The sequence below is a fragment of the Carettochelys insculpta genome, chromosome 25 (genome assembly GCF_033958435.1).
Source record: "Carettochelys insculpta isolate YL-2023 chromosome 25, ASM3395843v1, whole genome shotgun sequence".
Lineage (NCBI taxonomy): Eukaryota > Metazoa > Chordata > Testudines > Carettochelyidae > Carettochelys > Carettochelys insculpta.
Genome location: NC_134161.1, coordinates 9,207,688 through 9,329,258, shown reverse-complemented (window position 1 = coordinate 9,329,258; position 121,571 = coordinate 9,207,688). Strand labels below are relative to the sequence as shown.

The window sequence follows — 121,571 nt, the reverse complement described above, 5'->3', positions numbered from 1 at the left end:
GCACTACAGCAATCTGTCGACAGAAGTTACTGTTGGAAGGTATCTTCCAACAGTAACTTCTGTCAACAGAGGTCTCCCCAGAGTGTACACATGCCTTTTTGGTTGAAACAGATTCTGTCACGAGTGGCATTTTGCTTCATGGGAGAGAGGCAGAAGGCTAGTGACAAAAGTGCTGAGTATGTCACCAGAACACATTTTTAGTGTGGATGCTCTGTGAGTTTGTTCACAAAACTAGAGATACCTATCTATTGAGTTCAGATACCTAACTTCCCCAGCACTGTTGAAAGCACCCACCTAACTGACTTGCGCAGGATTTCACAGGGAGTGTGATGCGGCTTGGAACTGAACTTTGACTCCTGACTCTTAAGGCTAGTCCTTTAAGCACAGTGCCACTTTGCTCTCTAATAGTTTTGCTTTCATTGAATACTCCACTCAAACTCAGTAAGCCTCTCCTGCCAGTCAGTGCAAGGGACATGACTAGAGAAACCTCTGTGTGTGCTACAGGACTCCACAAAGTCGTGCCTGGTAACCCCTTGTAGAAAAGGGATAGCAGTAGGGCATGCATTTGTTGCCATAAACTTCTAATGGTCCAATAAGCCAGCCTGCTGAAAGCAGGGCACAGAAACAGAGGAGGGGTGGGGAGTTTCTTTATTGCTGAGCACATGGAATTGGGAACCTGAGCACCTGAGTTCTCTTCTTTGCTCTGACCTCATCTTGATGTTTGATTGTGAGGGAGTCACCTCATCTGGTCAGAGCAGCAGGGAGTCAGCTGTGAAGTGCAGTTCTGGTTTTGACCTTCCCTGCAATTTCTATGCAGAGCCAGCTTGAATGACATGCACATACAGAGCCCGAGTGAAGGTGCCACAGACCCTTCACATTTTATGCACATGGGTTTGCCTTGCACTAACCCACCCCCTGACAGAACCAACCTTGTGGGTTGCTGAGGCCTAAACTGGTTGAGCCAGCTGTCCCAGCATTCCCTGCCCTCCTGAAGAGACACTGTTGACCCAGGTTGTAAAGACAGTCAGGTTCATTCAGTATCTAAACAGCAAAAGTCCCCGGGGGAGAGATTTTAAATTGAAGAAGAAAAAAATCCTCCATAAGGAAGTCTGGAAAAAGAAACAAAAAGCAAGAAGTTTCTGCTTGGGATACAAAGTAAGTGGCAGCATACTCTGAATATAGCCTGTAGGGCTTGAATCAAAGCATGGCTTTTAGCAGATGAAATGTAGCCAGTTGAGGTATAAGCAACTGCTTGATTACTGTGCCTCCAGAAGAAGGGAAACCTTTGCCACTTCCAGGTGGCTGAAAGGAATTATTCCCCTCCTGGAATAATTGCCTCTGTGATTGTTTTGTTTGCAGCTAAATCAGTTGGGTGTGTTTGTTTATGGTGCGTGTTGGAACTGTCACCTAAGCGGCTTCAATGCAGCGGCTTTGGGTGGTTCAGGCGGCTGGGATTAACACCCCTAGCACTGTTGCCTTACAGTTCACTTTGTATACCTGGCCAGGGATAAGTGACCACTTGGAGGCCTGGATGAAAAGGAGTTTAGCAGTTTCTGTGAATTTCCTCATCTGCAAATAACAAAGGTCACTGTAACTGCTCCCTGCAGATGGCAAAGAGACTATTTCTCCTCCTCAGACTGGTTTTAGCCTTGATTCAGCAGCTGCCCAGAGTGCCCCAGGCCCATATGGGTCCCCATTGAAATAACTTGGGCTCTGCAGGGGGAGGCAGGGAGATGGGGGTGGCACAGGTCTGCCTGTGTCTGTCTCAGCTGCAGTTTCAAGGCCTGGGTGCATTCGGATGACTAGTAGCATCCTCTAGTGATTGTACCAGTGCTGCGATTTGTTTTAGCTCCCATGGAAGTGCCCTGTGTTTGGAGAGCTGAGTTGTACTAGCTAGCCCTGCCTCTCCAGGTATCTCTGCGTAACCTAGACAGTAACTGTCTCATCTGCTTCATGCTCGTTTCATGCACAGTAGTGTCTGCACTGTGCTTTTGTCTGCAGCTGGTGGACTTGCTTTCCTCTTATCCAGGCAGCAGTTCCTGCTGATCAGGACTGAGGCGCACCATAGGGCGGTGGTGTTTTTCTGCTCTTGCTCACATTCTCCTCCTCTCTTTGGGGTCAGTAGAGCATTTCTGTTTCCAAGGGCCTTTCCCCAGCACAGAAGTCCTTTAAAACAAAAAGCAGAGCAGCTGCAGATTTTCACAAATGCAGCTATATTTTTAAAGGCTCTTTTTCTTGGACTCGGCAGAGGATAAAACCCTCGCTAGCCTCCTGCATTTCACACAGCTCCCTGGCCTGTTCGCAGCGGGGAAGGGGACATTATCAGAAACAGCCACAGATCAACTAACCCCTGCACCTGGGGAATAAACAAACACATCTCTGAATTCTAATTTCTCCTCCTCCAATGTGATTTATTAATAAGGCCTTTAATTGGCAGATAAATGAGTACTCAGCAGCTCTTCATTGTTAAGGTGCAGGGTAGGGGGGAAACCAGCAACTTCCAAGCTTTTTCCTTTCCTCCTTTCTCTCCTGTCACCATCTCTTCTTCACTGATTTCCCAACAATGCCTAATTCTATTATTCAGAGTGATTTCCCACTGGGCAGTAGTTTATTTCTGTCATCAAATCTCTGATGAAATCTTCAGACATGAAATATTTAGCCCAATCCCAACAAATCGCAGATAGTGTTAACATGTCACAAGCTGCCCGGTGTAATTTGAAAGCGAGTGAAGTGATAATGCCGTGCGTACTGCCTTTGTGAGCATGCATTAATGCTTTTTTGCCTGGGATGGTCATTGACAGCAAATCGACTCGTGCTAATGGTGTCCAGGAGGGTGGCAAAATTGGGGGTGATGCAGAAAATAAAGAATATTGACTGGCCAACTGCAGTGCCTTAGTAGCCTTTAATCTATTATTGCCCTTGATGGGAATGTTTTAATGCGACTTTAGTGTCAATCGCATTTGCAGTCACACACTCTGCCTGCTGGGGAGCACTGTGAAAATGGCAGAACTTGAAACATGCTGTTGCTTAGAGCTCATAGTTATTGATTGTTCGAGGCTCAGGAGTCTGAGTCATAATTATTTCATTAAACCATTTAATGGTTATCAAATATGAACCCCTCCATCTCTCTGATCAGGACATGTAAGGAGCTTGAGTTTTATTATTAATCCATGTCAGTTTTGCTTTCCTAAATTATCTGATGCCTCTAAATGGTGGATCTTCCCCTGCTTAGGTTCTTGGTCAGTTTATTATGAGAGGAATGCGCAAAATGGTATTTGATTATTGCATGGGGTGGGAGCAAGAGATAACACAGTTCAATGGTAGCAAAGTAAGGTCCTGCTCTCAGAGATTACCCTGAAATATTATGGCATGAACTGTGCGCGATTCTCCTTTCCCTTGGGCCATCATTGCCTGCAGTGGAGTTCCTCTCTCTTTTTTGCAGGTTGGAGTGAGAGCAAAGCCACTTCCTTCAATTGTTGATGTGATGATTCTTTGTCTTATTGTGGGATCTGGGAGTCTCTGGCCTAGGTGTTGTGCTAAAAGCAGACCAAAATGATGGCTCCCACCCCAAAGGGCTTGCAGTTTTGCTTGACCTGCTTGCTGGAGTTTAGCGACCTGCTTTCCCATGCTCGAGGGTGTTATACTTCATGGGAAGCTTAGGTGAGGGGGCTGGGTAACTCAGTGGTTTGAGCATTGACCTTATAAACCCAGGGTTGTGAGTTCAGCCCTTGAGGGGGTCTGCTGAAGGTCTGTAGCAGGTGACTTTTTTCCATGAATGAGGGTCAGGCCTATGTGCCTCAGTTTTCCCATCTGTAAAATGGGCAAGAGGATCCTTCATTGGCCAAGGCTTAAGTCTTGAATATTCCAATATTCCAAGATGGAAAGCAAAGGGACAAGTAGAAGATGCTATGTTGTATTGTTATAAATTACATTCAAAGCTAAATTCATTCGTTCATTCTACCTCTGTAGAACCAAAGGAATTCTACAGCACTCAGTGGAGGTACATGGAAGGAAGAGAGGAAAACTTTCATCCATGGTATTATCAGGTGAAAAACAGGATAAACTACCTCAGAATTTGTATTCAAGTTCCGTTGAAAGCCAAAGTATTCATTTGTGCTTTTACATTAAAAACCCTGGACACTTGGAACAGACTATATCTTAATTTTAACAACCTGATTCCTGTTTTCTGCAGGAAGGTAATACAGTTCTGCAGAGTCCTTTATCAGTATTCTCTGCTGCCTTCAGACAGCTGCTCATTTTGTACTGCCTCAACCCATGCTGACCTCATTTTCTCTCACAGAGCAGCAAAGGACTTGGTAAAAATTAGTTATATTAGTGGCTCCTGATACAGCCAGCTTATTTGTGATATAACAAATATTTCAGCCATTAGGATCTTTCCATCTCTTATCAGCTTAAATGCACTCACTTATATTCCAAATCACTGCTTAATTTAAAAGCCTATTTGTCTAGATTGTTTCAGGCATGAAAAAAATGCAGAACACTTACTCTTTCAAATAGGGCTGTAGCAGAAGTGTAGTTTTGACTTTGATTGGCTCTCTCGCTCCATAACTTCACACTAAGCAAAGCCACCATCTAATCACTTAGCGCACAACAGAAGCACATCAGCGCAAGGAGAGCGGACCACTTGAGACTTGTGTCTGGACTCCTGGAGTTCTTTGGTCAGATTTTGAGTCTGCGTGTGCCTCAGTTTCCCGACCTGCACGGTGGGGATGTGCTACCTGTCTTGATCTTTTTTGTGGGAAGGGATGATTAACTATTAATTTGCAAAATATGTTGAGATGATGAAACAAAAGGAACTGCTGTGGGGAGAACTGAACAAATTAGGAAGGAAAGGATGATGCAGTGGTTGGAGCATCTGGGTTAATTCTCTGCTCTCCTACAAGTATCCAGTGTGATATGGGACAACTCAGTCTCTCTACGGCTGGGTCTACACTCGCGAGTTTTGTTGACAGAAGGGGCGTTCTGTCAGATCCTCGAGAGAACTCTGCATTTACCTCGACAGTATTATCCCTCCAAAATTTTAGGCATAACAATCTGCCAAGTATAGTGTAGACACTTCTGTCGACAGAGAGGGCTTCCAGTTGCTGGAGCCCTCTTTGCAGAGCTGGCATTCTGCTTTCTGGCACCAGAGGGCAGAACAGTCTGACAGTTCTCTGTAGACAGAGCAAATTGCATGTTGATGCAATCTGTGGAGAGACGTTCTGTCAAGATTTCACTCACTGGTGACAGTAACATCTGTCGACAGATGTTTCTAGTGTCGACATAGCCTATGTCTCCACTGTACCATCAGCAAACAGCACTGCACTACCTTGTCAGAATAAATAGACTCTAAATTGTGCTACAATGGTAATGAGAGTTGTGTAAGTGTCTCAGGCTACCTCTACACTAAAGCATAAATTCGATTCTAAGGCACTTAGCTCAATTTTAAATCGAGACTGTTCACACAGCAAATACTATTAGTTTGATATTAGGAGATTCTATGGCTGATATTTTTACTTCGAAAGCCTGAGTGGGATTAATGGGAAATTCGAATTTAAGTGTTTGGCTTAGTGGTAGTGTGGAAACAGCTTCAGTTTAAACCAGTTTTACTGGCCTCCAGAGGAGTCCCACTTGCAGCCCACAATGCCCCACAGTTGTCTGTTCTGGCCACTTTCAGCTCCGATGCTCTCCAGGTTGGCAGGAAGTAGGTAACAGAAAGCTCACAAATTTGTGGGTTGAAAGGGTTGTATGACAGTGGGGTGGAGGTTTTAATGCCTGCGGGGCAAGTCACCTTGATTGTAGAAACATCTGACCAGTTTTTAAGGCCCATCCAGCTCCATAAGAAGTGGCAACAATGGCATGGTGAATGTAAGAGAGCTGGAGGATAGGAAAGTGAAGAAATACAACCTGGGGAGTCATGGCTCAGCTCCCAGAGGGCAGTGATGAACTCTCGTGAGATGGCTTTCGGTTATTCAAGGCTCTATTAAATAAATGCACAAGTGTTACTCAGCTCTGAGGTTTTTTAAAATATGTCATTGCTTAATCAGGAAGAGAAGGCAGAAGCGATGAGTTGATTTCATCTTTATAGAAGTGTTAACTTTTTCTGGTGGCAAAACACTTCTAAGAACATGGACAACGAGCACATTAAGGATCAGAGGAATCATGGCACACTTTCCTCCTCCTGCCCCTTGAGGCTTACAAGGAAGCTCAAAAGGTGGAGAGAAAAGTGGAACTGCAGGAATAATGCAAGTTAAACAATGTCGTTGCAATATCCTGGGGATATACGTTTCATAGTTCCACTGTTGACAACCCCATATCAGTCCCCCCTCCTCCCCCAGCCATCGTGAGATTTTTACAAAATAATAACTTTCAGATTAATTTTTAATTGCTTTTAGTTGAGATTTTGGGTTCATTCAGGCCAGGTTTTCAAGCTGTTATCCACAAGCAGGAGGGTAGAAACATTCTTTTTTTTATAAAAGTTGAGATTTTCACCGAAACCCATGGTTCCAGGAACTGGGGCTTTAAACAACACCTTCCCTTGTGAGATGCTCAGTAACATCACAGGAGTTGGAATGCGATAGTTCAAAGCAGGTCTTTGAACAGCCAGATTATGTTCCCCATTGGTTTTCATACAATATGAATGTTTGTTCACTATTTCCTTTTGATTTGTGGTACTTGAATACCCGTGTGGTAACCACAGCACAGTCCAGATACAGTCCTGTAAGCGAGCATTATAGTCATAAGACACTCAATGCTAGTCAGTACCCTAAACCCCCAAGGGCTGTTACTATTGATCAAGGAGGAATTGGCCAAGGCATGGACTTTTATAGACCAGACCAGCAAGGAGCCTCTGTTCACAGCGGATAGCCCTGGAATTACTGAAGGCTTATGACTGCACTGGAGTCCACCCATTTTTAACTGATCCTGTAGTAATTTGTGCCATAATCCAGATTTGAATATAATCCATTGGCTGCATGTACACAGATAATACAGCATCTGGATGAACTACAGACTTGCAACAAGTAGAGGGTAGAACTGAGAGTCAGAGAGGTCTTAGTAATGGAAAATATACCATGGTCTGGTGGCTGACCGAAGACACTGCATAAACTATCCACACCATCTAATACTCACTTTCCTATGGGTTTATTTGAATAAGGCAAAAATTAAACACAAAAGAACTGTTTGAAGAAAATATTCTGAAGATTGCCTGGTAAATTAGTTGTAGAAGATAATGCATCCAGCTCTGCTCGGGGCCCTTTGGCTTCAAAAACATTGGTCTCTACCACTCTAATTGAAGGAGGATCTCCTGTAGTGATCACACAGAATGAGGGCATTCACTCTCCAGTCACTGGGTGGGTGAATGTCACTGCAAACTTAAATACCCCTCTGAAACCTCCCCCCCATGCATCTGATGAAGTGGGTCTTTGCCCATGAAAGCTTATGCTCCAAAATATCTGTTAATCTATAAGGTGCCACAAGACTTCTTGTTGTACTGCAAACTTTGGCACAGTCCTGTTTCCACCAGTAGAGGGCATTGCTGGTTGCCCTCTCATGAGCCAAAGCAGTTTCAGAGAACAATTTTTCTCTCGCCTCCTTATAACACTCTTTTAGGTACTTGTAAACCACTATCATGTTCCTTCTAAGTCTTCTCTTTTCTAAACTAAACAAGCCCAGTTCTTTCAGTCTTCCCTCAACTCATATTCTCTAGACCTTTAATCATTCTTGTTGCTCCTCTCTGGACCTTCTCCAATTTCTCCACATTTTTCTTCAAATGTGGTGCCCAGAACTGGACACAATACTCCATTTGAGGCCTAATCAGTGCATAGTAAAGCAGAAGAATGACTTCTTGTGTCTTGCTCACAACACTCCTGTTCATGCAGCTCAGAATCATGTTTGCTTTTTTTGCAGCAGCATCACGCTGTTGACTCATATTTCGCTTGTGGTCTACAGCTACACTAGGGAGTTTTTGCGAATAAAACCTGATTTTTGTTGACAAAACTGGTAGAGCATCCACACACAAAATGCATTTTGTCGACAGTATGTTGACAAAAAGTCAGCACTTTCGCTGATACCTTCTGCCTCGCCTAGAGGAGGAAGAGCACCTTTGTTTACAGATTCTGGACACAAAAAGCTATGTGGGTGCTCTGGGGGGCCTTCTGTCGATAGACAGAGCTTGAAGTTCACCAGGCAGCCCTGTTGGCTGAGCGTTCGGTCTACCATTCTGTGAAGAGAGGGCCTGGCAGTCTGATCACTCTCTGTGGGTGTAGTGGATCACTCTTTCAATCTGCTTTAGTGTACGGCTGCACTCAGTCAACAGACATTTTGTCAGAAAATCTCTTCCAACAGAATCGTATCTCGACAGATGCTTCTAGTGTAACTGTAGCCAAGGACTTGACTTAGCGTCAGAGGATTTCCAAGTCTGAGCTGCTATCCTTCCCATCATGATAAGCTTTTCTGGAGAATGCAGATGATGCTCATTAGAGCTACATTCTCATCGAGGTGAACTGCAGTCAGAATGTCCTTCTGCCCTCCCCTATATTTAAGTTTGTTGTTTCCTCTGACCCTTTCCTCTCATGCTAAATGTTGGGTTTCCAATAAGCAGCAGTTACGTGTGGTATTCTCTGGTGCAGGTATAACGTTCCTTCATTTGGCCTCAGACGGTGCTAGAGAACAAGGCAGACCTCTATCCCCCGCTCCTTCAGGAGCTAGGGGAGGAGAATGCTGGCTGTCTGGTGCATCAGATAACTCTCTGCAGCTGTATCTTGGTTCTGGCCTCTGCTCTTTGGTTGCTGCTCTAATGGGCATGCTGAAAGTCGGGGACTATTGTCATTCAGAACAAGGAAGACAGGCATAGGGTTTGTGGGTCAATTAGATAAGCCTTAGTTTAACCATTTTGACAAATCCAAAGGATGGCCAACAGTAACATTTAGGATCCTGTGTGATGTAATCATTACATTAACAATGCAAAAGGATACCTTAGAGGGCTAAGGATCAGGTTTGCAATCATTGTCTTTGTCTTATTTTGAAGTAGATAATTTATGGATTTTGCGAGGGACCTGGGCTGGTGAGACTTAAAAACAGAGCTTCCTTGTAGAACTTGCAAGGAAGCAGAGAGTCCAAGGTTTTCAGAGAAGGCTTTTATTTAGCTGTTGCATCAACAGTTGGGCAGAGGAGACTGGGACCCAGTGTCTCACAGAATTGCTATTCTCTGTTTCCACCTCTTTCTCTTGCTTACTTCCTCAAATATCTGATGACTCTCTATGCTGCATCCTGTTGCTATGCATGGAGATAGTGTTGGATAATCAGAAGTGCTGAGCACCCATCCTTCCAACTGAAGTCAGTGGGTATGACAGCAACCCTGAAAGTCAGGCTCTGAAGATGACGTAGCTGGGGGTTTGCTTTGTTTTTTGATGACCTTTGCTGGTTGTCCAGCACGATGCGGTTATCCTTCTGCCTCCAGAGAAGGGTGCTCTGCATGTATTATCCTTTTGCAAGGAGCTTAGCGATGAAAGCTCCTATTTATGTGCACTTGCTGCTTATGGTAGTACCAATTTGGACTCTCTAGTAGCTTATTTTAATGTAAATTATCGTTCATATTCCTATTTCTATTAGTAGATTTGAGCCAACGTTTTTGGTTCTGATTTAAAACATATACCCTCTGAAGAGTTTATTGGTAATAATACGGTGTTCTCTTATCAAATCCTAACTCATATGAATCTTTTAGGAATATTTCGGTTGTGGCAAACAATCATGATAGAATATATTTAATTACTTGTGCAGGTACGACAAAACTTGACCCAACGGTAGTTTTTGTTTAGTTTTGACATTCAACTTTCAAGACGCTAGGAGTTCAAATGCTGATGGAAATGTATTGATTTTTCCGCCCATATTGAATGCTTAAAAAAAAAAAGAGAAAGAACCCATGATGCAACTCCCCTGGTTCCAATTAAAATCACCTGTTAACTTAAAAAGGTCCCTTTTTAAAAAGGGTTTAAAAGATTTTCATTTAATTGATTCAATGTAAAATGCCCTTTACAATTACCGCTATAAACTGGTTGTTGCCTGCTGAGTAAGACCCAATTTGAAATGTTTATCAAGACTTTGCCCTCTTTCCACTCTTCATACAGCGTTCTTAAATTCCTTATTGATAGCTTGCATCTGTCAGCAATGGATATTTTTAGTTTGTTTTGAGAAAGCTTTTAAAAGGTTGGTAATGGCTTTATTTCGTTTTGGTCATCACGAGAGATAAATAGGCTTTGAATGGCCTCACATGTGTGGACTGTTGGGTGCTTCTTAATTTATCCTGGCTCAAATTACATGATTTATCAACTTTCTTTGCTTTCCTGCTTTCTTCTTCCTCTTTCTTTTTTCAGGAACTCAGCCTTGTTTCTATGATGTGGTCAAACTTGTTTGCATTTCTCCTGCAATTATCTCCTGTAAGATTAACGAACCACGTCAGACTGGTTTGTTTCCAATGGACTGCTGCAGGTTGAGAAGGTTGGACACATCTAGCACTGTGCCTTCAACAGATTCAAATTAAAAGGCTTATACGTTAATGTGAAGGCTTTATCTTCCCGGACCTGTGCCCACCAAAAGGCATGCTTTTACCATATGATAACTAATGCATATTAGCTAGCTCACAGTAAAAACATAGTGGACACCAAAGCAAATTTTACTATAGAGTCAGTTAGGCAAGCGCGACCATGAGTAAGCATATAATGTTGAGCTCGCCTGTTCTACCTCATGTTGTACACCTGTACACAATACTTTTATGTGGCTGATCAGAATTGTGTGTGTGGCCTAAGTTCAGAGTTGACAGATTCCACTTTTTTCCACCTAAGAAGGTTTTTTCTTAATGGTATTACAAAAGTGACACACGCATAAAGCAAGGGCACATGAAGTGAGGTGTGTGCTGATTGTACACAATGTTGACTGTGAGAGATGTGCGCTCCCTCTGCATCCAATCAAAGCACTGCTACAGTGCGCTCAGCATACTCTGCAAATTGTAGGTGTGCTAGCAGAGTTAGCAAAACTTCCCTGTCCTGGGAGATGGTCTTGATTAGGACCAAGGAATTTGACAGATCTCTGAGTTGCTGCATGCATCAGAGGTAGGTCATGATCAGAACCCTGGGTCCAAAATCTGAATTAGAATTTTATGGATCTAATTAGGCCAATTGAAGAAGTTCATGATATTCCAAAGTTTGTAGGGCTCAGCTTTGCATCTGAGTTTACCCAGGGCTTGAATGAAGTTATTGTTTGATGATTATTGTACTGTATTCATTGTGTGTGTGTGTGTTTGTGTGTGTGAGAGAGAGAGAGAGCTGTCCAAGCTGGGGAAATGGTCACAATATCATTGTTCCTTCTCAATGGTAGCCCTCAGTGGTGGCTTTTTACATGCCTAGATGAAGTCCAAAGGTGAAATTCTGGAATAGTGAAGCCCTGCAATGAGTTATCTAGAGAAGTTGTAGAATCTCCTTCCCTAAAGATCTTTATGTCCCAACTTGACAAAGCCCTAGCTGGGATGATTTAGTTGGGATTGGTCCTGCTTTCAGCAGGGGTTGGACTTGATGACCTCCTGAGGTCTTTTCCAAACCTATAATTCTCTGAATTCCCCACCATGGAGTGAGTCACTGTGATATATATCAGTGGGCCCTCATCTCAAGGAGGCAAGTCAGTAATATCAGTTATATGCATGTAAGTAGTTTTGGTTTTGAGATGGGGTGAGCTTCAGTTTATGAGAATTTGATTTGATTGTTCAAAGTCAACATTTAGTTTTCAAGTTGCCTTGCTTTGGCACGAAAACTGTCTGAGACTGACAGAGCATCAGAGGGCAAGAAATTCCTCTTACTCACACCCAGGACATGTTTTATATGTGCTAGATGTGGGGTACAGTTCCACTGAATAGCCACAATCCGAACTGAAATCAAGCAGTGGATTCAACACCATGTAAGAAGTGTTTCATGTCTAAAGTCCATTTGAAGTGCTTGAAGCATGGGCTGCATGAAAATCACAGCGATGAACAAAGACCCACATCCATTCTGATTCTCATAACCTTTCTCTTACTGTAGTTTGCAGGCTTGCCGTCCCTGAGGTATACTCATAAGTTCCAAGTCCAAGATCTCAAAGCAAGACTTAGCTTAAAATGTCACATTCGGCATGGCTTCCCCCTCAAACCGCAAACGTGTCTTGACTCACTATAGCCTTGGAGTGGGTCTTGCTCAGGTGTACAACAGATTTCCCCTGGTTTTAGTTATTTCTGAGGAAGGAAGGTTCACACAGCTTTACGGATATAGTCCCATCCAGCCTGTGCTCGCAACCATCAAGGCCACCCGTTGTCCTTACATGTAGCTCTGAAACCATACGAAGCTGTTTCCCTTTAATGTGTTTGTGGTGTCTATATCTCCCCATAGACTTTTCAGTCAAAAGCAATTTGCTTTGTACTGGCTATATGAAACCTCATGTCTCATCTGTCAGCTGTATTCTCACCCCGCTACACTCCCTGAGGTTAAATAGTACAGATCTCAGCTTCTTCAAAGTCTGGGGGATGGTAGGGGGTTGTATACTGGGGTTTGGTTCAGCTCATTTTAAATATCTGGATTTGGGTTTCAGAAACATGCCCAAATTTCAGGGTATTTGCGCCCAGGCATACAGTAAAAGCTCCTCTTTAGGTTTTTTCTGGGGTCATTATTGTATTTTGTTTCCTTAGAGGCCTGAGAGCCTATTTATGATGGGAAGGTCCAAAGGGCTGGTAACAAGTCCATCTCTGCGTGCACACCCCTCCTGAGCTGCGTGGAACATTCCTGAGCCGAGGAACTGGGCCAGTGGTTTTTGTTCACTTCCGTGCAAGTAGCAGTGGGTTCACTGGATTCAGTGGGAGCTGTGCATGTTCCACACTTCTTAAGATGAATCAGAGAACAGAATTTGGATGTAGTGCGTTTCATTCATAGATGTCAAATCAAAGGAGGTCCCTTTCGTGAGCCTCGTACCACATGTGAGGCAACTGAGGCACAGAACCATGAAGTGACTGGCCCAAAGTCACTCAGCAGGCTAGTAGCAGAGCCAGGAACAGAAACTTAGTTAAACCCACATCCAAAATGACTGTTCTTACTGAAAGTGCTGCCACTTAACTGTTCGCTGCTGTTTATCTGCAAGAAAATATAACTAGAGTCAACAAGTGGATTAACATGAAATCCAGCCTGTGTAATAGTTTTGTTACCATTCATTAGGATGTTTCATAATTACACCAATTATCACATAAAGTACTGAGGGTTTGTTACCATACTTACAATCAAAGACTAGTAGCACCAAGAGCTAGGAGACATTAGGATAGGCTCACCAAATATACACATGCTAATTACAAACCACAACAGGTTAAAGTGTCCAACACAAAGGTAATGAATATGGCTGTAATTATCGAGTATTGTGAGAGCCTAATTAGGATAGGAGTAATTAGCCTAATTTTCCCCCACTGTCATTTAGCATCTAGCAAAATAAAATGGGAAATATTTTAATTTAAAAAGGCTTCTGTGGCATAGGGTTACTCGAGGAGACTAAATTGCTCCTTGATAAATACAAGGTGGAGAAAGCATTTGTGATGTGTGGGCAACAGTGAAAGAAAGAGACTCTTTCCAAGGAAATGAGTTATTATGTGGGTTTCAATGGGGTTGTGAACAGTACCAAATTTACACTCTGATCGCTATCCTCACTGCACTCTGTGATATCGTGATAATGGGCCCTGGGGCTTCTAGCACACCCAGAACCTGATCCACAATGAGAGTTAGGCACCTAAGTTCCACTGGTTTCAGTGGGCTTTAGGCACCTTTTAGGATCTGGGTCTGGAGGTTCTGTAGATCTGAGTAGAATGCTGAGTATGCAAGAGAAGAGCATGGTCCTTCACTCCAAACATTCAACCTGAAAATGTCTCAGTTCTGCAGTCTTTTTTTGAGAGGCAGGTGGGAAACTGGGAAGTAATGGATTGAAGAAAGGGATCTGGGAAACTGACAGATCAGCGAAGGAGCTTCTTTGGTGAAAACAATGTCAAATGACTGGCCTTTCCATGAGTAGCGTGCTTGATTCAGGGTTGAAGATGTGGCAGATCAGAGGAAGATCAGGGACTGGGGGCAGATGATTCATAAGTAGGATGGACATAATCCCTATTAGGCCAGATTCAATAAACATTTACATGCTTTCCTTCTTCCTTCTTAGAAAGATTGCTTTGATGTGGTTAATACATTTCAATAGTTTATTAATATTTATTGATTTAATGTTAATGTTCACAAACCACATTCTGATGTTGGTTATGATGCTATAATCTGGTAATCTAACTAAATTGTGGAGTTACGCCAGTTTAACCGAGATGTCCTGGATTTTCCCTGAATGCGTGCGTTGTTCTCAGATGTTCCCTCTCTCAATTTCCTGTTCAAACTCTGCCATTTCTCAGCCCCTGTGGCCTTCGTATCTAACACCCTCTGTTCTTTCTCTTCCACTTCCAGATCTTCCTGCTGCTCACTTAGCTCCAGACTTTTCGTCATTCTCATCTTTATAGAAGCAAAGACTGTCAAACTAGAATAGACCATGTGGATTGATTCCCTCCCCTCTGCAATTGATTGGCCACCCTTACTTCCTTTTCATTCATTTCTTCATCTGCTTCTTCTTTTCTCTGCACGCACCTCATTTTCCTTCCAGGTACTGCACCTGTTCCAGCTCCTCTCTTATTGTCCTTCAGCGACCTAATGCTTTCCTTGCAGCTGGTACTTCATTGCTTAACTTTGCTCATTCTTGCACTAAGGGGATGTGCTTCTAAGCCTGCTTCTCTGGCTAACATCAGGGCCATTAAAAACATTTATGGAGCTTCTTCCATGTGTCATTGGAAACAATCAAAAGGAATATATGTAAAATGGGTTTGAAACTTACTGCCCGAGTGAGTTATTGTCAATGGTGATATAAGATTTCCAGTGCACAACACCATGTTCTGTAGTGGCACCATTATTGTCTTATAATAAATGGAGCTATCATACATGTCTAAATAGGCATGTTCCTCATCACAGTTACAGAACAGTGTTCCCTCTAATATTTTCCCTCCAGAGATGCAACACATTTTATTGAGGCGTGTGTGGATGTGCACCACCAATAGAAACATAGGCTGCCAGCTGTGGGAGGCTATGGACACTCTGCACATCAGCTGGTTGGCACCTAAATCTCTCTTGGGCAGCCACCCAAGCTCCCAGCTTACAGCAAACACTGTTATATAATTGTACAAATGCAGGGCTAGAAAGGACCTTCAAGCTGAGTCCCCTTTGCTGGGACACTACCAGCTAAACCTAGACCATCCCCGACAGACGGTTATCCAACCTGTTCTTAAAGACCTCCAGTAATGGGGATTCTGCAACCTCCCTTGGAAGCCTATTCTAGAGCCTAAATATCCTCCCCTGGACTGTCTCCAGTTTTTCTACATCTGTCCTGAACTTTGGTGCCGAGAATTGGACAGAGTTCTCCAGCTGAGGATTCACCAGTGCTGAGCAGATCATGACAACTACCTCCTCCATCTTACATTTGACACACCAGTTCATACACGGCCATATAGTCACCTTTTTCACAACTTCTTCATGCCATCGACTCATTTTCAGACTGTGATCAACTATCATGCCTGAATCCTGTTTTGCCACTTCCTGTTCCAAAGTCACTCTCCCTTCCATGTACTCTTTGGCCCCAGACCCTCAAAGGCATTTTGGCAGCTATCCCTCATTGATTTCAATGGGAATTAGGTGCCTAAGTGTTTTTTGAGGTTTTGGCCCTTGGGTCTGGCTGTAAATCAGCAGTAACTCTGCTGAAATCATTGGGACTACAGCTACAGTGTTTCCTGTAAGCTGAGTGTTTGGACAGCAGTCCAGAAGAGATTCAGGTGCCACTCAGCTCCCATAGCCTTTAGCATATGTTTCTAGAGGTGGTGTACATATCAAAATGTATTCCTCCCAAGAATGGAAAAAGAGGGAACCCTGGCTACAGTAGTTTAGAAAAGATGTTAATCAGGCCCCTTAATTCCAACACAGTTGCTTTGTGTTATGATACTAACAACATTGCCATCACTGCATCGTGAGCTTCTTGGGCTTCCAAATGAGGGGAAACTACACCCTTCAGAAACCCCCAAATTTTCACAGTTCACTTGATCTGAGTGTAGATAAAATAACATACCTGATTATCTCCCCTCCTGTGTGAACAAGGAACCATTCACATTTTTGACATGTTTTTTTCTCCCCCTAAGAAGTCCCCTGCTAACATCCCTGTGGATTAGATTGCTCATTTATTGAGCTTGAAAACATTTGCCTGTTCACAAGCTAAACAGATGAGATGCGAAGATTCCTCCCTTTCTTGTTCATTTAGGGGTAAAAAATTACCAGCAAGAACTCAATTAGCATCATATCTGCTTAGCCCAGTCTGAACTGAGGGTCTTCCTAAGTCTATACTTTCACTACATCCTTTTCACAATAGGAGCATCTGCTTTATTATGAGTTTCCTAATTGATTTCAACATGTGCAATTATTATATATGAACAACATCCTCTAGGGTGAATAGTTAAGGGTGGCGGGGGGGAAGAGAGGGCTAATCTCAAAGATGTTTCTCTTTTTTGTTTTTCGGTCTCTCTTCGAGAAAAAAGGGCTGCAGATAACAGATTGCATTAACTTGATCTCAGGGAAACCAGCCGTGATTTCTGGAAAGATAAAAAATGGAGATGGTCAGATTTTTTTCCCATCTGAAAAAATTTTCCATTGAAAAATGCCAATTGGATAAAATCAGAATATTTGCTGCAAATGTATTCATTATGTCTATTTTTTTTTGAGAAGCTATCCAAATATTTAATTTCAATAAGGTTCAAACAGTCGATTTTAACTTTATCAAGTTGACTTATATATTAACACATAAGTTAAAACAATAGCATGCATGTGAAATGTTTTATTTCTGCCATGTTGCTCTGGTGTTTCCCAAACAAAATATTTGTGAATTTTCATTTTGCAGTAAACTTTGAAATTTCTGCTTTTCGTTCTGATCTGCGATGAAAGCAGACATGAAAATATTGTAATGTTCCATGGAACAGAAATTCTGAGTGTTTCCCAGTTCTAGTTAAAAGTAATGTGAGGAGGGTATTTTTGAAGATCATAAAGCTTAGGTAAAATGGGTGATACGACTTTTTAGTGCCTAAACGGAAGAGGTTAGCCCTTAATACTGGCAAATTACTGCTAAACGGCTAAGATGGTACACAAAGAAAATTATAGATGAACTAGGTGAAAAAAAATTCAATTAGGTCTTCTTGTGTCGAAAATGGGGGGCAGTTTGGAGACAATAAAGCTTTACATAAAATTGTTATTTTTTCGTGAACATTATAATGAAAACCTTCACAATTATTTGTAAATATTTTATTTGTGTAAAATGGCTTGTGGGAAGAGGATCCCACTCATTTCTCTTGCTTCCTTCCTCCTCTCCCCACCACTGGGGCACAGTGGGAGGAAAAACTCACTGTTGAGGAGGATAAAGATAACAAAATAATAGAAATGTGTGAGTAACTTGTGGGGCGAGGGACACTGTAAAAACTGAATTTTTTCAAACAGATGTAAAAATTTCTATTCACAGTTTTCCCAGCCATTAAAAACATTTTCAAAGAAAAACAATTTTTCATAAGTTTTTGCACACACAAATTCAGAGTTGAGAGAAAGCCTTGGTAGTGCAAATCAGTATAACTCTATCAACTTCAGTAGCTCTTCAGCTGCTGTAGAGCAGCACAATTCTATCTCATTGCATTGAGGCAAAATATATATGGCTCTTGCATCCATCCTTCTGTAAACAGCAACAAATAGATGAAAACTTTGCCCATCTGAGTAAATGGGAGGGGTGCCACTGACATCATCAGGGCCAGGATTTCACCCCTCGGACCTTCTAGTCTTTACTGTGGGATTTTTTTAATTTAAATAAATCTCAGCTAAACTGAAAGATTGATTTAATAGTCAACATATTTTAATCTCCATTGTTCATTTTATATTTGTACTGGAATGTCACCAAAAGCTCTATTCAGGGACAGGGCTGGGGACAGATGTTGGTGGGCCCTGGACAATGTGGAGGGGTCTCCGCTTGAGGACCCCTGTAAAGGGCGTGGCCTCAGGAAGAAGAGGCAAGGTTAGGGTGCTGCCTGGACCGTACTACTTGGCATTCCAGCATTGATTTACAAGTCCCAGGGCTCTGGCTGTCGAAACTGCCATGATAGCAACAGTGGTGGCCCTCAGCCTCAGACTCTTCAAAATTGGCAGACCCTGGGGCAACTGCCCCCTTTGTCCTACATCCCATCGGTGACTCTGTTTTGGAATGGAGCTCCATTGTAGTAGGACCTGTCTGTCCTTTGTTTTTTCCAAAGTAGTTGAACTTCCCAGTTCGTGACAGTTTTTAAGGTAAAATGCAAATAAGCTCTGTTGATAAGCAGGCTTGACAGACTTTTATTCTTGTTTTTAAATACTTTTGATGGATGCTCTCAATGTGTGTTTTAAAGCAATTTTTAGCTTTGTATCCATTTGCATTTTCATAGGATGGAGTGCCAGGATAAATGTTCAATGAGAGTAGATGTTGAGCTTCAAAAAGCTCAAGTTTTATATTGCATGAAACACAATTTGTCTACATCACACTTCAAAATACACAAATATCTTTACATCAAAATCTGAGTACAAAAGCAGCATTTTTCTTCCCTTGCTTATTTTCAGATTTCAGTTACTATTGATGGAAATATTTTTTGTCAGTTTGGGTGCTCACAAAGAAATAGATGTTTATCAATTTAAAAACTGAAACCTTGGAGGTCTATTTATAGGTTGTAGTAGGTTCCAGTAGTATTATTAATGTTGATATTTAAGAAGGTTAGAGCAATTATGACTCAGAATTTATATATGTGACTGGTAAGAGAAATATAGTTTAGACAAATTCTCAACTGCACAGTTACAAAATATTCGCATGGCTGGAATGTTGATTGGCCAATCATTGCACTACGGTTATTAAGCCATTTTATAATCTCACCATATTTAGACTCATACTCCCCATTTCTAATTAGAGTTAATGCCACTGCAGAGACTTGGCACTTTTTGTGACTTTTTTTTTTTTTTTTGCAAGAATTATCTACTTATCCACAGAGACACACACACAACTTAATCCCAATTCATTTTGTGAATGTCTGAAACTTTGTATTGTAGTAACAAAAAAAGGTATTGTAGGGAAATCTCACAACTGCCCTTTTGGTTCTTGCTGGGGGAGGCTGGGAGATTGCTGCAAAATGTGAAGAACTGTTTTTCCTCCTCACATTTTCCCATATGGTAACTGTTGACATGCAGGATGTCTTCAAGTTTTGTGCACTGCATCCCCATGGCTCCTGACAGCTGGCAGCAGCTCTGTGACAAGGTGGCGGTGGAAGGCAAATAGTTTGTGCTCATTTGGTGCTGAGGGGAAACACATGGGTCCATGCTCTGGATCCTTCACATTTCTATGTCCTCTATAATTACTTCCATGGGGTTTCAAGGGCGTGAGTGGTTACCAACACAATTGGTAGGGAATGTTTGTCAGCGGGTACATTGGTTCGTGGGATATTGGTTACGATATCTCCTTTTGTGAAATCCTCTGGAGCGTGCACAGCTTGGTAGGTTGTGCCTATTATGAGAGTGGTGTTTACATGAACACATAGGTACAGATCTCTTTTAAACAGTTAATATAAACAGTGCCAGAAGAATGTGCAGTCATATGCGTGTTGGTTCAATAGAGCTGTTTGTGCATGATACAAGTGGCTTGCGAGATCCAACTTTTACTTGTGGGCATGGGCAGGGCAGGAGGTTTGCACTGGGGCAAATTTGCCACCAGCTAAGTGGACACAACCGTATTGGTGTCATGGGAATTATGCCCATTAATTTGGCCTTTGGGTTTTGAAGTGACCCATGCTGATCCTAAGAAGAATCCTTTTATATTTCTCTCATCTGCCACCGAACTAGGAATAGGATCTTCCAAAGTCACTTCAGTTCTTAGGGATAAGTCTTGTTGTGCTCCTAAGCCACTTAGTCTCAGCTCTTCAAAGGAGTCAATGGCAGAGCAGGGAGCTGACTTCAGAGCTATTGAGCTTTAGCAGACCACCTTAACTACCAGACCACCCTCCCTGTCTTCTCAGTAGTCAGCTCTCTCCAGCATCAGGTTCCATGATGAGGTTGAGAAAAGGGGAAAAAAGAAATCTTTTTGCTGAGATTGGAAAGCAGCTGGAAGGCCAGAGAAATACCAGCAACCTTTCCAACCAGTGGGCTTTAGAAGACATTATAAAGCATCCTTAATATCCTGCTAGTTAATGTGATATGCACAATAGAATGCAATGTTTTTGCAACCATCTTACCTACGAGCTGGTTTAGAAACCAACATAATGGCTGATTCTTTCGGGTATTTCTCCTTTAAGCTACAAGTAGCATTAGACTTCAACTGTTCATTACAGGAAGTGCAAATTGATGTTTCTTATTGACCATGCCATTCAGTGAACTGTAATGTAAAGTGTCTAGAATTTTGCCAGAGTAACTTGGTAGGGAACATTAATAAAACTTGTTACCTTAATTGAAACAAATACTTAAATAAAAATCAAGGCTTTTGGCCTTAATGGATGTGTGTGCAGGAGAGAGGAAAAGGCTTCCTGTCCTTTAAGTATTAGATAGCAATAACCCTAGAATGATGACAGCTAAATTAGAGAAGATGGGTTTCCATAATTCCTCCAAACAATCACTTAATGGGCGCAGTATAATTCCACGAATAGGTGAATGGAGTACTGATCCATTTTATGGACCCATCAATAAACTAAACCTTGCCTGCTTTTAAGATTAAGTCAAAAACAGACCCAGCCAGGTAGGGGGAGAAAGAAAGAGAATTTATCTTTATATACAAAATTTGTGTGCTAGTAAAGTGCAGGCAGTGACAGGAATTTCAATTATTTAATCAAAAAGAAAATGAAAGTGGCATTAAGTGTTGTGATTTGAGCCAGTGAAATCTAATGTGGGCTCACATTGAATTTGAGGAAAATGGGAAGAAAATTAAAGCTGCTTCTACTTAAATCATGTAGTTACAAATGGCAAATTAGTTTCTCGATGTTTTCATTTAAGTGTTTAAGTGGAAGGTTTTATTCTTAATGTAGTGTTGTGACACAGAATAAAAACCTTATCTGTCTCTATAGTTTTCTCTTGCCTTATCCAGGCAGTTGCCTTGGAAGGGGAAAGAGAAAAAAAGCCACAACAACATTAGGATGCTTTTGTTAAAATTGGTAGGCAATATGCTTTCAACACAAGCTCATTAAGGTAATAGATGAATAATGTCTATTAAAAATGCACTAGGCTAAATGAATTTAATGTGTGTTGGGGGAAGGAAATTACATTTACAAGAAGACATAAACTGGAAAATCCTCCATTCTCAGTTTATTATAGAATACAGGGACTGATCTTAGCTGGACACAAAGAAAAAAAAATTTATTTTTAAAAAAAGCACCTCGAGACCCAATTAAAAATGTACACGATTATGAAAATTCTAAACTATCTAAAGTTCTTTCAGGCTATTGTTCTGACGTTCTTCTTTTTTATTTTAGGGCTGTTTTCCTGCATAGATAGTTATGGCTCAACACCATTTTGATTTTGATAGGTAATTTTCATGTAAAAAAAACCAGAAGAAACACATTTGCAAAGACAGATACGGAGCCAAACCTGGTCCCCAACAAAGTGAAGAGCAAATGGGAGCAGGATTTGGGAGATAATAACTTTGTAACTTAGCATCCTAGTGTTATAGTAGAATAATTATAAATTATTATATTTAGCGCCGTAAACGGTATGGATAATCTATAGAATAGTAAAATGTATTATTAATGCCCAATGCATACCAAGTCAGTGGGAAGTTTAAAAAAAAAAACACACACACACCCCCAAATCAAATTCATCCAAATGTCTGATGTTTCAGGAGCCATTATATGCATTTATTATCGGCAAGTTTCCTGTAGTATTTCCTTCCTCTAAAAACACTCTGTTATGCATTTGTAGTTTGCAAGAGTTTTCCTGAAAGGGAAAATCATTTAGAATGTCATAGAGACCAAGAGTTGTTTTTCATCGAGCATAACCCACTGCAAAGAATTCTATAACAAGAAGATAAGTAGTAAAATTTATCTGCTTCTTCACTACATTTTGTAGCTGTTCAAGTAATTTATTTAAAAAAACAATTTTTATAGACTGCCTCTGTCATCCTTATTAATTCCATATATCTGATTTACTTTTGGTTCTTTTTCACCATAATTAGGCATCATGATTTTCTTCCATGTGTACAGGTTCTTTGTGAGGTGGGTAGGATAATTAACCAAAGTCTCAATCTGGAGAAAAGAAGTATGTATTTAACTCAAATAGACAAAATAATAGCCTATATAAGGAGGAGTTCTGGTAACCTTTACTTCCCACTTATCCAGCACCTTTTCTGTTGCACGCTGTACCTGTCTGAAGTGTCTTTAATTAGTTTTAGAGGGGTAGCCATCTGTATCTGCAAAAACAACGAGTCCTGTGGCACCAGAGAGACTAATTAATTTATTTGGCCATAAGTGTTAATAGGTAAAAAACCACTTTGTCAGATTCGTGGATTGGAAGTCACAGAGATAGAGGGGTGTGTGTGTGTACTAGCATATCAAAAGGAGGAAGTTACTTATCAAGTGTACAACCAGTAGTAAGCAAGCCAGTTCAGCCAGGGTGGATGTAGTTTATTCCCAGCAGCTGATGGAAAGGTGTGAATGCCAAGACAGAAAAAGTTGCCTTTGTAGTGAGAGAACCATTCTAAGTCCCTATTCGGTCCTAATTTGATCGTGTTGAATTTGCAAATGATGCAAGCTTTGCTCTTGATTGTATGCATGTACACTGCCCCGCACTACTGGGCTGTAATCTTGGTCCTCTGGTAATTAAATAATAAATCACTGTCCATTTGATAAAAAATATAAGAAAATGATTTTTTATTCTCTTTGTTAGACAGGTCAACATCATAGCTAAACACAGCTATGGGAGGAAGGGGGCTAATTTAAGTAAGGTATTCGGCATAATGGATGGTTTGAATAGGAGAGGCAGACCCCACAGAGAATGGATAGATGATGTAGTAGATTGGTGCGGAGCTAGTCTACAGAAACTAAGCCACTCTTCACTGGATAGGGAAAGATGGAAGGAAATAGCGAGCAAGGCATCAGACACCAATGGGCGCTGAGCTCACAGTTGATGATGATGATGATGATGATGAGAGGCAAATCCATAACATTTTCTGGCTGTTGCTACACAGCTTCCAATTGACACATCGTAAGATAAGGCATCACCATTACGTGCTGCACAGTTCTTGCTACATATCAAGCAATTTGTTTTCCCTCCCCCCAGTCAGATATAATACATGGCTGGATGGAAGCACCAGATTAATTTCCATTTTATGAGGTGCATCCAGTTGGTATGATTACTAGGTTTATCTCAGGGTTCATTTACTACCACTATATTGCCTTCTTATGGGTTAGATCTTGATAATCTTTCTCCCTTCACTTACTCACTGAACTTAAAGGGAGTTTTACATGGATAAAGTGCACAGATCTAACTGACTGCCCCCCAAGCCACTAAACATATGAGTGCTAGACTTGGGACTACAACAAGGAATTCTTTCCTAATCTGCTGTTGTAACTAACAGAGACTCAAGGAACATCTACACTTATGGGAAGATTGACACACTGGCAGTAGATCTTCCAGAGTCTGATTTTAGTGCATGTAGTGGGGATGTGCTAAATCAAATTGTCCTAGTGCCACCCTCAACCCTGGTATTCCTGGCATTTGCGAGAAGTAAGGGAAATCAACGGGAGAGTTTCTCCCATCAACCTCCCACTGTGTGGACAGTGGCAAAAATTCATTTTGGGTAAGTCAAATCCAGCTATGCAATTCTTGTAGCTGGATTTCTATATCTAAATTGGATTTTTTTTTCTCCCAGTTTCGACCTGGTCTTACCCTCATACACACCAGCAGCAAAAAGACTCTGATTCCTGTTCCTTGTTTCTAACTGTAGACCGTATTTCTTCATGAATATGGCTCAATTCAAAGTCACTGGCAGGCTTTCTATCCACTTTGGATCAAGCCCTAAATTGATAAGGGCAAATTCTACCTTTTTTGGGTGTCCCGCAATAATTTAAAAAGGAATTTATAACTGAGAAAATAGCCAAATGGAATCACTCTTTCTATGCTACATAATTTAGGTTTGTTAGATTTTTAATGTGAGCGCTAATCATTTAAATTTTACCCTATTGTTGTACAATAACATCATGATTTGTTCAGAATTCCCTAGAATATCAAAGTAATCATCATTTTTAATATAAGGGTATCTGCCAGGATCATAGACTGGTTTTAATGTTAGATGACATTATCTTACATCACTTCTCCATTTGAATTCCTCATCTTGGGCAATATACAAAATGCTATTTCCAAACATAATTTCCAGTTGAAAAACATTATCTGAAGATGCATTTGCTGGATGTCAGATATATTCTACCTTTTCCTGCAAGCTTGTCATCCACTTCTGGAGTGCTTAAAATAAAGTGTCCAGATACAGAGTAAGCTGAAACAGTCAAGAAGCAATATAGTACAAAAACGTTATGAGTAAAGTGTGTTACTCAGATCTTTCTAAAATACATTTCTCCCTTTATTCTGAAGGCCATGGCACTGTCAGCTCAGACTAATGCAAGTAATGGAACCAATCTTTGCCTTTGATCATCAAAAAGGTTATCTTTTTGGTAAACTAGGACCAACTAGTTTGAGTTTGGTTGAAGCAAACAAGAAAGAAAAAACTGGTTAAATAGATATATTTATATAGTATCAGTTTTAGCCCTAAATTACATATTCATGTTATATAAATTGATATATAAGGTATTTGAATATGTGTATATTGTATAATCATGAAGAACACATACTTACAGAAATGGAAGGAACCTCAAGAGGTCGTCCTCTCCAATCCTCTGCACTCATGGCAGGATCATGCACCATCTAGAACATCCTGACAGGTGTTTATCTAACCTTTTCTTAACAATCTCCAATGATAGAGATTCCACAACCTCCCTGGGCAATTTTTTCCAATGCTTACCCATGCCCTGACAGTTCAGATTTTTTTCCTAATGTCCAACCTAAATCTCCCTTGCTGCAATTTAAGCCCATTGCTTCTTGTCCTATCCTCAGAGGTCAAGGAGAAGAATTTTTCTCCCTCCTCCTTTTAGATGATGTAAGAGTTTATACATTTTAACAGTGGAGAAGAAAAACTGAATTTGCATACTGAGTCTGGACTCAGGTGACTTACAGAAATTGGTTGCTTAGCTGCCTGGAAGTCATTTGAACTATTGTTGCACCTATGAGCCCAGGCCTTAGCCTCTTTGTGCTAAATGCTGTACAAACACAGAACCAAAGGACACATCCTGCCCCATTGAGCTTAAAGACATGAGTCAACATATACAGACAGACTGCTAGGAGAGAATAAGGAGTCTAAACCTACAAATACATGCTCGGTTGTATCCCGCTTCATGCCATAATTGGGAGGGAGGGATCCGGCCATTAAACCAATTGAATTTAGTTCTGTTATTTCAGCGGCAGCAGCACAGGGAACCACAGAGGAGTCAAAGGCGGCAGTGTCCAGAGCAGCAATGACTTCATTCAAGCTCCAGGAGAGGGCGGTCTGGCCCCAGAGGGAGGAATGAGAGGGGGCAGGTCTATGTCCTCCCTCCTCTGCCCATCTACGTCTTCCACGTTGGCCAACTTGCTCCCTCCTGCCCCGTGGTGCAGGTCAACAGATCTGGGGGCTGAGAGGGGAGGGGAAGCTGGAACGGGTGCGGGATGATGGAAGGGGAACTGGCCCCTCTGGCTGCCTGCCTCTGCCACAGGCGACACGTGAACCCTCAGGCAACGCTGCGCCACAGAGCTTGCCTGAGGTGGGCTCCCCTCTCCATCAGCAGTTCACAGGGCAGGGAGGAGGCAGGGAATATGGCTGCCTGACGGGCGGGCAGGGAGCTGGCAGCTGCTGTCATGCACAGCAAGCCCTGCATCCGCATGTCACTGCTCCTGGAAATGTGGGAACTCTGGTTGTCTCGAACCAGCAGCAGCATCAGTTCCTGGGACGCCAAGTGATGCTGGTGCTTCGGCTCTGGCCGGGAAAGTGGGTGTGACATTGAGTGCCACCTGCAGGGAACTTGCTGTGCAGTTCCTCCTCCTCAGCATGGCAGGTTGGTGCAGACATTGCTCCTTCCTGCTTACGAGCCTATTCCCAGGTGCAGAAGTTTTCTTGTCCTTATTTGATCTCCCAACTCGGGGTGACCATGACTTAAAATTTCTTAGTGGCACAAAACAGTCTGTGTGTGCTGTTCTCAAAAGAGGGGTTACAAAAAGTATGATTTGACCTTTATTTATTAAGCACTGTGTCGTATTCACATGCATTGTGGCTCTTGAAGTATTGATTTTGTAACCAAATTTGAAAAATGTCTCATATCGCTATTTCGGTTGCAGGCCCCTGAGAATACCCACCAAAGTCAAGGTCAAGGACAAAATTTTGGTGTAGATGCAGAGGTCTAAATACGGGCACAAGGCTGGATTAAAGTACAAACAATATAGACCCCTGCCTAAGGCCCTAGCTCCTGAAGGTGCACGATGAATCAGAAACTCTGCCTTCCTTTTCAAAAAATATCCAGCCCTCATGGGTGCAGAGATCCTCACAGTGCACAACCAATGCCTGCCTGAGTCTGCACACAGCCAGAAACAGTAGCTCCGCGGATGAACTGCCACATTGATTATAACTTGAAAACATGCTGCCACGCCTCTGAGAAGTCCTGCATGGTGTGTGTGTCCCTGGAAGGGACAATGTAAAGGGTACATAGGGCCCCAGGCTGCCTTAATTTAGCCCCTCACTTTGGTCCCTAATATATCCGTAAAACAAACAGCTAGTATCTCCACTGACTTCAAGTAAAGGGTCTTGATTGAAACAACACTGATGTACCCCCGGTGTGAGCCTCACACACTCTCTAGCTTAGCATCTTTAGTATTTGGACTGTCTTAGTGCCCAAGAACCCACCATGGAGCAGGGCCCCATCAGCTCTGGGAAGCTAAACCCACCATGTTTCCTTCAGACGCAGTCCCACTTGTCTTGTATAACCCAATTCCCCCTGAAGCCAGTAGAGAGTAGGGATGGCAAAGGATGGGGCTCTTAGTGGATAATGTCTTAGGCTTTTTAGGAGGTTGGGGTTGGGGTGTTGATATCTGCATAAAGCTTCAAAGCCAGTGGAAGTTTGGTACAAATTAAACAAGCTTCAAACAGCTGTAATGAAATGCCAACTGTTCCTTCCTGTGTCTTCTAAGACTGAAGTCAAATATTGGGATAGGAGCAACATACAGAGGAATATCCACTATTTAAGCCATGATTTGTGTGAAAAGCTTGCTTGTTATCTATGTTGCTACCTATACCGAAATAAGGCAGACGTCTCACGGATACCAGCCCTATTAGTCTGAATTCTAACAAAACAAACCAGCTGTCATTTAGCACTATAAAGATTAACAAAATAACGTAAAGACTATTAAAGTATTTTGCTAGTTTTTAAAGTGCTACATGACTGCTGGTCAATTTGTTTATAATAAATTCTTTCATATCCAGCATTCTGTTATCCAGAACTCTCAAATAGCTGGCATTGTAGCCTTAAGTACATTTTAGTTATGTTTTCCACAAGTACAGTATAGTGAAAGTAAATACTGTATAAGTTTACAGTGTTCAGTAGTATTGTTTGCAAATAAAGTAGTCTGCATACTTTGTTTCTTCATATCTAATCTTGGTTTTCTTTAGTGTTGTGCATTGCTGGTTATATCTCTCTGTTATCGAGAATATTCAAATATCTGGCAACCTCCCGATCCCGGGGCTGCTGGCTATGAAAGAGTTTACTGTGTTAGGTAGTGAGCTTTGGTGGGTAAGACCTACATCTCTGAAAATCTGAAGAAGTGTGTCTTACCCACCAAAGCTCATTACATAATAAATAAATTGATTAGTCCTTCAGGTGCTACAGGAATGCTTGTTTTTTATTATTATGAGTTGACTGACACCTTTAAAGATGGCAATACCGTTTGTTCTTCGTGGTGGACATTGAACATGCAAAGCAGCTGACTTTTATACATATTTTTCTAGGCTCAGGCAATAGAATTATTTTGTGGCTTAGAACATGTTAGTTTCTACCCATTGTGTCTTAAACTATGTTCTGCAGAACACTGGTGGTCTGTGAACAACTCACAGGTGTGCCACGAGTGTTTTGAAAAATAAACTGATGGTATATATTTTCTGTTGTTAAAACCAGATACAGTGTTACTTCTTCATTGCTGTGATACCTGATTACTTCATTTTGGTTTTGCTGTATATGTTGTTTGTTTTGGGCTTTTTTTCCCCTTGGTTTGACAACTTTTTCTGAAGAAAATTTTCATAGGTGTTCTGCATAAAAATTATTGTTTGGTGTTCCATGGTCTCAAAAAGTTTAAGATACGCTCACCTCTAAGGCCTGAGGGGAGAGAGAGAGGCAGTGTTCCGCCTTGATGACCTGAGATAGGAACAGGAGAAGAGGAAAGTTTTAAGGATGGGAAAGGGAGAAAAGAGGTAGAAAAGAACTTTGTTTTCAAAGCTGAGGTGGTCTGATTTTAGGGCACAACTGCAAAGGTGGGGGGTGCCCAGTCCCTCTGGATTCAGGTTCCGCAGTGCAGCAAGAAGCAGCCAGCCAGTTTGCTAGGCATCTTTCCCTCTGCCCAGCCACGTCAGGTTCAAAGGGAGAAACATTTCACCCCAAAAGGCCATTGGTAGCAGGAAGCACCTAGTGCCCCCGTGTGATGCCATGCACAGTGTGAAATGCTTAGTACAAGAAGAAAGTGCCCTGATGTGCTCTTGAGCAAAAAGGCTGTTTGTGGCTCCCTGCCTTCCCTTAACTTTATTTTCCATCTAGAGAGCCTTAGAGAGCCATTGCACTATTGCAGTGTAGTTCAGCCCTGGCCTGCTGTGGGTCTGGTGATAAAAGTTTTTCTTTGCAGTCTTCCAGAGGCTAAATTAATTGTGGCACAAACTCTCTTCCCTGATTGTACCTCACTTTTCTAATGGGGGGGCAGGAAAGGTGGGAGGTACCATTCACTGCATGGCATTCCTCTTAAACTGTTAGTTTACTCCTGGGATTGCAGCCCAGGCTGGTCAAAGTAACATTCTGTAATCTTGGAATCTTCTTTAAAAAGAAATCTCACTGATGGCCCATGCAGGTGCGCCAGCCCCCCTCCCAATGAAGTCATTTCATTGATGAGATGGCAAGGCAAGCAGCTTATGTCTCCCTAGCTGGGTATTAAGCCATGGGGCATTAGACCCAGTTCATCACTATTAATTCATTTGCTTTCCCATTTGCTCCTCGGAGAAAGTTATTAGCTTGTTGTGTTTTTAAGGCGCCTCCAAAATCCTGAGTTGATGCAGAAATTGGTGTTTCATGAGAGGCCTTCAGAGCAGAAGCTTTCTAGGGAAGAGTAGGGTCAAGAGGAACCGACCAGAGTCAACTTCTGTTGACCAGCATAGAAAAAGTGCATAGAAAAAGTAACCCCAACTTCTGTCAACTCAGAGGGACACATATCCCAACAGCTAAACAAATATCACTGCCAGCGAGACAAACACTCATACCCAGATGTCATTGTTTATTTGGGCTTTTATTTGGGCAGGATGTCTATAGATGTATATAAATGTGTCTCTGTATTTCCACACATTGTGTATATAATAGAAAGATGTTTGCACATATTTTGTGTGCATACTTGTATAATATTTGTGTGTATGTGTTGTAGGAACTTACAGTGCATGGGTGATTGTGCTCTCAGCCATATCTAGTTAGATTATTTGTGTGTGTGTGTGTGTTAGATAATTATGGGTGTGTGTGTGTATATAGATAATTAGGTGTCCATCCGTCCATCTGTCTGTCTATCTATCATGTATATATTTGTATATAGAGTTGTGTCTGATAAATGAGTGCAAGATGTGGCCCTAAATGAATCAAAGTCATGCAGGTGGCACAACATCTAATTTAATAATGTTTTTAAACGAGCATCAACATTCCTGCTTGCTGTCTGAAAGACACAATTAGAATCAAGGGGATGGTGCATGCAACATCTCTCCACGTGCGTGTGAAAGTACCTTTTGTAAACTCCTGTGCTCCGAGTTCCAGGTTCATTACAATATCATGATTGCCATGTCTATTCTTTGAAAGGTTTCTCCATCTATTTACCATTTACCAGCTCATACATATGGAAGACATGGCTTACACTTCCTGGAGAACTGTACTTTTAGGACTAATTGATTCTGGTAATTAATTTGTTCTACCTGCTGGATCAGATGGAAATGCAGTCCCTGTGCCCAAGGATTAGCACTTGCCTTCCTAACATCTTTCCTAATTATCTAATAGCATGGGTTGCGAGAATTCTGGCTCTATTAAAACACTTTTACTATTAACAGTAGTGATTGGAATTGTGATGACAACTCGATTTCAACAAATTAGAGCTTAAAATCGGGAGATGAAGGCGAAGTGCCTTCTTTTAATTTCCCTGAGTTTAACATCAATAATTAGAGCAATTTTCTGAGATGCGAGCCCAAATTATCTCGGCTCTGATGTGGCGTATCACCCTAATCTTAGCAAATTGACTCCGGAGAAATGAATGCTTCAGATCAGAGGGGGGAAAAAAGCCAACCAGAAGGGGGAAATATGGAAGAAGCCCAAAGGAAGGGTAATAAGAAGAGTGGGGATGCGGCCGTCGGTAGGAAATGGTGTAGGACAATCACAGCCAACGCTGGAAAAGTGCAGTATAAGTAGAAGCGTTTGGGAAAGATCAGCAAAAATATGGAAAATGTCGCCCAGATTCTTGGCCTCTTTTGGCTCAGATGTGGGCATTTGGAAACATTTCAGCCAGCGCGAACAATCGGTGGCACAAAACAAAGACTTGTTGCTTTGACACAAAGGATGCAAATGTTCCTTATCCGCCGCCACTGGCGGACTCGGTCTTCCATCGCTGTGCCTGAAGGGCGCCCTGTTGACTGCAAGCAACCCGGCAAAGTCAGGGTTACCCTACAAAAAAAGGACACCCCTGGGAGGGCATGTCTCTGTCCCAGTATCTACCAACTGACGTTGTATGAATGTGTGGTAGGAGATCTAGGACGTGAGTTGGTAGGTACTGACAGAGACGCTCCCTCTCAGGGGGGTCCTCTTTTCTGAAAGGTCAGATATGGTAAACCTAAGCAAGGGTAACTTTGGTTCGCACCAGTTGAGGATCGGGTCCCTTTCTCTCCATTGGAAACAAGGTGGAGGTTGGTGGGTCTTGAGGCGGGCCCGGCAGAGAAGAACTCCGGATCTGGGCTCCTGGCTGCATGTGCTCGGCGCTGTAGGCACTGTTGCATCTGCCTGAGTCCTAGGGATGAGGGGGGGCCGGTGGCAGGCGCCTGGCTGGATCTCATAGGCCACTGCTGACCCGGCGGCACCTGCGTTTCTGAAGGTGACCGTCTCTCGCTACCGTTGTGCCTGGGGGGTGGGGAGGGGGCTCTGTCTGCTGCACAACGTGCCAGCTGAGGGCTGGATTTCCATACTCCCTCCTTGCGCGGCTCCGCACCAGCCTGGTGATGGCCGGATTCAGCACCTTGGCCAGCGCCCCCTTCCTCCCACCCTCTCCCTGTGGGTGACACTGGTGGCGGTGGGGCTGTTCCCTCCGCCCCGCTGGCGCGCGATTGGCTCGCCGGAGAGCCCCCCTCGTCTCAAATCCCCCTCGAGCCGCCCGAACCCACCTTGATCCGCTCTCCCGGCTCCGGCGAGCGGCGGCGGGGTGGGAAGCGGAGGGTGTTTCTCCTCGCGCGCCCCCTTCTTCCCGCCGCCCCAGCCATGAACCACAACTTCACCGCGCCCGGGCACCCCGTCTCCGCGCCGAGGCCGACCTCCTTCTTCATCGAGGACATCTTGCTGCACAAGCCCAAGCCGCTGAGGGAGGTCCCGCCTGAGCACTTCTCCAGCCCCTTAGCCTCCAGGGTCCCGCTCCTGGACTACGGGTACCCCCTGCTGCCCGCCCCCGGCCTGCTGGCTCCCCACCCGCACCACGCGCTCCACAAGCCGGAGCACCGCCATCCCTACTTCTTAACCACCACGGGTAAGTCGGGGCTCGGCTCCCCCTAGGGGAGCGTGGGGACCGGGGAAGCCAGAGCGCTCTGGGGCCGGCACTGCAGCCCGGGGGCGGGTGTCCCCCCACCAGCTCCATCGCTCAAGGGCTGACACCCGTGCTCCGGCCAGGCAGGGTTCACGCGCTCGGGTTGCCGAGAGTCGCTCGAAGAACCAGCCTCGGGTGGTTCATGGTGTCGCACCCCCCGCCCGGCAGTCACACCGCCCGCGGCCTGAGCCGGTGCGGGAGATTGGGGACGGTCCCGAATCGCAGAGGGAAAGCAGCCAGCCCGCCCCGGCTGGCTGCCCTCTCGCTGCGGGTTGCGCACGGGGGCTGCCCGCCTGTCGGAGGGACTCCGCAGTGAGTGTTGCGCGCAAAAAAAGGAGCCAAGCCCAGTCCCGCCCAGGCTGCGCCCCCAGACCTGCGGGGCCGCCGCTCACCTCCTTTCCCGCGGGCCAGTTGCAAAGTGGCGCAGTTTGGGGAACCCCTCCCCAAGTCGACTTCCAAACTAGTGCCCAAGGTTCTGCGCCTTGTCTCTCAAAGAGAGGCGGCCCCTGGGGTACCGGCAGGGCCGGGGGGTTCGGAGCGGTTTCCCTTGGGGGGAGCCCTTGTCTCTTAGCCTGGGTCTGACCTGCGCGGAAGGTTAGAGTATGGAAGGACTTGGCCTTTGCCCGGGGGTCTGTCACTCCCTTCAGCCCTTCGCAGCACTGGGGGTACATCTTTTCCGCGCTTCCCTTGCGGCGGGTGGCGCGTTTCGATTTCTTTACAAAAAATGTGCCCGATTAAACAGCGCGTGGAGCCGTGAGCCCGATCCCGCCTAGGCCTGCCCAGGAGCGGGAGAGCGAACCCGACCAAGGGGCTCATGAAACGAAATCGACACTTTCGGCTTTTAAAAACAGTTGACCCTTCCGGCTCCCTAACAGAGCGGCCGGTAACTAAAGCACAAACCAAAAAAGCAGCCCAGGAGCACTTTAGAGACGAACAAACTGATTTATCAGGCGATGAGCGTTCGTGGGACAGACCCACTTCTTCAGATCCGTAACCGTACCCGTGGCTCATCGCCGAATAAAGCACTTTGTGAGCCCTTAAAGTGCTACCTGGCTGCTTTTTTGTTTTGCTAGAATACAGACTAACCCGGCTCCCTCTCTGACACGCAATCCCAAAGAAATCGACGGCTCCAATGGAAAGCGAGGGGTCGGTTCGTTGTGAACTACCATGGATAGAAATCCTTTGAACGGAAATGCGTACAGAGGGGGAAAGCCCTTTGGAGAAAGGGGAACGAAATCTTTACAAGCAGCGCGCTACCTGTGAAACGGAGTTTCAGCAGCTCGCCCGGGGCACGTTCCTTCGTCGCGGTTCTGTGTCCTGGGGGAGGCAGACAAAAGGGGGAATTAGATGGCTGCAAAGCGATGGATTTCATGGGGCGGAAACCTAAGCACCCGCGCAGGTCTCCTCAAATAGCCCACACCCCTTCAGTTCACGAGCTAAAAAGACAGCCCCCACCTCAGGCACACCAGTCATGTAATGAACTACGCCTACCCACCTCTTTGTGTTTGTGGGTAGTTGGCACTTACCCGCGCAAAAGGAGCGCGCCCGCTCGTACACTTGTGCACAGATATTTAAACTATCCCGTGTATTGGTGTGAACCTTTGCACCCAATTGCACACGCGTGGTGGGTGCCGATGCACCCAATTGCACACGCGTTTGTAGCCTGACCTGGGACACGCGCGCCCGTTTGATCCCTGCCTTGGTTTGCAGAGTTCCGGGACCCGGGTAAAGAGCTGTGTTGTGTGTGATTTTCAATGACCCTTGTACTTATCCTCGACCTCTGAGCTGCAGCTCGAGCGAACTTCCGCCTGTCGCTGCCCGGTCTGTGTTTTGCGGGCGGGCGGGAGCTCGCAGCCCAGGCCAGACTACTCCGCGCGTCCCCAGAAGAAATCCGTCAGGCGGGCGGGTAGGATGCTGGAGGCGCCTGGCCGCTGGGAAGGGGACTCGCGTTGACCGGCCCAGGTGCGGGTCAGCCCCCCTCGGGACACCTCGCCTACGATGCGGGTCACCCGCCCGAGGCTGAGCGGGCCGGAGCTGCGGGGAGAGGCCCCCCGCGTCCGGCCCCGTCCCACGGCCTGTCTCCCCTGTGCCCCCCGCTGCAGGCATGCCGGTGCCCGCCCTCTTCCCGCACCACCCGCACGCCGAGCTGCCCGGCAAGCACTGCCGCCGCCGCAAAGCCCGCACCGTCTTCTCCGACTCGCAGCTCTCCGGCCTGGAGAAGAGGTTCGAGATGCAGCGCTACCTGTCCACCCCGGAGCGCGTGGAGCTGGCCGCGGCGCTCAGCCTCTCCGAGACGCAGGTGCTGGACCGGCGCGGGGTGCCGAGGGGGCGCTGGGGCTTGGCCCCCGCCTCTGCCTTCTCTGCCGGGGGGCAACGCCCGGGGAGCAGCTGCCACCCCTCGGGTGTCCTCCAGCTGTGGGGGGCCGGGCTGGGCTCTGGGGACGCAGGGATGAGGGACGGTGCTCCGAGGCCGGGGAGCACGGGAGTGACATGCAGGACACGGGGCGGAGCTGCCACTGGGGAAGCCGGGCCGCGTGCTCAGGCCGTGCGCTGGAGGGAAGGGGCTCTGTCGGGGTGTGGAATACACGCTACTGACATGCTCAGGCAAGACCCGGGGTACACGTGAGTGCCATGTGCTCATGCAAGTGAGGGGCGCGGGGGTCCGCTGAGGGCGTGGCCGACACGCCAGTGACACCCATGGCCGTGCCAGGCAGGGGGGTGAGGGTGTCCCCTCTGGAACGGGTGACATGGGCACGACCTGTGCTCGTGCAAAGCGCTGCAGTCAAGGCCTCCCCTGGGCGCTCCTGCGACGCACGGCAGCGGGCTCACATGCTCCTGCCGCACGTGCTCACGCAAGGCTCGGGGGGAAGGTGCCCGCTGAGGAGCCGGGGCGCCTGCCGCTGACCGAGGCGCCCACGCCCAGCGCTGGGGCGAGGCGGGCCCTGGCCAGCCGGGGCACAGGCCAGCGCGTCCCCCGCTTGCTCTCGCAGGTCAAGACGTGGTTCCAGAACAGAAGAATGAAGCACAAAAAGCAGCTGAGGAAATCCCAGGACGAGCCGAAGGAGCCCAGCGCGGAGGAGTGCCGGGAGCAGAGCCCCAGCGAGCCTGGACTGAGCGGGCCGGCCAGCGCGGAGCCCCGCCCGCAGCCCGCTTTCCTGCTGGAGGAGAACGAGGACGACGTGGACATCATCGAGGACGGAGACGGCTGCGCCCCGCCGCATCTGGTATAGACGCGCTCTTTCGCCTCCGCCCAAGGCGAAGCGACTTCGGAGGCCCCGGCCTCGGCCGCTCTTCTGGGCTCGCCGGCGGGGGGCGAAGAGCCGCCCCTCTGCCCAGTGACCAAGGCCGATGTGTTCTCCGTAGGGCCCCCCGCTTAAACAGCGCCTCCCAGGCCCCAGCAATTGCCGACAGACCGGCCAGGGCTGGAGCCAGGGAGCGACCCCTGTGAAGGGGTTTGGTTTCCGCAGGCTGGGAGAGAACCGTGTGGGCTCCGATGCGAGCCCAGCGCAGCGCGCTCGTCCCGCGGGCTGCGTCGCTCGTCGCACCTGCCCGCCTTGGCGGTGTGGAATCCAGGTCGCGGTCCCCACCGGAGCCCCGTTGGTTTAGCGCAACTAGCGCGGGAGTTTGCTCGTGCTCCGGCGCGACTTACAGCCACTCGAGCTGCCTAACCCGGCACAGGCGGCAGAGTCTCGGCTAAACCCCACTGCCTGGGACCAAGGGTGGGCGGGCAGAAGGATGCGCAGCCTGCCCGGGCTGGGCAGACACTGACGGTGCCTCGAACTCCGGTCCAAGACCAAGCACCGATTGGACATGTCCTCTGAAATCTGCAGAAGCAGAGAGCAACCAGTTCCCCGCTCTGGTCTGAAATGGCCGGAGAACATTCGCACACCCCCTTAGCAAAGCTTTCCCGCGGCTCACATCACTGGTGCGCCCCTGCCATTGCCGTGCAGAGGCAAAGATCAGGGATACGGTGACTCGAGTGAGTCAAAAGCTTGTTTCATGACAATGCGTGGCGCATCCCATGTCTCTTCCTAGTACTGTGAATTAGCACCTCAAAATCACCCCCCGCCCCAGCGAATGCTTATATTTAAACACAGAATGGCATAAAATCGTTCCCAAGAAACAGGTAAGCACCAGACTTTGTCTATCATTCCGAGCTTGGAAAAGGGAGGCGGGAGCGGGGAAATATTGCTACTAAACTTGATGCTTAGGAAATCCGGAAGAAAACAAAGAACCAAACAAAAGAATCGAATTTATGAAGTAAAATGGATCTTGTATCATTTTAACAGCTTGCCGACATCCGAGGTAGATTTATGAATCGTTTCCTCAGGTGAATCAGTTTTAGAATGTTTTTGTTTTTCATGGTTTAAAGTCTGACTCACGCATGCTGTGTGAATTCCACCATATCACAGTTTACAAACGTCCAGCAGTTTTAAACCTACATTTTCGACTGATATGCTGAAGCATATATCAAGGTATGAAATTGCAAATGCGTCTCTGCGTTGCAGACTTATCTATAAAAATATCGAGGTCTTCAAGGATGCCTCAAGCTTGCTTCATATTTATTTTCCTTGCAGTGAAATATCTTGAATTTCCAGCTTAACAAAACATTTCCTAGTATAATGGACTGACCAGAAGGAATAGCACAATGCTTGTTGACATACAGTGGTATTAAATGAAAGCTTTTATTTGATGAAACGAAGGAAAAAATTGATTTCTTATGTCACCTTCAATATTCTGTTTTAAACCATTTCTGTGCAAACACTCCAAATTCTTTTTCGTTGTCTCTTTGTTGTTTTTGTTGTTATTTTTTGGTAATCGTTTTAATTTATTTTTATGAAAAGTTGATCGGGCTGTCCTTAACACTTTTGTTTTTTGGACTGCGGGGCATGCAGCGATTTTTTTTTTCTAAAAAAAATTTAAAAGTGCCCCTTATTCATCTGCAAAATATGAATTATTTAAACTAGTATGTTTCCTTCCCTTGTGTGGGTTTGCAGTGTAAACAGAATAATAAAGATCACACATGAAAAACATCCTGACAATGACTTTGTTTTTTGAGGCTGTATTCACAAACATTTAAAAGAAAACTATGTTCTTTAATGACCTTTAATCCAAATCCTTTGCTACAAAAATCATGCAGCACCTTCAAGATGATAGTTCAATTGGTAAAATCTCCCAACTTTACAAGAGTATATAAATTGTTTTTTCGAAAAATCAGCCTATAAATCCATTCTAGCTGCAACAAAAGTCATTGAATTATGTCAATACAACAAGAAATCAGCTAACTAAAAACCTTGTTCCATATCCATAATCACTGACTCCAGCAACACCTAAGCGAAAGCACTAGGAAGGACAATCTATATATTTTCTCTTATTTTAGTGCATTTAATGTTCAGTTAGATAGTTTCCTTATGTAATATTTGCAGCCTATAAGCTGTGGAAGTATTTTGAGTTGGTATGTCTTGGTGTGTAGCATCGCCATTTAATATGTGTGAATAAAACAACCAGAACATATAGGGTAGTTATTAAAATTAATACTAACAAGGTATTATGATGTTTTAATATTAACAGTCTAATTATTATTTTTAGTGATAGGAATAACTACTAAAATGCTGTATAAAAGACTATATGAGACCTGACTTCACAACCAATGCCATTGGTAAAAAGAAAACATAAGCCCCTGTCCTTATTTGCAGCCGTTCTTAAAATCACATTGTTCTTTTTCAGACTCCGATAATCATGGTTCACAAGTACTGTACCATGACTTGACAGCAAACAATGATAAATCTGAAGTAACTGCATACAAGGGATTACTTAAAATGTACACTATTGAGTGAGAGTAAAAGTACAAATCTGAATTCTTTCATTTAAGGGTACCGTCTTGTCACTTGCAGTGAGAACTGCATTTGCTGAAAAGAAAAGGCCCATTATTATGCTTCCCAATGATCTCTGTCCAATTCTTGGAAACAAAGACATGATGTAAATGCTCTTTCAGTACAGGCAGAGTGCATGGAAGGAAAAAGTGCAAGATGGATTATAGTGGGAAATGCGTCAGGAGCAGAGAAAATGTTGCAGGGAATAAAGAAGTTGAAGGCACCATTGGATTAAGAATTATATTTATACTGGTCCTTTGCAAAACATCCATTCCTTTTTAAGGAAAGTGTAATGTTCATCACCTCAGCCTTGGACTTGGAATGCCAGATACCTCCCTCTGAGTGAAGAGGGTAGGGACTTATCCTGTAGTGTTACAGCTTTCCAGCCCATCAAGATGAATGACGTCAAAACTAGTGCTCATCTGTACTGCAATAGCTAGGCTATATGTGTGGATAACTCTTACCCACAGAAGTAATAATCGCTGGATATGAGCAGAGGACATGGACATGTCCACATAAACATGCAAAACTCACCCATAGGCTCCCCCTCATCATGTCTCTCCATGGATCCTCTTACAGATGGCCATGTCCTTCCTCGTGCTTTGTTTAGGTATTGCTGGAGTCAGTGATCATGGAGATAGAATAAAGGTTTTCAGTTAGCTGAGCTCTCATTGTGTTGACACTATTCAATGACTTTTGTGATAGCTAGAATGGATTTATAGGATGATTTTCTAAAGAACGATTTATATATTCCTTTAAAGCCGCTTGCTAATGAAGTCGTATGATTAGAATTGTGCAGCCAACACTCTCTGCTGCAACTCAAGGCTACATAGTCTGCTTAACTTGAATGTGTTGCAATAATTTGATCCCAGTCTTCCTCTAACATTAGCTCACTCGGTAGGAGCATACCATGGATGGAAGAAATTTACCCCAGCAGAAGGTCGCAACACAGGGTGTGAACTGGAATCAAGCAGTGAAAAGGACTGGGGCTGTCTCTGCCTAGGTGTGCATTTCACCCTTAGACTCCATGTATGATTTACAAGATACCCCCAACTATCCTGACCCTATGCACCTTTGCAAATAAATGCATCAATATATACATAAATGAAATCAAAGTAAAAGGAAAGCCAGCTGCTACTGCTGATCCAGAAACCAAACATAACCAGTAGCTGCATAGCTCTGCAGCTTCCACTGAGTCCATGGAGAAGCCTGCATGGCTCGCCTTTGCTTGTAGTATGGGGGTTGGAAGACGCTATTGAGGAGAACAAGAATTTAAGGTACGAGAAGATTTACTCAGGGTCCTTAATTCAATTAAAAATGAAAATGTATATGCTTCATTTAAATAATTGGTCTGAGCTGACATTAGGGATCATGAGGGGTTCACCACACAGGGTGTCCTCGGGCGAGAGGAGTACTCCAGCCCTTTCTCACTGCAGCAGTTTGGGGACAGATGAGACACACCTCCCCATTGCCACTGCAGCTGTAGTGGGCACAGCTGAGGCAGGGGTGCCTGTCCCCCAGATGGGAGGGTGGACAGGTCCAGGTTTGTCTGTCTCCTATGCTCCCCAGCCAGAGTGAGGAATGCAGCAAACTGTGAACTTTCCTCTTTTTCCCTGACAAAGGGGAACAACCAGCAACATCCCCATATGCGTTAGAGGTGGGAGCTACAACTCCCCTGCCCGCCCTAAAGGGCACCTGGAGCGTGGGAGGCACAGGCTGGGGCAATCCCCTTTCTCTTTTCTGGTTGGGTTTATGAGACGCAAGCCCATTCCAGGCACACCCCATTTTCCTGCACAACCAAACCCTGACCTTGCTTTAAGTGAAGAGGTGCATCTACACTAGCCAGCTACTTCGAAGTAGCTGGCACAACGTCGAAATAGCACGCGTCGTGTCTACACGCGCCATGTGCTATTTTGACGTTGAAATCGACGTTAGGTGGTGAGACGTCGAAATCACTATTCCCATCCAAAGATGGGAATAGCACCCTACTTCGACGTTCAACGTCAAAGTAGGGCATGTGTAGACGATCCGCGTCTTGCTACTTCGAAATAGCGGGGTCCTCCATGGTGGCCATCAGCTGAGGGGTTGAGAGACACTCTGTCCAGCCCCTGCAGGGCTCTATGGTCACTGCATACAGCAGCCCTTAGTCCAGGGCTTCTGGCTGCTGCTGCTGCAGCTGGGGGTCTGTGCTGCATGCACAGGGCCTGCAACCAGTTGTCGGCTCTGTGGATCTTGTGCTGTGCAGGGCAAGTGTGTCTGGGAGGGGCCCTTTAAGGGAGCGGCGTGGGGCTTTGCTGGCCCCTTATTTCGATGGGGAGCGCTTGTGTGTGCGGACGCTCTGCATTTCCTTCCGGGGCGGCTCCTTTCGATGTTCCCTGTTGCTACTTTGACGTTGAACATCGATGGCACCATCCCTGGAGGACATGTAGACAATATGTGTCGAAGTAGCCTATTTCGATGTCCTAACTTCGAAATAGGCTACTTCGACGAAGTGTGCTAGTGTAGACGTAGCCAAGATAAGAGGAGGATGCAGGCCAAATTTGGTGGACCTAGCTGTTACTAGCTCTTACTTCTTTTAGGAGAAGTTCTTGAAGAAACAGACTGATGGACAGACAAACTCTCTCAGGCATATAATAAATGATGTATATTTGTCTGCCCCCCCCCAGTGTTCACGGTGCTGTATAACATATGGTGGAAACAGTATATTCCCACAGAGAAGTTTTCAAGCCAAGAACTACTTGGGCTGTCACAACTGCACTTGTAAGTGCTTGTAATGGGGTTTACTTTAAAGCCAAAGGGAGGAGTTGTGGAGGCTATCCAGCTCCAGAGTCCTCAGACAGACAGAGACTCAGAGAATGACAAAGGCAGATATGCAGAGAGAGTAAATGACGTGGGGTAACAGTGGACATCTGTAAAAAGTCTAGGTTTACCATTCTCTTTAGAGCAGGGAAGGATGTATTACGGGGAGGGTGGGGGGAGCAGGGCTCCCCATTCTCTCCCAACTAGGACAAGTTCTGGGAGGGCAGCCAGACTAGAGTGGAGAGGGACAGTGGTCGGAAGATCACTGCCTACAACCTTTCCTGGGTTAGCGAGAACAAGACGGAATAGTTCTGACTCAGACTGCCAACATCAGGTAATGGTGCCCCTCCCCGCCTCCTGCAATGGAGAAAAGGACATTTGTGGTGAAGGCTTTTTCACAAGTTCTGTTTGAGAGGCTTGTGGGAAGTCTGGATGGAAGTGTCTGCTGGGAGAAGGTGGCTCTCAGTTGCTGCCTACTCTGACCATTTGGTTGTTGCATCATAACACCCAAAATACTCCTGGCCAGTAGTACAAATTTCCTGTGACCTCAGCCTGGACACGATCTTAGATTGCTGGATAGTGTTGGTGAAAGCTGCCAGGTGGAGAGCCCTGGAAAGTGAAGCAGGTAAAGCAGAAGCAGTGCAAGCTTCTTTTACAGCACCCTCTGCTCATGTGGTTCCACTCTGACTTGGCAGGAGTATATGGAGAGGGGAGAGGGAAGTTGAAGCTGGCCCTAGGCACTTTAGACCTCATCCTGACAGCTGAGTTTACTGACCGTGGTTGGTAGTTGTGGAGAGGTGTTGCCATATGGCTTGAGGACATCTAAATCACCAGGTCTTTCTTGAGGTGTTCATGAATATATCACCATACAGAGAATTAATGGCCACAGTGCAGTAATTTGAAGTAAAGTCTCTGCAGGTGCATGCCCTAATGAGACGTTAATGGAAGGACAGGTGCACGTGAATAAGGAGCACTGAGATAGTGAATAAAACATTGTGAAAAAGGAGGGCTGTAACCTAAAGGGGATACCTACTAAGGTGCACTGCAGTCACTGGTTGGTCTTGTCTCCACACAAGCTTGCACTAGTTTACTTGAACAAGTACAACCCCTAGTGTAGATGCTCTTATTCTGTTTTTTGAATGGCTTATTTCTGGTTTGTCTTAAGTCTTTTCTCCAAACTCAGCTAAGGACAATACTGCTCACATTGCAGTTGCTAGAACTTGAAGAGACTATCTGAGGTGATGAAGCTGACTCAGCTGATCATGCATCCTTGCAACATTGTAAAGGTCCTGGTGTATTTATGGGAGGATATAAATTGTTTCAGTCAATTAGGGTTTGTTTCTATGGGGGACACTGGGCAGAACAGCTATTGTGGAATAAACTATTCTATCATAGTTCTCCCTGGAGACACTACTCTGAAATAAAGTTACTAATTAGTGACTAGTTAATATGCTTTGTGAGGGCACTAATTATTTTGGAATAAAGTAGCTTATTCCAAAATAGGATGTCTCCTATGTAGGAAGCTATTAATTTAAAGTAGCACTACTCTGCTGAACGTTTAGTCACCCTCCATAAGGAAAGCTGTGTTCAGGACTGGTAGTATTCATCACTTACCTGGGTGAAAGGTGGGTAATACTTTAGAATACTTGTAACCTTTCTTTGTCGGGGGGCCATGAGTGCTAAGGGATTACAGAGCTTCACTGTAAGAGCTAGGGGAAGTGTTACTTTTAACCTGCAGAGTCGTTTAAGTGAGGGTGGCACTTGGTAAAGCCCCCTTTATAATCTTATTTAGAGGGCAGGATTTAAAGGGCTTTTTCCAGTGCTGGGCTAAGTTTGCCCTTTTATGTACTGGTCCGCAGCTATGAAAAGCCTTTGGTGGGCAGTGTGTACTCTTTCAAAGGGTATAGGTTCTTTTGCTCAGTTCCTGTGCAGTGATATGATGGAAATGAACACCTTGATGCTACTGAAATAAACGGTTAAGAAGCATTTCAGTGGGAAAGTAGGAGAATGGTATTTGGCCTTTAAAAAGTCCAGCTGATGTGTAAAACCTAGAAGGATTTATCAGTGAGATAGGGTGAACATAAAATGTTAAGAAAATAAAAATGGCCCCAATGGGCCAGACCAATGTCCAATATAGCCCAGTAATCTGTCTTCCAACACTGGCCAGCCAGACGCTTGAGAGGGAATGAACAGAAAATGCAGTTATTGAGTCATTCACCACTTTTGTCCAGTCCCATCATCCAGCAATCAGAGCTGTAGGGACACCCTGACTATACTGGATAATAAACATTGATGGACCTATTCTCCCTAGAATACTAGAAATGTAAGGAACCTTAAGAGGTCATCAAGTCCAGTCTACTGAGTTCATGGCAGTACCAGGCACCATCTAGGCCATCCCTGACAGATGTTTGTATAGCCTGCTCTTAAAAAGCTCCAGTGATGGAGATTCTACAACTTCCCTCGGCAATTTATTCCTGTGCTTAACCACCCTGACAAGTAGAAAGTTTTTCCTAATGGCAAACCTAAACCTTCCTTGCTGCAATATAAGCCCATTTCTTGTCCTATCATCCATCTTCTCTTTTGCAAACTAAATAAACCCAGTTCTTTCAATCTGTCCTCACAGGTCCTGGGTTCTGTTGCTTTTCTTTAGACCTTCTCCAATTTGTCCACATCTTTCCTGAAATGTGGTGCACAGAACTGGATACAATACTCCAGGTAAGGCCTAATCAGCACAGAATTAATCTAATTATTTTTGAACCCAGTTATATTTTTGGCCTTCAGACATCTCCTTGCAATGAGTGTCACACGCTGATTGTGCATTGTATAAAGGAATACTACATTATATTGGTTCCAGACTTGCTACCTGTTAATTTTGTTGAGTGATCCCCTATCTTTTTGGGTGATGTGAAGTGTATAAAACACTCCCTAGTCACTTTCTACATGGCATTAATAATTTTATACAACTCTATTATATCCTTCCCGCTACCCCCACTATCATTATCTATTTACTAAAGTAAACCATCCACACCTGTTATATTTTGCTTTTTATGGAATCTCTTCCACACTGTAACATTTTTTTTGGTTCCTTTCTCTGCTCTGTTTAAAAGTCTAGTCATCTCTTTTTGAGATGGGACAACCAGAACTTCAAGTGGTACTCAAGCTGTCAGAATGCTATGTTTTTATATAGTAGAATTATGATATTGTCCTCTGTATTATTATCTATCCTTTTCCTAATTGCTCCTTACATTCTGTTCAATTTTTTTGAATGTGGCTGTTTGCAGAACAGATGTTTTCAGAGAACTATCCATGATAACCCCAAGATTTTTCTTGAGTGGCAATAGCTGATTGTTGGCCAAGTATAGCTACAAAGCACAATGTCATAATGTGCCACAATGTGATTTAAGATTTCTGTCTTAAATATTTCAAATGTTATTGAAATGGAATGAGTGATAATTCGGGTTGTGGTGGGGGGTGGTGCGGATTCTAACTAAGAGGTGTTCACTCATAATCCTGAATGAGTGACTTCTAATTTTGATTTCCTTTGAGCCAGTGACATAAGATAGGATGCATGGCTTTCTTATCCTGTTAGCAATGCCCTGAGCTAATCATCTGCCTCCTCCAAGCCCTGCCCAGATGAGAAAGGAGTAGTTTCCACAATCCCCTGGCCTCCAATATTGACACATACCTGGAAAGTAAGTCTTCTTTTGGGAAGTGTTATCTAAGGCTTATTTCTCTGAAGTTATATGCTTTTAGCCAAAGAACTGAGTGAATCAGATCGTGAGCTCTCATGCCAATGAGGGTCACAAGCCAGGCTTCTGGGCTTCATGACCACAATGCTGGTCTTTATTGTCAGACGAAGAACAATCCCCAAAGCTTTTATCTGCTAACATGGGGGTTATGGGATGGAAGAGGTTGAAACACTTATCTAAGGCACTTGTCAAACAAGATCTCACATTAACAGGAGTTCTAAAGCCCCTTTGTCAGCAATAAGATTGTTTACTGTATATCTGCAGAGCATAAAAGATAGAACTAACTACTCATTATTTTGCTTCGTGCTGATACTCTGATCCTCAATACCCAGCCACCAAATGTCACATGAAACAGTACAGTTTCAAAGCCACAAGCAAAAATCTTATCCAGAGGCCACAGAGGGCACTCGGATATCCCAGCCTTGAGTGCCACATAAGAACCTGAATGGAAAAGAAGAGAATAGACAAAAGTGGGAGCAACAAAGCCATAAAAGAAGTAGTTGATAGAAAAAATCATTTAAGGCAGTCCTAACAAAGCCTGGGCCTTACTCCCTTCTCTGGGGAATGAGTTCAAAAGCTTAACATGTGCAGCTTTGGAAACAGGTCAAGCTGGAACTTAATTACTGTACACAAATACCTGAGTAGGAACACTCTCATTTTATGGGAGAAGGAGAAAACACAAAGATACATGCTGCACTTAAAAAAAGGAGCAATTCCCATTGAATTGGAGATGTCAGGCCAAGGAGGGATGAGAGGATGGTGCTGGTCATGGCTGAAATAGTTCAAGTTACAGTCTTTAAAAAAATCCATTCATATTAGTAACGGTGAATTACTGCTCTGCTCCTACCTGCTTAAGATTGGGGCTATTCTGTCTCCAGCTGGAGACTGGGTTGAAGGACTCCTGATTTTTCTGCTGTAAGTCTTTGTCTTTCTGTGCAATTGTACTTCTGACCTTGGGCGAGCCACTTGAACGCCTGTGTTTTATTTCACCCTGCTATCACTATGGCTATGTATGAGTTGCTTTGCTGATGCCGAGGGCACTAAATTCTCCATTGCAGTGCATTATGCTGTCTTAGCCACAGGTATTGAGGCAAGGCAAATTCATTTAACTAACCCTTGTGGTATATGGAAAACTAATCACTGAAGCTGCCCACTCTGCACTTACGATCAGTGATTGCATGAGCTGTTGGGCAGTTCTATAGCATCTGCTGTATCCATGTTTTTGGCTCAGTAGCACTGCCATTCAAAACAGCCCTCTTCTATAAGGCAAGCTTCTTTAATTCATTCTTGCCAGCTGTCATCCGTAGAGCTTCCCGCTGTGTTTATTGTCCCTGTACATCCCTCCATGTTCACAAATGTTTCTTCTCTAATCAGATCAACCACCACATCTTCCCTCCTATTTCACGTACGCATTTACTCTTGTGCTAGGAGTGTTTAGGTTCAGTAGTACGAATTACTTCCTTCTGGTGATACCACCTATTGTAGAATTGGTTTCCAAAGGGAAATGGTGGAAAATACATTGCTTGAAACTAGACTGGACAACACATTGGAAAATATACTGTACAGGGTACAGTGTGGGTGTATATATATTGAATTTAATCTCTCTCTCGCTATATGTATAGATTAAATTCAAGGGGTATTTGTATGCTTTGCTTTCTTAAAAACTCCCATCAGAGTCAAATCCATCTCCGTTGAAGGCAGGTGTGAATTTGTCTGCGTATGTTTCATTATTTCCTTGTGTGAAATGAATTTCCCTACTCTGCTGAGGCGTCTATATTTTTTGTCACTCACATGCAATGGTTGTGAAAAGAGACTGCAGAAACTTTAGATCTGTGTGCCAGTTTTCAGATCTATGCATAAACATTAGGCCATATTATAATTTTTTATTTGTATTTGCATACAGCCTAGGAGCCCCAGTCAGGGGTTTACTTGCCATAATGCCATGGACTTCACTTATAACTCCATTGAGAATGCCAAGGAGGAATGTGGTTATAGATGGGAGTTCTTAGAAAACAGAGCAAACTTATTATGTTGTTGGTTAAAAAATGTGATCTCCAGGGGTAAGTAACTTCACTAGGATGTGATTTATTTTTGAGGCATTTTTATTCAGCTTCACGGCACATTATTTTTAGCCTATAAAAAACAAATCCAATTGGGGAGTGTGAGAATCCAGAAAGAGAGTTTCTGAGAGGCTGAAGGAAACCAAGAAAAGGAAATAGTAGGAAGAACAATTTTATATAAGGCCCCTTCCTGCCAGATACTTATGCACACGTACTATTTGCAAAACATATATATATATATATATATATTCCAGAAATAAGAATAGATTTATTACACTTTATATACTCTTTTTGGGAGCAGGAGGTTGGGATTCTTTAGATATCCTTAATGTAAATGTCATTCAGGTACCCCACCTCGGCAAGGTAATACTTACTACCTGGTCAGATGTTCTAACTAAACAAACACCAGCTGTTTCAGTACATGCTGTTGACCTGACAACAGCTGGGTGACTGCAACCACTCAAAACAGCTCTGGCTCATGCAGGGAAGGGATCCAGTTCTAGAATGTATTCTAGAATGAAACTAGTCTTGAGAAAGTTCCATTGGAGCTATGCCACTCTAATATTCCCCCCTCACAATATGGCAGAGCCAAAGAAGGCACAGTCTTGATGGTTAATTGTTTGAAGGCCTGAGTCTACCACACATACTCATGTGAGTAACACTTTATGTATTGCCATACAGTCCCACTGATTTCAATAGAAGAGTCAGAGCCTACTCAACATTAATATGGTACTGACTGCTAATGCAAAATTCAAGCCAATTTCTTATTAAATTCTTTGTCTTTCTAATTTGAATTACATTAAGTTTTGGCCTTTGCTTTTAAGCAGATGGGTGCTCATCATTTGCTTGTGCAGCCCCTTTTGTACCACTGTTATCTATTTGGAGCAAAATGAATTTGCATTACTATCAAAGCAGATCAAAAGACTTCCTTTGCACACATACCGAAAATCACATCTTTTCAAATTTCACCTTGGGCAGATACAACCTTTTGCAAATGGTCTGCAAGATGATCACATTCTTGGGCCTACTTATTTACTTGCCACGAGGAAGCATTGCGGCTTATTGATAAAATTTTAATATCTGGGGGAGGGCAAGGGGAAATTGATAGGTACCTTTTAATAGTCCCTAAAAGGTCACTATTAAAAAAAAACAGCCCCCCCCAGAATTTATAAAGTATAGCAAAACAAGGTACTAGGCTGACAGTGAGGGAGGTGATCAATTAAGACATTAAGCATTTTGCAACACATGGACGCATCTGCATTTTAGCCTAATAATAAGGCCATCAGCTCATATTCAGGGGGCTGTTGCCTACTTCAACTCAATCCTGAGATCAAAGGGAAAATGTCTGCTTGCATTTTCTAATCAGAAAAGGGATGCTAATTTCGACTCCTTAATGTGTGGTGGTGAGAGACTCTTTCAATTAACTGAATTCTATAGTGAGAGGGGGTGGGAGGGAGAAAGGATACAAAGGGAGACAGGCTAGAAAGGCAGAACTTCTCATTAAATCAAAAGGTCCGGTATTCATTATTTCTAGCATCTGGGGCTAAGCACTAAACATGGAGCTCATCAAAGGGGGTTTAATGGGTTAAATTGAGACTATGCTCGAATTATAATATTAGATATGCATAAATAGCTCTTTGATATTCATCTAAAAGTTCCCTTAAAAATAGGTGCTTCAGGTTTGCATTAGAGAAGGATTATCAGTTTTAAGCAGCGGCAACAAGTTTCTGGCCTTCCTCGGAAACGTGTTACCATTTTATTAAAAAAATATAATTAGGGCAGCAATTATAACTGGCACGGTGTGGCAATGGCTATGTAATGTGAACCCTGAGCATAAAAGGAGCCCAAGGACCAAGAGGCAAGAGAGAGCAAATCCAAAAGCTAAGGCGGGGCAATGCTGTCCCAGCTCCTCTGAAAACCATACTTTGAAGTGCAAAATGTTTTGCCCATAACCCAATGAAAACCAGTATACAGAGAATTTTCTGATACTTTTTTTCCCTCAGCCATGCTGTCAAATTTATCGTTTATTGACCAAAATGACTTGTAAGTCTCCCTGTTTTAAGGTCGTCCTTCAGCAACCCACTTACCACAAGCTTAAGTGTTTTGCTGCATGAAGACCTTAGTAGTGAAGGCCCCATTTAGGGGAAGCAGCCTTTCCTGTGACATATGGCACTGATGCTTAATCCCTTGTCAGTTTGAGGCTTTGTTTGTTTCCAGGTGTTTGAGATCATGGATTGATTTCAGTCATTTGGAGTGGGATTCAAAGCCCACAGAAGTCAACTGGAAGTCTTTCAGTGACTTGCCTTTAACAAGCCAAATGATCTTCCTGCTGACTTGTGACATTATCTTTGACTCCAAACAGGAGTTTGCATACAACCATTTCAAAGTCCAGAATTAACCTGTTGTAAGTCTTAACATATACCCTGTACCTCATTTTTACATCTACCTGTTGCAGAAGACTCTGTATCCACAGAGATGTAATCTTTTCCCATTCATTCATTCCCCTGGCTATGTGCCCAAATTAGCCCTTCTGATAAACACCTTCACCAAGACCTAACTTTGTTTAGGACAGAGGATTTCAGAGCCCTCCACTCCCACACATACACTATTATTATTTTGATTAGATACAGTTATGGTTAATGACTTGCCTTACTTGTTTGCTTTTAAAGTGAACCCACACATTTCTTTCCAAAGAAATTTAACTGTACAGAAACTTTGAAGGTACAATAACTAGGCATTTTGGGGCTGGTAGGAGCCAAAGTAACTTTAGATACTAGTCAAATTCAATTCTGGAGCATTTTGGATCTGTTTTTGTTTTGTTTTGCTTCTCAAACTTGTCAGGAAAATTCTCCTTTGCCTTGAGAGTAAATGAGACAATTTCAAGTCCTAATAGTCATGGTTAAATATATCAAGGATGGGGCTTATGATGTTAGCTGATGACCATCATATTTATGAAGCCAAGACCAGGAGTCTCCATCTATTATGCTGACAATATGGCTGTGTCTACACTTGGGCAAAATTTCAAAATGACCATGCTAATGGCCAACTTGGACAATACCAGCAAGGTGCTGAAATGAATATTCCGTGCCTCATTAGCATGCTGCCGGCTGCGGCACTTCAAAAGTGCTGCATTTCGCTCTCATTCAGCTCGTCTACATCGGAGTCCTTTCGAAAAGGACCGTCGTGTAGATGGGCCACGTCCGAGGTAAACGCAGCACGTTTGAAATGCCATGGCCGGCAGCATGCTAATGAGGCACTGAATATTCATTACAGTGCCTCATTGGTATTCCCAATTTGGCCATTAGCATGCACATTTTGAAGTTTTCCCCTAGTGTAGATGTAGCCTATATAAAAGAACCCAAGCCAGAATCAACAAGAATTTGCAGAAATCAACAATTTAAAAAAAAAATTAGAATGTGCTCTTGACTCTTTTGCTGTGCATTTTCTTATGTTCTATGTGTGGATTAACTCAGTCATTTAGCAAGTTAAAGAAACAGAATAATCATAAGAATCACAATGGTTTCTTAAGATTTAATCTGTTAAAAAGCAGCTTCCTATCAAAAGTGTAGTTCTTGATTATCCTGTGTTCAGCTCAGTTTCTCAGTGCGCCGGTCTTCAAACTATTCTGGGATAATAACAGACTGCCTAGATGAAGACCCATTATTGTCCACATTTTCTTGCCTAACATGAGGCCCTAAATACTTGATATAATGTTGTAACAATGACTCATTAACCAACACTGAAGCAATGACTGCATAATTCATTTTTATACCACTTTTGATGATCTGTGTTTGGCTCATGTTTTGCTTTGTTCATTATTGGGAGTGGTTCAGTTTGACTTTGCTCATGAATAATCAGCCAACAGCTTTCTGTGCTCCTCTCTCCAAAACAGGCACTTGGACACAGCAGACAGGGCTGCCCATTGTTCTGGATGCCCTGTCTCTCAAGATAAGGCGCCCCAGAATGTCCACACAGCTTTTTTGGCTGAAAGACAGAACACTGCCGGCGAAAGTGCTGAGTTTTGTCAACAAACTGTCAACAAAACACATTTTGTGTATGGATATTCCACCAGTTTTGTTGACAAAACTGGGGTTTGTCAGCAAAACTCACCAGTTTAACCACAGACTGTAAGTGGAACCTCCCCTGCAGATCTTCCTTTTCCACATTTAGTCTCCCATATTTTACCACTGTATTGTTCTTGTCTGACTAAAACCAACTGGGATGCTCATTTTAAATTCTGAAAGCCCTATATACACAGAAGGTGCTCTTCAACCAAATACTGCTAACATCTCCACAACCTATCTACTCCCAGTCATGGAAACCTGGGACAGAGCCAAAACATTTTTTCATTAATTCATGTCTCTTTAGTCCGTGGCTCAGCAAATGTCATGGACATGTCTCTGTTTTCATTTATTTGCAAATTATAGTAAGAGAAAGCCCCCTCCTCCCCCTGCACACACCTAAGACTCAGACTTGTTTTTAGATTTGATGGGAAGATCATTAGTAAAACATAAAAAGATGTTTTAGTATTTTTCCGTAGGTTTATTTCACAGCATAAAACGAATGAGCATTTTTGGGAAAAACCAACAGGATACACAGATCTAGATTCACAAATATGTTTAAGCATCGAAGTCCTGAGTTTATGCTCCTTTGCTGCTGACAGAACTCCTGCTGATCCCTGAAGGTACGGAAATTCATTCACAACCCTTTCTGGATAAACTGTTCAGAAAGAGACAGCAACTTTATAAGGATTTTCCAAGGAAGGAAACAACAGAATAAAAAGACTCATAGTTCTAAGGTAAAGTTTACTTTAAAAATTTTCTAAAATAAAATTGGGCTAAAACAAGGGAGAGTGAGCTGACAATATTTCACCTTTTGAAATCAATTTTGGGATGGTAGAAGCTCTGATTTAAATAGCGGAGTCCTGAAATACTGTAGCTGGAAAACATAAAAGGAATTTAATGCACCACCCAGATACTTCAGATACTGTCTTCTCTCTCCAGCTCCCTAATCATTTCAAACTTGTTATACAATGTGAAGGGTTTTGAAGGCAGCCACAACTTGCTTCTCTATCTCATGTCTGCTTTGCAGAGTTTTCAGTGAGGAAATTTGAGGTAAATTTTGTCCATCTGAACTATATGTTAGAGTTCTTTCCTCTTTTGGTTCTTCATCTGATTGCTTTCCTGAGAAAGATTTTGGTTTCGGGATCTTCTTGGCATATTCCAGAGCCTAGGAACATAAAGATTAAAAGAATATGGAAATTGACAATAAAATCAGATCAGCACTTTTAGAATGGCAGAAGAACATAATAATTTTCCTACTAGATCAGATTAATGGTCTAATTCCATATTTTATAGGCCACACCAACATGGGCAGCTTCTGTCAACAGAACCGCCCTTTTGTCGACAAAACTCACTGAGCATCTATGTGGCTAAAGGGCTCTGTTGAGAGTTTGTCATCAAAACTCAGCTGTTCCGTTGGCAGTGTTATTCCTGTTCCAGATCAGGAATAGCACCTCTGTTGACAGTGTTTTGTTGACAGAGTGCCCACGTAGACAGTTCTATCGACAGAGAGGGCTTCTGGCTCCCCGGGCTGCCTTGTTTGCAGAGCTTCCAGTCAGCCATTCTGTCGAGAGAGGGCCAGACAGTCTGGCTGCTCTCTGTTGACAGAGCGGATTGCTCTTTTGATCCGCTTTTATGTGAAGGTGCAATCTGTCGACAGAGGTTTTGCCCTGGTTTCTCTGTTGACAGAGGCTGCCTATGTAGGCAAAGCCATAGCAATTAGTACCAGATGCTTCAGAGGAACACGCAAGAAACTCAGCAATTATCAAATAATCTGCCCCAAGGAAAGTTGCTTCCTGACCCTTAATAGTTAGAAGTGCTTTATGCTTTCAAGCATGAAGGTTTATATCCCTTCCAAAACTTATAATAAAAATAGTATTTACTATAACAATTTTGTATATTCTCATATGCCTTATAAATATCAAGTAAGTTTTTTCCTTCTTGTGAAGATCTTGGCCACAGTGGTAACTTGAGGCAGTAAGTTTCTCATAACTTAAAGTGGCAAATTTCAGAAAGCAGAGATTTGCTCTACAACAGGCTTTGTGTCCTGCTCCCAAAATTACATTACAAAAAGCCTTAAAGGATAACTAAGACGCTGAGATAGTCTTGAAGACTTCAAAATCAAAGCTTAAACTAACTTTAACGGTGCTCCTTGCAAAGTTCATTTCTTGTTAGCTTGAAGTTTGATAAATTTCTTGATGAGAAGGAATACAATGAAGGTTGTACAAAAATAACATAGGTAATTGACTTAAGAGGACCTTTCTGCATTAGGAGCATCTGGGATGGTTTTAAAAGATCACTGGCTGTGTCTACACTAGCCCAAAACTTCAAAATGGCCATGCAAATGGCCATTTTGAAATTTACTAATGAAGCGCTGAAATACATATTCAGCGCTTCACTAGCATGCGGGTGGCCGCGGCACTTCGAAATTGACGCGCCTCACCGCCGTGTGGCTCGTCCCGAAGAGGCTCCTTTTCGAAAGGACCCCGGCTTCTTCGAAGTCCCCTTATTCCTATGAGCAGATAGGAATAAGGGGACTTCAAAGTAGCCGGGGTCATTTTGAAAAGGAGCCCCTTTGGGATGAGCCACGCGGCGGCGAGGCACGTCAATTTTGAAGTGCCGCGGCCGCCCGCATGCTAATGAAGCGCTGAATATGTATTTCAGCACTTCATTAGTAAACTTCGAAATGGCCATTTGCATGGCCATTTCAAAGTTTTGGGCTAGTGTAGACACCGCCAATAAAACTGGCGACAAGGGACACACTATCTTTTGGCACCTAACCCAAACTTTTTTAGGACTTATCTTTACATGGTTTTCTGTGGCCCATGGACTCCAATTTCTGAAGCCCTCTCCCTCTCACTTCAACAGGAATTCTAGTCCCATGTAATGAAATGCTTTCTAGTCTTACCTTATGTCTTGATAATGATGATTTGATCTGAGGTTTTGCTTCAGGTTTCTGTGCAGTAGCAATGTTCTTCATGTTGTGCTCTTTAACTTGCTTTGAATATTCCTTTTGCTTATTTAACTTTTCTGTCTGGCAAGTGAAAAAGGTTTGTAGTTATTTCAAGTTTTAATGCACCAGTTAATCAACCCCTTTACTACTGGGCTTCCCAATTACACCTCTGCAGCAGTTGCTCAGCAACATCTTAAAAATCTTGTTTTTCAAGGTTAGATTACTATAATTCTTTATTTTCAAGAACTCTTCCTCTGTTATATCTTGGATGCAGCTCATTGAAATGCAAGCAGTTTGCATCTTTATTGTCACATAGCTGTTTCAGCATATTACCTCCATTCTAAAATGGTTGCACCTGCTGCCTGCCCAATTTTGCCCTGATTTTAAAAATCCTTCTCTTGAATGTCACGCCTTGAATGACTGCGTTCCATTTATTTAACCCATTTTCTGTCTCCGTTTCCAACCATTTTTTACTCTCAAACTCAGCAAAGTATTTTAGTTTGCCCCAGTTAGGAGCTGGTGTCAACATTCAATTTTTTCCCCATTTCAAATCAATAACACTTAATTGGCATGACAAGCTATACAAGTGTTGCCAAAGTGTTAAAAAGAGACAAAATCCTCTGCTACGTGGAGGAAGTCTGTTTTGTTGCAATGCATCTATTGATATAAATTTGAGATGACCAATCTACCTCATTTACTGCAAGGCTGAAGAAATCACTGCAGCTTTTAAACTGCTCCAAAGGGCTGATCATTTTATCATTTTAATGGCACGATGCTCTGTGATATTTCTGTGAAGGACGCTATATAAATAGCTGTCTTGGGGTGCAAGAGTACATGGGTTATGTTCTTCAGCACAGGAGATATACACCTGCTTAATGTCACTTGTGAAGTCACTGGCAGAGAAGAAATCAAATGATATTTTTTATTCAGGCCCCCTCTCTCTGACAATCTTTTCCTCTTTGGCACAGTGACTAATGTGAATTCAGAATAGTGACAGAGATAGCGGTGTTTGTCTATAATCTATCAAAACAAAAAAGCAGTCATGTAGCTCTTTAAAGACTAACAAAATAATTTATTAGGTGATGAGCTTTTGTCCCACATGAAAGCTCAGCACCTAATAAATTATATTGTTAGTCTTTAAAGTGCTACATGACTGCTTTTTTGTATTAATGTGCATTCAGCTACTTCCCAGTTTCACTTACTCTAATGTATTTACTTTCACTTTCTATTCCAAGGTTCAGTAAACCTGTCTTCTGCACTATAAAGGACAGCACAGCTGGATTATGCTAAAGTCATTGATGCACACTTCAGCTACCACAGGGAGCGCAAAGCACTTTGGATTTGCCTCCAGTTGACTACTCACCTGCTGAAAACTCCTTTAATGGATACCTGCTTCTGGGACCTATGAAACTAGAAGGATGAATCTTTCAAAAATACAATTCTCTTCTCGTATTATGTACTACTTCCTTTTTGTGTGCGTGTCATGAGTTTTCTGGAAAGATATCCATGATATCAGAAGAAATCTGGACTGTTAATGATAGTAGTGAATAGTTCTTGGGACACTGGGGAATTCCTAGAGGATTGGAAGAATGTGTGTCTTTTGCCAATATTTTTAAAAATGTAAATCAAATGAATACAGTATGTTAGGCTGTCAGTTTGACATACAACATGATATGGGACTCTAATAAAGCATTTAAATGAATGATACAATTAATGCTATTCAGCATGGGTTTATGGAAATACATTTTCTTAATGTATCTTTTTTGAGATGACAAGTTCAGTTGATTAAAACTGTGTGATGGGGTTTAACCCCCATTAGTTGCAAGGCAAGGGGAGAACTCCAGTTAGTCATACTTAGCACCTGACAGGTGATTAATTAATTGCCTCCTGGCCAAAGGAGGAGAAGCTGGGCCTAATGAGGAGCTCAGGACATAACAGACTGCCCAGGAGACAGATATGTCTGATGGGGAGAAACCCTAGATTAGGGCTGAATAGGAAATAATAGAGGAACAAACTACCCTACCAGGTGAAGATCCCATTGGGAAAGCCCTGAAGTAGAGCCAACAAGAGAATTATAGTGAGACCTGACAGGGGTGGAAGGGCTGTTAGTTCAAAGATCTGTGGACTTGTTCTTTACTGTCCTGGAAGGGGTTGAGACTTTTGTGACTTGTCGGGCCAACCCACAGAACACCTAGAGGGGGAGTCAGGAGAAGACACGGACTGAGAGAGGTGACTGCAAGGCCAATGGACACCCTACATAGCGGAGTCAGATGAGGACCCCGGCAACTCTGCAACCAGAGACAAAGGAGTACTGATGAGGTAGGGATGTGCTACTACAATACAGCATTGCTATAATAAATGCAGATGTCTTTGCTACCACATGACATTGTGATTAAGAAATCAGAATTATATAAAATCATTATGGAACCCATTTAGATCTCAGTCTAACTGTACATAAGAATTGCCAAACTGAGTCACATCTAAGGTCCTTCTGCCTACAGGTGCCCCAGAGGGAATGAACAGAAGTAATCATCAAGCAATCCATCCCGTCACCCATTCCTGGCTTCTGGCATACAGTACAGAGGCTAAGGACATCATCCCTGCCCATTGTGAATGGAGACTCATTAACTGGATTATTTCTAGTAGCATCCCTCAGAGATCTGTTCTTGGTTCTATGCTATTTAATATTTTTATAGTGATAAGGTGGAAAACAAAGTCATTACTGATATAGTTTTCAGATTACCAAAAATGGAGGGAGCGGTAAATAATGAGGCTGGGTTGCTGTTATAGAGTGACCTAGATCACTTGTGAAGATAGATGCAATCAATATATGTATTAATATGGCTGAATGAAAGGTCATATATCTCGAAACAAAGAATGCAGGCTGTATTTATTGGATGGAGGTCTCTATCTTGGGAAGCCAACACTCTGAAAAAAGGCTTGGGATGTCCATAGTAGCTCAGCAGCTGGACATCAGCTCCAAGACCTAGACTGTGGTTAAAAGGGCTATTGTGATTCTTGGATGTAAAAACAGGGAACTATTCAATAGGAGTATAACCATTAGCTGACCTGTATATTTGCTGCTGGTGTAGCAGCTAAGAGACTACCGTGTCCAGGTCTTATGCCCACAATTTAAGAAGGATGCTGAAAAATTGAGGAGAGTTCAGAGAAGAGCCAAAAGATTAATTAAAGTACAATATAAGGATGCTTTATAATTAAGTTTGATCATAAAGGACTCTTTAATCTAGCAGATAAAAGTATATCAAGCTCTAATGACTGAATGATGGTCCACTATCTGAAAGCTGGGCAAATTCAGACAAGAAACAAGGTAATTAACCACTGGAACAACTTATAAGTGGTTGAGATGCATTCTCCATCACCTGAAACTTTAAGAGTAGATATTTTTCTCACAGACATATTCTAGTGCAGTCACTTGCAGGAAAAATTAATTCAGGGAAATTATATGGCCTATATTATGCACAATATCTGACTAGATTATGACAATGGTCTCTTCTGACCTATGAATCTGTGAAAATTAGCTGTGGGTTTGTGGAAATCAAGTCTTGAAAGCTGGCATATATTTACACAGTTTTGTTATAAACTCACTAATATGAATATGAGCTAATGGATGATTCAGAATTGTTCAACTGTGTAAAAACCCTATACTGCTAACAGTAAAAGGAGAGTCTCTTTTAGCACAAGTGACTGGGAGTATGAGAGTTCTGTGTCAGCTGTGACCGAAAATATTCCAGGCAGTGATGCGCAGCCGAATGACAGTTGTGATGTGCTAGGATGTCATGGACCTGCATCAATATTGTTTACTGATGAGACAGCACCTAACAAGACACGCACATGAAGAAAAAGGAGCTATTACTTAACATAACTAGTAGAGGACATCTTAGTATTTTGTTTTATTGTCTTAGCTGGATTCATGACTCTAGTGACTAACAGACACATGACTAGATCATTATTATTTATTTGATGGTAATGCCCTCTGCTGTATTACATATGCTTTCGAATGCTCAGAAGGACAGTCCCCTTTGGAATTTAATAATTAGATAGAATCAAGTGCATAACCTAACAGGCCAACCTTAGTTACTTTATCAACTGTGCTTTCATCCCCACTGCACTCTATCTCAGCTTACTTGGCATGACTTTGTGACATAAAAAACAGACAAAATGTATCTGTGCCACCTACTTTCTCTCTGACTGCTTCATAGTCAGGTCCCAGGCCTCCAAGCTTCACAGCCAGGTTCATATAGTTTCTTGGCCGAGAAGGCTAAAGCAGAATCAAATACATCATCCTTTAACCATTGGCATAGAGGGCAAAAGTCTCCCTCAGTAATGTAAAAGCCTTAAAGGTGTATTTAGCCCGAGAAGGCATGTTCTATGTTATATTTCCAGATATCTTGACAGAAGAGGAGAAAAATGGGTTTGCCTTTTTGAAAGATTTTGCTAGGGAGCACAGAAAACAGTTTTGAAAATCAAGAGAGTTTAGTGAAATGTAAAGTATTCAGATGCATGAATCCTTTCAATTTGTACTATTGCACATAATCACACAATTAGAGATGATTTGTAATGAATGGGCAGAATTCAGGTTGCAAGCTGAAACTCATCTTTGGCACTTGATTCAAGGGTCAAGTGATCAGACTTAAGACTGAATTAACGTAATTTGTTTCATTTATAATATTCTGTTAGAACTTTACCATATTATGTGGACATCTGAATGACTAATATGTAAACCTCCACTTTGTAATTTTCCATTATTTCGTTTCATGAGCTGGATTCTTTTCAACAGCTTCAAATAACAATGTATTTGGAAGTTATTACATTAACAGAACTTTCAAACAATACCATATTACAAAGCTACAAGGAAAGATCTTGCATTGGTGACAGAGAGAAGTTCCTGTGTATCCTTCTCCTGGTACATGATTAAAAAGTTTATGCTGTGGTAGCAAATTCAGGGTGAAAAATTAACGGTACTAGTATTGAACAAGTACTGCACTGTGCAGAAAGGAAGGTCATTGCCAAGTACAAAGCACTTCATGCCAGAATCAGCTGTACTTTTGACCATTCACGGACCTCTGTATACAGAGGTTCTGAATCCAGGAAACTTGCTTATTCCTTCCCAGCTCACACTCCTTGCCAGTAACTCTTCCAGCTGGCATCTGGTCATGAAGCTTCTAAAGCTTACCTCTTTTGTTGCAGTCTTTTGCACAAAAAGAAGAGGCAGCTCCCCTACACTTTAACTGCTCAGAGGCTTGTGACTAGTTAACAGGGATGTTTAAAGTGCTCATTAGTCAAACTGAGTTGAAGGCACAGCATTACTTGCGGGGAGCATGCGAATCCTGACATGGGTCTGTACGCAGGCTGTCCTCTCAGGCTATGTCTGGATTAAAGGGTTTTGTTGAAAAATAGCCATTTTGTTGACAAAACCTGCGGAGCATCCAGATTGCCAGTCGCATTCTGTTGACAGTAAGTCAACAGAATACAGCGCTTTTGTCGACAGCCATACCCTGCTCGCCACAAGGAAGAATGCCAATGTCAACAGAGAGCTGTCGACAAAATGCTAGTCTGCATATTCCAGGGGGCCTTCTGTTGACAGAAAAGGCCTCCGAGGTGTTGTGCAAGCCTGTCTGCTGTGATTCTAGGTCGTTGTTTTGCCGATAAAGTGGCCAGGCAGTCTGGCCGCTCTCTGTCAACAGGGTGGATCGCTCTTTTGATCCACCTTGTGGTCTGCCCACCATCTGTCAACAAAAGTTTTGTTGCAAGGTATCTTCCCACTCAAACTTCTGCCGACAAATCCCTGTAATCGAGACATAGTCTCATTGTATTTATATTTGAAAGTTTACAGTTCTTAACAGCTGGAAAAAATGTGATCTTTTAGCAGCTGTGGAAAGGCCAAAATGCAATGCACACGTGATGTGGGAGGCATTTGGTCAAGTGAGGGGGAGGGGATGTAAGAAATAGGTCATAAAAAGGGGAAGTCATATTTCCTGTGTGCCCTGCAGGCAAGGCCCAGGGACAGATTGCAATGAGGGCAAGGGATGCCAGGGTTGTGTTTCAGATTTTGCAAAGGGGTGAGTGGGTGGACCAGGGGAAAGGTTAGTGGGATCACATACTATATTTTCATTGCAAAAAGTGCACCCATCCTCCTGCTTTGAACTACTTTCACTTCTTTTCTGCCCTGTGCTGATCCCCCATGCAAAACCCTTTTTCTAGCTGTGTGAGGAACCAGAATTTCATCTTAATCCATTTCTAACCATTCATTATGTAAGATCTGGGATAAGGTGCTTTTCTGGCTAGTAAGGGGAGGGCTGGACATTCCTGGATCACTTCACATCTGTTTTAAGGAGACTAAACTAACTTTCATAGCTGGGCTAAATTTTAAAAGCTTGCCACTGAAAATGTTTAATAACAAAGCCTCTGGTTTGTTTTGTTTTCTTTCTGGCTGTCAATTATAGTAATGGAGTAGCTACAGAAACACCAAAATAATTTCTACCCACAAAAAAGTACTTTCTTCAAATAGTGACCATGTTTTAAGTCAAAAGCAATTGGCAAACAAATTAAATCTATTTTGTATTATAAATATTAGATTTTGGTTTTGAGTCAAGTATCCAAACTTTTTGTGAAACAAATATTTTTTTTTATACTGAAGCTAATATAAGGAGTTTTAGTAAGAAGCAGCTTTAGTAATTTCCCATGTATTTTCTAAGTCAAGATCTGTGGGAATTAAATTTGACTTTGGTATGTTTGTATGAATTTCTGTTTAATGAGAAGCTGGGCTGTACTGCGAGACATAAGCAATCCGATTCTCCATAAAATTCTTCAGATATGTAAGTGTGAGAAAGTTATTGGAAAAAAAGGATTAAAAACAATGGCTTGAGCACAGGGAATGGGAAAAGGAAGGCAATCTTAATCCAGCTAACCCTTCTTTGAGGCAGTCAAGCAGCAATACACAAACTGCCTCCTAGATGAAGCACATGAGTAATTATTCCAGCTTAGCTGCATTTCTCCATGCAGACAATCTAACTTCTTAAACATTCAATTTGTCATGGGTGTACAATACATCTTTATACTGTTTCACTGAATCAGTTTTAAATGTTACAGTATGAAATGTAGACACACAAAAGAGACAAAGAGCTCAGTTTTAATAAGTGATCACAAAGGGATTGTCCGCAGACCTGGAATAATATTTATTAGCTTCACAAATCCTGTAACTTTTAATGTTGTCCACTTTAAATTCCCTTGGAAACCAAGAGATTTGCTGGGCCTGGCAAATGGGCGTGACAAGGATAATGACTTATTCAGACATGAGGCCTGGCTGTCTGCTGTTGTGTACAAATGGCTTCTTTCTAAATCATTTTACCAATGGCCTAACTTAAAGGATCAGTAGTTCCCCATGTGTTCTAACAGGTGATCATCTTTGAAAAGCAGTGTGCAATGATACAGAAATGAATTGCCTCAACTCCTTGGAATATAAATTATGGGAGTGAGTTAATCACATCAGCTATTATTTTCTTTTCCCATGTCTGCTTCCACAACTGACTTTTGCTGGATGTTGAGCAAAGTCACTTAGCCTCTCTGCATCTCAATTCTCCTTCCGTAAAATGGGAACACTACCCATTTGAAAGTGCTTCAAGAGAGATGGATAACAAACACAAAGTACGAATTTAAATGGAGGAAACAGCAATATACATTTGTTTCTAACACACCTATATTTTCTTACCTTCCTAATCCCTTTTTCTTTCAGCTGTTTTTGCCTTTCCATTTGTAGCAGGTACCCTTCTGAGTTGCTGCGATTAATTGTCACTTGACTTCCTTCAGTTCTTTCTGTGTTAATCTCCCATTCACTTGCTACCCTTGGAATTACAGATGGAAACAAGCCAGGGAAATGCCTTTTGGCAAGGTGACCATCTTCCAGTTGAGAGATTTCTTGAGGATGTTTTTCCATTGTCTGTATAAGTTGTGTGGTTGGAGAAGGGCCTGATAACAACTTGTGAGCAGATGAGTGGAATGGCCTTAATTTTTAAAAATATCAAAAACAAAATGCAAGATGGAAATTGTTTACTCATACCTACATACACAGGCTGAATAAGCAATCTGTAAACTGAAATTTCATTGCTAATCAAACATAATTAAAAACCATTAAATATTTTTTTTGCTAGATTTGTTTTCAACTCATTGAGCTGTCCATGCAAATCTTCAAAGCATCATAAGTGAATGTGATCTCACTAACACACCCTTGTGTAACTTGATTACGGTTATGTCTACACTAGCCCAGAAGATCGACCCACTCAGGGTCAGTCTTCCAGGGTCTGATTTCATGTATTGGGCAGGGATTGTGAAACTGACCTCCCAAGGGTCACAGCTGACCCCCATAATCCAGGTAGGGGTAAATCAGAGCTAAATAAAAGCGCAGCAGACTGAGAGCCAGGACTGGTGGCTGTAAACAAACTTTATGGAACCACAGGAAACTTGACCACACCCATGATAAGTGGTCGTCCAGCTAACTAAAATCATGCCAGATTGCGGATGTTGCCAGACGAGAGTGTTCTGGAGTAGAGAGGTTCAACCTGTATGAGATATTTTGGAACACTTCCTTGGTCTTCTCTAATATGACTTTCTTGGCATCATGTACTATAATGCTAATTACGTTTTGAAATGTGTGCTTACCCCAAGCTATTGGTAGCATAATCTTTGTGATGTTTCTTGCCTCTATAAAATTGCTTTCCATGACTCGGAGTTGAAACTTGGTCTCTTCCTGATTCTTGAAAATTAGCACTGAAAGTAGATGAGATGCTTTTCTGGTTTAGGAGTGTGTGACCCTCAGCATACCCATTAGGTGCAAGAGTCTCCAAAACATAACTGCTCTGAAAATGTTGCTGATTACACAGAGGTCTGTTGGCAGATTTTTGCTGATATTGCTTGCTTTCTTCAGTAAGATATGCTGGAGATAAATTCAATCCAGGAGCGTTTCTATGCTGGGTTTGTTCAAGATGGTGTATGGAAGAAACCAAGTTCATGGAGATTTGCCTCTGATTGTGGTTTAGCAAATAATTCATATTTGGCAAAGCATTTGAGTTTGTGTCCCAATCCGCTACTGAATTAGAGTTAGTGGAAGGAGTAACTGCAGTAACAAAGGGATTTGTCGGTAACCAACTATCCAGAGAACTGTTGTCATCCTGTTCAAGTTCTAGTACTTCAGAAGAGTTGAAATCTATATGAGCATTCTCAAATTCTGCTACTTCGTGATCAGTGCGATGCCAAGGTCTTGGTTTTCCTAGTCTTCTTGGACAGTGCTGGACATCCTTTCCTGGTGAAGTGCTCTCTTTTAGCACTCTATTTAATTTTGTTCTGTCTGCTCGGGGCCGTTTATTTTGGGAATCCTAAAAAGAGTGGAAGATATTGTAAAATTCTGTGGTGGTCATTTTGCACATATACGAAAAAGGGTGAAGAATGGAAGGGCAGGAAACGGGGGCATTTGCTCTGGGGCCAGAGATTCAAAGGGGGCTGGGTCTTCCAGCCACTGCTACTGTGGCAACAGCCAGAACCCCGGACCCCTTTAAATTGTCTCCGGAATGCTGCTCCATGCAGTTCTGAGGGCTGACTGCCCCAGCCCCATTTCTTTTGCGGGTGCAGAGGTCCTCCCTACACCTTTACCAGGGGCCTGTAGAAGCTGTCATCCCCCAGATACTAAATGGTATCTTGAAGAGATAAACATACTAAACTTACACATCCTTTTAGCTACTCTAACGTCTTTCATTCAAGAATTTTTCCACATCCACAAACCTTAGGCCCCAGTTCAGGACAGCACGAAAGCTTAAGTTCCACAGAAGTCAGTGGGACTGGAGCTTGTGCATAAGATTGACCATCGTGCCATCTTGTTTTTATTTTGTTATTCCCTTACTGTACTTGTATGAAAAACAGGCCATGTCCTCAGCAGATGTAAACTGTTGCAAAACCTCTTCACTTCACTGGAGCTACTTCATTTTACTTCTGCTGAGGATCTGGCCTAGTATATAATGGAAAAGTTCTGGAGTCAGATTTTCTTCTGGTGTAAACTGGCACACTTCCATTGATCTCAGTAGAGGAATGCCAATTTACAATAGCAGGGAATTTGGCTGTGTTTACTATTGTCTTGTTGTTAGGGATATGGGTGGTTAACAGAAGCCACTAACTTCTGATTTGCTTTTGCTGTTTGTGATTTTAATTTTATGTCAAAATGTCTCAGTAGAAATAAATAAAAAAGCAGAAATTTCCCCCTCCCACATGGTAAAAATTTTGTCATAAGCTCTCCATGTTGATGAAATAAGTATTTTACCAGGGTGAAGCACTTAGTATAAATAAGTCCTTAGATGTTTTTGGATTTGCAAGCTAAAACAATATGTCATAAGCATTTTAATTCTCAATTCAAGTTATCCAGCCCTTTATTAATGCTAATATTCACAGCACTAGTCACAACCTAGATTACACAAAACATCTTTTCCAAGGGTGCATTTTTAGGCTTGTTTGCACCGGACAAAGAAACAAGTCAATAGGCACAGTTTTCAATCATTAAGCCAAGTACTGCCATGCTTATAAATCCTACATCATGACATCCAGCAACAAACAATTCTGGAACTTAAATTCAATGGGACTTCTCTTACTACCCAAGGCAATGTACTTGAAATCTGGGGTTTACTTAAGATTTATCATCTTCCTATTGAAGGTACCAGGTGTAGTTCCTTTTAAGGAAAGATATTTGTTTCTTTAAAGGTAACATACAAAGCCATTCTCAGTCCATTTAATTTTCATCAGAACTGAAATCCTCCATTTCATCCTCCAGTCTCACTAGGGTTCTTTTGTTACCAATGCTTGCAATCAGTGCATAGCACATGCACTTAGAGTAACTGTTTAATAGGAGGTATTAAGTGCACACATAGAGCTGAATGTTTTGGTGAAAGCTTTAGCACAAGGGAATCCTGACTCCTGGTGCCAAGACAACAATTTGTTAGCTAGACTTCTTCCACAATGATTAGCACTTTTACATATTCTGCCACCTATGGAAGAGTCGCAGGGTCTCAGCATGCACCAGGGACAAACTGTGACTGAGCCATTGCTTTCCCACTCAGATGGATCAAGTAGCATTGGAAAATACTTTGTTCATGAAGAAATTTGAAATCTACAGAACATCTTTTATCATAAATAACAGCATAACTTGCTGTTTGTTCCCTTAAGGAGCAAGCTTCTTGCCTCAAATGAACAGCAGGAAATTCAAACAATCTCTTGAACTACTTCAGCCAAAAGTTAATATAATAACTAGGGCAGAGATTTCTGAAAGGATCCTAAGCAATTTAGATGCCAAATTCCCATTAATGTTATGGGTGCTAGGTGTCCAAATCCCAAAGGAGTTGACAAATATTCTGTGCTTCACCTGTGGTTCAGAGTGCATGTGAGATAAGCGTCAGAGAAGGAAAATACAAAAGGAGAAAAAGGTGAAGAAAAGCTTGTTAGAAAGATAAGTACATTGATCTTGTTTCTCCCCCCTTCCACATACACACACCATATTTACACTTCTCCCTTTACAGTCACATAGACCCAATTTCTGCTATACCACAATCTCGTCACAATGTTTGATCTTACCTGTGTAAATGGATACACCCATATTATAATTATCTTAAACAAATGTACAAAAGGTCTGTAAAAGCAGGTGGAAATGACCTGTAAACACCAGGGCTACGTCTACACGTGCACGCTACATCGAAAGCGACATCGAAATAGGCTGTTTCGATGAATAACCTCTACACGTCCTCCAGGGCTGGTGCCGTCAATGTTCAACGTCGACGTTGGGCAGCACCACATCGAAATAGGTGCTGCGAGGGAACGTCTACACGCCAAAGTAGCACACATCGAAATAAGGGTGCCAGGAACAGCTGCAGACAAGGTCACAGGGCGGACTAGCGCTTCCGGGGCAACAGCTAGCCGCTCCCTTAAAGGGCCCCTCCCAGACACACGCAGCCTGCACAGCACGCGGTCTGCAGAGCCATAGGCACGCACACCTTGAGCGACACAGTCATGGACCCCCCAGCAGCAGCAGCAGCAGCCAGAGGTCCACACAGCTGCCCCTGTAGGAGCAGTGCTCGCCCTGTTCCATGCCATGCAGGAGGCAGCTGAGCACATCCTTGCCACAGAGGAGGAGCTGCCCGCAGGGGAGGAGGACGCAACCCCCAACCCTGCAGCACCCCGCCCCCCCCCGGCCTCATGCGCCGCCAGCTGTGGAGCTACCCCACCAGCACCGACTGGTGGGAGCGGCTGGTGCTCGGAGAGTGGGATGACGACCGCTGGCTCCAGAACTTTCGCATGAGCCAGCAGACATTTCTGGAGCTATGCCAGTGGCTCACCCCCGCACTGAGGCACCAGGACACCTTCATGCAGCGTGCCCTCACTGTGGAGAAATGGGTCGGCATCGCTGTCTGGAAGCTGGCCACTCCAGACAGCTACCGATCCGTGGGCCAGCAGTTTGGCATCGGCAAGGCCACTGTCGGGGCTGTCCTCATGGAGGTAAGAGGACCCACGGGGGGAGGAGGGGGAGGCAGCCCTGGCAGGGGAGGGGGGGCCCTGGCAGGGGAGGGCCACACACACCCTGCACACCCCTCATTGGTGCTCTCCCATGTGCTTCCCCTGCAGGTCGTCCACGCCATCAACACCCTGCTCCTCCACAGGCTCGTGAGGTTTGGGGACCCGGATGCCGCCATCACGGGCTTTGCCACCCTGGGCTTCCCCAATTGCTTTGGGGCTCTGGATGGGACCCACATCCCCATCCGCGCCCCGGAGCACAGTGGAGGATGCTACTTAAAGAGGAAGGGCTACCATTCTGTGGTCCTCCAGGCCTTGGTGGACAGCCAGGGCTGTTTCTTGGACATTTATGTGGGCTGGCCTGGAAGTACCCACGACGCCCAGGTATTCCAGAATTTGGGCCTGTGCTGCCGGCTGGAGGCGGGGACCTACATCCCCCAGCGGGAGATCCCTGTGGCGGACACCACCATGCCCCTCTGCGTCATCGCAGATGCGGCATACCCCCTCCGGCCCTGGCTCATGCACCCGTACACGGGCCACCTGTCAGCCAGCCAGGAGCGCTTCAACATGCGCCTGAACCACGCATGCCAGGTGGTGGAGCGCACATTTGGCCACCTCAAAGGGCACTGGAGGTGTCTCCTCACCCGCCTTGATGCGGGCCCCACCAACATCCCCCAGATTGTGGGCGCATGCAGTGCCCTCCACAACCTGGTGGAGAGCAAGGGGGAGGCCTTCTTTCAGGGCTGGGCTGTGGAGGCCAGCAGGGCTGATGTGCAGCCACCCGCTGCCCCCAGTTGCCAGGTGGACCCCGAAGGGACCCAAGTCCGGGAGGCCCTGCGGGCCCAGTTCGACGAGGCTGCAGGGTGAACGCTGGCAGACCCCCCCACTGCACCACCCCCCCATCCTCCACAACACTCCCTGCCCCTACGCCCACACCACAGAGCACCCAAGAGCACCCCCCCCAACTTTTCTTGTAAATAAAAGCAGACATTTGTTCATCAAATCAAATATCTGTTGAACTCTTATTATTATTATCATGACTAACTATTTACAGGCAAAATCAAAATTATATATATGTATTATAAATAAGATAAGATGAAAGGGGAAGACAAGGAAGGGGAGAACTATGTACATGGGGGGGCAGGGATCAGCATAACAACAGGGGTCTAATATAGAAACTATTTACAAAAGAACATTAAACTGAGGGGAATATATACAAAGGGGGGGGCACGTCCTGGGCCCCACACCCCTAATGTCCATCGCTGGGGGTGGGCGGCCACGACCCACACCTCGGCCTCAGCCCTGGCCGGGGCTGGCTGGGGGCCGGGAGGACCGGGAGATATGGCTGGCGGGTGTCAGCTGGCCCCAGGTCCCCCTCGGCGGAAGGGCTATCGGTGGCGGGTGGCGGTGCGACGGCGGATGGCGCAGCGGGTGGAGCACGCAGGGCGGGCACAGTGGCGGCCGGCGCGGCATGGGGGGCCAGGTAGTCCGCGATACGGTCGAATGTCCGCATAAAGGCCCCCCATGCCTCCTGGCGCCAGGCCAGCGCCCGCTCCTGGAGTTGGAGGCACCGCTCCTCCACCCGCAGCTGCTGCTTGGCGACCTCCAGCTGCCGACGATGGATGGCCAGCAGCTGGGGGTCCGTCACCATCGGGTGGTGGTGCTGGGTCCACCGTCATCCCCGCCATGGGGCTGGTCGGTCCTCCGCCGAGGAGCTGGCCTGGAGTGATGGCCCCGGTGGGCTGTCCGGGACCACTGACACCACGCCGGCGCTCTCCGGTCCTTCCGATGGTGCAGCTGCGGAACACGGGGGAAGAAGAGTGGAGACAGCCGTTAGTGTGGGCCCCGAGCCGTGGCCCTTGTCCCCCCACCCCTCTGCTGCTGGTTCTCCATCCCTGTCCCTGGGAGATGCTGCTGCTGATGGGTGTCCCACCCCCTCCCCCTGGGGGACCCTAGAGGTTCTGCTCCCCCCAGCCCCGGGGATGGGGCATGGCACTGTCGTGCTGGGGGGCAGGGGCTGATGCAGTCTTCTGAGGGACATGCCACTGCTGTCCTTGGGGCCATGGTCATCTGGGCATGTGGAGGGCCCTGGTCATATCTATTACCCTCGCCCCTCAACCCCAGGGGGTGTGCACCGGGGGGGGTATATACCTGATGGTCCACTCCCACGGTCGGGGGACACCCGGTGGGCAGACGCCCTGCTGGAGCTCCGGGATGGGATGGTGATCCGGAGCCCGGCATCGCTGGAGGAGGACTCTCCCTCCTCCGGTGCCCCAGGGGTGGACTCCTGGGGGGGCCCCCTGGGTGCGGGGCTTGCCTCCGTGGCGGACTCTGCCTCCGGGGCCTGCTGGGGCTCGTCGGCTGAGGTATCAAGAGTGGCCGGAGGGGAGGAGGTGTGCCGGGGGCCCAGGATGGCCCTGAGCTCCCTATAAAAGGGGCAAGAGACGGGGGTGGGCCCAGATCGGCTGACCGCATCCCAGGCCCGGACGTAACCCTGCCGCAGCTCCTTCACTTTACTGCGTACATGATCCGGAGTGCGGGCAGGGTGACCCCGGGCGGCCAGGCCCTCGGCCAGCCGAGCAAACGCATCCGCGTTCCGCCTCTTGCTCCCCATTATGTGGAGCACCTCCTCCTCACTCCAGAGCCCCAGCAGGTCCTGAAGCTTGGCCTCCGTCCAGGATGGGCCCCCGCTGCCGCTTCCCGGCCTGGCTGCCAGCCTGCGAGCCCTGGCTCCCCTTGCGGGGGGTGCCCTGGGGGCGCTTAGGAGGCTGGGGGGCGGCCATCGCAGCGCTGGGGGGTTTTTCTGGCTGCAGAAGAGCGTGCAGGCTAGCTGTGTGGCAATGCTGCTGCCTGCACGCTCTCTCAGCTTCCTGCACAGGAAGGCAGGGGGTGGCGAGCTTTAAGGGGCCGCTGCACACGGCGACCATTGAGCTCAGGGGCTGGGCAGAGCGTCTCTCAACCCCTTAGCTGATGGCCGCCATGGTGGACCCCGCTATTTCGATGTTGCAGGACGCGCAACGACTACACGTTGAACGTCGAAGTAGGGCGCTATTCCCATCTCCTGATGGGGATAGCAACTTTGACGTCTCGCCGCCTTACGTCAATGTTAACTTCGAAATAGCGCCCAACACGTGTAGCCGTGACGGGCGCTATTTCGAAGTAGCCGGCACGTGTAGACGCGGCCCAGGTGAGCCTGACTTTCCTTTCAATTACACCAGTTTTACACCAGCGTAACTTGGTCAGCTTCAAGTGGCATTATCTTGGTAGACACTCTAATCGTCTTACTGCTGTCTCTCAGACTGGTTTCAATACCAAGAAGCAGATACAAACAGCTGGCTGAGCAGAGCAGGAGCTGATGCAGGATCTGTGTGTGGTGATGTGTGCCAACAGCCAATGAAATGCTCGGGGACCAAAGTGACAGAAGCTCTTCATTGGAGAATGCTGCAGCCTGGAATGTGCAATGAATGGAGAGAAGCCCAGGTTTCCTATGGAAACATATCCTTTTACAGGACTGTTGGGCTCTCCTGCATTACACAGGCTGGGAAGTCTCACCCAATAGCTCCTGCAACCAGCTCAGTTTGGCTGAGCTGGACCAGGTGTTTGAAAAGCAATGTCCAGTCTCAATTTGAAGATTTCACATAATGGAAAACTCTGCCCCCACTCCGTTGCCTTGCCTCGCTCTTGCCTCAGGACAGAACTTCCTACAGTATATTCCAAAACATGAATGTGTTCCTGGAACATCTTGGTTTTTTAAGGTCAATATGAGGTCTGATTGCAGGTTCCATTTAGTGGACAAAGGCACATTGAAAACCAATGACTGAAAGTTAAAGCCCAACAAATAGAAGTGAGAAATAGGGCACAATTTTATAGTGAATATGAATAACCATTGGAACAAACTATCAAAGGAAGAAGTGAATTTTCCATTTCTTAATGTCTTCCAGTTGAGATTGGATATCTTTCCATCAAAGCAATGTGTCCAGAAAAAGAAGTTGTTGGACTCCATATGAGGGCAGATGTGTGGGATTCTGTGGCCTGTCTAGATAATCTAAAGGCTCTTTCTGGCATTAAAAGTCTACAAAACCTGTTGTAAATCTGTCACAGGGGACTGAAGAATCTGGTTGCAGTGCTTTAGCACAGTACCATAAGGCTGATGCCGATTTGGTTTTGTCCCAGCTACATAACAGGCAGTCAGTTTTGTGGCAGAAACTGCTGCATTCAAAGATATTGCAGTCAGGTCCCTATTGTTTTGTCTCCAGAGAAAGCCACTACTTCCCTTCTCCTAAATTCCCAAATACAGATCTTTGTTAACTAAACGAAGATGGATATTTTCTTCCCATTTGTAAAAACAATTTGGAAAGGACAAGATTCTTACACAATTCAATCAAATATTAATGGGAATTCTCAGCTAAGATTGTTGATGAAGATTACCTTATACTCAGGTTATTATTTTTAAATCCTAAAATATAACAATACAGTCAGCCTTGATCAGGAGTAACTGAGATGGATTTAGTATCTGAATTGTTATTTGAGTCCCTAGTTCCCCTTTTATTCCAACAGGGAAATGATCTATGCCAGATTTCTTTCCCATTCCACTCTGGTTACGGACTGCTTTCCTGTTGTGTCTTTTAACTGCATTTTTATTTTCTTTAGGAGAAGATTTTTCTGCTGATACAGAGAATCAGGTGTGCTTGGCCTCATATCTGTTTGAGACTTTTTGGTCTCAGAGCATAATCTGTTTATTCAGAGCATAATCTGTTTATTCTTACCCTAAACTGACTGCTTCAGTCTATTCCTTGTTTATGCCGAATTACTTACCTCTCAAATACTCTATTCCACTTACCATCTTCTACATTACAGCTGCGTTTCTCTTTATTGTATGAGCAAAGGAACAAATGAATCTCTTGGTTTTCATATTGTACCAATATCCTTCTCCACTACAGTCTGAGAAGCAAACTAAATTAATTATTGATGCTACAATAAATAGTTTTCACATCAGTTCTACCTGGATTCTACTTTCTCAGGGACTTCTGACATGCTTATGTCTTTGCCAGTGATGAAACCTGGTCTATTCTGGCTTTGTTCCAAACAGTAGTTATTTCAGTACATTAGTATGAAAGGCAGCTAGTCATCTACTTGATTTATCAATTTAGGTAACTACATAGCTTAACAGGTCCTAAGGTACACCTCCCTCCACTTCTAAACATTTTTCTCTTATGTCATCTCTTTGATAGAGGTCAGCAGCACAACACAGAATGCAACAATGAAATTAAGATTTTAAGTAAATACCCCTGGTGATCCACCAAAACCAGTAAACACTGGACATATTAGTTTTATGGGACAGTAGTATCATAAAGAGACCTGATCTTTTAAATCTGGGACTCCTTGAGGCTTGGAGGTATGTTGTGGATTTAATCCATCAAATGGATCAAGTAGCATTGTTTTCGTGCTTCCATAGCTAATTTTCCTATTCTATAAATCCCTTACCTATCTAATTGGACAGCCAGCATGTAGTTATGGGCTTTACAGAGTAAGATAACTGGCTATGAAAACAGCTGCTAAATGCTGCATAATCATAGGAATGAAGGACTGGAAGGGTTCTTAAAGGGTCATATAGTCCATTTCCTCTATGCTTAATGTATGCAATGGATTTTAGTGTACAAGATTTGTACACAAATATATGTAGGTGTATTCTCTATAGCAGGGGGGCAGCAGAATTGCTGGGGGCCCCTAGACAAGGTGTGCGTGTGGGAATTCCATGCTTCTGGAAGGCGGGAGGTCTTGGGCAGAAGGGGCAGAGCTGTTGCAGTACCACCCTGACTGGGCCACCTGGGGCTCCAACCATCATTTAAAGGGCCCAGGGCTCTGGCCACTGCCACAGCAGCAGCAGCTGGGAGCCCTAGGCCCTTTTGAATTGCCAGGCTCAGGTGCAGTTGGTCCCTTTGCCCCACCCACTGTCAGTGGCTCAGTTCTATAGCCTATTTCACTTTGACAATTGCTGTTCTCATTACCTTTGAAATTGTATTAGAACTATAATGTAAGAAAAGTACCTATTCACTTTCAAGCAAAAATTTGGTCTATTGGGTTAGAGCATAGTACTGGGAGCCAGGATTCTTAACACAGGCAAACTACATAATCTCTCTGTACTTCCTTTTGCCCATGAGTAAGATGACCAATACCTTCTCACAAAGATCTGAGGCAAAACTGATGTGAGTTTGGCCTGCTTCCATTACAGTACAAATGATTAACAACAATACCTGTAAATGTTTTGAGAGCATCAGATGAAAACCATTAAAAGAATGGCAAATTAATAACTAATATTAAGAAATAAAAATGTAACAAACATGCCACATGTTAAATGTAGAAGGAAAAAGATCAATAAGGCAATTGTTTGCATTTTAGACTCCAAAAAACAAATTCATATTACATCCAGAAATGACCTTTAGTTGCTGTGATCGCTGGAGCCATTGGTCTTCAGCATCCATGGCCATGCTCTGAAAGTCAATGGTATTCTGAATTAGCTTCTCATCAGCTGTCTTAACACCTGAAACCTACAGAAAAAAAACATATGTTTAGAGCCACACTGGGCTTTATACACTACAGTAGTATAGCAGGGGCCAAGAACAGCCTAAATTGCAATGCATCCGTGGGGAGAGGGAGGGATGAGGCATGAAACAAGGAATTCAGGTAAACAGTAACATGCAGCATTAGCTTATTCATGGCAGGACTAAGATGGGGCCAAATAGGATCATAGGCAAAGGGAGCACACAAACAATTCAGTCTTATTAGAGACTGAGAGCATCTACCTTAATACGAAAGGTTACAAATGACATTCTGAGCAATTTCAAAGAGAACAGAGGGAACGAAAGGTGCATACAGTACAGAAGCCTATTCATAGATAATAGATGACCAAGCTGCCCCGTATATTTGAGATAGAAATCTCTAATACAGGCAGTGGAAAGCACATTACACATCCGTTACAACCATACAGACAGTTAGGACTGCACAAAAACATTCATGAGAAGATGTATTTCATAGCAAAGCCTAGACCAATACCAGTATTCATCCAGGACAGAAGCACTATAAATCAGAACAACGTTGGTAGAAAAGTATTGGAGGCAACCACAGAGAACAAATAAAACTTCCATCACTTATAGACAGGTGGTAACAGTAATTAGCCACTGATAGGCAACAAACCATTTATATGCTTATCATCTGCATGAGCAAAAGCACACAACACATCCCCACCCCATGCCAGTGGGTGTATGGTAGAGGCAGATGGGAAATCAGCCAGTAGGAGTTATTCAGTGGTAACTGATCACAGTCCAATACAGATTTTAAGGCCACTATCAAATGGTTACAGCAACTACCACAAATGCAATAATCAGAATTTTCAGAAGGGTTCAGCACCCAAAATGGGGCAAGATTTTTGAAGAATACATCCAGATTATCACAGCAGACAACAGGCTGAGAATAACAAACACATTACATAGGCCTGTCTATCTGCATACAGTACAGTGGCAATCAGAGAAAGATTGACAGCTGAAGCAAGTATTAAGTGTGAGATATATGAAGCAGCCCACGCAAATACTGCAGAACTACAAGTCAGGTAATAATTTCTGACATATAGGTGACTCAGACTTGTTGAGGAAGCAAACTACACAGAGCATGCTAAAGCAAACCCATCATGGTGCTGTTAAGGGTGACTGTAGTAGGGCTACTGCCCCACTCCTGCAGGGAAGGGGTTAATGTAGACAGGAGGGAGCCCCTGCACAGCAGCCCAGCCAATTAGGAAAGGGCTCCCATGGGAGCCTATCAGAGGGCAGCTTGCTGGAGCAGCCCTGTATATAAAGAGCAGCTCAGAACAGCAAGGTTATTTGGGTCCAAGCTAGAGAAGGTAGAGGACCAGCTCCCAACCAGAGAGGAAGCACCTTGGGAGGGCAGTGTTGGGCAGGCTCAGAGGAACAGGACAGTGGCTCCAGCCTGACACCAGCCATATTGCTGGTCCTAATAATAAGGCTAGTCAGGTGCAAAGGATCTTACGGAAGAGACCCCGGGAACGTGAGGCAGTTGAGAGAGTCAGAGGGTCTCTGGGCTGGGACTCAGAGTAGTGGGTGGGGCTGAGGCTTTCCCCTTATACTGCAGTAAGCCACACCTAAGAGTGTCCATTATGAGCAGTAGTGCACCCTTGAGTTGAGGGGCTACATGGAGGTTGCAATTGGCCATATAGTGGTAGATGCACAGAGGTCGAGCTGCTGAGACTCCCCCCAGAAGGGGATGAGAGACTGTAGTGGGCACTGCTGGAGGGCAGTGTCCTGAAGAGGATGCCACAATCTGGGCAACGATGTGGGTCCAGAGACAAGTGCGTGAAGAAAGCAGGATGTGACAAACGTGATACTTTAGCCAGGTGAGGGTGCCCTGCTGATGAAGAGCTAATTCCCAGGGTAACAAGCAGGAGGTGATGCAGCGATGAGTTATGCCCTGTTGCAGCATTCCCCTTCTACCCCCACCCAAAAAGGGAAACAATGTTTCAAAAATTAAACATTTTCCCTTAAAATTTAATCAAAATAGAAACAATTTTGCACAAAATTTTGGTTTCCTCAAAAGAGAATTTTCTGACTGGAAAAGAGTCAATGAAAAATTTCTAACCAGCCCAGATGCTGTGGCCCTCACTTGGGTAACATGAGGTGCGAGCAAAATGTTATTGCTGTGTCTTATTGGAAAAGAATGGAATATGAGCAGGGAGCAATCCAGGCAGCAGAAACAAAAATATCTGTTATCTTTCTGCCTTTTTACTGCTGGATATTGTCCTTGTTTCCTTTTACATTGCATGCTTTCCCCATAACCCATAACAAACTGACAGGGCAGGACCTAAATATGTGGGCAACCTTTGTTGTAACAACATACCTAGTTGCTCTACTAAGCCACTGCCTGCAGTAGGAATAAGAAAGAACCACTGAAAAGTGGGTATGGCTAATTTGGGGAAGGCCACACAGCGGGAAGAAGGCTGTGACCAGTGGTTTCAGGCTCTGGCTTTATATCTAAACTACTCACACACATACGCTTTTGAAAACCTATTCAGCTCCCACAGAGTGCAGAGGAATGCACAGTTGACTCTCAGCACCTGAGGAAGCACGATGACTCAAGCTACAGTTTCTTAAGAACTGAATATTCACTTATTGCCATCATGCCAGCCTCTCTCTATAGTCGAGACCAGCAGTTCTTAACCTGGAGTGCACACGCCACCTGGGGTATGTGATGCCCTTTCTGGAGGTGCGAGACATGCCAGATTCTTTTAGAAGCTAAATCACTGAAAACACAAATTAAGCACAGGCTCTTAAGTACAACTACTTTAAGAAAACCTATGTATTTATAAGCGTTATACATTTTCTCAACCATAACTAACATACAAACAAAAAATTTGTTTGCATTCAGTTAGCCGCTAACAGCAAAACTCCACAACACCTCTGGCTAGTATTTGCATATTTTTGTATGCCTACTATACTATTATTTGTGGTGAGTAATAACAAAACTATTTTACATATATTTAATATGCATGTAGAAGTCTATATGCTCCCCATCTCCATTTTTGATAAGGGGTGCAAGAACATAGTTGATTTTTGATAAGGGGTGCGAGAACATATTTTGAGAACCAAAGGGGTGCAGGCTGCAGTAAAGGTTAAGAACAACTGGTCTAGACTAACAGCAAGTGCTTTGTATCCTATCATAAGAACATAAGAATGTTCATACTGGGTCAGACCAAAGGTCCATCCAGCCCAGCATCCCATCTGCCAACGGTGGCCAATGCCAGGTGCCCCAGAGAAGGAGAACAGAAGACAATGATCAAGTGATTTATCTCCTGCCATCCATCTCCTGCCCTTGTTCTGAAGGCTAGGGCACCATACTTTATCCCTGGCTAATAGCCATTTATGGACCTAACCTGCAAAAATTTATCAAGCTCTTTTTTAAACCCTAATAGAGTCCTGGCCTTCACAGCCTTCTCGGGCAAGCTACAACAACAAGCTACAGAGCATAATATGAGAACCACTACCACAGGTAACATGATGTAGCCAGATCTGTGCAGGTAACTTTGACTCCACCTTTTCTACAGCAGAAAGTTGACTTAAGCTATGCAACTCCAGCTTTGTGAATAAAGTAGCTGGGATTGACATCCTTCAAGTTGAGTTACCATGAACTCCACACTGCATGGGTCAATGGGAGAAACTTCTCCATTGACTTCCCTTTCTCTTCTTGTCGGGGACAGAGCAACAATTGATGGGAGAGTGATCTGTTTGGCAGGTCTTCACTAGAACCACTACATCAACTGGTTGTGGATCAATCTGAGCCTCAGTCTGGGCTGTAGTGTAGATGTAGCCTGTCTCTGCTGGTACGAACAGAAATGAATTAACATCAGCAGGGGAGGGGTGAAAGCCCTCTTATTGCTGATATTTCAGGTGATGCACTTTGCTGCAAATGGTAACAAAAGATTCTAGCAGCTCTCCTTACAGGGAAGAAGTTAACATATAAAGAAGACTCTTCATAGGTTTCCTTCTCTACTGCAAACAGAAAAACCACAGCTTTTTCATTGGTAAGATGTTTTTGGTGTATGCCACTGACTCACTGTATTGATAGTTTACTGGGCAGGTAAAACATACTTCTACATTATCTCTTTGAAAGAGGAACAGGACACAACCTCTGCCAGCATTTTTTGTGAACTATTCTATTAATACCAATCAAATTGAGAAAATGATCAAATGAAATTGCATTTTGAGCATCATAAGCTGTGTAATGTCTATTCTGTTAAATTGAGGCCCATAATTGCTTCTCCACTGAAAAGATACAACAAAGACAGCAATCATGGCATGTCATTATCCCAGACTAGAAAACCGGCCTTTGCAGTGAGGACTTCAAAGGCTTGTGGTTCTCGAATTGCATTTGGCTGCTATTGTTGAAGGCAGGCAATCTTGATTAGGTGTTTACACTGAGGTAAGGCACAGTGCACAGAGAGTCTGAGTGCCTTGGTCTAGAGCCATTAAAAAATTGTACATTATGTTCCTCGCTTTGAAGTAAGGGGTTTGTAGGGAGGAAAGCAACTCATATTGAGTACAGCTGAGCTAGATTGGGCAGCTACTCCTCTCTGTCAAAGAAACTCATCATCAGGTTCTTTGAGAATGAGGCAGCACTGCCAAAAAGTTGATGTTTTATAAAATGCTATATGAATTAAGGAACATACATATCAACCTAAGCACACATTTATAGCATGTTTGGGTGTATATATCCCACAGATATAATGGGGTGTGAACCTTGTAGTAATTTGGAATAAATATCCTTCAATATCAACCATTCAAATATCTTACCCTATATTAATATTTTACAGGGATGATTTAGTAAAATTACATGAAAACCACTCCATTTTATTGCAACATTTTATATCCACTATACTTCCCTGCTAGCCGTGTTGCTAATAATTGTGACAGTTCTAACTTGCTGAAAAGTGGAAAATAATCCAGTTTATAAAGACAACATCCAGATCATGTGTTTTGGATGCTGACATGGATATCTGAGATGCTGTTTTTTGTATACTCCTCATCACTTCCTAATGTTGCCCTTTTCTTACTATTCTCATTTTGTCACCTGAGTTAACTACTGATTTTAGCTTACCTATCTTGACTGTTCAATTCAGTTTCATGAAATTTACAACAAATTATGTTTTAGACTGACATATACTACCTTTCATTGTTTGCTGCTTCCTAGCCTACTGAGTTGTCCTGCTTTTCAGACAATACTGATACTTATATTAAAGGCCTTATCTTCTGTGGCAATGGGTTCAATATACACCATAGTAAATAAAGAGTAACTCCTCTATAGTCAATATAGTTGCACTGTTGTAAAACAGGCATAAGTGAAGACTGAATCAGTGTTTTTTCTCTTTCTGTATCTTCACACATACCACCAATCTAACCAGTGGTTTTTCTCCCCATTCTTTTTCAGAGGGTGCCCTCCCATTTTTTCCAGCCCCTTCCAAAGCTCCATGGTACAGCAAGGATGGCTGGATGCCACTCCTTTAGAGAATGTCAGGCCTATTCATTTATGTTGTCAGGAGCCACTGGAAAGTTATATTGCCTTCCCAGCTTGGCTAGAGGATCACTGTAATTCCTAATGGCCAATTTGTTTTCCATTGATTTTGAAATCTAAGCGAATGAAAATCAGTATCTCTGAATCATTTCTTTAACCTTAAAGCCACAACTGTACCTGAGTAGATATCTGATTTTCTAAACTTTTAACTCCAGATTTAAAAAAGCTTCCCAAAACATGTCACAAACTCCAGTCATTCAGTTCAAAGAGCTGATTTTCTAATAATTACCTCAGCTCAGCTACTCTGTTCAGATACATCAATACACACTCATCCAGTATTTTGCAATCTACTGGTCAACCTAAAAGGTGATCTTTAATTTTGTAGGTCAATGTGCTTTGCAAAAGAGACTTCCTCCCCCTTCATTTAATATTTTTCTAGCATTTTAGGGTACACATTGATGATGTGATGCACACAAAATGCCAGATTGTCCTTTGTCACATCAACGTAAATCCAGAGTAATTCTACTAAATCACCATTTTAACTGTGGACAGAACCTGACCCTGAATGTCTCGTCCCAGAACTGGTATTTTTAACTGCCTCTACCTTTCAAGTTCATGTATCTCCTACAGAAAAATGCCTAAGATAGCAATAAATTAAAAAGAAAAAAAAAGACTGTTCATTAGCCTGCTCATGTGACTGCTCATCATCAGAGTCTCATTTATTTTGTGCTTGCCCTGTTGGGGTGTGCCTACATAGCAAAGTTATTTTGGAATAATGTCCGCTGTTCCAAAATAACTTTGCGAGGGTCTACACTGCAAAACCACTATTTTGAAATAATGTCAAGCATGGACCCTTACTGAAATTAAAGGGAGCCTGTAAAAGTACAGGGCTCTGTGTATGTGTGTTTTTACACACACATTATTGCAGTATCAGGTCTTTGATTATAAACTCCGACATAGTAAGACATCGCCTCTACACCAATGCACAATCAAGTCCTAATCCCTGATTAGGACCTCCAGGTGGTACCACAATAATTCCAACACTATAGTACTTACTAATGTTAGCCATAGCTTACAAATACATTTTTTGAATTTCCAAATGGTGAATAAAATAACAAATTTTAATTAGCCTCCATAGAAATTAATGATTTTTGCCATTAACTGAATGATAGTTGGAAAACCAAGTGTTCTTAATATGTCTTTTAGCAAAGAGCTTGTCCACTATTCTGCTGTTTGTAATACATACAGCAGGTGCCCCCTTGTGTTTGCATCAGCTGTTCATTAGCCTTGTAAAATGTATATAATTTACAAAGTAAGGTCTCACGAGCCAACTTTGTTTCTTCCATCTTTGCATTAGGCCATGCTCTGCAGTTGTAGCTATGTCTATTCCAGTATATTTGACAGACAAGGTGAATGAAGTAATATCTTTAAATGGCTCTGTGTGGATTTCAAGCTTGTCTCTCTCACCAATAAGAAAAGTATCACCTCATCCACCTTGTCTTGCTGATCTTCATATTATGTAAAATATAGCTAGTGCTGTATTGTACTGCAATCCAGTACATTTAATCTACATTTTCAAAAGTAACCCCTAATATTGGTTGTTTCAATTATGAAAACAGAACGAGAGAAAACTAGGTCCTTCATTTCCAAGGGACTGGAGAACCAGCACAGTCTACTGTATAAAAATAGAATAGTAAAATCTCAGCAAACCTTAAAACACACAAAATCTGATCCCTCCATGGTTAGCGGGTACTCTTGAAAAATGAGGGTCTAAATGCTGCTGGATAAATGTGTGACTGCATCCACCCAGACCGCACCATAGCTGTATCCTGTTCTCTGATTTTTCAAGGGGCATACAATATAAATTGTATATTTTGCTAAAACAAGGAGGACTCCTGTGGCACCTTAAGAGATTTATTTGGGCATAAGCAAATATGCATATGATAAAATGAGTCTTTTTCCACAAAAGCTTATGCCCAAATAAATCTTTTAGTTTTAAGGTGCCACGGGACTCCTCACTGATTTTGCAGATACTGACTAACACAGCTACCCCTCTGACACTTTTATATTTTGTTATCAAAGCAATTTGAAAGTTGCAAATACAAACTTTTTATGCTGTTAACATGATCTTTTTTTAATTCTCTCAAAATTAGTTTATAATCAGGGTTCCACCATTAGATGCAATTTTTCTTTCACAGTGCAACACGGCTCCATTAGGAAACAAGTGCATTCATTATTAATAGAGCACACAATTAACAAAATCATGTAAGCTGAGCCAAATGACTCCAATACACAACAAAACGAATCAATTAAGAGGGTATTATGAAGAATCACGTCAAGTACAATGGAAAAATTTATCATTTTATTACCAAGTAAAATTAAAAGTAGTAAAAAAAAAATAAGGGAAGGGGGAGCAGGCTGCTGGCTCTGGGAGGGGGTCCAGTCTGGGGAAGAGTGTTGGGCTACTGGAGAGGGTTCTGGCTCTGACAGGGGGCTCCAGGCTGGGGCAGTGTTAGGGTGCAGTAGGAGGTGCTGGCTCTAAGAAAGGGCTCCAGGCTGGGGAAGAATGTTAAGGTGAAGGAAGGGGTGGAGAAAGGTGTGCTGGCTCTGTGAGGTGGGAGGACAGGGCTGGGGCAAGGTGTAGGGACAGGGTGTGAGGGGTAGGCTCTGTTCAGGAGGCACTTAGCGCAGGCAGTTCCTGGCTAGCAGTGCAGTAGGACTCAGACAAGCTGCCTGCCTGCCATGGCCCCATGCCAATCCCAGAACTGACGAGCCGTAGCTTTGTCTCTGTGCTCCCCTGGGGTTGAGGAGGTCAGAATGCCTCCTTGTGCTGCCCCCTACCCCCAGCCCTGTCCTCAGAGCTCCTACTGGCCAGGAGGCGGCCAATGAGAGCTGTGAGCACAGGCAGCTTCCACAGACACACTGTCCCCCTCCCCACAAAAGGAGCACAGAGATGAGCTTACAGCCAGCAGGCAGCCTGTCTAAGCTATGCCGCACTGCTGGACTTTTAGTGGCCTGGAGATTGCTGAGGCTCAACTAGTCAATTGCCATTGATGGGTTGATGACTCGTGCTCTAGGGCAATGCTGTCACTGGTTGCTGGATTATGCTTTTCAAGACAAAAAGTAGGAATTTCTCAGAGGACAGTCCCTGCCACTGGGAACTTGCTCCCAAGTCATATAACCATCTGAGAATGGTGTACAGGCTTTTAGCTAATGTCCCTAATGTAACAAATTAACATTGGCACAAGGAAGTTTTTCGAGGGCATGGATTTAGTGCCTGTGTTGTGATACCTTTAAAATTCAAATCTTGCCCTCTGTTGCACAGATGAGATTGGAGGAAACGGCAGGTGGAACCTCCTTCCTGTCCTCCTCCTCGCTGAGCCTGTATGATAGCATATTCCTAGCTACTGCTCAAATGAATACTAAGACTAGGGCTTGGCTTCTGCACTTACAGCAGGTGAAATACCAGCTTTGTAGAAGCCATAGCACAACTGGAGGTCTCTGAAAGGCTACAACTGGGAACGTGAACACCATGATCCAGTCAACGGCAGGGAAGATACACAGCCCAAATATTTCTTTCATCAGTTGTACAAAGCAAACGTGATTGACAGGAAAGCCAGGAATCACTCAGCAAATCCAAGAGATTTAGTAGGTGTGCCCCTTTAATCAGTGACACATTAGCTGAGTTCATAACCTGTCAGGAGAAGTTTTAAGTAAAACACATCACCCACCTGCCTTTGATGAACTTCCCCTCGCTTTCTACTGTGCAAGTGAAGATAAGAATCCTGTTTTTGTGTGGCTATTCCCAAAGTAAGTTTATTTTTTTCCACAAAGTCTTTTTTTGTTCTCTGTTCCTGATCTTCCACAGACTGAAGAGGAAAAGCATCATTGTATGCACTGGAACTGTGTTTATGCTGACAGTTATATGCTGAGAGCTTTCCTTTGGAATGCAGTCTAAAAGGGGCACTGTTTATCGCAACAGGTTGACCATCAAGGTTTAACAATTCTGTATCAGACGTAGAAGATAAATTTTGTCTTTCTACCAGCTGGTTATTTTCTTCCAAGAGTTGCACCAGGTTGTCCTTGGAAGCGGGGTAAGGTAAGTCTTGAGAGCAGCCTTGGTGGATATTCTCAGCAGCCTGGTGTGTTACATGCACTTCAGAAAACTCTGTTTCTTTCTTACTGCTCTTCCAGTTGGGATTGTATCTCAGGTTGCAGTATCTGTCTGTATGTTGCTGTTTGCTGTGAAAACCAGAAAAGAAATATCAACATTTAAAAAGGAAAATTACTCAACGCTTTGTATTATAGTTAGGACTGTACCAAATTCACGGTCAGGAAAAATGCATCATTGACTGTGAAATCTGGTCCGTTGTGTGCGCCTACCATACGCCGTGCAGATTTTACAGAGGAGACCAGCATTTCTCAGACTGTGGGGGGGACTGACCCAAAAGGGAGTTGTAGGAGGTTGCAAGGATATCTTGGGGAGGGTGGTTTGCAGTATTACTACATTTACTTCAGTGCTGCCATTAGAGCTGGGCAGCTGCACAATGGTACCTGCTGACTGAGGGCCCAGCTATGAAGGCACCAGTGCAGAAGTAGGGGCGGCAAAACTATACCATGCCACCCTTACTTCTGTGCTGCTGTTGGCAATGCCTCTGCTTTCAAAGCTGGGCTCTTGGTCTGCAGCTGCCACTTGCCAACTGCCCCGATGCGAAGGTGGCACTGCAAAAGTTGATGAATGCCTGATCTGTTTGGTTTGGAAAGCTGGTAACTCTAGATAGCAGTACTACAGACACCCCTCCCCACCACCTCAAAAAGCTTTGCAACCCTCCCGCAACTCCTTTCTGGGTCAAGACCCCTACCACTACAACACTGTGAAGCTTTAGATTTAAATAGCTGAAATTATAAAAATTACCATTTTAAAATCCTGTTGCCATGAAACTGAGCAAAACGAAGCATAGGAGGTTTAGGCAGGACATTCGGAAAAAAGTTTCTGTCAGGGTGGATAACCAGGAGACAGTGCTGTCCTTAAAGCAGCCTGGGGCAACGCTTCTACCCCAGACTCCTTCCCATCCCCATTCTGCTCCCACTCCCTCTTCCTGCTCCCTCCCGCCCTCCTAGAATCCCTTCCTTCAGCAATGTGAACCAGGGGCTAACCTGGGAGCAGGTCTGGGGTAGACCATTAGTAGGGGTCATGCCCCCTCCATGCACTCATTGCAACGGTAGAAGCTGGAGCGACCCAGCGGCCTGCTCTACCCTGCTGCCTGTCATGCAGTTAGATTGCTCCACTTCACTGGGGTAGCAGGAAGCAGGGCTCCCAGGCTCCAGCCCACTTGCCTGAGCACTGCATCGCTCAGAGGAGCATAGCAGACTGGGGCCAAAGCTGGGATGCTCCGCTTCCTACCGCTATGCTGAAGCAGAGTGCAGCAGGCTAGGAGATGGCAGCAAGGCAGAGCAGGCTGCTGTCGATAGCTCCTCTTCCCACCACCTGCCAAGATGAGTGTGCAGAGGGCTCATCCCTGCTGCTGCACCGCAGCAGGCCCCCGATAGTTCTCAGGCTGTTCTGGGCTCCACTGCTGCAGCTAGGATGGGGGATTGTTTCACAGTGGTCCATAGAATGGCTGAGGGGGTACCAGGGGCATCCCTCAAAGTGCAGGCCCAGGGGTGTCTGCCCAAACCATCAGATGGACAGAACAGCTCTACCACTAGAATAAATTGTCCAGGAAGGTTGTATAATCGCCATCACTGGAGATTTTTAAAAGCAGATTAGATAAAAACCTGCCAGGGCTGGTCTAGATGAGGGGTCAGCAATCCCTCGCACTGGTGCCAAGAGTGGCACGTGAGCCAATGTTCATTCTGCCCCATGCACCCGGGAGCTTGCTCAAAGCCATGCTGCCTGTGAATTAACTAAAGACCAGCTCATGCCACCATCTAAATGTTAAAGCTCTGCATCTTCATGTATGTATTACTGAAGCTGTTGTAAGTAGGACTATTAGTGACTTTAAGGAGTATCACTGGCACTCGGCCTGCACAAAGAGGTCAAAAAGTAAAACTTTGGCACTCTGCCTTGATCCCTGGTCTAGATGGTGCCTAGTCCTGCCATGAGTGCAGGGAACTGGACTTGATGACCTCTTGAGGTCCCTTCAAGTCTTATAATTGTATGTACTTGTATCGCTAAACCAATTTAATATTTTAGCCTTTGCCCACTCTTGTGTATGGGTTTACACATGAGCCATTCTATTGAGTTTAATGAGACCCCCCCCCAGGTGTAAATTTTCTCATGTATGAGATGATTTTTAGGATTAGGGCCCCAACAGTTACACTGAATTTGAGCCAAAGATCCACAAAGAGCACCTTCTTCCTCTTTAATTTTAATTAGCATTACTTTCCAATAAGGCTTAAAATGATCAAATCCGACCAAGGAATATAATATTTTTCTTATATAAATTTATCATCACCCTTAAAGGGAGGAGGGAAAGAAACATCCAGAAAATGCATTACAACAACTGCTTTTTCAATTGTCAACTCTAGTGCAATTTCATTTAAGAGGGCATAAATTGTAAAAGTCAGAAATTTCTGTTTATTGTTCACAGAAAATTCCATTTTTTCCCCAGAGTCTCTGTTCTCTGGGGTAAAAGTGATATTCCAGTTAATGCTGGTCCCTGACGAGTTCTAGTTACCTAACAGGGAATAGCCTACAGATACTATGGTATTATCTCCATTCAGTACCAAGACATGTACTTAACTATTTTAATAGAACATTTCTGAAAATATTTGGAGAAGTCTTCTCTGAAGAATATACATTGTAGTCAAGAGGAAAGAGGAACAGAACTATGTCATGCACTCCTGTGAAAAAGCCCTAGATCAGAAAACAAATTTAAAGAGAGAGAGAGGAATAATCTAAACGTACTGATCAGCAGTTTCTCAACTGGCATTAAGGAACCATAGTTTAGGGACATTTGTGGGTTTTTCACCTGTGTCTTAGGAAGTCAGGCATGCATCTCTTACTGGTTTTTCAGGCCATGGTGTTTGTTAAAGCTTTCTAAAGCAGTTATAAATGTGTCTTACTATAAAGTATGACCTAAATAACACACAGAATCTAGTTCTATATTGATGTTTTTCATCTCAGAAAAGTGTCAGTGAACTGATATACTTTATCAGAGAGGTAGCGGTGTTATTTGTACTTGAGATTAGTATTTCAGTTTCTGACAGTTTGTACCAATGAAGTAACAACAGCTGTCTTTAAACATTATTATTCATAAATGTAAAACACATGCAAGAATAAATGCCTATTTTGAAACAACATAAGCACAGAAATATGTAATGTGATGCTAAAAACAATCACTCAAATAACAGAATACATCTACAAAGAGAACCTATTGTGTTGAAATGTACGCATAGCAGCTTTATTATATTATGTAGTCCAGGTCACTACACTGGAACAAAATGAGTGTAAAGAGCTCCTTCATCTCTAATCATCAGCAGACAAAACACACACCTCTTATTCCTCCCTCCCGCCCATTTGATATAAAGGTTAGATGGACTCCATATTCAACACTTCTCTTGATGAGCAGACAACAGATGCAGGGTGTCCTCTTCAAATTCCTGGGTTAGTAATGGATGTAGAGAGGAGGTTTCATATGCATGTACTATGATATTTGCTCCAGTTAATGGACTATATTTGAGCACTTACTGTGGCAATGTCAAACAAAATAAAATCAAATTTCCATTTAATGAAGAGCCTCATATTCAGCATAGTATTCAGTCAAAAATTACTAAAATTAGAGCATGTTTCTAGCACAATTAACATCTTTTGCACTTGCAATAAAATGTTCAGTAACGGGCCATTTTGCCTGTTGAGGAGGTGAATAAAAGCATGCTATTAATCATTTAGCCTTCATTGGTTTGCCACTTTATTTTAAGTAGTCAGTTAAATTAAAATGGCACATTACTATTGCTTCAGGTTTAATTTAATACTCTTAAACACAACAATTATTCCAAATTTATATGGCATTAAACCTTTTATGCATATGACAGCATATGCAATTTTATTTTATGTATGAAGTTAAGACTTCTATAAGAATGTGTAAGGATAATATTCTGATGGGATTTTTAATTTGCATTTATATAGTTATTGAATAAAAATGCATTTACTTAACTGTCCAGTTTTACAGAATTGTTTTAAACATAAGTTTTTTAATATAAATGTAGCAAGCCAAAGTGATTGAAATCACTGTCTGAATGTAAAAGATAATCATGCACTTTCTAAGTTAATTAGAAAGATACCCCATCCTATCAGGCGTACAGAAAACAACAGTCACCAACTATCAGTTTTGAACAAGTAGCCAGTGATTTATGCTAAGTGCTTTAAAGTTTGATCTGAAGGCCATTCAAGGTAGTGGCAAGACAACGAGAAGTCCTTCAGCACCTTATAGACTAATATTCTGGAGCATAAGCTTTCATGGGCAAAGACCTGCTTCATCAGATGCAATTTAGTGGAGATCTGACAAAGCGGGCCTTTGCCCACAAAAGCTTATGCTCCAAAAATCTGTTAGTTTATAAGGTTCCACAGGACTTCTCATTGTTTTTGTGGATACGGACTAACACCGCTACCCCTCTGATACTTCTCAGGGTAGTGGGATTCCTTCCACTGATTTCAGTGGGCTTAGGATAAAGCCCATGCAGCAGAAAGGATGTCTATTTTTATTGGACCTATACCAGCAGAAAATTATATCACCCCTTCAGGTGAGCTCAGCTGTACTGGCTACCACTCCAGGTGAGCAGAATCAAGGCTCTGTTCTTTCTTCACACTTCTCTGCCCAGCTACTTTGAGGGCAAATGGGTGTGAAGCATGCCCCCACACCTACTTTTGCCCTGGCAGATCCAATACCTAGGTAGCCTAGATAGGAGTGTAAGGGAGATTCTGACTTCCCCTTGCTTTCCTGTGTGGATTTGTAGTCCAAGCTACCATCTAGCCCTGAAAGAATAAACAATAGTTTCTCTCCCTTCTTTTCTAAAGAAACATACCGTTTTATATAGTCTTCATACTATTAGGCAGGTGAAAGTTACAGTTATGCCCACTTTAATGCAGTTACCAAATGGCCTAAAAAGTACTTAACTCAAGTGTTAGGCCTATCATTATCATTGTACTAAACATATTTCTTACCTTTGATTGTTGTGTTTTCCACAATCTTTTCCATTTGAAAACTGTACTTTGTCATCATTTGTTTCCTCCTGTTCAGTCAGACTTTTCTCCTCCAGACTATCTTCATCTAAACTATCTTTCTCCAGCTCATCAGAAGACTGGCTCATCAGTACTTCATTTTCACAAATCCGTTTCTGAAGTTCTAACTGATACTGTATCTCTTGAGTAAGGCTTTCTGAATCAGACTCCTGAAAGTCATGCAGAGTTAGATGCCAATTTCCTCCACTTGGAGATGGCTCTTTTAAATTAGTAGGATGACCATGTGGCTGGATTAACACTCTTTGAGATAAACTATTATTCATGTTGCAAATGTGAAGAAAGGGAATGATGAATATGCTACAGATGTGAGGAATGCATTCAGTATTTTATGCTGCAGTGTAGAGACCTGTGTTTAGGAAACAGGAGAGTAATGTATACAATTTGTTCACTGACACAGTCAATAACATTATGTTTATGAAACAAATGAGTCCTGTTGACATTTAAACAGTCAGTAGCATTGTGGGCAGATTAAGAATTTAATTCCTGTAAAGATGATGCATTCCTCTGTTTATAAATACTTCTGGCACTGTGTCTGCCACTTGCACTCAGACTATGTATTATACTACTAGCTATACATTATTAGCATTGATTTGGCTGGTCTGGTGAAGACATGCTAAGTCAGTGTCCATCAATTGCTGTTCTCTGTCTTTCTGAGTAATGTAAATCAGCAGGAGAACTTCTTCTGTTGAGACAGCACAATGTAGTTACCTCTGTGTGTTGACCCAAGTTACATCAACTTCAGTTCCATAACTTATGAAACTGAAATAGCATAACTTGGGTCAATTTACAGCTTTAGTGTAGATCAGCACTGAGTAGTATTTCATTCAGTAGGAAATCAAGAACACTATCGCCCTGATATGGCAAACACCTGGGCACATGGTTAACATTATTGTTCATAGTCCCATTTAAAATCACGGGACTACACACAATAGTTCAGTTTAAATATGTGTCTTAGTGTTCACAATATTAGGGCCTAATTGCATAGTAAATTATTACTCTGCATGAGTAAAGGTAGTAGAGGAGGGCCTTTCATCCTTATTTAAAAATGGCAGCGGCACTTCACTTTACCCCATAATAAAACTGTTTACATGTACTACAAGAGAAATAATGTTGAGATTTTAGTGGCAAGATTCCAAGGGATGGTGTTCTCTCATATGTTCTACAGCAGTGATCATATTTAGAGTCTGTTGTATAATTATATCTCTTTAGATATAAATCTAGGACAGAGAATATTTACTTCCAAAACTATTTTGACAGGTTTTTTTTTTTGCATTTATATGTTAACAGACAAGACTATGCAGTTATTTTACACACATAAGTGGTGAAATGTATGAGTTAATAAACAGAGATGCCTGGATTTGTAAACAGGATTTTTTAAATATTTTAGTGCCATTTTTTTCATAATGGCTACATCTGCACTGCATTCCCCTTTTGGAGGATGAATGCAAATGAGGGAGATTAAAAATGCAAATGAAGCACTGATTTACAAATCACATGCTTCATTTGCTTAATCTCACATGATCCCACTTCCAGAAGAGGCTTTTCCCAAAACAAAAACAAACGAGTAGATGAAGTTCCTTTGGCAAAAAAACCCATTTGTGAACGAACCCTTCATCCTGAAACAAAATAGGAAGAAGTGTTCTTTCAAAAATGTTTTTTTTCCCCCCAAAGGGACCCTGTCTACAGAGCTGTTTTTGCTTTTGAAAAAGCCTCTTCGAGGAACGTGTTCATGTGAGATTATGCAAATGAAGCATGTGATTTGTAAATCAGTGCTTCATTTGCATTTTCATTCTCCCTCATTTGCATTCCTCCTCCAAAAGGGGGATGCACTGTAGATGTAGCCAAGTGGGTGCAGGGTGCACTTGATTCATCAGGAAAAGTCTATTAAAATTATTTATGTAACATAAGTTTAATTTTAATATATGGATTTACAAAGCCATAGATCATACACATTGCTGCCTCAATTTTCAGTTTTTGGCAACACTTTCTATGGCATAAAACTGTTGCTCTTCATCAGGCTTTTTATTAACACAGCTGTAGGAGGGATAGCTCAGTGGTTAGAGCATTGGCCTTGTAAACCCAGCGTTGAGCTCAGTCTTTGAGGGGGGCCTCTCAACGGTTCGGGACAGGTTAGATTTAAAACGAAAAACTGTCAGAGATGGTGAGAGCAGGCCCCTGGACATGATGACCTCCCAAGATCCCTTCCAGCTCTATGACGTGTGTGTATAACTCTTTTCTTTGCATGAATTAAATGATATGTAATAGCAGATCTATGCTGAGAGATTTTGTGTAAACTGTGGGCTGAGGAGTAATGAATCAACTAGAGTGCATAGATTTTTAAACTGATGGTTATGCTTTGTTTTAACATAAAAACGGCATTCACCCATGTAGTGATGAGTAAGAAACTTTCTTTGAGTTGCAGGACTTAACCCAAAATGTCTCCAGAAACTAAGCATTCATAATTTTTTAGCTCTTTTATGAACAAAACCTTACAAATGCAAACAAATGAAAGTAGGGTGGTTCAGTGGATAAGGTAATAATCAGGAGACCTTGATCTGCAGCTGGCTCTGATATGGAATCAGCCTGTCACTGGGCAAATTATTTTACAGATTTGTCCCTCAGCTACCTCATCTGTTAAATGAGGATGACACTGAGCTACCTTTGTAAAGCATTCTAGCTACTCAGACAGAATGTCAATAATTAGCATTTTCATCTGTGGATTTCAGATAGGCATATCCTTCCTTTCTTTTGCTATACTGTAACTTCAAGCGGCAGCAAAGAGAAATTTACAAATGTGGTCAGTTTTATTGCTTCTGTTCATAACATGAAGGGCAGCAGTAAAACTTTCAAACATTAAGTCAATCATTTTTCTAATGCACCCTGGCTGAGTGTAGAGCAAATTTTTCACACCTCAAGTAAAAAACAAATCTCATCTATCAAACTGTGCTCCTACTCTGTTCTATTAAGAGTTCAGTGCAGAAGTACATTTCTTTCTTTTCTTTTTTCAATCCTCCCTTAAATAGCCCTTGTTTCTACCTGCATGTTAGATTTTAAGGTCAAGGAGTTATGTGATTATTTGGGCTTCAAGCTGAAGTACTGTCATCCTTAAAATTAAGTGAACACCCATTCTAATAGGAATCCTGTCTTTTGGGATGGACTGCAGGGACAGTTCACAGGGAGACGTAAGGCTGGGAAAGGGAATGGGATGGTTGTGATATTGGTGAGGAGTGTAGCAACAGTTGCAGCCCTTTGCATACAGTGCCCCTGCCCCCCAAATCCTCTGCCCACCCCATCCACTCTGTCCCCCTCATCTTGTCCCATCCCCTCTCCCCCAAATCTTCTCCCCACCCCATGCACTCTGCCCCCTCATCCCACCCCCTCTCCCCTTACAGTCCTCTCACCCATCCCCCCAAATCCTTCCTGCTCCTTCTCCCCTCCCCCAGTTCTCTCCTCACCCCGCCGTCCTCTGTCTCTCCTTATGGTGATCCCCGGACTCCCTTCAATTCCCCCCGCCCCCAGCCAGTTTCCTCCTCCTCGACACTCCCCCTCCCCCCGCCCCCATTCACCTGGCCCTGCGGAGCAGCCTCCCCACCAGCGACGGGCGCCTAAAGAGCAATTCCCGATCCCGCTCTCCGCATGCCTGGCTGCGCTGTTAGCGCAGTGTCACCATGGCGGCAGTACACAGACGCGAAACCTCGCTTGCCATTGCACCTACCAAGCGAGAGCTGAATGGGACCGTAGGCTCCCCCGCCAGCCTGCATGGTACCTTCCAGCCTGGGAGCCTTCTCCAGGTGCCCGGGGCCGGGGCTGAGGTGGTGGCTGGAGCTGTCAGTGCAATTTAAATGTCAGACTTTCCTCTGTCAAAAGGGGACAATGGCATCGAGCTCCTTGGTGGAGCACTTGCAGGCTGAGTAAATTCAGGAATTTCTGGGTGAGTGTGTGGCTTTTTTTTTTGGTTTTTTTTTTTTGTGAACGTGGGCCACATTTTTTTAAAATACGAAGTAGTTCAGAATAGTCCTGCAATGAGTGTACGTAAGAGACGTTAATGAAAAATTTGAGTGGCCACAGAGATTGGTAAAATGATTTTGTTATCACCTACTACTTTATACAGTAATAAAGGTTTTATAGAACTTATCTTCTGGGATCTTGCTGTAATATCTTAAGTGAAAAACAATATTCCAGAATATTCCATCTTCATCTTCAGAATTTTTCAGAACAAAAAGCAGTCAAGAAGCGGGTCTGTCCCACGAAAGCTCTGAAGAAGTGGGTCTGTCCCACGAAAGCTCACCTCATAAATTATTTCGCTAGGCTTTAAAGTGCTGCTTGACTGCTTTTTGTTTTGATAGAATTTTTCAGTTCAGACTATATATCGGTTAGTCATAATGAAATAGATTTTAGGCAACAGCAAACTTTTCTTTGTGATAGTAAGTTCACAGCAGTATCTAAGACATGTTCATAGTTAGGCCAGGTCGATGCTAGACTGAAGAGTCAATCTAAGATACGCAATTCTCGCTATCACAATTGCAAAGCTGGAATTGACGTATCCTAGATCAACTTTTCTGGTCACTTACACAGAGGGAGATTGATAGGAAAACTCTCCCATAGACCTCCCTTACTCCTTGCGAGAATGAGGAGTATCAGGGGCAACTGTAGAGCCCTGATGTTTCGATTTAGCGGGTCTTCAGTAGATGTGCTAAATCAAACCCTAAAAGATTGATCCTAAAGGAGTTGGTCTGCCGGTAAGCGTAGACATACCCTTAGTTTCCTGTTGCTAGCAGCCAATGACATGCTGGGAAATGTAGTCCCTTTCCTACTCAAGGGCCAGCTCTCTTGGCAGGGTGCTGGCCAAAGTACTCCAGTGCCCAGGGTGCCTTGGGCTCCTCATCATGCCCTGGAGGGCCCCCCCCCCCCACAGCACAGCTGGGAGGAAGGGAGAGAAACTGGATGTGGGGGTGTAGGCATTCACATCCTTCACTCAGGCCTGATTTGTGTCTTGGCAATGTCAACTGCTGCATAGGAGTTAGGTCACATTAAGTGACCTGAAATGAAATAGACCTCAACTGTTAAAATCAACAGGACATTTTTTTTTCAGACCCCTCCATTTGCTGTGTTCTTCAAATGAAGAGGAGACCACCAGGCCAGAACTTGTGCTCACATCAGGTTTGATCTGAGTTACGCTTAAAATTATTGCCAGACAAGAGTCGGGTGCATACAGCCTATTCTAATTCCCTGGAAGTCAGTGAAAACACTTGTTGATTTTAATGGAAGTTTTACTGGGCTCACAGTTACCAAGCAAGCCAGTTTTTTTCCTCCCAGTGAGAGCTGTTTTAGACCATACACTGAATACAGCCCTGGGATGAGTTGTTCAACTCATTCCAGTCCCATTGGCACCAGGTATTGGACTGTATTTTGCTGTTGGTCTGAGCTGAACCTCTGATATCAAAGTCAATACAAGACCATTTCCTGTACTGAAGCACGCATATGATGCACTATCACAAAAATTAAAATTACTGGTTAAAGTCAATATTTTCTGTGTGTAAAGTATTTAGCAGGATTTTAAAGCATAACTGGCTACATATGCTTCTACAGCCTTGGATTTAAGAGTACAAGGTTATTATTTTTCAAATGGAGGAAAAAAAAAAGCTCCAGAACACAGCAACAGGTTTAATCACTAATGATGGCTAATTTGCACATGAATGGAATACAGGAAACAGTAGAAAAGGCTCATCTCTTAGATGATAACGTATTGTAAAATTAGAATTACATTTCAACGAGATCAAAACCTCATTAAGAATATGGTAAATTACCATTATTTCAGACATGGTTTGTAACAGGAGATTATGTTGTTGGTTTAGAACAGCGGGCCAATTAGTTAAAATCTGCTGATACTTATCAGTGCATGTAATTAGACTGATGTGGTAGTGTATGCATGTTATAATTTACTTTCACTGCATGGACGTAGTGGTATTGTGGAGAACTAAGGTGCTGGTGCTATCAAAGTGATTTGGAGTCAAGCTTTAGGATAAATTATCTAAATTTAAAATTGTTATATGTTACAGTATTAAACAAAAGACATGAAAAACAATAACAATGGCTCTGAAGCAGCACTATTTTTCACAGCTTTCTAGTATTTCTGTTGTATTTTTATATCATACACCTACTTAGATTTAGTTGTGGAAATAATTTTGTTAAGTTTAAGAGTTCTTATGTGAGTAAAGTGTAACGTGTATCAATGTTTTATAAAGTTGTAAACTCTTTGAGGCAGAGACCATGCCTTTCTTTGTCTGACACAGTGTTGGTACCTAAATGTAATAAAAGAAGGGGGAACAATTAAAATATGATAAACTTCAGACAAACCTGAGAATAGATGTTGGAGCCATGTTGAAGCTGATCAATGTTAAAAGTAACTTGAAGGTCAGTTGTATAGTTACTAGGAAGTTATTTGTTTAATATGCTGAAGGTGATCCAGATATCGTAAAAATATTTCTTGATGGATTTGATGTGCTTTTTTTTGTTGTAGGACATAGTATAGTACTGTGCTCATTATTATTAAGTTAGTACTTGATTCTTTTCTGTGTACTGCTTTGTACCTGTTTTGTTGATATGCATGTACCAAGGCACGACCAAATATTCTCTAAAAAAGAAGAAATACATTGTTTGTACATTAACATTTGTTTGTTTATTAAAAAAGTCACTTTGAATAGCCAACTGTTATCTTTACAGAAGCATTCAAAATGTTCACCAGTTAACACCATGAACTATTAAAATGGCAGAGTCTGAGCTGTGGTTCACAGCATGTTTGCTACAAACTAGGGGAAAAGGTACAAAACTGATACATCGATCAAACTTCAATTTAAGGTAGCCTTAGTCTTCCTAGACAGAAGCATGCAATATGCATACAGTTTCTGTTTAGGCTTTTATATGGTTTTCATCGGAACTGTTGTGTCCGAATGCCTAAAGTGCTACTGTACTTTAAAAAAGGGAAATAAACATTTTTACAATCATGACAAAGCATACAGAGTTAACGTACATTCACTTGGAATTTCAAACATGTAAAAACTTAGAATACTTAAAATAGATTGCTGTTCAAAGTCCTCAGTTCCAGCAATGTTTGATCTTGCAGTCTTTTCCACACATAGAACTATCCTTGAAGATAAAGGAGTATCATGTGCTAATGGAACTGGAAGATTAGGATTCAAAACTTTATCATTCATTAAGAAACACTTTTTCACAAGCACTTGGCTTCACCAACACAGAGCATTTTACAAACTAAGTTTATAAACAATCAGGATTATTTACATGTGTTTATGTTATTGTTTAAATATTAAACAATTCAAGTCTTATTGTTAAACCAATATTAAAACGTGCTGGAAACTGGCATGCTTTCACTCTGGAGTCCACAGAGCTCTTGTGTCAAACATGAAATCATCTTCCAGCATTAAAACCGGATTACTGCTCATAGTAATGGCAGCAATGTCTACATCAGTCAAAATTCATTTTCACCCTTTACTTGTGATGAGAAGCCCTGTCATCTGACATGAACAAAATGAGTGCAATATCCTTTTATGGATTACCTTAACTGTAATTTCATAGCCTGAATTTACTAACAGAAGCATTGTGAGATTCTGTGGTCATTGTTTCTCAATTGTTGTCATTCCAGATTTGTCCAGTCTGCATATGAAAATTGTTCTATTTTTTTAATAGCCCACCCCACAAACTCATCCTAGGCCTTGACAGCTCCACCGGTAATACAGATCTGAAGGCCAAATTGTACCCTCAGCCAGGCCTTTGGCACCCCATTGTCTTCAGATCATGCCCTTAATAACATTTCTGGAAACCGGCAAAAGACTCTGGATATGGGACTAGGTCCATCATCAGGCACTTCATAAACAACTTGTTAATTCTCACAGCTGTCTCATGAGACAGGGGAATAGTTTTATGCCATTTTTGAAGGTGCGTAACTGAGGCAGAAACATTTGAAGTCAATGGGAACCGCAGGGCATTCCACAGCTCTAAAATCAGGATGCTTTTTCATTTCATTAACAAAATATAGATTTAGATGAAGTACAGTTAGTTGGATAACTTTGGTCACCCAAGTTCAGAAACATTGGCCATCAATGACTTTCACAGGAATTGCTGCCTTCCAGTGCTGTCTTTACACAATACATCTTGAGAGGCAGCAGAACTGTTGCATGAACCTCTCCATAAATTTGTATCTGGCACTTATGATGGTTCCTTGTGCATTCCAGTATCAGGACCTTCCTTGTTGACATGACTTGCTCTAGCATATGTCTGATCTATTTATGATCCCAGTGAATTAAATCTGCTGATTTGAATAGCTGATTAAATTGATAATTGAAAGCATGCATTGCTCATGCATTCCCAGGAGCAGCTGATCCAGCTTCCTCTTCTCTGTTAACACGGTGATCCATCCAGTGAGAGACCAGCCACTTCTTCCTCTGTTTGAAATCCTCAGGCTTTGATGCTGCTATGTCACAGACTGACAGTTTTATATACCATCAGATCAGTCACAATATAAAAATATGAGAACACACCATATTAACTGTATAGAACATATTGTCAGCAAGCCGTGACTACAGTGCTATACATTAGTTTCTTTTCCACATGCCAGCTGTTTCACAAATGCTGAAATGTTCGTTTCTGCTGAATCACTCTTTATTGTTTGTGCGTATCCTTCAGTTACATATTGCATATTTGGCTTCTGATTGGCAACTGGAAGAAAAATGAATATTTGTTGATGTTTGTATAGACTCTGTGGGGTTTAGTTTGACTGAAATTAATGCTTGATGCAATGTTATTGATAAACCCAAAAGATAGTGTGCATATGACAGTGACAGGCACCTCAGCAATTTTCAAAAGGGATTGAGCAAAAAGTCAGGATCAAATATAGATTAATTTCTGGTCACGAAAATAAATTGGTTGAAATACATTGCATTTTGAAATAAAACCTTGCCCTATCTTTTTAGAAGAATATTTGATATTTTTCCTCTCATTTTCAACTATTTTTATAGACCTGACCAGAATTTGTCAAGTTTAAGGTTTCTGATTTTTTTTATTTAAAAATTTTATTTCAAAAGTGGCAAATTTCCCTCCCTTTTTCGACTAGTCTTTTTAACCATAGAGCTGCATGTGTGTCTGTAGATTTTAAAAGTTCAGTACTACCTCACTTTACAGCAATGTATCCCACAAAGTTTTAAAATGCAGCCCACAACTGTGTTTTTCTGTAGCTGCAAAGTGAGGGCATAGCTGACGAAATCAGCAAACAAGCAATTTTTGTTCATCTAACAAAGGCACAAATCCCCCCAAATATGTGTTCATATTTATTTTACGATAAAAACATTTTTGTAAAGATTCCTAGATCTTAATGACAGGAGGAGTGTGACAATTATCTAGTCTCACCTTGTGCATAATACGAGACAAGGCGCTTTACTTAATAATTTCTGTATTGAACCCATGACTTATGTTTGAGCTGTGGCATGCTCTTTAGAAAGAGCTCAGTCTTGACTTAAAGATGGGAAGTTATGGAATATCCACCACTTCCGTACAGAACATGTGCATGTTCTATTCATGGCACATAGCCAAGGAAGTTCTTGGTGTCTGGAAATTTGACTAGTCCCAGCTTTGCAGCATGATGTCGCCGGCAATGTTTTGGAAAAGGCAAAGCCTTATTTCCTTTCTTCTTCATCTTTCACACCCCATCACACCCAAATAATGAATAATGGCTTTTAAAGATGAGCATTTGTCATTTATAATATTTTGAACATGTGACTACGAAAACACATCTAATAAAATCAAATCAAAGCTGTGATTTTAAAGACAACTTAGGCTCTCCGTTCTCACTGAATTGTGATGGGATTTGTACAACTAACTGTTAGGCTCCTTTAAAGATCCCAGTCAAAAACCTTAAGCATCAATGTAATCTTTCATGGGTTTCCCAGTTATTGGGGTTAATCTGAAAGCTTTGAAAGTCGTCATGTGTCTGCAGTGGGCATTGCACTATTAAGAAGGTTTGATTAAAATGTAATTGAAGCATAACATTTAGAGTTTGCAGATCTTTCCGAACAGTGAGGTTGGCTTGAATCTGCTCTAGTTGAAGTCAGAAGCAAAACTTGGACCGATTACAATGGGAATTTCAAGGGTCTGGGGTAGTGAAGGTAGCTTACCTTGTCCATTCTTCTCAATAACTTGATTGTCTTCATTAGATCTGGATTTGTAACTTTCCAAGGTCTGTTCTGAAGCGTCATTTTCTGTGCAGATAACAAATGTGAATAATAGTTTGCAGCTTTTTCCATACATCTGCCCTCCTCTCTGTCCTCATACGCCCAAATCCTGAACTAGAAAATATCCAGTGGTAAGACCACAGTTTAGCCCTCATGTCCATTCAGTATTTGGAATGCCAAAAAGGACCTGATCAATGCCAGTCATTGATAGAGACTTTTGTGATAAAGACACTTGTCCATTAAGGCATGGCCAGTCATCTCCTCTTTGGATCCTGAACAGCTGTTGGTAACAACTTTAAATCACCATTGACACAGGCTTGAGTTTAACCAATGATCTAGACATGCAAGGATCCCATGTTTAATTACCACCCCTTGACTACCCAATCCCTTACACCCCTCCTAAATACTGAAGTCACTGGAGACTTAGATTGTGCTTTCACCTCTCTTCCAGACTCCGTGTGCTTTTTTCAGCTTCCTCATGAACGTCAGGATTATGATGAGCATCACGAAAATGAGGACAGCTACCAGGACTGGCAACAAAACGTTTGGTTGTCTTCGTCTGATTCCTTCAGAATTAAGATCAGTTTCTATAAAAGACATGTTTTATCATAGTTAGGTGGTGACTACCTGTGATTTTTAGGTAAAAGGACGAGGGCTATCAATCTGAGATATTGCTAGGTGATATGATAGGAATGCCAAGCCTTGATCATTAGAAATAAAACAGCAGATGATATAGATAATGTGAGATCATTTTTAAGATGATTAGATTGTTCTTCAAGTTTGTGTTGAGAACATACTGATCAAAAAAAGGGTAACCTGACACACTGTCAATTGACTTCACATCCGAGCCAAAATCCATTGAATTTTTTTAACTGAGTTTAGGGATCTGTGGGCTAGAATCTTAGAGAAGACATACATTGGAAACAATGATGTAAACTTCTCATCATTGACCTGGAGGGACCAAGACAAATTTTCTGCAGAGGTAAAAATGGAAAAAAACTTCACTGAAGTCAGTGGACCTGCAGAGAATTTAGCCCAATGCCTCTAGATGCTAACAGTGGTTTTGGTGTTGATGACTCCACCCATGAAATTCTTAGCAAGGGCATCCATATAATGTCTTCCATGGTGGATTTGTTGATGTAGACACTTGGCTGCTGGGAACCAGGCTGACTTCAGGAAGGCCCATTCTATATTTAATATTAACAAATGCTTACTGATGGTGGCATTAGAATTCAGAGTTGTTTCTTCATGGGCTGTTGATGGTTCTTCTGTCCCAGAGGTTTCTTCTGAAGCTGTCACATTGAATGTCATTTCTGATCCTGAAGAAATGAACAGTGTTTCTCTGATTAGCCCAATCACCGTGTTCCCAGACTATTTACACACTGCAGCATTAATTCAAAATTTAATGATTTTGAGGAATGTATAGCAGTCAGATTCTCAGCTGATATAAATTGGGATAGCAACAGTGATTTTAATGGGTCTATGTTGATTTATATGCGTTGATGATCTGGCACTATATCCTTTAGGTGGCATTAAATATGAAAGTTAGCGATTTTCTATCCTTTCCAGAATTTAGGATGATCAAGCAATTAAACCTCAGAGTAGGTCTTGTAGACTTGCAAGTATTATTTCTGTTTTACAGTTGAGGACATTAGAAAACAAACTTATGAGCTGACCAACATTATAGTGTGATCCAATGTTACAAGTGGATTTGGCATTTGAATTCCTGGCTCCCGGCCCTGTGTTCAGTTTATTAGATGAGCAGGTTATTCCATCATTAAAAAGTTTACCAGTGGTGAAGTTGGAGTTTTGAGTCGATTGTTCATTGCTTATTGGTGGTGTATTTGTAACAGATGTTTCTTCTGTGATGTTCAAAGTTCCTTCTGACCCTGTAGAAATAAATGAAAGGAGAAAATATTTTTACTTCACTTTCCCTTTCAGTAGTCTGATCAGACATGCAAACTATCCTTAAATCCTGCCTTGGCACAAGTGATTTAGGCAGGATTTGTGCTTCTAAATCACTTAAACATTGAAAAAACTAACCAAAGTCAGAAAGTGAGGAAATAAGAAATGCTTTATATTTTTCTGAATAAAATGATTTTGCAATTGACAACTAAAATTGACAATGAACCTTTTGTTTCCTCAGAGCAAAATCAAGCTCCCAGTCTGGGTTGCTGGGCCAGACACGGAGAAAGTGTGTTAGGGGATGTCCTTACTCTAAGCCCTTTGACCGAGACCAAGGGGGCTACAAATGTCTGGAGCTGACTTGCTTGTCCTTAATACAGCTGTTAAATGTAGGACTTCATAGCAGTGAATCCTCTGGCATTGTTCCTGCTTTGTTCTCACTTAGAGGCGTACTTTGAACTGCTCAGAGAATGCGCAGCTCTCCTGAACCCAACTAGCCTTTGTGCAGCAGAAACAAAATATTTCCACTGCTGGGAATGGGTAAGAAACCTTGTGACCATGGATTTGGGAGTCAAATTTGACCCTTGGAGCCAAACCTTGATGGTCTTACCCAGTTCGTTCTCCCTCCTGGCTCATGTAAAATCCCACTGAAGACAAGATATCCTATTCTTTAATGAATATTAACAATACTCAAACTTTTCTAACTTCAAGACACTGTAAAACGCTGACTGTAGCAGAGTCTTAAATGGCCCCAGTAGGCAGGTGAACATTAATGACCCCCATTTTAAAATGGGGAACAGAATCAGAGGCTGTGGTTTTGTAACTCATGAGGAGATGTGGATGACTGGTAGAAATTGATAATCAGAATTTCCTAGGCACCTTTTAAAAGGCTAAGTGGACCCTTTAAATTACTCGACCAAAGTAATAGAATACATCAGTGGTAGACTCTGGGATTAGAACTGTGGAGTTCCTGTCTCCCAGTCTTATTCACTAAAGCATCTGGAGACCCTGCTTACTAGAGTATTCATTAGCACACGTACCAATGGCGGTGGTAGCATTCTGAGTAGCTGGTTCATGGCTTCTTGCTGGTTCTTCTGAAGTAGAAATGTCCTTGTTTACTGTTGGGGTCAGTGTTACTTCTGACCCTATAGATGTAAAAAGAGAAATATTTTCTGGTTTTCGAACACACAGGTAAGTATATATATTCTGTGTACATTTGTAAAACAATATATATATTGTGTCTATAAGGTTACACATACAGTAGGAGATTTTCAAGGGCACAAAGGCCAGGATTTTCTCAGGTGCCTCAGTTCTGTGAAATTAGTGGGAGTTCGGCAGCTAAACTGCTTTGAGGATCTGGGCCAAATTGCACTGGCATAAAGAAAAGTTAGCAAATTTCCATTTCCAGATCTGCATCATGAACTGTGTGCAGCGGGAGAGACCCCTTTAAAGGCTGGAAAGTCTGTCACCGTCAAACAATACAGAATTTACCTGGGGGTAATACTGCTCTCCGCTGCCTTATATCTGGATGCAAGCTTACTGTTATCACAAGTGATGTTACTGCTTCTCCTCCTCCTTATTTTGTCAGCCTGTGGCACAGTGCCACCTAGTGCATCCACAGGGATAGGTGTTAATAAAATCATATAGCCACCCGCCCTCATATGTCTCCATCATATGTTTGTCTTCACTACAAAGAGGGAAGTAGAGAGGCGAAATATTTCTTTTATGATGGATGCAATTCTAAAATGGTCATCCATGTGTAACAACTATTGTGTTTTATAGTGACAGAGAGGAAGCCGTGCTAGTCTATATACTATCAAAACAAAAAGCAGTCAAGTAGCACTTTAAAGACCAGCAGAATAGTTTATTAGGTGAGCTTTCGTGGGACAGACCCACTTCTTCAGACCATAGCCAGACCGGCTATGGTCTGAAGAAGTGGGTCTGTCCCACGAAAGCTCACCTAATAAACTATTCTGCTGGTCTTTAAAGTGCTACTTGACTGCTTTTTGTTTTGCTATTGTGTTTTGTGTTTTAAGAACCTTTGTTAACATCTGGAATATAAATTTGCTCTCAGCAGCATTTTGTCTGCTTCTCAGGTGACATTTTAACAAATTGCCTTAATGTCATTAAGAAAAATAAAGTGCTTATAAATAGTTGTGTTGGCTGGTGGTTCCCTCTGCTGGGTAGATATTAGTGGTAAGCTGATGTGAGATATCTCCTCAGGTATAGTGGTAGGAAAGTTTGGCTGGCTAAAGGAATATCCATCAAATATGACATAAGAATCAGAAGACCCATTTTAGAAATAAACCCAACCCAGAAAGCTGGAATTCAGATGTACAATTTCTCATTCTCCAGAGATGCTGGTTTTAAGTTTTTATATGGGGCCAGGTCTGATAATATGAAACGAATCAAGTCTCAGGCTACGTCTACACTAGCACACTGCGTCGAAGTAGCCTATTTCGATGTAAGAACATCGAAATAGGCTACTTTGACGCGTATCATTTACACATCCTCCAGGGCTGGTGCCATCGACATTCAACGTTGAAGTAGCGATGGAGAACGTGGAAAGGAGCCTCCCCGGAAGGAAATGCGGAGCGTCTACACACACAAGCGCTCCCCGTCGAAATAAGGGGCCAGCAAAGCCCCAAGCCGCTCCCCTAAAGGGCTCCTCCCAGACACACTCGCCCTGCACAGCACGAGATCCACAGATCTGACAACCGGTTGCACGCAGTATGGACCCCCAGCTGCAGCAGCAGCAGCAGCAGCCAGAAGCCCCGTGCTAAGGGCTGCTTCAGGCAGTGACCATAGAGCCCCACAGGGGCTGGACAGAGCATCTCTCAACCCCTCAGCTGATGGCTGCCATGGAGGACCCCGCTATTTCGATGTAGCAGGACGCAGATCGTCTACACATGCCCCACTTCAACGTTGAACATCGAAGTAGGGCGCCATTCTCATCTTCAGATAGGAATAGCGATTTCGACATTTCACCGTCTAACATTGATTTCAACATCGAAATAGCTCACGGCATGTGTAGACGCGACACGTACTAATTCAGTGTTGTGCCAGCTACTTCGAAGTAGCCGGCTAGTGTAGATGCACCCTCAGAGGGGTAGCTGTGTTAGACAGTAGCTTCACAAATCACAAGCAGTCATGTAGCACCTTAAGGACTAACAAATGTATTAGGTTATGAACTTCCTTGGGTAGGACTCACTTCCTCAGATTAAAACCCACCTTCTTAGATTAAAGAAAAAGTGAATTTTTAACTTCTTACCTGTAGAGTGCAGAGGATTTTGAGAGAAGATGGTGCTAATATGTGAATTGGACTCAGCAGTAATCACTGGAAAAGAAGAACACGCTTCTGAACACAGCACAAGCGCTATTCAGTACCGTCTTGAAGTATTGTTTTGCAGCCTGTATTCTAGGCCACAGTGCTTTACGGATCATTTTACATTATGTATTTCACAAACATGTGGCCACATAAATGCTAAAAAACAACACTGACCAAGCAGTTTGACCATGATATCAAACCTTTCACCACGCAGCCCAAGACTGCCTTAATTCAGCAGTTTTACAGTTTATATTGTTTACTTTACAATGGTGAAAAGATTTTAAAACACAGAACCTACCAATGGTTGTCTGAGAAGAGAACACTTCCTGTTGGATACTTGTTGCCAGAGATATGCCCATGGAGGATGTCTGTATTATAGGTTCCGGGGTAGCTGCTGTGGATTCTAAGGGAATGGCCAAAGCATTAAAGAGGTAACGTTAATAAACAGTATTAACAAAAAATCTTTTAAGTCAGTGACTTTTTATTATTGTACTTACCTATATAGTGCTGAGGATTCTCAGATGTCCTTGTATTTACTTCTAACACATTTGGAGCTGAACCTGTAGTAATCACTTGAAAATAATAACGATAATAATAAATAAGAATAATACTTCAACATTTTCTAGTTTCATCTGAAGCTCTCCAAGCACTTTCCAAATGTAAATTGAATCTAACAGTATGGATGGGAGGTATATAAGTACTAAGCCCATTTCACAGACGATAAACAAAGATACGTGGATCAGAAGTGAATGTTCCAGTTTAACATGGGGACCCAGAACTTATACTGACTTCAGTGTGCTTTGCATCTGGTGTCTGTGGGACTAAGTGTTTCCTGTAAGCTGTGCACTTGTGCAGCTGCAGAGGAAAAATTCAAATGCCACCCAGCTGATTAACAGAGTACCCATAGGGAGGTTTTTGTTTCTGCAGGTGGTGTGCATTTGCACATGCCTTGGTGCACATAAAAATTTATTCTGCATAGAGGGAGAAATCCACACATGGATGGAAAAGATTAGAGGGAACATTGGTGTGGGTGAGAGACCGAAATAGTAGTAGAACCGAGTAATCCACCTCCAAGTCTGTTCTCTAACCACTGGAGAGCACTGTCTTCCCAAACCAGAATGCATTGAAGAGACTTTCTGAATGATAGACCACACCTTCAGTTATGCATGTATACTTGTGCAGGGAGATACCAGAGTAATGCAATGTGGGCTAGCAAATGTGGTCCTGTTTTAAGATTCAAGAGACCTAGGTTCCATTCCTAGGTTTGTTGGGTTACTTTGCTTAAGTTTCTCCATGCCTCAGTTTCCCCATCAGAAAAGGGGGCTGTGATAATTCTAATGTGTGTTGCAACACTTGGAGATCTGATGATGAAAAGCACTGTCTATACAAGGGAGGTATTATTCAAGCTCAAATGTTAAAAGGACTCACCACCAGTAAAGCAATGCTTAAATAAATACTGTTCTTACTGAAATGTTCAAACTGGAAAGATGCCGTCAGTTTTTCTCCTCGCAGGGTTTCATGACGAATGACACAACTGGCTGTTGAATCCCTGTTGTATGCACGGACTATGAGTGTGCTGGTTGTGTTGCATTTCTTTCCATTGTGTTCAAACTTGTGTTTGATGTCACCTAAGTAACCATTTGAAGAAAACTTGTAAGTGCTTAGCAGCCAAAGGCAATTTAATGAAAAACCTTCCAGTCACAAAGCTACAAAGCTGCTTTGTTTTTGTTGTACAAAAGCAACAGATGAATGCTGAGCAGAAGTGTTTTCATTGTCTAAATGGATTACAGCAGAACCCACAGAGCAAAGTCATGTTTTTGACCATCACTTAATTACAAGCCAAATGCTACCACACACTGAAATAAACCTAGGAGTTCCGTTCTACTTCACTATCTCAGAGCTCATTACAAACGTGTAAACAAGCTCATACCTTTACACCATGACATAGTTAGTGTATTCACATGAACACCTCTGATTTCTCCTGAACTGGGTCATATCCCTTATACTGCAAAGGGGCTTTAAACTTAAGAAGTATATGCCAATACCTTTGAAGCAGGACAAGGATCTGAGTTTTGGGTCTGCAGTCTCCATAGAGATCTGAGGGCACCTTTGTCAAAATAGCCAAGTTCCCAGGTAGCCATGGATTTATTACCATATGCCACAGATTGCAGTTGTTAAGTTTACAAATAAATAAATACTCTGTATGCATAATATTTGCACATGATGACAAGTTTTAATTTTTAAAGGACTATGTTAATCCACATATCAAACTTATAATGTCACTTTCATCACCCTCATTTTACAGCTGGGGAAAGAGACAAAATTATGAGACTTGCCTAAAGTCATCTAGTAAACTAGTGATACAGCCACATTGAGGACATAATCACTCCTGATTCCCAGTTGAGTGGTCAGTCTGTTAGATGATATTACATCTTTAACAATGCCACATGGAAAGACAAAGATGCAGTTAATGATATAAAGGAATAAATTACTCCAATTTTAACTGTGTGTGCCAAATCAATTCTTTTCAGATTTTTCTTAGTGATAGAGTAATCTCTAAGGGTATTTTCTCCTGCAGGGATTAATGCCTTGAAATGAATTCACGGTATGTATCTGGCAATTGATAAGACAAATGATTGTTAATAGTTTCAGCCTGGGATCTCTTCCTAGGGCTAGCCTTCTGTTAACTCTGGTACCATTTATACATTTGCAATCAGAGAAATCCATTGGTTCTTTAACTTAAATCTACTTCTATAAAGAAGGCTATCCCCTATCATCCCCCAACATTATTTTGAGTCAAAACTACAATCCATTTAATTTGCATGTTCTGCAAACAGTTGAGAGAATTCATTATCACTCTTTAATATCTAATCCTACATCATAAACCTCTGTTTCACTATTAAACCAAAAAGCCTGCAACAATATGGAGCCTTAGATACACAACTACATTTGCCAGCTGGCCATGTGACCTAACGTCAAAGGACACAGTGCTTTGGATATAAAAGCCCCAGCTTATGGCCTTACCCCTACTCAACAAAGATCCAAATTACAAAGGCAGATATAGGTAAGTAGCAGTTTTTCAATGTTCAGGGACTTATTATTACCTGTACAAAGCCATACCTGGACTGACAAACTGTGCAAGGCACATTATTTTGAAATAACACAGCAGTTGTCCAAGTTATAAAAGACCTCATTGGATTATATGGAGAAAATTGTCCTTATAACGTACATCTTTGTTACTTTGTAGATAGAGTGAACAGTTCCTAATCCCCCAAGCTTTCTTTAAGACTGACCTTCTAAACTTATTTTTACCAAGGTTAAAAATAAAGACTTGCAGGTTTGCTTCATGATCTAAAATAAAAATGTAAGCTTCACTTGATAATCCAAAAAAGCAAGTAAAGAGAGGAAAACCACTCACACCTATTCTTTTATATCTACCCCCCACAGGCAGACAGGGCCGTGCATTTCCTCTTGCATGCACTGCTGCTCCTACCAGCAATTTATTTGATTGCAATATTTAGAACTGTTCTTGCACTGTACACAAGTAAAATCAAAGTAGCCCCTTCCTTGCCTCCCTGTGCTCAAAGCTGTGTTGGGAAGGTGGATTCTAACTTACTTACAGTTGGTGGATTGAGGACAACAAACAACAGAACTACTGGCATGGGAGAGTGCTCTATTTAGTGTGAATGGGATTCAGAACAGAAGCTGACTCTCAACCTCACAGTGTTCCTCTGATTCCCCGCTCCCCCCATGGAGTTAGTCACAGAAGCAGACTGAGTTTTCTAATTTTGTCTGTGCTGTGAAAATTGCACTTTATCAGCACTGTTAGCTGTGCTGAGTCTAACATGAATAATCACCTCAGTGCCCCTCCCCCTTTTAGAAGTCTCTCCAGGATTTAACACTTGCATGCAATTTTCACTAACATCAGGTGCTGAGACTTTACAAACAGGGGAAGATGAGTAGCTTTTGTACAGTACATTAACAGCAGGTAAGAATATTCCAAATATGCCACTCAGTGGCCCTTGAAAACTCACCATAGACTTCTAGCCCATTATCTAGAAGCCATGTAATCTGAGGAGGGGGCTTACTTCCCAGGGTTAGGCAGCTGAGTACAATCTTTTCTTCTTTGCCGTCAGTTCTAATATCTGATACTTCCAACACTGGCTTGGAGGGAGCAGCTGTAACAAAGAGATGAATGATGACATTAGGCTGTGCCAATCGTGTGCGATCAGGTTTATGAGTGGTTGCATATATCTCACCTTGTTTATTTATTTAAATTGACGGTGCACCCAGAGGCCCCAGCCAGATCCATTTTTCTGGACATTATACAAGTGCATATGAAGATAGAGTCCCTGACCCAGAGAACAGGGTATGTTTGCTTGATTCTTTCCCTGGCCCCAACACTGGTTAGAACAGCCTTTACACTGCTCTAAGTTGCACCAGCTGGCAAAGCTTTCCAAGTGGTCATTCACCAAAGCTGAGCATACCTAGAGCACAGTGTGGTTTGCCTCTTCCTCCCCTAAACATTTCCTTTCCCTGTGCTGGGGGGTGAAGTATAGCAGTAGGTGGGGTGGAGACTGTGCTTTGGTGTCTCTGCTCTGAGTGGGAACCCTTCCAAAATAGGACTTCCTGAGCAAAGAGGTCAGGGCCCAGTTCCATCCTGCACTGCTCAAAGAGAGAGAGAGGGCAGGGAATTTGGCCTACCATCCACTCACTGTATGTAGTGTACTCGGTTTACTCTCTGGTCCGTGAAACTCAGTATTTCAGACTTCAAAGACTGGTATTTTAGGCTCTTGGTCCTTATCTGACAATTGAATTTCTCTCTTGGCCACTATCATTGCCAGCTTCCCATGCAATTTTGCAGTTCTAGTATATGAAGGAACTCAGGTTGCTCCACATGGCACTGTTGTTTCACAGCCTGAAGTAAGAGAAATCAGTGTCCTGTGTTTTGTGAAACCCATGGCCTTCTGACAAGCACCCATGCTTTATAACCAAGTCATCTGTGAACCCCCGAAAGGAATTTGTCCTCCTCTCCACTGGCTGCCCTTCTTCCCTATTTTATATCCTGCACATATGTTTTTGCATCCTAGCTGATCCTCTTCTATCCCTTCAATACATTGCAGAAAGGTAAGGCATAAAACATAAAATAGGTTTTTTTAATATTTATATTAAATAACAATGTATTACCTGTATCCATCACCTTTTAAAAATTTCAACTCCTTTAGTAAAGAAAAGGATTCAAGAGATGAATGGCATTGTGTAGAGCTTTAGTAACTTAATAACAACTGGTAAAATAGGATATATAGTGATTAAAAATAGCAGTAGACTATGATTTGGCCCACAAACTAGAAAATGGGTTCATTTAACCATTTAGGTTTTCAGAATCAAACTACACGGTCAGAGTAGAGAATAACTCTTGGACTCAATCAGGTTCTTGGGAAGGTGACTTCATTTAGATTTTAACTAAGAGTCCCTCAGAATTAGGTGTCACTCATACCAATTGATAATCAGTGTTGAGAACACTACAGAGGAAAAGAATGTAAAGCTAAATGGCAAGGTAGTTCGGTTAATTACTTAGGTGTCAATTCACCAAAGTTGTCTTCTTGATGAGTGGATCTATAGTAAACCCCTTTAATCTACTTTGCCACAAATTATATGAGCCCCAGGAATCTGGCTAACACTCCCAAGTAACAAACACCTGCATTTATGTCAGTCTATTCAGTTTGGGTGCTGTTTTGGAATCTTGAACACTAGGTCTCACTTTACATCTCTATTTGCCAAGAACTTGAAAAGCAATATGACACCATTAACTGTGGTAGAGACATATACAGCAGCCTGCAGTCTTAAGTTTATGGCTATTTGTTGAGTTTCAAATCTACTTTACAAAAATCTTGACTGGAACATATTAAAAATCAGGACATATACTGCAACTGTGTGACCATCTTGGAAGCACATACACTGCACGAGCAAAACAACAAGGAGTCTGGAGGGCACCTTAAACAATAACAAATTGATTAGGATATAAGCTTTTGTGAGCTGCATCTCACTTTGTCAGATGTACGAAGTGAAAGAAGCAGGTGGTAGGGATGTATGCATACATATACAAGTGGCAGTGTTACAACCCTGCTAATAAGGACTCGTTGTTTTTGCTGCAACAGACTAACACTCTCTGAAACAAATAGGAACGTGGATGCTTGTTCACTAATTACGGCTCCACTTTCAGGAAGTGGTCAGTTGACTGTTTAACATTGTCATCCAAAAAGAAAGTATGTGTGTTGCTTTTTACCAAATCTTTGCTCATCTATTAGCTTTCAGCTCAGATATCACCACAGTAGGAGTTGACTGTGAATAAATAGGTGGAGCAAGGAATAGTTTTAGGAAAAAGGGTGCTTTTGAAAACAGGGAAGGGGTAGCATAGATATGTCCTTCATGTCTAACCAAATTCTCAACTTTCAGAGTATGACATCAGCTTCTGAGATCTTCCAAACAGACTTGAATTTTCCAGTCTCTCTGTACAATACACTTTATCCCTCCAGCTTATCTGAAATAAGTTAGGTCATAACTGTTGATGTAGCCATCTTGAGACATAGCTTGGATATCAGCTGGTTTGCTCAAGCCATCAGCTTGGCCACCAGATATCTTTTCATGGGCCCCTTTGTATTATATCCTTTGGCCTACTGAGCAGTCATGCTTGCTCACGTGCAGTTCCTTGAGCAGCATATAATATATACAGAGTCTCTCCATAGCTTTTGATGATAACAGTCCATTATACAAAGCAAAAGCACTTCAAGAACTGTGGTTCTTCAGCAACCTGATAGGCCTATATAAATCTTCTGTTTATTTTTACCCACGATGGTGGGACCTTATTATTTATGCTGAGCTGAGTCTTTGCATTATGAATCAAATAGATACATTTTAGGCTGTACTGCTTTGTGGTCAAGTTTCCTGCTAAACTGCTCTATTTCATTTCTGTTTCTTTTATTCACTGCCTCTTTTGGTACAAACATATGTTTCTAATGTGGTAGCATAAGCATGTTTGATCACAAGCATTAGCTTGATTTTGTCACTTTATTACTTAAAGTAAAAACAAATCAATATGAGCAGAGTCCCTTTCTTTCCTAAAAGCATTACTCATGAAGTTTTACCCAATACGGTACCACTTATATTGGACTTCCCTCCTATGCACATTTGAATAATCAGTTAAACTCCATCAAATTCCCTATTTGATAGCTCTAGTTGGCATATTATATAAGACCTTCATGCATTTAATTTTTAACTCATTCACAGACAAGGAATAGGGGCGCTCTTCTTAGCTAGGCTTACAGATAAATATCTAAAATAATAGATATTTATAGATAAATATCTAACAGGGATGATATAGATGGTGCTTGGTCCTGCCATGAGGACTGGGATCTGGGCGTGTACTCTATGATTCTATACCTGCAGTGTATTCTGGTGAAAGGCTGCCACAGTTTTGTATTTCTTCAGCCTGCTAAAGAAATCTAGTGCTTAGATGTTGGATTTTTATACTCTTAGCCCACTGTTTTATCATTTCAAAAAGGTTGATACCTAGGCAGTTCTTGATGAGTAATTACTCATAACTTCAGGGCTTTAGTTACTAAAACAGAGTCTTTTAAACATATTATTAAAAAAAAATAAAGTAAAATGGATAGCCTTCATTCAGAACTAAAAGCATAGGAGAATAGATTTTTTTAATGAAAATATAGCTTCTCTAATGGAACTCACCTAAGACGGTAACATTCACTTCCTTGGTTTTGCAGGCTGTGTCATAGCATTTGCATTTGTATGTGCCTTCATCCTGTGTCATTACTTTAGAAAGGCTGATAGATAATTTATTCTTTGAACAATGGATAAGCTTGTACCTTGGATCTTTTAAACCTGTAAGTGAAAAAAGAATGGCATATTAAGTGTGTGGATACATACCAGCGGCATGGTAATCAGAGTGATAACGGATTATTTGGGCTTTGTTCAGCAGGTGTGAATGATATTCTTTTTCATTTGTTTGCTCTCAATTTTCAAAGGAACAGTTCTAGCGCTAATATTTCCTAACTGGATCTGGGAAATAGGGATACATCAATAAATTAAAAATAGTGTATATGGAGGTGTAGGGGGTGGATTGGAAGTCATAAAGTTTCCTGTGTGTTTCAGAGATCAGAAAGAAGTTTGTTTCGAGAGACAGGTGGATCTTGTGGATAAGACATTGTTCTTGCATACAGGAAACTACAGTGCAATCCCTGGCTGTGCCACAGACTTCCTGTGTGACATTATGCTCAGTTCTCTGCCCCAGTTTCCCATCTGCCAAATAGGTGTAATGCAAATATTTACATTGCAGTAGCACTTAGGGGCATGGTCCTAGTCTGGGGCCTTATTGTAACAGGTGCTGTAGAGGCGCACAGTAGGGGATCTCTTTGCTCTCATAAGTTTAGATTTTAAGGAAACAAGATAGACAAAGGATGGAAGGGTAAATAGAGGCACATAGAGAAAAAGTGCTTTGCCCAAGGCTGTGCAGCAGACAAAACTGGGAATATAACCAGTCTCATGCACCAACCACTGACCCACACCGCCTCCTCTTAAACTTCCCTTTTTTCGCAGGGGAGGGTTGTGAGACTAAATTCATTGATGTTTGTGGGGGCTCTCAAGATACTCTGATAAAATAGGCCCTGGGGCCCATTTTGGCAAAAGTTTGGGCAAATATGAAGAGGCAGCATGAAAGGCTATACCGTGAACTAGTGCACGTAAGGCCAGAACTCCATAGAGAGGAGTTATAGTTTCTCTTTATGCACCATCTCACGCTGATGGGTCTGGTTCCCAATCTGTTAAAGGAGAATGGAATTACCTAATGTTTCACTTCCATCAATCTCCAAGTCCGACTGTGCTGTCTGATTCTCTAATACTAGTTTTACCTAATTAGTTGCCCTTTCATGAGCCACTTTCCTGGAATATCCAAAGCTTTTAGCAAATCAATATCTCTGTAGGCTTCCCACACACTGCTAATAAATAAATGTTAGTCTTTCAGGTGTTATAGGACTGCTTGTCTTCTCCTGCGTGACCCATGGGAATCCTGGGGCTGAGTAAAGTGGGCCTCTTTGGCTCTCACTGCAATCACAGCACAGAAAGTAAGTCTGCCCTGAAAGTGAACTGAAACTGCGGAAATGGGCCATTCATTAGGGAGACTAAAGGACCTCAGAAAGTTTTTTAGAAGTTTTTTTTAGCTGAGGCATAAAAATATTTTGGCGGGTGATCAAAACAAAGATGTTTTAATTTCTGGAAAGGACTAAATATGAAAAAGAAATAATTTTCAAACCACTATTGTTTGTGAACTAGATATTTAAATTTTGCCATATGAAATAAGAAGGGATTACTAAAGCTGTGTGTCACATTGCTTCTTTGAACAGAGGTTTATAGTGAAAAGATTGAGAGTGCAAATACACACAATATGGCATAAAGCTTCGTTTCACCGCTAACATGGGGGGGAAAAGCGGAAGTACGGTTGCTTTGGACTTATCGAGTACTTTACAAATGCTAATCTTCGTGTTTAATATCAGTTTAATATTGTACGCCCTTGAAGAAGATTATTACATGCCTTTGCAGACAGTTAGACTGTAGGTCAAATTCTCAGCTGCTGCAATATTATCAGCATAGTTTCACTGATTTCAATGAAGTTATATGGTCTGACACCAGCTGAAGATATAGACTTTATAGACTTGTGGTGTGATCTTTCCTCTTAAGCTACTATAACATTCCTTTGGGATGGGTAAATTGAATTGGACAAACATTTAAAAAGCATATATATGATTTATGAGCTGGTATAATAAAATAATTAATAAAGGAAATATTTAAAAAGTTCATCATATATTCCATTTGGAATCGGGGGACAGATGGGTGTGGGTGTAGGACAACAAGACAGCAGTAACCATGGTATGTTCACCTTAGTTAGCCATGTGCATAGTTAGAATGCTCACCAGCTTATTGTCACAACAGATGCTTTTATAAAGGCTTAAAAACAATGTGGATTCTAAGCAAGAAAAACTTTGAACTTTCTATCTCAGCTAAATCAAACAGTCTGCAGCACATGTCGGTCCTTTCAGACTGTGGTGGGTTTTGAGCTGAGATGATGGTGTTAGTGGTAAATATAGTTTGTTGCCAGAGGCCCCATTTACAAACCACTCTGGTGGGGTTTCCATTTAATCAGCTTCCGGTAGGAAAGTGAGTAAATATTCAAGAGCTCTAACTGGTGGGCCTTAAAGTGAGTCAGATCTTACAGTAGGTGGGAGATAGAATAGCTCATCTGTGACTGACCCCTCTCCTATCAAATGGAAAGTAACCTGCATGCAGGTTGTGACACTTACCCCGCTTGTTGTCCAGAAAAATGGTAAACCCCCGAGGGTCTTCCCACTGCAGGGTAGGTTTGTGGTCTCCAGGCAAAGCACAGGTTAGGCTTAATTCTTGCCCCTCCTCCACAGTGATAGTTTCAGTGTGAACCTCTAGAAAATCCCCTGCCAGAGAAAAACAATTGTGAAATGTGATGCGAGGCAAAGTGAGAGCATTTCCCCACAGTGCAATAAGCCAATATGCCAGCCTGCTTCTGCTTCCTTTTCTTTTTTTTGAAACAGGCTTGTCAACAGAGGGAAACTCACCAGTATAACTACATTGGTATTATTATACTTGTATACTAGTATAACTCCCCATGTAGACACACTTATGCTGGAATGAGTGTCCATACTGGTACTTAGATGGTATATTTTGCCTTGCAGACAAGCTCTGAAAATGAATCTCATGCCAATAAGCGCAGCGTTCCCTCTAATTTTTTCCATCCATGGGCAGAATAAATTTTATTATGTGCACCAAGGTGTATGCAGATGTGCACCACCAGTAGAAACATGCTGCCCACTGTGGCTGGTTGTGAGTACTCTGCTAATCAGCTGGGTGGCAACTGAATCTCTCTTGGGTGGCTGCCCCAACATTCAGCATACAGGAAACACTGAATAAGAGACACCGAATTGACAGATCTAAGATCTCAACCCTATCCCCACAACAGGGACTGGATGGACAGTGGAATGGTATGTTGCCTTGTTCCCCAGATGTGCCTCTCAATCTTATTTGGGTACCTCTGTGGCCTGCAACTGCCATAGGTATCTGCAGACCTTAAGAGTGGTCAATGTATTTATTCTCTCAGCATTCCTGTAAAGTAGGGAAGAGCTGTTATGTGCAGTTTGAAGGTAGGGAGGTAAGGTACAAGGACACTCTGGTCCAGAATCAAAGGTATTTATGTGCCTAAGTTCCCCTGAAATCAATTTCTGAAATACCTTTAAGGCTCTTGGCCTCAGTGTCTGTGTCAGAACAAGACTCCAGAGTCAATCACACAGCCATCTTTCCACTGTCCTCTCGTGAGTAGTCTGAAGCCCCTCTGTGGGTCAGCATTTATGACCTGTTTGACCTTTGGATGCTCTGCTAGGAGTGACACCTGTGGTAGCGGTTTTGTGGTGTGGCACACCTGTCTGCCGCAACTGGGTCCCTCCATGTATTTCACACAAGCCATCAAAGAGACAGTTTTAGATAGATTGGATGAATACGTGCTCCCTATATTTAAACACACAGTGGCTGGTAGTGATCAGCCTTGGCCAGAATGGCACAGATGGCTTAAAGATCAAAGTGCTACCTGCCCATTGCTCATTGTGCCTGATTTTCAGAAAAGGTGAGCGCACTCAGTGCTGTTTGATATCAACAGTAGCGGTGGATGATCAGCACCTCTGAATATCATCCCTTTTATATTCAAAGGTGTCTTCAGCTGAAGTAAATTGCTACAGTGCTTCATTGAAGTCAGTATCTGAGCATCCAGCCTCATATGTAACTAAAAAGAAATGACATTCTCCCCGCCCACCTCATTTTATAGTGAAACAATAAAGTATATTCCCTTTCCATCTGGAATTGATTATGCTGAGATGTATAATACATGTTGTGAAAATGTTTTATGGTCCTACATGTGTTTTGGCCTTCTCGAAACAAATGGGCATTGGAGAAATTACCAACAGCAGTAACTGTGTCAGAGCTAAGTTAATAGGCAGTTGAGGGAATTTATTTTTCAATCAGCTTTTTCTTTTTAAAGTAGCTGCCTACAGCAATTGTTTCCAAGAGAGTGGGAGCGCTCAACCTTTGTGGCAATGACTCTGCCTATGTTGCCCAAATAAGGAGTATTTTGTTTTCTTAGAGGAACTCAAAATGGCTAACCTAGGGTCTTGGCCCCCAACCTCAACAGGAGCTTTTCTTCTGACTTCACTGACAGCAGGATTGGACTTGCTGTCGGGAAGGTCAGAGACATGGAGAAATGTTCCCTCTAATTTTTTCCATCCGCATGCAGAATAAATTTTGTTATGTTCACTGATGTGCATACAGATGTACACCACCAGTAGACACGTTGCCAACTGTGGGTGCTCTGCTAATCAAGTTGATGGAATTTGAATCTTTCCTGGGTGGCCACCCAAGTGCTCAGCTTACGGGGAGCACTGACGTGGAGGTCTGTCGCTATGGCCCACTCCATGTCCTTATGCGTCTTCTACCCCAGAAACGGCAGAAGGAAATGGTTATCTGTGTAGCTGGGAGCTCTCATGGAAGGCAAACTTTGTCCCAGGGTAGGTCACTATAAATGCAGCTGGCACACACCCAAGGCTTCAATTGTTTGTATCAATGTGGCCTTTACCGTCTTGAACTAAATTTTGCTTTGCACACTGGACAGAACCAGCAATCTCAGAGGTTTTGCTTTCACTTGAAGGAGCAACTCATCCAATGAAAATCAATTGTCTTTGCTGAACAGCCTTATTAGTCGTCAATCATAAGAGGATACCTGTGACCTGAGTCTTCTCTTGCTTACATTATTTTACCTCAGTGAAATTCTGCTGACTTCAGTGGAGTTACTCCTGAGTCTCACCAGTTTAAGTGAGAGGAGACCTCTGGCTTAGATAGTTTAGCTCAAGCACAGCTGCTGGATTTTAAGTAGTACCAGTTGAACCTCTCCATTTCGGCATTCTGTGGTCTGGCAACATCTGTGGTTCATCATGATTTTAGTTAGCCAGGTGTCCACTTGCTGGTGTGTTCAGGTTTCCTGTGGTCCCATAAAGTTTATTTACACCCACCAATTCTTGGTTCTCAGTGTTCTGTGCAGATATTTAGCTCTAATTTATCCCTAGATATTTCCTAAGAGCCCCATAAGCAGTAGAAACGTTGGTAATGCTGCTCGACAATACTGACCTCCCGTGGTCCAGCAAATTCTCTGGTTTGGCTTCAATCAGGCAACCTGTAATAAACTGAAGGAACCCCTATGCCTTGTGGGCTGGAGGTCAGACTAAATAATCACAATGGTCCCTTTTAGCATAAAATCCATAAATTTGGATGATCTCATAAATTCTAATTCTTTCTGATTGTGTGGTCAAACCATTATTGGGACCCATAATGACACATGGGCAAATCATTCAATTCATGTTATTTAACAGATGAGATTTTTAGCTGCTGCGTTTATATCCCAAATTATAATGGCCGGGACTGCATTGTGGGTACTTTTGTAGGAGACAACTAGATAGTGACAACTATAAATATGCTGCGCTTTCTTTCAGTCATTTAAACAATGGTACAGAACACAGTGACCAAAATTATCCCAAGAAAAGAGATGTACAAAGTTATGATGGAGGAAAAAGCTGATTCTGTTGATGTTTCTCTTTATGGGCAATTTGTTTTGTTTAAATGTCTCAGCCTTATGTTTGTCTCAGCTTTACTTTTGATATCCTCTCCATCTCCCAGTATGAAATTGTTTCTGAAGAAAAAAAGGATACTTATTGATGCAAATAGCAATGAGCTAGTTCTCCAGGTTTTGTGGCTCTTGGAAGTGATTGCCACAGACCTGGTGACAGAAGAAAACATTCCTTTTGGCTATGTCCACACTTGCCCCCTTCTTTGAAGGGGGCATGGTCATCAGCCTGATTAGAAGATACGAATGAAGTGCTGCGATGAATATGCAGCACTTTTTTAGGCTAATTCTCCCTGCGGCAACTTCAGAGTCCCTGTGCTGCTTCGAAGTGCCTTTACTCCCATAATTTTTGCAGCATAAAGGCACTTTGAAGTAGTGCAGGCACTTCAAAGTGCCCACGGCTACACGACATGCTGGCACTTTGAAGTATGACCCTTCGAACTTGCCACGGGCAGAATTAGCCTAACGAAGTGCTGTATATTCTTCACAGCACTTCATATTCTCCAATCAGACTGATTACCATCCCACCTTCAAAGAAGGGGGCAAGTGTAGACGTAACCTTTGTGAGCTTCCTGCCCTTCTGTCTGTGAAGTACATCACTAGGTTCATTTTGTGAGAGTAGCTGTGGTAGCCTCGCCTGTGATTTTCCACAGGGCCTTTCTGCAGCTTTTACTATTTCCTGTCACTGACATCGTCATGGGGGGGTCTGTCAGTTCACACTTTTTGAAGTGAGAGAAACCAGACACTAAATAGGAAAGCATGTTTTAAAAAAAGAGAGAGAGTAAACCCCAGAACTGAACAAACACGAACTTTCCATGTAAGACAGCGGGATGTCCACCAGCCATGACTCATGGGCTGAATTTTCCTCCCTGTCCGGGGGCTGTGTTGCACTGTTCCTGCAGCACAGTGGTCCTAAAGCCATTGTCGCTGTCTGCCAAACCCCCAAACTTGTATGGGGAGATAATTGCGTGCCCCCACTCCCTATCGGCAGTGTTCCTTAAACTGTGTTCCTCTGAACACTGGTGTTCTGTGAACAATTTGCAGGTGTGCCATGAGCATTTGGAAAAATACACTGATGGTATATATTTTGTTATTAAAACCAGACACAATGCTACTTCTTCATTGCTATGATCCCTGATCAAATTATTTCATTTGGTTTTTGCTGGATATGTTGCTGTTTGGGTTTTTTTGGGGTGGGGGTGAGGGAGATTTGACAATTTCTTGAAGAAAATTTTCATAGGTGTTCTACATAAAAAACACTATTATTGTTTGGTGTTCCATGGTCTCAGAAAGTTTAAGAAACACTGGTGTAGGGGATGTAATCAGGGTAATCTCTGTGCTCCAGAGAAGGCTGAGAGAAAAGAGCCTTGGAAAGAGAAAAATGGGTCTGGAAAAGAGATGGCTGAGAGGTGACACAATAGCTGTTTTCAAGTACCTGAAAGGTGTTATCAGGAGGAGGGCAAAAATTTATTCTCTTTAGCCTCTGAGGATAGGACAAAAAGCAATGGGCTTAAACTGCAGCAAGGGAACAAGGTTAGACATGAGGAAAAATTTCTTAACTGTCAGGGTGATTAAGTACTGGAATAAATTGCCGAGGGTACCGGTAGAATCTCCATCATTGGAGATATTTAAGAACAGGTAGGGTAAATATCTAACAGGGATAATATAGATGGTGCTTGGTCCTGCCATGATGGCAGGGGTCTGGACAGGATGACTTCTTGAGGTCCCTTCCATGTCTAGTGGTCTATGATTCCATTGATCCCCAATTGCTCTAAAGACCCCATGGAGCCCTGGTTCCTGTAGCTTGTGCTGAATTATGCCATGGGAGCATGTTGGTGCACAGCCAGCTCAGGACTGCAGGAAGGAGTGCAGATATGGCCAACTTCCCTTCCTCCAGTTCTCCTAAATGCTCCACAGCCACAGATGAGCACTGGGGCTCACCTCTAAACTGAAGTGAATCCTGGTCCGGCTGGGCTTTTCAGATGACTGTGCATTGCAGATTATTCCCCTTCTGCACAACATCTCCTCAGAGAGTGTCCTTTGAGTAACCAGAGGCTAGACCTTGTCTCCTCCAGCTCTGTGAATGGCGTGAGGAGGAATGAAACGTGGTGGTACAACGGGCTGTGAGACTGCAAGGGGAGGAAAGGCCCATTCTGCAGCATTGTTGTCCCTTCACCCAGCCCCATGGAAACTCATCCAGGGGGATTCAAATATGCAGGCTGGAGAACGCATGACGGGTGGGGAAAGTGAAGGTAGTGTCTGCGTTTTGTTCCTCCATGTTCTCATTGACTTCCCCCCTAAGAATGGCTGAACTGTTTTTTTATCTCCTGCGTGTTCTTAATGCACTGGCTCACGGGGAATCCTTGGCAGCCCTACCTCATCAGAGTTGTGTCATGCTCCATAGCAGTGTTGGGAATCGAGTTATCTCACTAAAGCAAATTTGGTAGACATACTGGGACCAAATTTCACAACAGTCCAGTGCTGGGGTAATGTGAATTTATTCAGTCACCATGAAATTCCTTCATACTCATCCTTCTCCCAACCTCAGTTGTAGCTCATATTTGCACATACCTATAGATAATGACCTGCAATTAGCTGATTATTTTTGAGGGTGGCAAAAGGTGAATCTGGGCCTTGGCAGCTGCACCTTTGGGCAGCCCAGTTTAAATACCTCTGTTTACTCCCTGGCTGCAAGCTGGTCATAGGCTTTGTTCCATGGAACAACGCAAAGACTGTGCACTGCAATACCACCCGATTTCCTCTTCATAGGGAAAACCGGAGAGTAAGAGGCAGCAGGACTGGGATGAAAGGAACAACTCACCTCTCCAAGTTATTGGTTGACTGGCCACAGACTCATAGAGAAATCACTCCACCAGGTTACACTCAATTTGCGTTTTCAGTATTATCTTTACGACCATGAGGGCCAGAACTATCATTTGCAAAGAAACGAAAAGTGAGATTCTGGAGGAGAATTCTCTAGTAAGGAGTGAGTTATACGGCAAATTTAATGTCCCAAGAGTACCTGGGGCCCTGTCTGTGACTTGTTCGTACAGTAGAACCTTCCTAACTTACAGTGACACCTGGGAAACCGATTGTATGCACAACAGGATTTTTTCAAATTTCTGAGTTCAGTGGTTGGCCCCCAAAGCTTGTCCATTGTCCTCGATAATAACTGGCTATTATGATCTCAGGATTCACTGTATTCCCTGAGTATTCTTGAGGGTAAATATATGGAACACTGAAATTACTGAGAGAACCATATCTATTGAATTTAAGATAAAACTGACCATTTTTAAAAGTCACCACTTAGTTAACAAAGATAAGCAATCATAATACCCTTGCATTGCAAGGCTGATGTAATGTAAAGGGTATTTTGTCCATTTATTTAAGTCTGTATCCAGGTACACAATATTCTCATACAGTAGTATATTTTGCACTCTTAACAAGGTCTTAGTAAATAAGACCTTACTGCATTTTCTGCTCTTAAATCTTTGTCAGAAAGTGGGGTGAGACTGTCCTTTCTGGGATTATAATAGAGTCAGTCTGAAGGTCAGGTGAGAATCAGGAATGGAACCTGTAAGTGTCCTTGAAAGTGAATTATTGACCTTCATGGCCTTCGTTTAAATCCGGTCGTTATTTGACCCATCCACAGACAATCCTTGCACATAGGCTGGTGTATGTGAGCAAAGAGATGCAAATTAGCAACATGTGTAATAAGACTCATCTTGCAGTATGAGTATTTCTACAGAGCATTTTACAGAGAATTTTAAAAGCACTCTGCAAATGTTAACAAAGCTACGCTACACTTGCAGCTCATATCCAAGTTAGCTGCTATTAGCGCTTTTTACAGATGGGCAGATAGAGACAAAGGTGTAAGTCACATAAGGCCATTTTGTGAGTTAAGAACAGAACTAGGATGAGACTCCAGAAGTTCTGGCTCTCCATCGCCTACATAGTGTTTCCAAGGCTTATAAGGCAAATGATTGTCTTGGGATCTAACAGTTCATTTGAACTGCGGAGGTGACAGAAAGGTGTGTTGACAACAGTGCAATGCAATTAATAATAAACAACACTCTGGCTCGTGGTGCAGGGCAGATATATAGCTAAAACAATGCAGCCTAAGATCTTTTAAGCGAGGCAGTTAAACAACATAGTCAAGGTCTCTTACCTTGCAGTGGTAACAATGCCATGATACACAGCACGGTGATGAAAGTCATGTTGTGGGATGTAAATAGAGCCCGTCTGCGAGGCTGCACCAACTTCCTCTTCGCTTTAGAAGTGCAGACTTGCAATCGGTTCCTTTTCAACAGAGTGAGAAGCGGGGTTGCCGTGACTTCATCCGCCCCGTGGCTGCTGCTGCCTCCCTCTTCCTTTTCTGCTGCTCCCACCTACCCTCATGCCTGCTCGCTGGGTTGTTTCCTTTGCCAAGACCCCTGAGGAGAAAGCTGCGTAACCCCATGTGCATTCTAAAATTATTAAACTGTGGGTTGATAGGCTGTGACTCTGTGCCTGCTTGAACTCAAATGTCTGTGGGAGAAGGAGCATCGCAGAAAACGGAGCCAGTGATAAGAAGAAATCTAGAGTCATAGATACTGAAATAATTTATGGAGTGGGGTTGCTTAGAGCCATTGACCAAATGGTCAACCTTGCATATATGATGGAACCCACTGTAAGATGGGGGTGT

The 121,571-nt window shown here is 42.9% G+C and overlaps 3 protein-coding genes across 3 annotated transcripts; 1 reads left to right on the top strand and 2 right to left on the bottom strand.

Annotated features, from left to right (window-relative positions):
- The first annotated feature begins 31,966 nt into the window (after positions 1-31,966).
- Positions 31,967-35,515, top strand: BSX (brain specific homeobox). Its single transcript, XM_074977157.1, has 3 exons — positions 31,967-32,228; positions 34,388-34,584; positions 35,276-35,515. Exons 1-3 carry the CDS (start codon positions 31,967-31,969, stop codon positions 35,513-35,515), a joined length of 699 nt encoding a protein of 232 aa, XP_074833258.1.
- A 15,813-nt stretch (positions 35,516-51,328) lies between these two features.
- Positions 51,329-87,932, bottom strand: JHY (junctional cadherin complex regulator). The gene is made up of 8 exons (XM_074977051.1): positions 87,577-87,932; positions 82,142-82,652; positions 72,776-72,886; positions 62,457-63,169; positions 61,510-61,801; positions 57,979-58,059; positions 53,736-53,861; positions 51,329-51,995 (listed from the first exon to the last, which is right to left on the bottom strand). The coding sequence occupies exons 1-8, from the start codon at positions 87,915-87,917 to the stop codon at positions 51,792-51,794; spliced, it is 2,379 nt and encodes a 792-aa protein (XP_074833152.1). The 5' UTR covers positions 87,918-87,932; the 3' UTR covers positions 51,329-51,791.
- An 8,324-nt stretch (positions 87,933-96,256) lies between these two features.
- Positions 96,257-121,104, bottom strand: CRTAM (cytotoxic and regulatory T cell molecule). Its single transcript, XM_074977062.1, has 14 exons — positions 121,056-121,104; positions 113,499-113,645; positions 110,875-111,027; positions 107,163-107,306; positions 104,595-104,756; positions 103,626-103,700; positions 103,423-103,531; positions 101,949-102,049; positions 100,841-100,945; positions 99,686-99,784; positions 99,110-99,214; positions 98,336-98,482; positions 97,839-97,922; positions 96,257-96,387 (listed from the first exon to the last, which is right to left on the bottom strand). The coding sequence occupies exons 1-14, from the start codon at positions 121,102-121,104 to the stop codon at positions 96,257-96,259; spliced, it is 1,611 nt and encodes a 536-aa protein (XP_074833163.1).
- Positions 121,105-121,571: the final 467 nt, after the last annotated feature.

Bases quoted from the DNA above. Each gene is read 5' to 3' on its own strand.
- JHY (XM_074977051.1), bottom strand. From the start codon at position 87,917: ATGAATAATAGTTTATCTCAAAGAGTGTTAATCCAGCCACATGGTCAT. The intron at 82,653-87,576 runs GTAAGAAATATG...TGGTTTTCACAG, and splicing joins GGAAAACACAACAATCAAAG to CAAACAGCAACATACAGACA. The intron at 58,060-61,509 runs GTAAGAAAATAT...ATTCTGCTTTAG, and splicing joins AAGAAAAAGGGATTAGGAAG to CCTTCTCGGCCAAGAAACTA.
- CRTAM (XM_074977062.1), bottom strand. From the start codon at position 121,104: ATGACTTTCATCACCGTGCTGTGTATCATGGCATTGTTACCACTGCAA. The intron at 107,307-110,874 runs GTGAGTTCCATT...TCTTTGTTACAG, and splicing joins AGTGAATGTTACCGTCTTAG to CTGCTCCCTCCAAGCCAGTG. The intron at 98,483-99,109 runs GTAAGCATTTGT...TGTCTTTTATAG, and splicing joins GAATTCTAATGCCACCATCA to AAACTGATCTTAATTCTGAA.
- BSX (XM_074977157.1), top strand. From the start codon at position 31,967: ATGAACCACAACTTCACCGCGCCCGGGCACCCCGTCTCCGCGCCGAGG. The intron at 32,229-34,387 runs GTAAGTCGGGGC...CCCCCGCTGCAG, and splicing joins CTACTTCTTAACCACCACGG to GCATGCCGGTGCCCGCCCTC. The intron at 34,585-35,275 runs GTGCTGGACCGG...TTGCTCTCGCAG, and splicing joins TCAGCCTCTCCGAGACGCAG to GTCAAGACGTGGTTCCAGAA.